The 144,179-nt window shown below is 41.7% G+C and overlaps 1 protein-coding gene across 4 annotated transcripts; it reads left to right on the forward strand.

Moving 5' to 3' along the window:
- The first annotated feature begins 4,300 nt into the window (after nucleotides 1-4,300).
- Nucleotides 4,301-72,889, forward strand: LOC117881307 (core histone macro-H2A.1). 4 transcript variants are annotated; one of them, XM_034778404.1, is made up of 9 exons: nucleotides 4,301-4,437; nucleotides 17,668-17,868; nucleotides 38,637-38,743; nucleotides 40,692-40,889; nucleotides 43,764-43,874; nucleotides 57,262-57,361; nucleotides 62,853-62,942; nucleotides 66,197-66,371; nucleotides 72,152-72,889. In XM_034778404.1, the coding sequence occupies exons 2-9, from the start codon at nucleotides 17,697-17,699 to the stop codon at nucleotides 72,315-72,317; spliced, it is 1,119 nt and encodes a 372-aa protein (XP_034634295.1). In that variant the 5' UTR covers nucleotides 4,301-4,437; nucleotides 17,668-17,696; the 3' UTR covers nucleotides 72,318-72,889. The 4 variants fall into 4 exon arrangements, with proteins under 4 accessions (XP_034634295.1, XP_034634297.1, XP_034634296.1 ...); XM_034778406.1 differs by lacking the exon at nucleotides 57,262-57,361 and adding an exon at nucleotides 58,935-59,025; XM_034778405.1 differs by having other exon boundaries at nucleotides 43,767-43,874.
- Nucleotides 72,890-144,179: the final 71,290 nt, after the last annotated feature.

A 144,179-nucleotide genomic window follows, 5' to 3' on the forward strand; every position in this document is an offset into this window, starting at 1 on the left:
TCTGGCAAATTAAACCCATTGTGCCCTTCATGTGTTGTTAAAAGAAATCCAAAATGAATGGTCACTTAAGTAGATTGGGTAGACCTTCAGAATATGATGATTTGTGTTTTGATGAGATAGTTAATGCTGACATTTAAATGAATATCAGTGGCCTTTGAGTTGCCATTGAAATAAATGGGGAAATTCATAACTCAGTGCTACTGTTTCAGGCTCTCTGCAAACTCAGGAAGACGTCACTGCATCGGTTACACTCAGGTTATGTTTTAAAGGTTTTCTTCACACCCATAACAGCTAGAGACTCCCTTTAAGAAAACTGAAAGATGAAAACCTACAGAACAACTGAGATGCCCATCTGCATCATCCTCCAAGCTTTGTAAAATGCTGTTGGATTGCTATCAACTCCCAACAGAAAGTCATTGTTCTGCTTTTTAAACATTGGCAATATTAGTACTGTATAACATCCTGCCAATAGCAATTTTTTAAACTAAAAGTTGTGGGTCACAACAGCAGGTTGGGATGGGCAGAGAGAGGTACTCGGAGCATGAATTCTGTTCTGTGTGAGGGAGGAGATGCTGCCTGGGTAGCATTATCAGTAACAAGGGGGATGAGATAGGTTCTGGGGTAGATAAGATGAGGGGATAGGAGGGAGGTGGTGGATGTGGATTACAGTTAGGGCAAAGTATGCTGTATTCTTGGCCATATCTGCAAAAGCACTACAGACAGTCTAGGGGTATAACTGTGTCCTTACGGAAGTTAGGAGACTGAATATCTTTGTGAATCTGGGCCAACGTGCTTGGCTATGCATGATCGTGATATTTTCTTTAGCAGGGAGTCTTTGTCAAGAAAGACCGAATGTATCATTAGTGTTTGATTTACAGTAGCAGTCAGAAAGTGCAGTCGTATCAGGGTCTCCTTTGGCTGTGTTGTACATATACGCTAGAGTAGTTAATCTGTGGAACTCATTGCCACAAGTTACCATTGGAGGCCAAGCACTTAGCAGGATTCAAAGAAGGACTGAATATTTATATGAGACCATCCAGAGTTATAATAGTAAAGTTTTTAAAACTCCAACAGTTTGGAAAGGATATAAACCCATACGCTTCAAGGCATAAACCAATCTTTAACTGTTGAGGGTTAGGAAGAAATTTTCTCTATGGGCAGCTATTAAGTGCCTTCTGCAGGGTTTCTTATACATTTGGTGCTGGCTAGTGTTGGATAAAGGACACTGGATTAGATGGACCATGAGTTGAAACCAGTATGAATGTTCTTGTGTGTCCTGGACCAAAGAGCTTTCTGTTGGCTGGCAGGTGGCATGTCTCTTATATGAGTCACTGAACTTTGCAGTTAGCAGTGTCTGCCTCACCTTAGTCCAGCCCCCACACCGCAGCACCATGGAGAGAAGGTGGGAGGGCTGCTCTCACAGAAGGCAGTAGGCATTTCGATGCAAAAGAGAGGAAATGCTCTGGTTAGATAGCGGCAGCAGCAGGAGGGTAAACTGTCTCAGCAGGCTGTCAAGTGTTGGGTATCTCATGTGACGGTCAAGAGGCTCCAACTCTCCTCACCTTAAAAATCGCCATTGAGGTGCCTGCTGAGCCAGCAGCCTCTTTGCTCCCTGATCCCCATAGGGCAGCAATCAGGGTGTGGGAGGGAGCACAGCCAGGAGGAGGCAGCAAGCATGGGCCCCCAGGTGCATTCACCTCACTGCACACAAATGCCCAGCAGCCCCAGTGCCTCCCCCAGGGATGCAGCCTATTGACTCCTGCAGCCATGAAGTTATTGCTCCATCAGGGTAGCATGCGGGCCTGGCAGTGCACGGAGGGGGCAGGTCCTTTTGGGAGGCCTGTGCAAGGAAGGGGAAAGTGGGTTCCTTGTATATGACCCCCTCCCACTGCATAAAGACCTGTCACAAGCTGGAAGGGGGGTAGGTAGCAGCAGCGGGGGCTGGGCAGGAGAGGGGCAGGTGGCATTGGGAGGGGTGCATGTCACAGGCACAGACAGGAGGGAGCTTTGCCTGAGCAGTAGGGCACAACTGCAGCCCTTGTAATCGCACACACACACACACCCGCCCCTCCCCGAGTGCAGCACTTCCTGGGCTTCAGGACATCAAGCAGAGAATGAGACAGACCCACAGCCCTACCTGCCTCTCTGTGCTGACCAGTTGATGATGCAGTAGGGAGCAGGCGGCACCCCAGGAAGCGGAGCAGCAGCAGGCACGCTCCTCTTGCATGGCGACAAGGTACACGCAGACGTGTTTGCATCTCTAATGCAGAATTCCTCTTGGGAGCTGTGTGAAGAGGCAGGGGGTGCGGGGCAGTGTGGGTGGCCATCGCCGCCTCGGGTGAGGGTGTGTGCATCCTGTGACTGTGTGGGAGAGAATTAGAGCCACTTTCTTCTAACACTGAACAAGGAACTTTATTCAAATACAGAAACGTTTCCCCTCAGCTTCACTGTAGCCTTCTGCTTCCAATCTCCCCAGCCTCTTTAGTAAGGAAGCCAGACATGATTTAAAGAAACCAAGCACACTGTGCTGCAGCACAAGGCGTGGGTAGTGGCAGGGAAGAGGGAAAGAGGTAGTCTTGTGGGGAGTGGTACCATGCTGTGTGCTCCACACCATATTAGTGGGGGAATTCCTCTGCTGTGCTGACTGCCTGGCTCGAAGTGGGAGAGGTAATGAGGTGTTGTCATGAGGACTAGATTGTGCACTACATACTTTTTCAGATGATGGAGGAGAAGAGGCAGGGGGTGCTGGGCAATGCATGCTGAGTCGATCACAGCAGGAGGAGAATCCCTGCAAAGGGAGGCACGAGGTGCTGAGTTAGGCCCTGCCCCAGGGGAAGGGGTATATAGGACCGATCTGTATTGTAGGGAGCAGCAAGTGCTGCTGTGCTCGCCCCCCTGCGTGAGAAGCAGCAGGAGTTGGCACTGGGGCTCTGTGTTTTGCCCGCAGTGCGGGTGGCAGGCAGGAAGAGAAGCAGCTAGAGAGGGTGTTGGGCTCTGCGGTGTGCTGCTGCACATTCTGTGGGTAGGGGAGCTGTGGGGGAGGGAGGGAGAGAAAAGAGGGGGGTTGGGGCCTCTAGGGTTTTGCACTGTGGGTAGGGGAGCTGCAGGGGGAGAGGGAACAGGGCTATTCCATGAATGTGATGGCTGTGCATAAGGTGTGGGGCAATGCAGGGGCAGGGGGCTCTGTGCACAGGGTGGGTGAAAAAGGAGGGTCCGGGGCACTGTGCACAGGGGGAATGGCAGGGGGGCTGGGTGTTCTGTGCACAGGGTGGGGAAGAGAATCAGGGGGCTGGGGGCTCTGTGCACAGGGTGGGGGGGGAGAATTGGAGCAGAGGGCTCTGTGCACTGGGGGGCAAAACAGGGGGGCTCTATGCACAGGGTGGAAGGGGAGAAGCGGGGGCTCTGTGCACAGGGTGGGGGGAGAAGCAGGAGGCTCTGTGCACAGGATGGGAAGGGAGAAGCAGGGGGTCTCTGGGAGAGGCGGGGGTCTCTGTGCACAGGGTGGGGGGGAGAAGCGTGAGGCTCTGTGCACAGGATGGGAGGGAAGAAGCGGGGGTCTCTGTGCACCGGGGGAAGGGGCGGGGGGCTCTCTGCACAGGGTAGGGGGAGAAGCAGGGGGCTCTGTGCACTGGGGGAGGGGCTCGGGGCTCTGTGCACTGGGGGAGAAGCAGTGGGGCTCTGTGCACAAGGTCGGGGGGAGCAGGCGGGGGGCTCTGTGCACGGGGGAAGGGGCAGGGGGCTCTGTGCACAGGATGAGGGGGGGAAGCAGGGAGGTTGTGTGCACTGAGGGTGGGGGCATGGGGCTCTGTGCACTGGGGGAACGGGGGCTCTGTGCACAGGGTGGGGGAGAAGCGGGGGGCTCTGTGCACTGGGAAGGGACGGGGGGCTCTGCACAGGGTGGGGAGGAAAGTGGGGGGCTCTGTGCACAGGATGGGAGAAGCAGGGGGTCTCTGGGGGAGGCAGGGGTCTCTGTGCACAGGGGGAAGGGGTCGGGGGAGAAGCAGGGGCTCTGTGCACTGGGGACTCTGTGCACAGGGTGAGGGGGAGAAGCAGGGGGGCTGTGTGCACTGAGGGNNNGGGGGGCTCTGTGCACAGGGTGGGGGGAGAAGTAGGGGGGCTCTGTGCACGGGCCCGGGAGCAGCAGGAGAAGCCGCGAAGGGGGAGGCCGCGGCCCGGCAGCGAACAGGGAGGGGCGGCGGCGGGCGGCTCCGCACACTGTGGGCACCGGGCAGGGGGCGGCGGCAGCCCCAGACCAGCCGGCCCGGCCTGGCCCAGGCGGGGAGGGGATGTGACGAGGCGCTCGCGGTGCATTGTGGGAAGCCACCCGGCCGCGCTGGGGTTGACTTGTTCCAGTTCACACGGCGTCGGGCTGAGCCCAGCGAGCGGGGCGGACACACGGACCGGAGACATATCGCTGCGGCGGCGGGGAGCTGCCCGGTAAGTGCCGGGCCGGTTCGCTGCCCGCGGGCGCGTTACCCGGGCGGGGGGCGGTTGCGCTGTAACGTTCCCGGCTCGCCCCGCACCTGGGCTGCGGGGATCTGCCCCGCGCTCTCGGGTCCCGCTCCTGGCGGCTCAGAGCGGGGGCGTCACTGAGCCCGTTGCCAGCTGGCGCTCAGGGGAAGAGCCAAGAGCCTCTTGGACCCCGTCCTGGGGGTCAGTGGAGGGGTTCCTGGCTACAGCCAACAGCCCCTTCTTCCTGGGCTGCCCTGCCTAAAACCAGGAAATCAACCCCGTTCTCCCCAGGGTGGTGGCCGTGGGATTGTATTTGTATTGGCTCCCAAGCAGGGGGATGGGAAAGGTTGGAAGGAGTCCAGATCACACCCGGAATTATAGTATGTTGCACAGTGATTTCAATGCATGTGTCGATGTTGAAACAAGCTCTTCCCCCAATTTCCTCCTTCTTCTCCTTCCCACCGGATCATGGGACAGGAGAAGATTAATGTGTAGCCGACTGCCAAAAAGAATGGCTGAAGAACAGTGGGAAGACATTTTTTGGTACATTTCACTTCAGCCCGAGGAGACAATGGCACAAAGTTGTTTATGATTGCACAATGGGAAGGACGTAGCCTAAAAAGAACAAGCTGACATTTTAAAAACCTAGAGGAACCTCGAAGTGGAAGAAGTAAATATTGTACAAGAAATGGATACTACACCATTTTTTTAGGACTGTCACTTCTTTTAAAGCCTGTGCAAATCTTCCCAGCAAACACCTCACGATCCATGCAGTGTGTGCCTGGGTGTGGGTGTTTCTCACATGGGCTGTACCCTAACTGCATGTTCTGTATTGCATGCGGCAGGTGAATACAGGTTTCTCAGTCTTGGGAATAAGGCATAAGACAATGTACATGGATTTAACTGGAAAACTGAAGGGTATGCATGCATGTGAAGAAGAAAATAGGAGGAACAAATGCACACAAATTCTGTGTATTTAATCTCACAGTTGTCTTTTTGTTTGCAATGCAGTCTTTAAAAGTAACTTTTAGAATGCCCCTGTTTATAGTTGTAGCAGACATTTGGGGCCAGATTTTGTTCAGTTAAACTGGTGTAAATCTGAAGTGACTCCATTTATATTGGGGTTTTTTTTGAGTTATGTTTGAATGGTAGCACCTTATGATTTCATATTTTGACCATTAGAATGAGTGCAGCAATTTTTCCTAAGATTATAGTATGGCTGTCATGTAGCAACAGGTGTGTAAGGAACTTTACAGCTGAGGCACCTCCCCCATTCCTAAAGGTTTGATAGAAATAAATGAGCCAAATAGCAAGTTAGTCGGTAATTAGAGACTCAACAACTGGGTTCTTATGCACAGAATGGAAATAAGAGATTTAGGCATAAACACAGCAATTACAATTTCTCTGACAAAGCCCATTTATGTTACTTTAAATGCTTGTTGGTTACTGGGAGAATTTATACTGAGTAGACATTAGACAGCAGCATTATGTAGTCAATTACAGAACAATTTCCCTAGACTGTTGGTGTTTTTATTTTGATTTTTTAAGCAGTTGAAGGAATTACCTTTAAATATTTTAGGGCCAAATTTTAATTCCAGGGCACTTTGTTGTTATGATATAACATGGCAAAAATGGTGTAAAAAAAGTGAAACCTTTTAGGCCATTTGAACTCCTAAGTGAAAACTTTATTTTAAATAAAATGTGCTTTTGTCCGTTGAGTTGAATGCAAACTATACACACCAAACCAAATTCTGCTCCAGCTTTACAGTGGTGTAACAGAGGAGAATTTGACCAACTGACATTAACACTGGAAGGTACTTTCAGGTGTTCCTGATTTTAGCTTAGTGTTAGCAAAATTATAACCGCTACAAACATCAATGTTTACAAATCAAACATTCAAACATTTATATAAAGTGAAAATAAAATTCTCTTGGTGCTGCAGGGCAAATTCCACTGAATAACAGCTCCTTAAAAAGACCTTTCGCTGCTGGACAGTTGGAATATTAACACTCCAGAACAGTAATTTGGATCGAAATTTCCCTCTCACACAATAAGGAAAAGGTGATGTATAGTTCACCCTACCATTTAAAGGCCCCAGTCAGTCCCCCTGCTCTGGGAGGAAAGGAGAATGCCTCAGAATTTTAAGAGCTCTGTTGAGAAGAGAGGCACTGGCCCAGTCAGAAATCTGGGCAGCATTATGCTTGAAAGCAGGCACAATGCTTTCCAGAGATCTAAGCTGGGGAATGGGAGCATAGCTGCTACTCCTCTTTACCCGACCATCCCTACTGGATGTTGCTGGGGTAGAATAGGAGGGAGGGATGGTACATGGTTCCATCTCCTTCTCCCTTCCCAGCCCACACTGGAGAGACTAATGCCAGCATTTGCCTTATATAGGTAGTTCTTAACAGTCAAAGGAGTTAAGAGTGAGGATCACATTGTGCCTGGCATCTACTCAGAGGCAGGTCCTTGTACCCTCTCCTCCATTTGTGCACAGGGCCAGGCAGTATTCGTGTCTATTTTTAAAACTTATTCTACCTCAGGATTTTGGCTGAGACACATCCACATCAACTGTTTATTGCATTTTTGCCTGCTTCCAACACAGTGGTTGTGGTGAAGGAGTTTCTGAAACATTCTTTACCTGAAACACATTGTCTTTCTGGACATATATCCCCAGTTCTTAAATGGTTCAATGATTTAAAGTCCTCTCTGTCTTAATTTTATGCCTGCTCATGTACATACAGCATTTCTCTTCCAAGAGGCTTCTTTTTTCCCCGGTGTCAGCATTTCCAAGAGTGGTCAACAGAGACAACAGTATATTTACATTAGTCTAATTATTTGCAGCAAGAAATGCCCAGCTAGGAATGATAGCATGCTGTTAATACCATTCACACAGCCTTATTTATTTATTAAAAAGGGAGCAGTTGCCTAAATATCTTGCAGCTTTGTAAAAAGCCCTTTTGTCAATATGCTAAAATTGTGTAACTATTTTTATTCTTGCACACAAACTTAGTGGAAATAAAATGACCATTAGCGTAAAAAAAAAAAAGTAAGTTACCTTTGTTAGAAATACTTAGACACTTTCATTTGTTATGGAACCTCAATAAAATGGACAGCCATGGAGCACTGTAGTTGAGGAGAATTTGTCTTGATAGAGTTCCTTTATAGATGAATCAATTTTTAACTGTATATTTTGGTGTAATGTTTTTAGATTAGAAATTAATGTAGTAGTAGTAGTAGTGTATGGGGTTTGTGCCCATTCTTATAACTGGATTCTTCCATACTGATTGCTGCCTCTTCACAGGCCAAAAATAAAAAAGTTACTGCCTCTCTAGAGCACTTAGTTTCATGTGAAATCCCATTGTTATATCAAACCATTGCTTGCTTACTTGCTGATATAACCCTATTTATTATTTGTATTACTGTAGCTCCTAGAAGTCTTAGTTCGGGACCAAGAATCCTATTGTACTAGGCTCACATATTCGAGACCATTTTATTCATGCTTTTAGACACTGTGTTTTATAAAGTATTCCTAACTAGCTTCTGATTAGCTGAAGCACAGAGCAAATCTGCTGTCAAAGATTCAGAATGCAGCTTTTCAAGAGTAGTACAGTGAGCAATATATGGTACATCAGATGGAATGACAGCGTTTACATTGTTACTCATTTGGGATGATGGAAAGAAAATGAATAGTATTGCAACAGAATTAATCTCCGCTGGAGCAAAAAACAAACATCTCTCTTTTGCCTTGCTGGTGAGAGAAGGAAGGTGGGAAAGGCAAATGCCCTGCTTCATCTTGATATGTATCCAGTTGCAGGAGAACATTATCCTGTGACAACATTCCCCTTGATATGCTTATATAAGAGCTAATGAAATCTGTCATCTTTGTTTGGTGAATGCAATTAACATGTGGATGTAAGCATCTAATCATACTAGTTACTGTCTCTGACCTGATTAGTATGAATGCTACTTGCTCGACTAAAATAGCCACTTAAGAGTCAGCACTTGGTGACTATCAGGACTGGCCTTATCATGAGGCGAACTGAGGCAGCTGCCTCAGGTGCCAGACTGTGGGGGGAGGAGGGGGTGCCACTAGGACCCAGAGTGTAGAAAATTGTGTCTGCTGCTGGTGCATATGTATTCTCTCTGCTCTAGATGCACAGAGATGGTGGAGTGCTGTGCTGGAGGAAGGAGGGCACAAGAGACATAACAGGCAGGCAGGAGAAAAGATGAGGATGTGAGTGGTGAGGAAATGCCTAATCTTCCAGTTAGTCAGAGTGAAGGTGACCTGGCAGCTACTGCAGCGTCCATATCTCCATCTCAAATGGAAGTAACCATGCACATTCCCGAAGAAAGGTGTAGATCAGAGAAGAGTGTGGTGGAGGCGCAAGAAACAACTGCTGCTGAGTTTAGTTCCTTAAGTCTAGATGATCCAGAACTGTGGACCCACTTGAGCAGTAGCCTGAGGGACTTCCTTGTACTGCATGGGCCACAGCAAGTGAAAAACTTCTATTTTCATTGTCTTTGGGGAACATGAAGTTTCCATCCAACACATTACTGGCGTGAAATCCCCAATGGTGACAAAGTGGAGAGGCCATGGCTTATGTACTCAAAAATCCAGAATGCTGCATACTGTTTTTGTTTCAAACTCTTCCAGTCTAATGTTCCAGCCACATTAGGTTCTACAGGAACAAAGGACTGGAAAAATCTGGCTAGAAATCTGGCATGCCATGAGAAGGCAGCAAATCACCAGAGAGCATTCCATAGATGAGACTAAGGTTAAAGGCCACCATAGATGATCAGCATCAAGATAAGATTGCATCACAGTCTCTTTACTGGCAAAATGTTCTGAAAAGGCTCATTGCCATGGTGAGAATGCTTGCTACCCAAAACCTAGCACTGCATGGCACTTCAGATCAGCTGCATGTGCCAAACCATGGAAACGTCCTTAAAATTGTGGAGCTGATGGCTGAGTTTGATGCTATACTTCTTTAACCAGGTGCTAGATTGTGCAATACAGTCAGCTCAAGAACGTTTCATGCAGCTCAAGGAACACAGCAGTATATTTAGGATGTTGTATGATATTCCAAAACTCCTCACTATCCCTGAAGAAGACCTACACCAGAAATGCAGAGCGCTAGAGACAGTTGACACATGATAACATGCACGATATTGATGCGAGTGATTTAGGTAATGAACGGAAAGCCCTTTCAAGATACATTTCAGCAGGATCAACTCCAAAGGCTGTTCTGGAATATATGTGCACAAATAAGTTGACCACCCTCTTTCTAAATGCTTTTGTTACTCTGTGCATACTTCTAACACTTCCTGTAACAGTTGCCAGTGGAGAACGTATCTTCTCCAAGCTGAAATTAATAAAAACACATCTGTGTTCCACAATGACACAGGAGAGGCTGGTCGGCCTTGGAACCATCTCAATAGAGCATGAGCTGGCCCAGACTGTGGACCTTCATCAGGAAGCAGTTCAAATCTTTGCAACCAAAAAGACATGGAAAGCACCACTTTGATTATTCAAACAGATAAAAATGCCAGTGTTTACTATGCAGACAAGAAAAGTTACATTTGCTGTTCAAGTGTTTGAAAGTTAAGTATTACTTAAAATTTTTGAACAAGGCATTTTAAGTTGTTAGTTCTCCTTTATTGGGGTAGGTAGCAGAGCAGTACCATGAGAGGAGTAGAACAGGAAGAAGGCAGAATTGAGACCTTTCAAAGTTTTGGACCAAGCGAAGGGGCATGCGGGCGTCATTTGAGCTCCCTGCCTCAGGTGCCAAAATGTTGTGTGCCGGCCCTGATGGCTATTAATAGCAAGTTATCAGCTTGACCCTCTTACCAGACATTAAGTTAGTATTGGCTAAACTAATGTCAAATGCAGGGTATGACAGCCACCTGTTATTATGTACCGTTTTACCAAGATGTGCAATGTATAATATGATTTGTATGAAGCTTAGGCTTTCAAACCAGGAAGACATCAGTGTGCATCTGGAGTGTGTATTAAAAGTGTGCCTTTGACTGCAATGTATACATTCTTCACATGCAGTGTTGAATTCAACCAAGAATATCCTAGACAATTTCAAGCAGAAATTAAAGAAGTAGAGCTGAATTCTCCTGACTTGCATAGGTACAACTGAGCATTGAGCCTATTGACCTCGGTGAACTTAAAGCTGATTCACACTGGTGTAGGTCAGAGAAGAGTAAAGGCCATCGCTTGTGTTGTTCTTTTCTTTCTTATTAGTTATCTTGATGGGGTGATGGAATCCTCCTTTAAGAGCTTGATCCACTGAAGTCAATGGGAGTCTCACTATTGCCTTTGATAGTTATTGGTGTAAACATTAAGCTTTAAGAAAATTCATGGCTGAACCACTGTCTGGTACGTTATTAGGGATCTAACTCATCTAGTCTGTTTTTATCCTTGATCCAGAAGTATCTGTAATGTAAATCTCATACTTTTGCTCTATGTCAGTGTGTCACAGTCAGAATAGAGAGTTGTATTCCCCACACATTTGGGGAAGTTTGGCAAATATTGCAATAGAAAGGCAGTGGAGAGAGAAGAGGAATGGGCCTATTACATGTATTCTCTGAATTGTTTTTCAAATCTTGTAACAACTGTTGCGTGCACTGTGAAGTTCCTTTTGGTTAGCTTTACCTTGTGTGACCACTGACTAGCAGTGACTCAGCAAACTGCTGTAGGTTTCATGAAAGTTGGCAGCATTTCAGAGTTTGTAGTTTTACAGTCAAACTGTTTGTGAGCACCATGTAAAGTAAAATAGAATTTTCTTCAGCATCAGACCTATGGTCATTCTCTTTACATCTGTATTTTCAATAAGTATGTTTATTTTGGCCATTGCAAGTTAAATCCGTCCTCTGTCCCCTGCCCTCCAGCCTCTTCCAATTATATACAAGTTATACAACCTGATTAGCACAAATCCATAGTTAGAATGGAAGGGATCTTTTAAAACCTGCTTATTTTTATTCCTTTTATGTTAAGCAGATGCCAGAATAAAGGAGGGTATTAGAGCTTTAACTAGGAATTCCCTAAAACTTTTTTGCATTTACAAATTGAGTCATTCCATGTATACATAGAACAAATAAACTCTTCTTCTCTGGCTTGCACTATATTTTTCTGATTAGGTAATCTGTGGTTGTCTGATCACCTCACTGTACGCTTATTTTTTGATTCTCAGTGTAGGTTCATGGTTACCATTAATGTTAGCAGGAGCTACTTGTGGTCATGCAGAAAGTAGTGTTAAAGCAAGCGTAACATGGTACTACCCATTGTATATATACCACTAGTAGCTAAGATCCCATGCTGTCACATGGATGTGGCAGTTAGGTCAAGTAATCCACCATCTGTGCATTCTCCCTCATACAGCCAATGAAACTGTTGTATGCAGACTAGCTGTAGAGTAATGGTGGTGGTTGGTTGAGTTATCTCTGATATCACAATGGTCTAGCACTCTTGGCATGGCTCAGATACTCGTCTTGCACAGGTTTACATCAAAGTTAAAATGGATCACATCTCCATCTCTCATGAGCTGAGTCATTTTCTTGGTGGTAGAAATAAAAGTGTAATGCCATGTGGTCCCATTGTACTGTACATTGCGGCACTCTACCACGACAGTCCGTGTAGGTCTTCAGTTTGTATTTTTAAAAATCAGATAGGCTGTATGTAACGCCAATTCAGTCAAAATGTCAGAAAAATTCTGTTTTGCTACACACTTTACTCTTATGAATTGGGCTCCAAGTGTTAGCCACTCAGGGCTAGATCAACCCCCATTGCCCCACTCCCAGTAAAATCCACAGGGGGCACTAAGGGAAGGAAAATTGAGACTCTTTCAGATTCCCCTCCAACCATTCCGAAGGAGAGACTGCCCCATGGAGTAAGTTGCCAGATTGCATAAATCCAGAGATCGGAGCCACCTGCAGAGAGGCTTTCTGGGAACTCTGGCATCTATTTCAGTGAAACCACATTGCCAGAGAATGGGAGCCAAGCTACCAGGGTTTCCATGGGCACAACTGTCCCAACATCTCCTACATGGGGGAGTTTCTCAGCTCAGACAGGACACAAAATATAGCCTGAAGTGGTGTTGGGTTTTCCTAAGAAACTCCAGGGGGCTGCTGGGAAGATGTGCTCCCCTGTCCAATACCTCATTGCTACTCACTGACCTATCCTGTTCCATGTGGTAGGGGTGAGACATGCACAGAAGTCCTACCCAAATTCTTCTGCCCATTCTCTGGGTGTCAGAGCTATAGGAACAAATATACAGACACAACCATTTGGATTGTATATTTTTCAAAAGTTTCTAGAGGTCAGAAAATAGTGTTTGAAATTAATTGTTTGGCCAAGTATAAAAATCTCCCATATACCAGCCTTTAGAGAGGTATAGCATACTTCAAACCATAAGTAGTGCCACTCTAAATTTCACTAATGACTAAAAGGTCCATTGCAGGTTGGAGTTTTTCAAATTGATGAACAGGAGGGAAACCTTAACCTGCTAAGCCAGACTGGGCACTAAAGAGAGAAAGCCCTTGGAGCCGCTCCTCGTAAACAGCTATGGAGTAGATTGGCAAAATAAACCTCAGCCCAATGGGTGAAGTAGACTCCATGGAACATTCATATACCCCCGCCAATTGGAGGGTGAGTGGAAAGGAGAATTTATTCAGCCCCAGCATTTTTACAGAACTGGGAAGTTCTGCTTCACAGGGGTCCTCTATATAGTTGTGGAGGAGCCTAGATTTGCCTCTAAATAATCACCATTTAGAAGCAAGGATAAGGCATCACAAGATGCATTTTTTCACTTATCATGACAGTTAATGTTCAGTTTTCATTTATGACCATGCTTCATTATTAAATGTTATGTTCTGTTGTAGAGTTGGAAAAATGAAGTCCTGGTAGTATGACACCTCACTACAGCCTCAGCTAAGAAATCCTTGCTGAGAGACTGTCAGATGTTTGCATATTTTAAATTGTGTGAATCAGCAACGTTTACCTGTATTTATAAAATAGCTGGTATTTTGTTTTCCACCAATAGCTTTGTTTGAAAACTATTTACTGAAGATTCCAGCATAGAATAGCACATGCATAAATGTTGCTTTAATTGAATTAGAAGTACTTCAGAACATGCCATATACTTCTGGGATTTCTTATTCATAGAATCATAGGACTGGAAAGGACCTTGAGAGGTCATCTAGTCCAGTCCCCTGCACTCATGGCAGGACTAAGTATTATCTAGACCATCCCTGACAAGTGTTTGTCTAACCTGCTCTTAAAAATCTCCAATGATGGAGATTCCACCACCTCCCTAGGCAATTTATTCCAGTGCTTAACCACTCTGACAGTTAGGAAGTTTTTGCTAATGTCCAGCCTAAACCTCCCTTGCTCCAATTTAAGCCCATTGCTTCTTGTCCTATCCTCAGAGGTTAAGAAGAACAATTTTTCTCCCTCTTCCTTGTAACAACCTTTTACATACTTGAAAACTTATGTCCCCTCTGTCTTCTCTTTTCCGGACAAAACAAACTCAATTTTTTCACTCTTCCCTCATAGGTCATGTTTTCTAGACTTTTAATAATTTTTGTTGCTCTTCTCTGGACTTTCTCCAATTTGTCCACATCCTTCCTGAAATGTGGCACCCAGAACTGGACACAATACTCCAGTTAAGGCCTAATCAGCGTGGCGTAGAGAGGAAGGAACTACTTCTTGTGTCTTGCTTACAACACTCCTGCTAATATATCCCAGAATGATGTTCGCTTTTTTGCAACAGCATTACACTGTTGACTCATATTTAGCTTGTGGTCCACTATGACCCCCAGATCCCTTTCCGCAGTACTCCTTCCTAGGCAGGTCATTTCACATTTTGTATGTGTGCAACTGATTGTTCCTTCCTAAGTGGAGTACTTTGCATTTGTCCTTATTGAATTTCATCCTATTTACTCCAGACCATTTCTCCAGTTTGTCCAGATCATTTTGAATTATAATCCTGTCCTTCAAAGCACTTGCAACCCCTCCCAGCTTGGTATCATCCGCAGACTTTATAAGTGTACTCTGTTTTCCATTATCCAAATCATTGATGAAGATACTGAACAGAACTGGACCCAGAACTGATCCCCCCGGGACCCCACTCATTATGCCCTTCCAGCATGATTGTGAACCACTGATAACTACTCTCTGGGAATGGTTTTCCAACCAGTTATGCACCCACCTTATAGTAGCTCCATCTAGGTTGCATTTCCCTAGTTTGTTTATGAGTATGTCTGTTATGTTTATTCCTTGCTTTCAATAAAGGCCATCTTTTTTACACACCATAATTAGCCAGCTGGCAATGGAGACCACCTACTTCCACACACAAAAGGGCCCCTATGGGGAAGAAAAATTATATTTCTCTACTTCTGCTTTTCAATTAGAAAATGAGAGAAACCAAAACCCACACCCACACAGCTTTTTTTTCAACTTCGTCCCCTGCGTTTCCAATGCTTTGGTTTAGTAAAAACATGGATAATATTTTGTTAAAAGTTTGATGGAGTTAGCATCTGTAGAATTGATGGAAACCCAAATTGAGACTATTGACTGTAAAAAATATTTGCTAATAGGGCTATAGTAGGTAGAAAAATGTTTTTACAATTCCAAGTTGGAGCCGACAAAGAAACCACACCATTTTGCTAAGCGCATGCAACAAGACAGCACTTAGTAGATGGTACTGTTTTAAATCCGATTTTGAAGTTGATGTTTTAAAAGGGGATATAAACTAATTTGGGCAGTTTCCCCAAAGCAACAAGGCCAGCTTTTGCTGTCTCATCCACTGAGGACCTGTTATGGCAACTGGCTCCGTTAGGTGGGAGCTAGCAGAAGTGGTTTGATATTTTTTCCCCTTCAAGGTTGTCTGACTTTGTTTTTGAACAGTCAGTTTCATAACACTAATATAACCTGTGTCCAAGTGAATAGTCTAGAGCTAGATTTTGTTTGCCTTCAGCAAGCAATAAAACACTCATTGATTTCACAGTCTTTCATGAATTGTTGAGTAATAGAGCCCTCTGTGAAAGGGGGAGGGAAAGGGAATGCTCATTAGGTGTTTAAAATAAGGTCTTAGTCATAAGAAGTAATCCTGATTTGAGACTGATGCAATCTGGAGCTCAGTGACTAGTTGAGATGTGAAAGTCTGCAAGGTATGTCAGCACACATCAGAAGTCATATAGCCAAAGTTAGAGAATTTAAAAATATGGTTGAGTGAACCTATTTTGCTTAATTTTGAACTCAGTCATTGTGTGTTCACAAGTTTGACACACATGTTGTTAGGTTTGTGTTCCACTGTAAAGAGATTGCACAGAAATAAATAATCCAGCAGATGAACAGAATGAAAAATGGAGCAGAGAATTGGCAGAGTGAAAAATAAACTCAAACTGTGAAAAAAGGAGAGAAAAAAATTGCACTGAAAAACCTGTCTAAAGGGTGCTCATTTGTGCCAGACTGGATTTGGGGCAGCAGATGGAAGGACTAGGGGCTCTATTGCTAATACACCATTGGTTTCCCTCTGTCTAATAAAATATTTTTTTAAAACTGAATCTCCTTTCTGAGAAAAAAAAATCTCATTACTATATGTATATAGTATATAGCGGGGGGGAGGGAGGAGAAGAGAATCATGAACCGGTTTTACAAACCACTAGCCCAGCCCCCAAAAAATAGTTTGGGAGCCTCGGAGCTCTCAGGCTCTATGAGGCTTTGCCTGTTTCTGTTTAAAAGTTTTATACTCTGGCAAATATCAAAAGGTAAAAAGGAATTTGGCAGAAGTATCAGCAGCAGGTTTCTGTACCGCAGTAAGCTAAAATACAGTTATCCGACATCTGTCATGTGTGTATAGACTAGTCATATTAGGGGAAGAAAGTAATCCGATTGAAGTTCATCAAATTCCTGGAGTTGATGTCTTAGTGGTCTGAGCATCAGTTTGGAGATAGCTAGATTCCTAGGAGTTCATGTCATCCGTCTGTCCTTCCAAAACAGCTAAGCTACAGGCGTTATGGTTCACTATGCATGGGTCTTCTGGGGAACTTAAAACTGAGTGCTGCTCTTCTGCAGGGACATAGAATCAGACAAGTGAAGGGCTGGAAGGGACTTTGAGATTATCTAGTCCAAGGTTTCTCAAATATCATTGCACTGCGATTCCCTTCTGACAACAAAAATTACAACGTGACCCCGGGAAGAGGGACTGACGCCTGAGCCTCACCGCCCCATACGGTGGGGTCAAAGCCCAAGCCCTGCCGTCCTGGGGAGGGGCCAAAGCTTGAGGGTTTCAGCCCTGGGCTGGGGAGTTGTAACCCGAGCCCTGCCGCCCAGGGCTGAAGCCAAAGCCTGACTCCTGCCACCCAAGGATGAAGCCCTTTGGGTGGTGAGGCTTGGACTTTGGCTTCAGACCCGGGCCCCAGCAAGTCTAACGCCAGCCCTGGCGACCCCATTAAGACGGGGTCGTGACCCACAGTTTGAGAACTGCTGATCTGTGCTGAGTAGGACCCTTTATACCTAGACATCTGTTGCTTGTATATCTGGTCTTTACAATAATTTAATCTGGATAGGCATTAGTGCAGGCAGTTACCCAGTTTTGTGCACACACAATCCTGGTAATTGCACCTGCACATTAGCAGCACAATTATATACTGTAGTTTGAAAATCTAGCCGATGGCTTTTTCCATCAGAGTAGAGGTTTGCTCAGTGTCTTTGATCAAAATTTTTCCTCCCTTCACTCTCAAGCCTTGTTTTACTATGACTGCCATGATCCACCTCAGAGATGGCAGCATTCAGTGATATTTATCTATGGTAAAATCCTTTAGGATCTTCAAGGATGAGAGGATGCTCTAGATGAATGTAAATATTGATAGGTCTGATTTCTCACCAGCCAATCTCTGGATCACACATTTTGTATTATAAACAAAGTTATGGCAAGTAAACGTCACCATTTTTAAGGAGTATCCACTACAGAACAACTTGTAAAACCTTATGTGGATATGTTGTAGGCACTTTTGATACAACTTTCAAATGCCAACTTCAAAGTAACAGTTCAGCATATGACATTTTAGCAGTCAAAAAATCTGTTGATTTTGTCACTGATGGAAAAAATGAGTTATTCTGGCATCCATGGAAAGAGTACAATAGTTATCTGAAAGCACAAGTGTTGTATTCCTTACTGGTAACCTTATCTTTTCCTTTGTTTACAGTGTACTGTTCTAGACCCAATATAGACAAAATGTCCAGCAGGGGTGGAAAGAAGAAGTCAACCAAGACTTCCCGCTCAGCGAAGGCTGGCGTCATATTCCCTGTAGGAAGAATGCTACGTTACATTAAGAAAGGTCACCCGAAGTACAGAATTGGTGTTGGTGCCCCTGTGTACATGGCTGCTGTACTCGAATACCTTACTGGTAAGTTTAATAGAACAATTCAAAATAGCAGCGTTGAGAATGAATAATGCATAAATAGAATTCCTACACTATACAAGCAATCAGGAAAAAAATGGCTTTCCTGATTTATGAATGGCTAAAATAAGATCTAGTTTGGTAGTACCTATTGGCCCGAACTACCAGGTCCAGACCTAGATCAAAGTTTCCTTATTTTGATGACATTCCAATCCAGCGTTTTGGTTTAGTCTCATAGACTCATAGACTTTAAGGTCAGAAGGGACCATTATGATCATCTGGTCTGACCCCCTGCATGCTGCAGGCCATAAAACCGTCCCTACCTCTTCCCTGGACTCTGCTGTTGAAGTCCCCAATCCTGTTTTTAGTGACTGTTATAAAATCCTCATCTTGCGTATAGCCTTTCTAAGGGATTCTCATGGACCTCAGTGAGTGTTAATTGAACCCTCAATGCTGTACTCCTGTTTGCTCCCACTCTTGCACCTAATCTTTTTGTTCATGTTGTATTTGTCTGTTAGAATGTAAGCTCTTTTGGGCAGAGAACTTGTCTTCTTCCATGTTTATCATAGAATATCAGGGTTGGAAGGACCTCAGGAGGTCATCCAGTCCAACCCCCTGCTCAAAGCAGGACCAATCTCCAGACAGATTTTTACCCCAGTTCCCTAAATGGCCCCCTCAAGGAGTGAACTCACAATCCTGGGTCTAGCAGGCCAGTGCTCAAACCACTGAGCTATCCCTCCCCCCGCATTGTACAAACATGAGATGTATCTTAACTTCCAAATTCAATCCTTTTTGGAGGTGAACTGCTCATTTTTGCTGATTATGAAGTTGAGACATGTGCTTTACTGTTAGACTTCATCAGCAAACTTGTGCTTGTGCACTCTGTCCAGCTGCACCAAATCTGCACAGCTTATTTTCATTTATAGTCTTTCTATTGCTCCCATCATTGGAGTACACAAGGACCTTAGAAGCAATTAAATTATCCTCACAATGCCTTGGTGGGGTAGGGAAGTGTTATTTTCCCCATTTTACAGATTAGGACTTTGAGTTGCACAGAGATTACATAACTTTTCTATGGTTTCATAGGATGAGGCAGAACTGGAAATAGACTCTGGATCTCCTAAATCCAAGTGCAGTTCCTTACCTACAAGACAATCCTCCCTGTCCTACAAGTCTTAGAAGTTTCACATTTGCTTCTAAAATCATTCTCCCTCTGGCATTAACTTGAAATGAATCTTAAATGTAATGGTTTCAGGTTTTTAGGGCTAATAAATTTGACGTTTTACACTGAATTTAAATAATCAGGAATAAACCACGTGCTCAGATTGGTTTATGGATCCTGTGCACATGGGTTAGAAGCTTCAACAAGAATCAAGATTCAGCAGAGCCAACTTGGTGCAAGAGCTCTGAATTACTAGCAGTAAGGGCAAATGAAAATCCTGCTTTGAGTCTCATCTCTCTCTGTCAACACTTCCACATAGTAATTGCTTTATTTGGTCCTCTGCGAGTGGTCAACAGCTGATGCTTTAGAGGAAGGTATGCCATCTCTATAATTCACTTGATCAATTGGGCAAGAGGCGGAGGAATTAATTTAACTGCCTTTTCATGAACCTTGCAGCATGCAGTAAAGCATGTGACTTAAGCCTGTTTTTTGTTTTTTTTGTATTTTGTTTTTTAAGTTAAATTGATGTCGCTCTCACCACCAAGACTACTCCTGCTTGTGGTGATCTCAGAGCAGCTACAGACACTGCCACAGCAGATGCTGGAGGTAGGAGACAGTGAGTGAAGTCTAAAAGCATTCTACTTCAGTGTGGTTTTTCTTTTTTTAAACCTCAAAAGGAACTTACAACACATCAAATTCAAAACGTTCACTCTACATTGTTCCTCCTTTAGTAGCAGACAACCGTTCTGAGGCATGTCTGTTGACCAAAATATCAATGGTAGACCTGACTTTTAGGCCTGCCTCTTGGAGAATTCAGTCTCTCTTTAGAACATAATTTTCAAAAAAGACGCTTAGCAGATTGATGGGTGATTTTGTCAGCCAGTGGTTCATTTCATTAAATAGCTAATAGTACAGGTTTGTTAGAGTTGTAATTGTTGCTGCACTTTTAAGGATAAATTTAATGTATATTTAAAAAACTGAATAGATATCACATGGGCAATGTGTGTTAATTCATATTCAAAAGACAACATATGCTGCCAGAATCCTTCAGTTACCTCCCATTGAATGTGTGTTTATAGAATAGTTTTATAGCATTTTTTTTCTTGATTTGCCACACTTGACGCAAACTTTGCTACTGGTTACATTCTGGTTGGAACAATAGGGCTATCAGGTGTCAAAACTAAATGGGTGTGTAACACTGTATGTAAAGTGTTCATACTATCAGCTTGCTTTTATATGCTAAAAATAAACCCACTAAAATGTTATCTGGGTTTATATTTTAAGCTTTTTATAATATTTTGGACTACCTTAAGTAGTTCTGTCAATTTTCTTTTCATTCCTACTAGAATTTTATATCTCTTATTGGAATCCTCCTTCAGAGAGTATAGATATAATTGTACTAGCCCCCCCCAGCTGTAAGTTCCTGACTCCTGTGAGCATTCTGGGTACTTTTTGCATCTCAGTCATTTCTTTGCAAGAATGGAGCATGATAGTACTAATGTGTCTTCTTTCTACCAGCCTTTTACGTGGTATTAGAACAATTTTCTGTGGCTTCTGTTTATTAGTACTTCCGTTTGCACAGCCCATAGTTGTTTGCCTGTTTTTTTACTGGTGAGTCATTTGGCATATTGCCTGCTAACCTCTGAGAATTGAAGACATATAAGGACTAGTTATTTAAGGAGTTATTGGTAGTCAGCCTGATTCACGTGCATAGAAACTATTTCAATTACCTTGTTTTTCTGCCAGCCACCACACCTTTCCTGCCTTTCTATATTTTCTTGCAGATTGATTGTCTTCTTTTTTTGCTGGATTTCTTCTTTAAAAGAGCTCTTAAACTCTGTGGATTCCCTTTGAAATGAAATCCCCCCACTCCCCCCATTGAGGCTTCACCTGAGCACCCCCAGCTGAAATGTCCCTTAAGAAGAAAGAGCTTTGAATGTTGTCCTTTTAAGCAGAGCAATACAGGTGTGCTTGAGGTAGTGCTAATGAGCGGCACATGTTACCATTTAAATGCTTGACTTAAAGGCTTTCTAGGGCAGGGATAGCTTAGGCAATGGAGAAGAGAATGGGAAAGGAAGAATGTTTCTTTAACATCTGTGCATTCTGGGAAACCTGATTGCAGGGGATAAAAGCCCAGCTCCCAAAGAGGTGATCCTAGGAGGAGAGGGAAATTGAAGTATGTTGAATTTAGGGTTTTCTTGTATGCTCATGTAAATTACCTTTACATTTAAAAAACCATATAAACATATAGGAGATAGACCAGTTTATTCCAAAGCAACTATATTCTCTACACTAAGGATTGTGCAGGGAGCGTTAGAATTCTTTTGCTGTAGTTTTGTATCTCTTCTTGCTCCATGAGGTAGTTTTTGTTACCTAATCGCTAACATTTCTTCTCCCCTTTGAATTGTAACAGTCCTGTTTCCGCCATTTCTATTTGTATCAGATATGGCTGTTCTTGTACTCTGTTGGATGTTCTGAGAACTTTACAAACTTTATGATTGGTATACCCCTTCTAGGTTAAAGGTAGTTAGTGTTGTCTGCTGAAAAGTAGAAGAGAAATATAAAACAAAAAAGTTCATTGCCACTAAAGAGCTTTTCAGTTAAATGGAATGTCTAGAAATGCCCCATTAGCTTTCAGCCAGTGGTATTGTATAAAGAGGACACGGCGACAGTCAAGAGAAAAGGCTAATGGAATTTTGAGATTAGGTTTTGTACATACAGATTACGGCTCTTATTTCAATCCTTTAGCACTCAGACTGGTTAAGAGCACAGTAGACATGGGCCCAAGCTGTGAAGTCTAATTTTGGAGTTAGATCTGAACTTGCCCAAAATTTGGATGCTCAGATCTGAGGTTTTGGTTTGGCCTACTGCAGAGAGGAGGCCTCAGCTACAAGGTTCAGTCTGTGCTTTGAATTTCCTAAAGTTCACAGCTATTTAGGTTTAGGGTTCTGATTCAGGTCCAACTCTAGTTATTCTTTATCCCTTTGGCACCTTGAAGGATTTAGTTTTACCATGTTTGTATTAGCACTTCACCCCCAGACATACTGTACTGACACACTGTATTTGCATCCTTTTTTTTCTGTCCCTATCTTGATGCTTCCCAACCTATATTTCGTTTTCTGCCTTTCATTACTTACACACACAAACTTTCTGAGCATTACCACACTGCCACTAACAAGAAAGAATATGGCCCCTGCTTTGAGCTGAAAAACATGTAACTTTGATATGCCATTTTTCAACTTGAGGGATAGAAAATGTACCATGAGTGTTCTAGCAGCTCCTTTGCAAAGGCTATCGGGTACATCTTCCATGCAGCCTTTATTTTTCTGCAGTAAAAAAGACAGGAAAAAGGAATGATCCCTTCACTACTCTAAAAGTTGATTCACAAAATACTTGTGCTTGTCAGCACATCCAACCTACATAGGTTTCTACGAACATCCTTAATGCACATCTTTATTGTGCATTTCTTTCAAGGAAATAATGCATAACATCTACAATGCACCAGAGGCTAAAGCATGAGTGGGAGAAGGAGGAGGTGCAGGCATATATTTATTTTGCCAAAGGTTCTGAGGCACATGGCTGTGAACACACCAGCCATACACTAAAGCTACGAGATGAAATGAGTACATCAGTTCTACATGGATACTTCAGCATCTCACATCATCATTTTGTCATTCATGTTTGTGACATCCCCTCCTGCGATCCAGGCTAGTTCACACAGTGCTGCCAACTATGCCGGGGAGCTAGGTCAGGACATCCAAAATGCTTGTTCATGCTCCAGAGCCAGTTATGTGGATTACAGACTGGTTCATGTGATGGTAATAATCTTAAAATCCTTGAGGAGTCTCCTCACCTTATCGTGGCACTGGGGGTGGCATGTTGCTGGCTTCTCTCCCTTATCCTCTTTAGCAGGAAACTACAATCCACCATGCCCCCAATTTCCTCTGTAAACTAGCACACTAGTTCTGGAATACCCATGCCTCCAGTTGTCTTGGCATAAGAGATTATGGCAGTCCAAGAAGTCACATATTGAATCTTGGGTCTCTCAGGCAGGAGCCCCATTGAAATGATGTGGTTCTTGAACTGGCCTAGCCTACACCCAACCACGTATTTTTCCTTCGGGCCCATAATTTGCAGGAGTTGTTACGTCTGTATATTATGAGTATTTTGACAGAAACAGAAAGACATTCCTTGACCCTCAAAAAGGAAAACAGAAATCTCCCGTGCATGCTTTAAAGGCAGCAAGAAACAGTCCTAGGTGATTTTTTTTTTGTTAACTGGCTCCTCTACACAGAAAACAAATTTCAGTTGCCAAAATGTCACACCATATGAAGAGAGGGAGAAGTGTATAAAACAGCAGGAGAACAGGAATACAGAAAAAAAATCAGACCTTTTGATTTATGTTTGTTCTGCACTTACCGAAGTCAGGTAGGAGAGAACTTGAAATGTCTGTTTTTTCCATTATTTTTTTTTCTTGACTAGATTTTATTATCTGTCCATGTATTTTGTTAAAATATAAAACAAGTACCTTCTGAATTCCAGAGCTAAAATTCCATCTCTGGGGTTCTGGTGACTTGAGCTTTGTTCTCATGGTTATGACATCAGTAGAATTTCTCAGTGGAGTTTCAGGTACTCCAAGTCAGTTGCCTGCTGTGTCTTCTTGATTCATTTTAGATGTGGAAAACTATTCCAGGCCATTGACTGGCTGAAAAATAAGTCATGTTCAAGTCCAATACATTTAACTGCTCGCCCCAAATGAACACTTTGTATGATGTCCAAATTCATTAGCTTGAACTGCTGTTCACCTCTTGTGTTCTGCTTGCTGCTCAAACACTACACAGGCTCATCAAATAGGAATACAACTTAAATATATTTTATTTTTCAAAGCAAATGCCCCAGTGAACGTTTTTCTGGGGGTGGGGAGAGAAAGTGGGTAGCCTAGCATTCCACAATAAATAAATAAAAAAATCAGCAGGTTAGAAGCAGACTGGAGTTCCAAGTTTTCTACAGGTTATTGTTAATTGTAGCACCCGAGGGGTAAATTATCCATTGACTGTTCTTTTGAAACAGTTAAAACATTTTCATCTCTAGCATGATACATTTTCTTCCATTCAAACAGGCAACTTTTAAGAAATGATCCCATTTTTGGCTCTGCTGTGATCTGATTGATTCTGGCATAAGCTATGCACGCCAAGGCTAGACTTAAGCATGATCAACTTAAGAGACTTCTAGGGTCCGCGTGCTTCCTTCAGAATGGGAAAAACTGAGAATTCAGGGGAAACAGTGTCGCTAATCATACACAAAGTGCTGTCTAATGCACAGTGCGAACAAACTGAAAAAGAAAAATGCGTTCCTCTAGCTTCTTTGAGTTCTTTTTTGTATTGCAACTAGAAAAGCACCATTAAAGGTTGATGTCCTTTTTTGATGTTTGCCCTAAAAAGGGCCATTTTGTTTGAGATGGTTGCTTTTTAGGCCACGAGGCCACTGATCGGCATTCAGACACCACGTTGGTGACACTGGTCATACTGAAGCACTTAACAGAGGATTGGATGAAGATTGCCATCTTCCTCCCTTAAGCTCTAGTAACCTTAGCTGTCCTTTGTAAACATTCACAGACAGATGTGTTTTTTTTTAAGTTGATGGTGTCTCTCTTACACTGAGTTGTACCAGTGCCAGCCATGGGCTCGCTAAAGAACTGTAGTGGCAAAGCTTCTTTGTAACATTCCACTTTCTGTGTTGGTTCTGTGCCATCCTCCATAGCAGAGGTGAGACTGTCACAGTTACTTTAGAAAGCTTTATACTTGTAAAATGTGCCTGTTTAACTTTAAAACTTTGTAATGTTATCAATTAAATGTTTAACAGTCTTCCCTTCCAGCCCTATAAATGCATGAATCAGAGTGCTTCCGACCTATATAAATGAAGCATTTCCTTTCTCCTATAAGCTTTGCTCACTTTGGCGCCGATCCTGTAAATACTTGTGCACATGCTTAACTTAACACACAGGAATAGTTAATTTCAGTTTCCCAGAACAGTGTGTAGTTTGGACTGTTAAGTAAAATAATGAAAACAAAATGGTTTCATGTACTAAACCGTCATAGTACACAATGGAAAATGCTAGTAAACAAAGCTATAGTTCAAAGTATTAACTTACCCATTACAAACCAGATTTTGATTTATCTTTTTGGAACAGTGTATGGGACAATACATATGGTTGGCTGCCTTCTGATTTCAATCATTGTGATTTATTTCCTCCCTTCATAAATATTAGCCTTGGTTAATATTTACCTCCTTGAGTCTATAAATCATGATATTGACAGCAGCAGAAGTTGATATTTATTTATTTTAGTGGTAGTATCACATTTATTACTTGCCTTCTCTTCCCTCCCCCCACCCCATAAAACTTCAACACAAAATGAAAACTGGTATATTTTGCTATACATTCTTTTTTTCTGTTCTAAAACCCTGCCTGATCTTGGAAAAAGGGTATCTCTTACTATTGAGAGAAATCAAAAACCATCGCTTCGTACAGTTTGTGGTGCCTCTTTTCACCCCCTCCCCATTTGGGACTGACATCCCAGGACCGAGGAGTGGGAAGAAGGAGGCCATCCATTGTTGTGAACTGTGTAAACGTTTCCTTTATTCTACACTTCCTGCCTTTGGAGGGCAGTGCCCAGGACTAAGCCACATGCAGGCTTTGACTTGTGACTGAGAGGACAAACTCTTTTTCTGAATCTCATTTAGTATACACATATGGGATTATGCAAAGGTGTGTACACACTTCAGCTGATGGCTAGACAGCTCCTCTTCACAAGTTAAATTTGCCATCAGAATGACAGTTTATGCAAATGCAACTTCTTTTAAGTCAGCCTGTCATTTTCCCAAATGAATTTGCTCTGAATGAGTCAATATTTAAACTCTGTCCGGGCAACATATTTTAATTTGTGATCTTGAACCCCACATTAGGCTGCCAGAGAGAAATGTAATCTGAACACAAGACTAGAACATCCGAGTTTTAATCTCTCTTATGGCACACATTGAATGAAGATGTTACAGTAACCCCAGCTTCCCCACCTTTTAAAATAGGGGGTAATACTCACAAAGGTCTTGTTAATGTTGATAAAGTATTTTGAAGAAGTCAAGTGAAATAAAAGTATTTCTGAATCAGTAAAGTCCAAAACCTGTTAAAGAAGCAAGCATATTTAATTCTTGTGTGTGGAAGAATTGCCTGTACTTTTGTGCAGATGAAGTTCTTCGCTGGCCCACATTGTGAAGGCTCCCAAACCTATTGCTGCATCTCCTCCACTTTCTTGAAGGTCTGTGATCATGAAAACTTTTTAATGGCAGATGGATTTGATCTGCAAAGTTGAAATCTGGTTGTGAATTTACCCAAAATTTGAGAGTGCCTTGTTCAATGGTTGGGGATCCAGATCATCATCATGATGAGAGGCCCTAACTTTGAGGTTCAGGTCAGAATGTTGGTTCAATTTCTGAATCCTCCATCAAAGTTTGAGATGTTCAAACTTGGACTTTTGGTCACATCATAGAGAAAAAGGACAGTTGCACAGTTTGTATCTGGATTTCTAGCCAAACTTTCTCAAAGTTTTCAGATCTAGGATTCTGGTCTTGAAAAAACTTCTTCTAATCATTTTCCTTCTCCAACAATGTTGTCCAAGACCTTTGAGCTACAGTGACCCTGGGCTTTACTCCCTCCACACTAAGAGCTGACTAGTCCCCTGAGTTTAGTCAGAAGACTCCAGTCTCTGGGCCTATCAGTCCAGCACTTGCTTACCATGAGCACCAACTTCATTTAGAAGAAAAGAAATTAAGGTGATGTACCACCAGAAGAACACCCAAAGTAGTAAAATGTGGAAGTTTGCAACTTAACTCAAATGAAGAGAGAGACCAATTGTGGCAGTGATGGCTTAAATATGCTACATCGTCACCACTGCACTGATTGTATGAGATGAGCAGGACAAAACAATACTGTATAACCATATTAACATTCACTTTCAGAATAACATACAAAGATGTACCGAGTGCAAAAATTTGTGCTTATTATGGCCTCCAAGAAGAGTATCTTTTGATACAGAAAAGATTTGGGGCATGGAAAGGATGATGGGATAAAATCACTTTTTTATTATTAAAAATCAAAATATTCTCAATCATTAGATCTAGTTTCTTTTTAATCTTAGAGGCAATGGCTAACTGAAGTGTAGCAGATACTATGGTGTGGAGAATGGTATGAAACTCAGAGCAAAGCAGTAAAAATATTATTAGACTTGGCTAGATAAATCTTGACTTTATAGCTGTAAGAACTCTGTTAGGTTAGTGAAGTCTTGAGGGTTGACTTATGATCTTACTATGCACCAATGCCTTGCTATGCCTAGCATGTTTTCACGTTATCACAGCACAGTTACGCACACCCTCTGTACACACACATATTCCATGCATCCTCTCTTTCTGCTCAAACACAGAATACGGAAACTCTCCCTTTGACATAAATTGAGCCAAAAACCAGACATTCAGTATGAGGTCACCTGCTTTTCTTTCATTACTAATGCCACTGGCATTCGCTGTTTCCCCAAACTTAGGGCTTCAATGGATGATTGGCATCTACGTGTGTGTGTGTGTGTGTGTGTCTAAATGCAGGTTTATTACATATGCCTGCAAAGGTCAAAGGCTAAACCAAGACCAAGTCTTAAGACATTAGTAGTCTTCTGTACTCTGAACCAGCTAGGCCAAAACATACTGCTGTACTCGATCAAGTAACGTCTGGCAGCAGTTAGGTTAATCATGTTTGAATACATTTTTTTAAACATATGTAAACTGTTGAGAGTAAGTGTAAACTACTAGGGAGAGGAAACACCACTGCAAAAAAAAATTTTTTTTTAGTTTGAGTTAAATAGGAATATGCCAAGTTGAGGGAAAGGAACTGTTCTGTAGGCAGGATCTGAACATTGCATATCAATTTGCATTTAAGCTTGAATTCGCTGTCAGAGTGCCCTAAAAGCTGAACTACTTGCACCTTTTTAAGTGATTAACCTGGAACTTTAAAAAGCCCGACAGTTGAATGATATTGATGCTTACAACGAATAATGGATAGCTTAAGAGTGTAGAAAGGAGAAAAGAGCTGAACAGAAGTTTGAGTCAGATCAGAACGGTTTAAGTGGAAGTGGCTTTTGTGGCCTCAGCTTGTATTTTATGTAAACATCAGTCTGTTACCTGCCTCACAAAACTTACAATAACTTGACAGAGTTACGTTTTTGCTCAACAGGGTCCAGTTTTGATATAGCCCAGATGCCAGTGCATGAAGGTTTTTTATCACGTTCCTAAGACTATGATTGCCTTGTTGAGGGTTGAGGTTAGTGGGTGAACACCAAGGCTTGCACAGAGTTAAAAAAAAAAAAAATCCCTTTAATAGATTTTTACTACATCAGATTTCTCTGACTTTGAGTCAAGGCTGAGAATTGTTGTGTAGGAATGTGGGGTGGGGGTGAGGGAGAGAGTTATTAAATGATTCTACTGCTGCTGTTAAGACTAGAGGTTCCATGGGGGATTGAATGGAATATGTAGGGGGAAAGAATTCAGGAAACTCTTAACAATCATACTTGATTGGGGTTGATTGGGGTAAAACCTTCTGGAACCATGTAAAACAATTCTGAACTCAGTAAAATGCTGATGGAAGGATTAATTTACAGAAATACAATAAACAGATTCCTTGTCATGTACTTGGCTTTGTAGCAAAGACATGTTTTCTCAATGGGATTACACCAACATTCACTTTTCTTTGATTTCTCAGTGTTGTTTTTAATTTTCCTTTGGTTAGAAGAGAAGCTTCAAACAATTTTCAAAAGGCTCTGACTTCTTTTCGTTGGAAGTCCTTTATTCAAAAATTGGCTTTGTCTCAACATGTCACCTGTTAGCTGTTACAAGCTGAATTTGCAAAACTATGATTTCATCTCCCTGAAGAGAAGGTGGACAAAAGGCTTCCATACAGCAGAAATCATTTTAAACCAAACAAAAGGAAAAATCGTTCATCCAAGGAACTTGGAGAGCAGGCCTGTCAGCCATATTCACATTCGGAAAGCAAGGCTAGAACCATGAAAGCCAGCCAAATGGAAAGGCTTTGTCATTTAGACCAGAAAAAACTTTAAAAGACTCACATTCAATAAGGAGAAATAGTATTTTTTGTTGAAGATGAAAATATAGAAACCACCCACTATCCAGAGGGAGGGGAATGGAATCAAATGGGTTTTCATCCAGGTCAAATGTTGCTACTGTGCATGTTTCATTTAGGACTTCAGTGACTTGTTTTATTTTAACCTCAGAAAGTTCAGTGCTTGTTCCTAAATTCTTTAGATCACGGCAGAACAGTGAAACACCATAGTGAAGAAAAGTGTATAAGCACACAACTGGTTTGTGGAACACACAAATTAAACTATTTCAAGAGAGAATTTTGTGAAATGCCCAAGAGGTGAGCAATGCTGAGTGTCAAAGACTCATCCCAATCCTCTAGGATGAAAATTCACTCGGAAAATCACCCTAGAATATGCTTTCTGTGAAGATTTCTAATACAACTTGATTGTGGTTCAGTAGGAAATGCTGCGAGAACAGCTTTTCCTGTGGTCTTATCTCTGACTTATGTGCAGAGGTGCCTTTTGTTTTCGCTTAAAACTTTTTTTTTTTTTTTTAACTGAACTTTTAAAAACCTCAATAGCCCAAAAAATTAGTTCAGGTTTTAGGAACAGGCTCAGACCAGTTTTTGTTAACCCAAATCAGTTTGCCCAGTTCTAAATTTATAAGGGAATTTTTTTCAGCGGATACAAATGATACAGATAGTCATGGACACAGCATCTTAGCTGGATTGTATTTACGAGAAATCTTTGTAACTTGCAAGACTCCACGTTCTTCCAATTATTTTAAAAATCTTAATGGACAAAATATAAATTAAACAAACCAACATGTTCACATTACAACTTATCTCCAAAGGCACTCCACTTTTTTGTTCATAACCAACCATTAAAAACAGAGTCACATGATATCCAAACTGGTGTCTTGCATTACACTTTTCTTCCCCAACAATACACCTATCTCAGACGTTCTTTTACTGGAACAATGTTGTTTTTAAATCTGCAACTACAATAACACATATTTTTTAAAAATGGAGGGGGGGACTGCTAGACCAGGTGTCTCAACCTTTTTCTTTGAGACTCTTTCCCCCCAACACGCTATAAAAATTCCACAGCCCACAATTTTTTGTGCATATCCAGTAGATTAAAAGCCAGGGCTGGCGTTGGGGGCTAGCAAGCAGGGCAGTTGCCCAGGGCCTCCTGCCACATGAGGCCCCGCGAAGCTAATTTGCTCAGGCTTCAGCTTCGGCCCCAGGTGGTGGGGCTCAGGCTTCAGTTTTCTGTCCTGGGCTCCAGAGAGACTAATGCTGGCCCCTCTCTGGTTTATTTTGGCAGATCCCCAAAACCTGCTCGCAGCCCCTCCCCAAGGGTCCCCAGACCCCTGGTTGAAAACCGCTGTTCTAGAGATCTATTTTTTAACCCTTATGTTGATTAGCTCTCGATTTTCAGAGGGACTCTGGATGAGAGAGCTCTCCTAAGCTTGCTTAAGGGTTGCAGAATCAGTCCCTTAAATGTTAAACACCTCCTGATACTTGTGTGTTCCTGACTGAAACCTTTTTTTCCAAAATAAATATTTTGATATGCGATTCTTTTAGAAGGTGTATCTCAGATCTACAGCATCCTATGGCCCTTTACATAAGGGTTGCTATAGTAACTATCCATCTGGAAACAAAATGCTGGAGTAAATAAATGACTAGAATAAAGGTGTTGCACATCTAGCGAAAGCCTCAATCCTGTTTATTTACCCTCGATTTTGAAAACTGCTCTAAAATTATGTTGTTCTTCCAGTTGGGTCAATCTCTGTTTCTATACCGTGCCTATTCAGAGATTGGGGCCCTCTTTGATTTCTCTCTGTTGATATGCTGCCTTTTAAGGGAGTCCCACCTCTCTGACGGTAATCGTGTACCCGCCATTAGCAGGTCTGGAATCTGTGCAGGATGAGCGCTACCTATTAATCAACACACAGTAAATGACTGCCGTGATTGCACTGAAATCTGGGGATGCCGAACATATTTGGCCCTTTGTCTCATTGAAATCTATGGGGAAAAGAAGGAACTTGTTGAAAATGTTAGACTCCTTTCTAGCCTTCCCCATAAATTCTGCCTATGGCACTGTTCAGAATGACTGTATTTTTTTTAAAAATGGATATATGCTAGTGGATAGCTTAGTAGGCTGAGCATCAGGTTGGAAAGACCTAGACTCTTTGAAATACAAGGTGTGAAACTGAGCCAGCAGGGTCGACTCAGCTTTTAAGTCTTGTGAGGTATATAAATTGAGTATCCTGCAGTTTGTGAGTGGATCTTTCAGAAAAGCCTTAAAAACTAAGGACATGTCTCTTTTGCATGGACACTAAGTGCTAGATGCTCAAAAAGAGGAGGCCCATCTCTACCTGTGCAATTGCATGCTTAGATTTCAACATGCATTTACCATGCGCCATGGACACATGCAGCACATCTTGAAGAACAACAGTTACAGAAGGTTAGTAACCATTTTTTGTATGTGCAAATGGCCAGGTAGGCATCTAAAAATGCTCATTTGTATGCACAAATACCCAATTTGTGTGTGTCATCATAGCTGTGCAGTATTTTTACATCTTTTATTTTAAAAGTGTGTTGCTAAACATCTAGTGGCACTTTCTGAAAGAGCAGGGCTTTGCCCCAGCATGTCTGTTGGGAAATGTCCTACTTTGGTTGTTAATCGCCTAGTCCCAAGGTAGCAGCAATTCAAGCAGGGCTGTATGTAGTCTGAAGTACAGTGGGTACACCTCAGGGAATTACTCAAGTCTGCGCCGGTGTAATTTCACGCATAAAACGTCTGACCCTGCATTGTCACATAATATTCCTTAGCAGACAAAGACTATGAAAAATGTTGGATCACACTGAGAGTCAAGGGAGCATTGACCGATTTTTGCCAGAAAATGCCATGACAAAGATCCCATATTGCAAATATACCCGCAAAAGAGAGAGTAAAAGATTTTCCTGGACAGGTATTGGAAGATGGAAGAAAAGTCTTTTGCAAAACATGCAATGTTGTTTTGGACCATCAGAGGAAATCGACAATTCAGACCAACTCATCCAATCACAGAAGCATTTAAATAGAAAAGCTGCATTGCATGGAGAATCACAAAAAATGCAGCGTACACTTTCAACATGTTTCAACACAACCACAATAGCACAACATGAGCGCTTAGATATTGTCCACGACTGTATCTTAACATGAGCTGCTGCAAACATACTGTTATCTAAAGCACACCATCCTTCCATATTCCAATTTCTAAACACGTGAGTGAAGAATGGTGGTGCAATTCCAGGATGTTACCAGCTTCAAGAGGCAAATCTTACAGATGTCTACAACACTGAGAGAAATAAACTTAAGGACAAAGTGAAGGATAACTACATGTCAGTTGTATTCAGTGAAATGACTGATGACGAGGGCTGCTATGTACTTAACATGTTGTTCACACCAATGGTGAAAGCCAGTACTGGGAAGGGGTCTTCCTATCTTGCTGACATGCACTTCTTGCAGAAAACAAATCACAGCACTGTCTCAAGCAGTCATTCAAAACTGTGCAAAGTTATGAAATTGTATGTGGTTGTGTTTGACACGGATATGCCGCATACATGAAGAAAGCTTCTTCATGTCCGGTCTGTTTCCCGGTAGCATCCATGTAACATGCTTTGCTCACATAATCAATCTGGTGGGGGACAGTTTTTTGTAAGCCATTTGAGGATGTCAGCTCACTGGTAAAAGCTTTCTCACAAATGTTCTATGTGGCAGGGGACAGGAAAATGAGGTACTTAAATTACCTCATGCAGAAAGTTCCCAGTATAACAATGGCACCAGACCCAGTAGCAACTAGATGGAACAGCTGGTTTACTACTATTCAGTACCAAGAAAAGCACTTTCAATATCAGCACAGTTTTGTTAAAGAAGAAATGGAGGTGTATGACAACTTGGCACCATATTCATTGCAGGAACTTGAGAGTGCTGTCAGATGAAACCCAATGTTTAATGCTGAAGATTGTGTTTTATCAATGAAATGTCAAGCCAATCGTTGACCTAATGGCTATATTTGAAAGCCAGAGACTGTGCACTCTCTTTGCTTTTCAGAAAATGGACGAACTGCTGTTTTTCCTTGAGAGAGACACTCAGTTTTTAGAAGAAACCATTCAAAAGTTTCTCAGGGCCAAAGATGTTAACAATAACAACTAATCGAAGTAGCTAATTGGTACTCCTGTTTTATTCGTCTGTTGACAATTCAGCTGAAAAGCTGAAGAAGTACATCCGTGATACTGAGAGTGGGCAACGCTCAATTAAGTTCCTAAAATGCATAAGGATTTTCAGCCCCAGAAGAGTTCCTGTAATATCTCATGTGAAGAAGGATTACACCTCAATTCCTGGCTTCAGTGACATTTCAGCAGAGGAGTTTGCTTTGTGTACCGGGAAGGTGGCACCCGACACGATCCAGAGAACTCTGAAGTCACAGAAAACTGTTATCACCATGTTTTGATCATCAACAGCCGACCGTCTTCCGAATTTGAAAACATTAGCTTTCAGATACATAAATGCTGTAACAAACACAGCTGATGCTGAGTGCAGCAACTCACTGTATAATCTTGTCCTCTCCTGTCGGAGACATTCTCTTTCGGAAGACAAACTGAAAGAGCTGGTGTTCCTTTCTTTCAATCTTGGAATTAAAAAGATTTTATGTTAACAAAAAAATCCACTGGGTTAGTCTTATTAATGCTTTTATTTTATTTTATTTTATTTTTACTTACTGTGCTAATATTTTGGTAAGCAGTATGAGAGAAGAACCCAATATAACTGCACAATAATTTTGTTACATTGCACAGTACTTGAGGTACCGCAAGGACTCAAAGCATTCTCTTGTTTAATTGGTTTTTTGTATTGCACTTGGACTTGGAAAAGATGTGAGCATTTAAAGTACTGCAGAAAAAGGGTCGTTTAGCTGAAAATTATTAAAAAAAAAAAAAAAAAAAAAAAACAACCTAATCTCAGTTTAACAAGTCCTTATTTAACAACTTCATTTAGTTTTAAAAATCACACCTTCTTGGTCAAATTTTTTTGTTCAAGGAATGATAAAGCACTACAGTAGATTCTATGATAGTGGAATAAATCTCTTTAATTACTCAAATTTTGTAACTGACAAAAGTGTACTATCCCCAGGTTACTATGTGAGATGGGCCCGACCTAAAAGTTCAGATGCAAACTGGATAGTTAACTCCCACCCCAGAGTTCAGAGATTTGTGTAATTTTCCTATGGAGAGATTTTCATTTCACTTAAAATCGTGGAAAACGTTGAAATCTTGCAACTTATAATTGGTGTAAAACTGATGTTAGAGGAGAATGACTCTGGCCAAATTATTAGGGTCCAGGAAAGATTTTGAACCTTCTTGACCCCTAAGGTTTGGAGGAGGTGTTGATCTGGAGGGTTGATTTGGATCTGGCTTCAGTTACTATCTTTACTAGATGGGTTCTGTTGCCTGTGCTGGTTACATTTATAATATTGATAATGCTCAGATTCAATGTGGGAGGGGAGGGCATCAGTGCTTGAGAAGGAACATGTCCTTGCAGCTTACTTTTGCTGTGCTGTGGGTCATTTCAGTGCACTTGTAGCTTGTTGGATTCTTGTTGGAGTGATGGCAGAGGAGCAGGGAGAAGCAAAAAAAAAAGATCCCCACTCCCCTCCCTTCCCAACCCCCCCTGCCCCCCCGCCCCTCTGCTCCAAAGCAAAGCTTTCTCCTTGCCTTCTGTGCCTGAAAAGGAAGTGAGTTACCTCAACTTCCCTAAAGGACCATTAGAAAACTGTAATTTCAAAATGAGTTTCCTGTCCAAGGAAGAGAGCTTAGCACTTACAAGAACAGTTCTCCACTGTAGGAGGCAGACATTTTAGTTTTATGAGGAACAAATAAAACATTCCTCCATGCTTTACAGGCATAACACTTTCTTAGGCTCTTTCGTTACAAAATGACCTGTCTACATAGTTATGCTGATCAGATGCAGAGAATAACATGGCACAAGTGTTAGCAGTGGCTGATGTCGTAAAGAGATTGGTGGGGGGGAGGAAGGGAGAGCAAACAAAAAGTAGCATACTGTGTTATAGCCAATTTCCCCCCCTTACCTTTCAGCCAGCACTAAACCCTCACACATAAGGATCACAATGCCTGGCTTGAGGTGTTTCAGTTCTTTATTCCAGTGGTGCAGTCCTACCAAAATCAGTGGGGATGCACTAGGTGTTACTTAGAGCAGAATCTGTCCCTAGGAATTTAACACATTTCCAATATCACAATAGATGTTTGAATTCTGTATTGATGCAGCTAAGCATTGTATGTCTGAACTTTGGCTCATGGTGAGTGAATGACGAGGATTATGCAGGCTTTAGTCTGCTCTATGGAGGTTTGGGAGGTGCCTTATCCTACTAGTTCTGATTTTTTTTTTTAAACTGATTTGTTGTTTGTATGAAATACATTAATTCATATTGAAAGACCAAGACCAAGGACATGAATGTTCTTTCTCTGTGCCACACTCAAGTCATCTACCCTTTAAGAACATAAGGATATTGAAAGCTTGCTGAAGTCCTTGATGAAACTGAACTGTAATACAGGCAGAAGCAGCTATGAGTTTTCCAATAGGTGTCATAACTGGCTTTTTATGGGAGTCGTGATTAAAAGTAGCTGGGGAGTCATATTAAAATCAGTATAATATAAAGTCATTGTCTGTGGCTATCTAGCATTGCTTTCTCAAGATTTACAGTGTTAGAGGAAAGTGATCTGATGTGAGCTTTGATATATTTTTTTTAAATCATCTTTTATTCATTTCCAGGATACTGTCTTTATTCCCTTCCACTTGTCCATTAAAGCAAGTTTATGCTTCAGCTTTCATTGTGTATTCAGTTCATTTGTTAGCAGGGTGGAATGATTTCAGTCACCTGTTTTAATTTTGTTTTGCATTTGTATGTTTTAGTAATTTTCCTAAAAAAGGTTGATTCTCATTATTTGGAGACCATAAAAACTTCTTGTTTGCAACTAAATATAGCCTTTATACCAAATTTGGTGCTTCTTTTTGCTAACCAGGAGGATATTTGTTTAAGCAAATGTATATCTTAACGTACCTTTATTCAGAATCTTAATTTTTACATTTCTTATTATGTTAGAAAATGGTGAATGATGCATTATTTATTTACCAGGTGATGACTAATTTTTTTACTTGTGATTTGTGTCCAGCTCTGTGGATGGAAATTCAAATTAAATTAAAATACACAAAAACAGCATTTTAATTTTTTTTATTAAATAAATCTCCCTTAAAATGCTGTATACATGAGAAAAAATTATCAAAGTTTATGAAAAAATGTTTTGTGTTTTTAAACTAACTGAATTATTAAACAAAGGAAGTATTATCTGTACTTCATGAATTGAACTAATTATTTCTGGTCGCCACGTTCTTCAAGATTTTAGAGCTAGTAGGTGTCATTCTCTTACACGTATTTTTTATTTATAGCTTGGAAGGGGAAAACAACCTTCCTGCTTTTTCAACTCCCAATTGATTTCTTAACTTTGAATGAACTAGTCATTGAATTTAAGCTAAGTGAATAAACTAAAATGAAGAAAATATTCTCTCTATACTGCAGAAGAGGCTACTGCTGTCAAAAACAGGTTTAGCACTTCAACAAACACTGGTTCCAGGTGCTTAGCTAGTAACTTCCACCAGTTCAGTGGTTTGACTTTATTTTACTTAAATAATTGATTTTTATCCATCTTGGTTGTTCAAGGAAAGAGTCAGATACAGGAGCCCTGATGCTCAGTATACTTTGATATAATTGTGTGTGGTAGACTGAAAAAAAGACATTTTCCTTTAATTTCTCTTCTTCAAATATTACCACTCACAGGTTTGCAAAATCAGTGATCCAAAAGCAGTAGACAAACAGTGTCTTTCGTCTCCCTCTGTACAGACAATCTAAAAGTGAGAGATAGCAATGGTATTTGAATGTGGAGCCAGATAAACGTGAGCATGTTGCTATAACTTCTGTATTTGTGCCCCATACTCTCTATTTTAATTACTTCTGGTTCCCTCACATTTTTTGCTTGAGGCTTTTTGAGCTGAAGATAGATAAGTTAGTGGATAAAGCACTGGCCTTTCATGTTGTAGACAGTTACACGGAAACAAGTTAATCCCCTCTAATTCCAATCAAGAAACCATCAGACATGCAGTAGCTAAGTAGAAGAGATTTCCAATCATGTCAAATTGTAAAGAGATAATCTACTAGGAGTGAACAAACTTGACGTGTCAATTACCTTTCCTCTTGGAGGAAAACCTTTCCTTGAAGAGCCAAAAATCATTAAGTCACTGCCCCAGCAAAGAGATTTTGCATTTTTGCCTGCCTGCCTGCCTATAACCTAACTTAAATGTCTGCCTGCCTGCCTAATGGCACTACAAATGAGAAACGCTGAATAAACATCTCATTCAAGTATGAAAAAAATGTAGGAGGAACAAAAGCCATCACCCAGGCTAGTGCTGAATGCAGCAAAAAGTTCTAGTTTTATGTGCACCCAGTACTTTGAAGTCTGGCAATAACAAAATCCTAGAAAATGTACAAAAAGTTAGTTGCGGGAACTCAACAAACAGTCAAGAATCAAGGTTTCTGATTTAGGAGGACATGAAACATAACTATAGTTTAGATAGTAGGACTTCAAACAGGCATTTAATCTTCACTGGCATAAATATAAAAAGAGACAGTGAGAACTGTTGCGCTCAATCTCTCATGAGACTGTATTTTAGCACAGTTTAAAACAAGTTGGGCCTGCTCTCTCTGACATTGGTGCAAATTAGGAAAAACTCCATTGCATTCAGTGGAGTTACACTAGTGTAAAATTAAGAAAAGATCTGAATCCAGCCCTTTGAGTTGCACTAATCTCAAATGTACTGCGTGCATTGCTACATCTTCACAGATCTGTAAGTGCAGTAATGAATTTTGTGAAACTTCCAGTGCTGTGCCTCCACTCCAAGATTAGAGTCCATCCTCTACCATTTATGTTGTGTTCCCTAACCAAGTGAGGCAAATAGTTCTCAAAAAGTACACCTCGATATAACGCTGTCCTCGGGAGCCAAAAAAATCTTACCGCGTTATAGGTGAAACCGCGTTATATTGAACTTGCTTTGATCCACCAGAGTTCGCAGCCCCATCCCCCTGGAGCACTGCTTTACCACGTTATATCCAAATTCATGTTATATCGGGTCGCGTTATATCGAGGTAGCGGTGTACTACATAGTGCTTTAATGCAGTGTTGTTGTAGCCATGTTTGTCCCAGGATATTAGAGAGAGAAGATGGGTCAGGTAATATCTTTTATTGGACCAACTTATTTGTTTGTCTGTTTGAGAATTGACATCTTATAGCCCTGTTCACCAAACACCCATTGAGTTTTAACTGTCATATTTTAATTAAGAAGGGTTTATTTCCTCCCAGCGGAAATTCTTGAATTGGCTGGAAATGCAGCGAGGGACAACAAGAAGGGTCGAGTCACTCCTAGACACATCCTGTTGGCTGTAGCAAATGATGAAGAATTAAATCAGGTAAGAAAAGTCTCCATCATGTGAGGGCCAGGATTTCCTTTAGGGTTTCTTACATTATCCTTCCGTATCACAGAATTGTAATTCAAGACCTCTACTTCTTGAGCAGGCCACTGGGAAGCAGTTCATTCTTTCACTATGTAACTATTTAAAGTACTCCGCTTAATTACGTTTCAGGGAATAAAACGTGCAATGCATAGGAGATACAACAGTTGCCTCCTCTGAGACACCAAGGTAAAGCCTCCTAGGAAACTGAGTCAGTCAATTCCTTTGAGTTAATATTCCTGTATGTATTCTGGTTATGTAGATCTTTCTTTTTTGTCCTAAAACTTTCTTAAACCATTGGGCCAGACTTCAGGAGTAAAAAGGCTGGATTTTTTGAGATTCTCCATTGCAATTTACAAGATAGTCAAATAAATTCAGACATAACTAGTATTTATTATTTATCATTTATTTGCATTGGAATACATCACCCAGAGGCACTAACCAGGATCACAGTCCATTGTGTTAAGTCCTGTACAAATGCATAATAAGAAAAATTCTCTCCTGCAGTCCAGTGTTCCACTAGCTGAAAAAACAATCTACTCCAGCCATTCTCCCTAGAAATCCCCAAATCATTCCTTTTGTGGGTCAGGGGCCCTACCTTATAGATCCTGAGCTGCAATCAAGGAGCACTCAGCGCAGATCAAGATGGGGAATGCAACAGGGGCTTTAAGTTACTTTTTGCACCCTCTCTAATTCAGGAGAAATCTTGATGCTGGTCTGGTCCAGGGCACTAATTGGAAGTAGAGTTAAGGTTGTCTTTGGAATATGCAACTGGATATATTTCCCATGTACTTTTAGTTAATAGCATGCATGGACTCTGAGCATATTTGAATATTTATCTACCTCAGTGGTTCTCAAACTGTGGGTCAGGACCCCAAAGTGGGTCATGACCCATTTTAATGGGGCCCCCAGGGCTGCCCGGGCGGGGGGCAAGTGGGGCAATTTGCCCCGGGCCCCACAGGGGCCCCCACGAAAATATAGTATTCTACAGTATTGCATCTTTTATTTATGTAAGGGGCCCCAGAATTGCTTTGCCCCAGGCCCCCTGAATCCTCTGGGCGGCCCTGGGGGCCCTTCGGGCCAGCATTAGTCTTGCTGGAACCTGGGACTGAAACCCAAGCTCCATCCCCACCCAGGGAGGCGGGACGTGGGCTGCAGCCCCCTCCACCCTCCCAGGTCATGTAGTAACTTTGTCAGAAGGGAGTCACGGTGCAATGAAGTTTGAGAACCCCGATCTACCTTTTCTTAACTGTTCTATTGCCATGTTTTTTAAGATTTAGATTCTTTATAACGGTAACATTTCTGGATATATATATATATATATATACGTTATATACATACACGTGTGTTATAAATGTATACATACACGCTACCCTTTCACTTGAAGTTTCTTGTCTGTTAATTTCTTTAGTTTTTAAAGATTCAGGGAAATGCAGAATTTAAGGCTCCATATGCACGCCTGCCTCTCCCCCCCCCCCCCCCCCCCCCCCGGCACTCCCTGCAATGTGAAGCTTAGGGTGCTCCCTTTCGAACACGCACTGCCCTGCAATGCTCCTGAGTCCACAGATATGACTACCCTATTTTCTCTCTAACCTATAGCTGAATAATTTAGTCTTTGTTGCACACATTTGACAGCATAGATGAAAAATTAATCGTGTGTGAGCACAAAAGACATCTGGGATGCATAGCAACATGCAAGAATCTGTGCATTTTCTGACTAAATTGTTCCGTTTAATTTCATGTTGTATGGAAAGGGTTTCTTTACTTCAGAGATATTTATTGAGATAAATAAAGACATAATTAGGAATAGACCACACAGAATACAGTGCATGGTAATAAACACTGCTTGCTCTTTAGCACTGTATAAATGCTAGAATTCATTATTTGCTACTTTATTTGCATTTAGCTATTGAAAGGTGTCACCATAGCCAGTGGTGGTGTATTACCAAATATTCACCCAGAGCTGCTTGCAAAGAAGCGGGGGTCTAAAGGAAAACTGGAAGCCATCATCACTCCACCCCCAGCTAAGAAGGCGAAGTCCCCGTCACAGAAGAAAACTGTATCAAAGAAAGCAGGAGGCAAGAAAGGATCAAGGAAGTCCAAGGTAGAGTAATCTCTATATATCAAACCCGAAACGTGCAATGCAGGAGCTGCTAAAAGCTGGAGAATCAGAGAGACTAGAGGTGTATTTATATATACAGTATATATATGTGTGTGTGTGTGTGTGTGTATATTTATATTTATACACACACACAGTATAGACCTATATAGTAAATATCCTTTAGGATATTTTCCAGTTCAGGGTGTGATCAGGGGTAGCAGTTTCAATAGTAACACAAACAAGGTCAGATAACAGCCCTCTCCCCAAGTTGTCTCAAATCATGAAAGTCAGTCAGACTGGCACATCTGCTGTGAATATAGGCCTGAGAAGGTGGAGATTGTAGCTGTGGCATGGCAGGATTGTGGCTAGCATGTTAATGAACTAAACAAATCAAAAAATCTCATATAGCAGCTATAGTGGCAGCTGTGCAGTGGTTGCACAGGTGTCTGTGCTCTGCCACTGGGTGAGAGGGGCAATTTAAATTTACTTGGATTTAGCATGGGGTATCAGTATTTGGCACTGAGAAAAAGAGTATTTGGATAATTCTATCAAAACTAAAATCCCATTAGAACAATATCATTTTTCCTTCAGTTGCAAATATAAAGAAAAAGTATAACATTTTAGTTTGCTGATTTCATTAGGTACCTTATCAATAACATTGCAAAGGCAAGCATTTTTTTTTAAAAGTAGATTTAATAAGGTTCTTCTCATGTAATACATTTGCTGAAATTCAGAGATGGGTTTTGTTATCTCTTTGAAGTGGAGATAGGATTCTACCAGAGCAGGTAGTTAGATCTCTTTCTGCATGGAGAAGTCGTGATATTTAGCTTGCCTAAATACAGATTCTTCAGCAGATGCAGTGCCATAAATTTGTTTTATTCCGCATTTTTAGGTTGCTGTAATGAGACTCTTCTAAATTTTGAGCTGGAGACCTCTTCTAAATTTTGAGCTGGAGACTTCTTTAATTCCTTCTTCAAAATTTGAAGAAGAAAAAAGAAAGTGTGTGGGCCGGGGGAGGACGGCATCCAGATCATGATAAATTTCTTGTAGTAAAATAGGGAAATTCATTTTTTAACTTTTTTACTAGAGTTTCTATTTATAGAGGTTAGGAATTTCTTTCTAATTCATATGCATACATGCAAGGTTTAGTGTGTGAAAAAAATTGTGGAAAATTACACATGAAAAATTCTGGGTTCACAAAAGTTCACAAGCATTTAATGTGCTACATTTGAAAATGTTGCCTTCTCTGTTCAACAAAGACAATATCTTTGCCTTGAACGCTCCATTCTGAGGTCCTAATTATTTTCCTGATTTTACAGTTACTTTTTGAACTCTTGAATTTTCTCTCTCCTTGTAGAACACCTAGTAGTTTGCATTTGGCGTGCAGAGCTTCTAATAACCATGCACTAATAATTTCCTTAAATCTGGAATTTTTTTTCTTACTTGATTACAAAAGCAGGAAGTCTGTTGTGGGGTTCTGTTTTTCTTCCACACAATAAACTTCATTGTCTGCTTACTATACTAATATTTGGCTAATAATAAACTCCAAGGGAATTGAAATAGGAGCCATGAAAATCTAATTTTCAAAACATTTGTGTAATGTTTGGTTATGGTTACACTTCCTAGAAACACAAATATACTCCTGCATCTTCACCACCTTATTTGTTTACTCGCACACTATGTTACCTATACTTTTTGGGGGAGTATAACACAACAGTAGCTTTGCTTTAATGTCCCAAGTAGAGGTTTGATTCACAGACGTATTGTTGAAGTTGTTGAGGCAATACATATTTATGCTAAATGACATTTATTTATTTATTTATTTATTTATTTTGAATTAAAATATTTCTACCTCTCAGTTTGGCAGCAGTTGAGCTAGTTGCTACAGCAGTTGTTTCACTGCCATGATTGACATCCCTTCAAAATGATACAGTTCTAATTTATATCCAACAATTTGATGCAGGACAAACCTGTGTTGTTCTAGTTAAATAATCCAGTTAAATGGATGGAATAAACCCTGTAATTTTACTGGGTAATGGAAGATGACTTGGGCCAGGTTTGAAAAACAGAATTTTTCAGCCGGTGCCTACACCACCTCTAGTCAGGCATACAGCATAATGGAATACCTTATTGATGTTATTTACAATAACAGCCAAATTTTCAAATAGGTACCTAAAAACACAGCTGTGAAATTTGTCAAGTATCAGGGGGTAGCCGTGTTAGTCTGTATCTACAAAAACAACAAGGAGTCTGGTGGCACCTTAAAGACTAACAGATTTATTTGGGCATAAGCTTTCGTGAGTAAAAACCTCACTTCTTCGGATGCATAGAGTGAAAGTTACAGATGCAGGCATTATATACTGACACATGGAGAGCAGGGAGTTACTTCACAAGTGGAGAACCAGTGTTGACAGTGCCAATTCAATCAGGGTGGATGTAGCTGTGAAATTTGCAAGTGACCACTTTCATGCACAGCTACAGGATTTCATCTGTGAAGAAGGCTCTTAGGAATGCCAAGAATGTCCACTTGCAAATGGGTACATTGCCCTTTTGCATTTTGAGAAAATTGTTAAAAATATTTTGGGAAATTTTAGAAGGCTGGTGAATTCTCTAATTTGTGTGATTTCATAGGCAAGAGGGGACCTCGGTGGACATGCAAACATTGAGGTCATTTCTCCTCTGGATGCATATGTATAGCTTCCTTTATTAACATTAATCAGTCACATATGTGACTAAAGGACAGACTCCAATACCATTGTTTGTATTAGTTGTTTATAGCCTAATAAATATGGATGCGTGTATTGCATGTCATATTATCAGTATTATTGAACCATATTTCTCAGCCTCTGGTTAACTAATTAACTATATTTTTGCAAGAAGAAGCAGGGAGAAGTCAGCAAATCAGCAAGTGCTGATAGTACAACAGAAGGAACTCCTGCAGATGGATTCACAGTCTTGTCCACCAAAAGTCTTTTCCTTGGCCAGAAGGTATGTCTGTGCATTTTATAAGCCAATACCTATCTTGAAGTTTTGCTTAAGAGAGACACCCAAAAAAGGCCTGTGCTTGTTTAGCATTCACCCAGTCTTGTAGTTCATCTGCACATGCAGTACAGAGCTGATTTGGATAAGCATTTTTTAACAAAGAAATCCCTTGAAGCCATTTTTGAAAACGTTTTTTTTTTAATAAATGGGTCTTCATGTGCGTAATTAACCAAACATTCTGATGCAGTGAAATTTTGCTTGCTATGAAACTTTCCACATTTTTATTAGACGGCATAATTATTACAGCTAAGCTTACCCCAATGATGACATTTTGCTAAGGACAAAATGGCTTTACAAAAGAGCAGCCTGCTTTATTACCAATATAAATGATTTACAGGCGTCTATCAAAACCTATTTAAAAATATTTATTTCTAATAGATTTTTTTTTTACAAAAACTAATACTCTACAATAACGAATGAGGCTTTTACAAAAAGCTATTTATCAACAATTGTATTTACCCTGTGAGCATACTTTGAGAGTTGGGCATGTTAGGGTTTTAATGCTAAAATAGCACTTTAAAGAGACATTGTTAATTCAAGAAATGAACCTCGTCTCTTTCCTTGAAACCAGTCTTTAACTTATGTGATATACTATTTTGAAGTAATACTGCATCTTTCTTTTATCATTCAGTGGCTAAATCATTGTATTGTAAATTTGTAAGCGACGAACCATTTTTGTCCCATCATGGAATGTCTCCTTTAACTCATTTTAATTTCATATCGAGACTGTTCTCCATTTATTGTTGCCCAGCTTATCTGCTAAGTTCATTATGCATGCAAGTAACTTTATTTTATTTTCTGCAAATGGTTTCTGTATTTTACATGCAGTTTACACTTGCGGTCAGATTGTCATTTGAAGGGGAGAGATTGGCTGCTTCCCCTGGAATCTTTTTGAAAATATTCAAATTTTAAGACATTTTGATTAGTTAAAATCCAAAGTTTATAAACTAAATATTCTGTCTACAGAGCAACCAAGTTAAGGCTTTTGGAATTGATTTGGAATTCTTTTGTTCAAAATAGGAATTAATGTCATGGTATCACAGACCTGACCCTAATGACAACATAGCCAGTAGAATTTTGCTATCCATTTCAATGAGAGAAAGCTCTTCAGGGCAGGAACCGGTTTTGTTTGCTGTTTGTACAGCAGCCATCACAATTGAATCTGGATCAAAGACTGGGTCTCTTAAGTGATAACAATAATACAAATAATTAATAATAAGCAACTCTGGGCCCCAGTGCTACTTTGATATGAATCACAAATATAATGGGTTTACCTTGCAGAGTTTACCTTCGTTTGTCCCTTTAACTGTGAGGGATTTCTAATCTTATGCTGGTGAAAGAATGCAACCTAGCAATGCAATAGAACTCTAGACAACTGGTTCCGTATTCACGTGGAACACAGCTCCCTGAGGGGTGTCCTGCCATTCGGTCTCCATGCAGCCATGCTCCTTTCTCCCTCTGAGCAGCTTTAACTCCTCGACAGGACTGCTCACTGCTACATCTTAGATTCCCTGGCTCAGTGCTACTTTCTGCCCATGCAAGTGAAAGGGAGCATCGGTTTCACTTTGTGTGCAAATCTAAGTGACATAAAAAAATCATGCCTGTGTATGGTAAGCACAAATCATGTATGAAGGAGCTGTTTCCCAGTGGCTGTAATTTGATGGGGCAAATCGTGGCTCACGTTGACATTAGTGGGAGGTTGCTTGTCTCATGTTTGTAACGGGGAAAAAATGCAAACATGATGCAAATTACACCTCCTATGAAGAAAAACCCAGGTAAAATGTGCACTTCTGCTGATGTAGAGAGAATACATGTTGATATACATCACCTAGCTGTTAAAGGCCATATTCTGCTTTTGCCCCATATTAGGAACTGTTATTAAAGGCAGTGAGTGCTCAGTGCAGAAATCAAGGTTATAAAATACCATATTGTTAATGAATCTAAGAATTCCCTAAATCCTACTCTCCATTTTTATTAGGTTAAAAAATAGAGGGCATTCTTACCTTACGAAAAGTGACAAATAATAAATCTGTTACCGTGGTAATGTTTTTTCTAGAAAAAACATTTTGGGGACTTATTTGATTTTTCATGGATTCCTTTTAAGCCTGAAAACATGGAAAGCTTAAAAGGCAAAGATCTCACTGCATTGTAGTGTATAAAGAAGTGATATCTTTGAATGCATGCATTTAACAAGAACACAGGATAAAATAGTTAGTTTGTTTTGTCGGCTCATTGTTTAGGAATATTTTCAGAATCATTCCCCAGAAATTATTTTTCAGCCGCTCAACATGCCTCAGTGTATTTTCCTAATGATCCAACATGGTGTATTTTTTTCTATATTGAGAAAAAACAAGGGCAGAACATTGGGCCTGATCTGTGATTGCTGAGTACCTCAGGTGAAGCCCTGAGCACCCTCAACACTCATAGATGCAGTGGGAGTGAACAGCCCTTTTCGCCTACTAGGTTATAGGCCCATTCTGCACAGGCTCGGTTGAATAAGAAAGGCTCATGGGTGTTACAGTATGTCTGTTGCTAAGACACTTACTGCGCTAAAGAGGGCAAGCAGGTTAACAGACTGGAAGCTAATTGTTATTGTTAATGATGTTTGTCTTGACCCATTGAAATTTCAAACAAATCCTTTCATTATTCTGAAAATTTTACAGATTACTTATAAATAGTGAGTGCATTATCTTGCAATCAATTAAATGCTTCTAAGTCATTTCTACATGCAACTGCTGTTTAAAAAGACAGTCTTGATTAAAACATTTATCTAAAGCATTAAGTCAGATACTGTGTTTCCGGAAAGAATCTAAAGTTGTATTGTTGTGGGGAGGGAGGAGTGTTTTTTTTTTTTTTTTTTAAATCAAAGTCTAATGATATTAAATTATCTAGGTCTTCTTGGCACAGCAGATATTTATTTTAAATGACTAATGCAGCCCAACAATGTGGTGAGCACTGTAATTCTTAGAAATTCCCACTGTACAGTATTTTCAGAGTGTGGGGGAGGGAGAAGGTGTCTTTTTTTTTTTTTTTTTTTTTTTTTTCTTTTTTTAAGGCAGTTAAAAGAGTCATGGAAAGTTACTGGGAAGGAGAGAGAGAACCTGGTTTTGCTTTCTTCAGCACTACCTTGCTCTTTCAGAATTGTGGAATTTTGTGCAAAAGGTAAATTATTCGTAGCGCTCAGAATGCAGTTACCCTCATACTTAGAGGAGACAATGGGATCAGGAGGCTAGTAAAGGGGACTGAGAGTTATGATTCCTGGGTTCTAATTCTGACTGTGCCATTGACATACTGTAAAGCATTTCATCTTTCGGTATGTTTCCCCATCTCTAAAATGGAGATATATACATACATTCCTCACAGGGATGATAGCAGGCTTAATGCACTAATGATGGAGACCATTCTTCCTTAAATATTGATTGATTTTAGTTTATTTCAAGCAACCTTCCATTGTTCTGGGTGTTCTGACAAAAATTTGCAATATAAACATTCAAAGCACCAAACAGATTACTGTTATGGCCTCTTAGATATTACTTTTATTCACTGTAATAAGAACAAGCACTACAAATAATAAATAAGAATAACGGGCCCAAAAGATAACTACTCTTCCCTAAAACCTATAATCAATAACCTTCAAATGACCCTTCTCCTCCCTGAATGCCTCTACAAGCATGTTCATGAGATCAGCAAATCCGGGATGTGGCAGACTTAAGGGGAAGCAAGGAAGTAATCCTGTACTTGCTACCATGTCATCCATGATGCCTTAATGGGAAAAATCCTTTTTCCTGGCTCCACATTTGGAGAACGGAAAGGGCTTACTAGCAAGAACCGGGCTCTGTCACTGCAATATCCCCCAAAGATTTAATTACTGAGAACATTGTAGCACACACAGCAGGCTTGGGTACAGTCCATTTCTAAAATGTATTGTTGATTTTGAACAAAATCTTTAAGCAGCCGTATTAAGCTTCATTTAAATTCAGAGGTTTTCAGAAATTGTGTTGCTGCCATTTTCCATAGGGGAAACCCCCCCTTCGTTTATTAAAACATGTAGAAACCTCTTTATTCATGTTATACAAACCTTAAAATAATAATCTAGTTGATTTTAAAATTACTGTCGCGTTCTACAAAAGATGCCTGTGTGGCAACCCAGAATTATTAAAATATTGTATCAATTAACTAGAGGTGCCCACACTTGTTTTTCTGGAATTGTTGACCAGTTGCTGGATTGGAAAACTTTAGTGGTAAGCATCTGGGTCTGGCTTTTCAAAGAGGCTTCAACTTGGTCTGAAATAGACATTCCAGTTTTGTGTGTGCAAATTAAATTGATAGGTAATTACTCAGTCCTTACTCAGGCAAAACAGCAAAGAATTCAAAGGAGTTTTGCCTGAAGTAAGGACTGCCAGAGTTGGTCAAATAATAATAATTAGCACTTCTGTGGCACTTAACATTTTCTAAATAAGCTTTAACTAATTCATCTAATTAAATGTTAACTAATTAGAGGCCTACCCAGTGTTGTACATGCAAGTGCAATTTGTGTCTCTTTTTAACAATGTGACCCTTTAGGGATCACTTCTCTTCTTTTGCCTGATATACAAACTTGTATAATATGATGCGTGCTCACATATTGGACAGTAAAATCGAGCCATTAGTCATCAGGATTTAATTCTCAATGAAAGCTTTTGATTTATATTGTAAATATATGACAGATACCTAACACTGCACAATAAGTGCCTAATTCAACAAAAAGTGTCTAATTGCTGCATAGTAAAAAGGCAGCACAAGACTGGATGATGGGTCTTTTGTAGGTGGATTTTTATAGTTAAATTGGGACGTACATTAATAACTAACATAAATGCATGAATATCAAGGGGACCCAAAACTGAAAAACCAAAATGGTCTGGAGTTAATAAAAGTGAGGGCAGAACCCACAGAAATCTAGGAACTAGGGAACAAAAAGAGTTAACTTGAAAATGAAACAAACAAATATGTTCAGGCCTCTATTACAATTTAAATCCCATATGGTCAGCTGTTTATTTCAGTGTACGCAAAGCTTTTTTCAGTATTGGTTTGATTTGATTTAAAAAGAAAAGAACAGCAGTTGCTTGTAGTCATACTCAAGACTCAAACTGGATTATGTGAAAAGTCAGTAACTAGATGTGTGAAATATTACTGGGTTCAAATTTTTCCACATTTCATTACAAAGTCAAAAATGGGCCCATATTTGCACAGATGTTCAAGTATGCTAATTTTTGGAACTAAAATGGGCCCATTTTTTGAGTGAAGATTGCTTACAGGTTAAAATCATGCAAACAATTATGCATTGGCAAGTTTTTTAAAAACAACATTTCTATGTCTGTGTGCATAATCACATGAAATGAAATGGTGACAATTTTTGTTGGAAAAGCCACAGCAAAAATTATAAATTTTGCACATCTCTAGGAATGACCTGTTGACTTTACTGGCATCTAGATCATACATTACACAAAACCAGTTGTGCAGTATATCGACACCTTTATATTCCCTCTCAGTAAATTAACTCACACACAGGAAGGAGATGTGCACTTAAAATTAAGTAACATGGATTAAAATGCAACAGACCAAATTCAGCAATCAGTGGAAGTAATCTCTGTGTCTCAATATACTTGATTACACTGAAATGTTATACTTCATAGGTCAGATCCAAAGTCCATTGAATTCAAAAGGAATCTTTCCATTGACTTCAGTGGCCTTTAGATCAGGATTTATATAAGTGAGTGAGAAATTTGTCTTTAGTTTTCTTTATCTATAAATATTTGATAGAAATTTAGCATTAGCTCAAATACATACTTGGGTGGCCTTCTGTACTGCATAGTCAGACACTGAAAAAGTCACTTTAGGTGCATGGATAGCACCATACTGATCACATGTATAGGCATAATTATAATGTATATATCTGCTTATTCTCACTGTTGTGCTCTACAAAAGGGATTAGAGAGATTACAAGTATAAACATTATTGAATCATCATATTTTTAAAACATTTGCGTTAATTTGGTGCTTATGATATCAAAGACTTCATAACACTGGCTACAACTAGGGCACAGGGTAGTTAAGCACAATTTTAAACTTCTCCACACAGTTTTGTCAAAGTGCTGTCTTCACTAGACTCTTGCTGTCCCAGTGGTGGGTATGTCATGAGCAGAGTCTGACATTCCATGTTCAATTGTCCCAGACTACAGAGTAGAGACTCCCAAACTTGCGCTCAGTAATGAACAAACTGCAGTAATAGTGTGTCACTGAGCACTTTTTTACAAATATGTTCTTACTGGTATGGTATTGTAACTTTAATTCTTCTTCGAGTAGTATACCTAAGGTGCTCGACTTCAGGTGCACATGTGCCTCTCGCGCCCTTGATTGGAGATTTTCCATTAGCAGTGTCCATTTGGCCTGTGCATGCACTCTATACTACCTTGTGCTGCACACCGAGGGTTTGTAGAGTTGTGCTGGCAAACCACCCGCAGTCCCTTCTCTACCGCCTCAGCCTGAGACAAACCTGTAGCATGTCTGCCTTTTATAAGCTTAGCATGTTCTACAGTTGTTGTTTTAGTTAGTTCAGTGTTTCTAGTTAGTGTTAGTATAGAATTAGTTAGATAGTAGTGAGGGGTTTGGGATTTTTCACCCTTTTTTCAGAGAGCCTATTTGGCCTGGCTGGGTATGCCTGGCTCACCAGGTTTCAAATGCTGCCTCTTGTCAGGAGGCTCTCCTGGTCAGCGACAGCCACTCGAAGTGTATCCATTTGCTTCGGAGAGTCCCATATCGCCCAACCTCTCAAATTTAGCATGGAAGAATCAGGAGACCAAATGGAGGATGGAACACTCCCTTCGACCTGCTTCCAAGTCAAGTCAAAAGACACTTCCCCCACCCCCCATACATCTGTGTCCGGACAGATCCAGCACCCCTTCGACCTCAGCCCAGTTTCCCCTAAGAGGGGGAAGACAGCAGAGGACTCAGGGAACGCTCCGAAGAAGAGGAGCTCTGTCTCCCACCAGAAGGAGTCAGCTGCCAAAAGGCCCTGATCTTCCAGTCACATTATGGTGTCAGAGACCTTGACCTCTCAGCTCAATACCCTGGTGGCAAAGGACTCTTCCTCTGGTTCTGGTGGAGCTGGGAGATCCCGGAGCGCTTCAGGGAGGCATCGCTCCAGCAGGCCCCCAGTACTGTTTGTGTAGGACAGGGAGGCCCAGGAAATACTCCTCTAGAATGGCATAGTCTACATCAGATTTACCATCAGTGCCTTCTTACTTGGCACCGTAAGGACCAGGAAAATCAAAGCACCAGACACCTTCAAGCCCAGCACCTACATGCTCCAGATCAATGGTACTGTCTACCCCAACTGTTGCATTGGTACCAACCCACTCGAAACTGCAGGAATTTTATTACTCCAGGTACTTGTCAATTTTAGATGAGCTGGAGTCCCCACTGCTTATGGGTGCCAAACAACTCTCGGTACTGAGATCCCGGTCTCCAGATTACCATTGTTCTTGGTATCAGAAGATTCTCTGACTTTTTTCTCCTGCCCCATCCCCCGCCCCCCGGAAAACATTGAGGAGAATGAAGGAGACATTCAGTCAGTCTCCTCGTTATCAGGGCAGGGGTCTCCTCTATCTCCATGCAGGAACCCGTACTTTGACAAGGATCCTCAAGCACAACAGAAACGGTGAGATCAGCCCTGAGTGTAATCCCCTCTTCTAGATGCCCCCCACCCCCAATAGCCTTACTGGGATCTTTGGGCGGCATATTGGCAATAATTTGCCAAACCTCCAGCTTCATTGCACTGAGAGGCTGGGGTCTCCTATACCATGCCCACAACACAAGGAGACCTTTGAAGAATAGGAGACTAGGGTGGATATGGAGGCCACCCCGCAACTCCTGTTTCATCCTTGTGTCTGGAAAAGTCAATCATGCCTCCACTACCATTGATGGCTGATGATTTTCGTCAGTTCCAGGACCTTTTGAAAAGGGTGTCTGACACCCTTCAGATACCTCTTGAGGTTAAAGACTCACAACACAGGCTCCTGGACATTCTGCAGTCAGCAACACCCAGCCAGGTTGCATTACCTGCTAATGAAGTGCTCCTCCATCCAATGATGACTATGTGGCAAACTCTTTTCACCATCCCGCCAACTTGCAAATAGGTGGATAAGAAATATTATGTCCCTCCCAGGGACTCAGAATTTTTGTTTTCCAATCCCTCACCTATTTCCCTGATAGTGGATGTTGTAAATTAGAGGGGCAAACTGCATTACTGTACATTACTTACAATAAGGATCAGAAGAGGTTAGATCTCTTTTGGCTGAAAGGCTTACTCATCCGTGACCCTCCAATTTCAGATCTCAAACTATCAGGTGATCATGGCCAAGTATGACTTCATGTATTACAAGAAGTTTGCTGCCTTTATTGAACATCTTACATATGAGCATAGAGAATGCTTTCAGGCCATCATCACAGAGGCTCAGTTATCAGCCAGAACCTCTCTCCAAGGGTCCTTAGATGCCGCAGACACTGCCGCCAGATCCCTCTCCACAGGGCTAAGGGTGTCATGGCTCCAGCTGTTGAAGTTCCTGAGAGAGGATCAGAATACTGTTGAGGACCTCCTGTTTGATGGTCAGAAGTGCTTCTTGGGGATTACAGATGAGTCCCGACACACACTGAAGGACCCCAGGGCCATGTTGAAGTCTTTGGATATATAAACCGCTAAGAACAAGAGGAGATTTTGCAGGTTTCTAACTGCTCAGAGATCACGTCTGGCCCAGTTGTCTGGATTTCACTGGGCCGTCAAATCCACTAGAAAGAAATAAAGATTGCAGAGGAAGAGAGCTCCTCACCCTCCTTCACTGAGTACCCAATCATCACAACAATTTTGACAGGTCGGTCAAGGGTTTGATTCCTCACCTCTAGCTGGCAAGCTGCAAACTTCACTGACCTTCCCACTTTTGGAGACTGCGTTTCCCATTTCTAACAGGCTTATCAGTGTATTACAACAGACAAGTGGGCCCTGAAGGTTTTAACATTGGGCTACACCTTCCACTTTATGTCCCTCCCTCCCTGCCACTCCCCTTCCCCCTCCCTCTTAAACGAACCCTCTAATGAGACTATACTGAGTCAAGAAGTGCATTCTCTCCTTCATTTAGGAGCGATAGCACCTGTCCCATCCCCTCACAGGGGGAAAAGGTTTTACTTGAAGTATTTTCTCATGCCCAAGGATGAAGGCTGGAGACCGATCTCAGATCTAAGATGACTGAACAAATTAGTGAAGTCTCAGAAGTTCAGGATGGTGACTCTGGCAGCTATAATTCCTTCTCTAGAGGCAGGAGATTCGTTTTCAGCCCTCAACATACAGGACACCTATTTCCATATACCCTGTTTCCCCGAAAATAAGACAGTGTCTTATATTAATTTTTGCTCCCAAAAATGCGCTAGGTCTTATTTTCAGGGGATGTCTTATTTTTCAGAAATGAAAAATGCCTTATCGGTGGATGCCTTATTATCGGGGAGGTCTTATTATCGGGGGGATGCCTTATATTACAACGAGAGGCAAAACTGTAAGTAGGCCTTATTTTCGGAGGATGTCTTATTTTCGGGGAAACAGGGTAGTGATTCACCCAGCTCACAAGAAATACAGACATTTTATCATAGGCCAGGAGCATTTTCAATACTAGGTAATTCCCTTTGCCCTCAGCTTGCCCCTTCGGCTACAAGGTGTTCTCAAAGGTTCTAGTGGTAGTAGCTGCTTTCCTTTAGTTGTTCTGTATCTCAACAGCTGGCTACTTAAGGGCCAATTTTACAAAGCAGTGCTGACCTCCACCCAGGCAGCTCTTACTCTCTTCCAGGACTTGGGTCTCCAGCTGAATGTAAAAAAAAAATCTCTTCGCTCTGGTACAGATAATGCAATTTTTAGGGGTATACTTTGATTCATTGGCACCCAGACCCTTCCTTTCCATGGGCAGATTCATAACCTTGGCAAATCTGGTCGTGACAATTCAAGGAAATTCCTGATCCACAGTAAGGAACTGTTTACAGTTGACAGCTTTCACCTTTGTAACAAGATTTTGCCTTTTGCTGCTTTCAGGGCTGGTTCAGAAGGATCTATTGCTCAACTAGAGACAGCTTGGACAAACAGGTCACGGTTCCCCTCCAGAAGAACAACTCCCTAGTCTGGTGGAAAAATCCGCTCCATGTCTGTACAGCCATTGCTTTCATCCACCCAGCTCCAGCAGTAACTGTGACAGACACATCACTTTAGGGTGGGGAGCACACCTCCAAACCCTCACAACTCAGGGCAGATGATCACCTAAGGAAACTGGTCTCCATATCAACCTGTTGGAACTCAAAGCAGTCAGGAACGCCTGTCTTCAGTTGCTGCCACTCATCAGGGGCAAATCAATCAGGATCGTGACAGGCAATGTGGCTTGCATGTTCTGTATCAACAAACAAGGAAGAGTAAGATCTCCTTCCATGTTCATTGAAGCTATAAAGTTATGGAACTGGTTCAGATCTCAGCCATTTACCTTCCTGAAACCCAGAATATCACAGTTGATATGCTCAGCAGGTGCTTCTCCCAGGACTATGAATGGGCATTGGACTAAAATCCTTCATGGGGTACTCCAAAGGTGGAGACTTCCAGAGGTGGACCTATTCGTCACATTCAAAAACAAGAATTATCCCGTTCTGCTCCAGAGGAGGCCTAGGTCACCATGCTTTGGAGACTGCTTTTCTCCTTCCCTGGATGAAGAGCCTGTTCTCCAACACCACTAATACAAAAAGTGATTAACAAGATTAGACAGGGCAAAGACAGGACTATCCTTATAATACTGACCTGGTTAAGACAGGCTTGGTATCTTTCCCTGCTTCACCCATGTGTCCAGTTGGCATTCAAGCTTCTTACCATCTCTCATCTGGTCTCCCAGGATGCAGGTTGCATGCTTCACACAAACCTAGGGGTCCTCCACCTCTGCACATGGCTTCTAGATGGTTCACAGAATTAGAATCCACCTGCTCGATAGGAGAACAACAGGTATGACTAAACATTAGAAGGGAGTCAACTTGAATTAGTTACCTTCAGAAATGGAAAAGATTCAACCACTAGTGTTACCATCACCGTCTTGTGCCTGAATTCTCTTCACTGTCAGTCATCTTGGGTTACCTGCTGGACTTGAAGAAATCAGTGTTATCAACTGGCTCTATTAGGGTTCATATTGCTGCGATATCGGCATTTCATCACCCACTAGAAGGGTTTTCCATATATGCTCACCGTATGTCCTCAAGATTTATTAAAGGTTTACGGAACCTGCAGCCTGCTCCTTGCTTCATTTATGAAGACAGCCTTTCTAGTAGCTGTCACATCACCTAGCAGGATTGGGGAGATTGGAGCTGGCTGGCAGACCCTCCATTTATGATATTTTTTAAGGACAAGGTCTCTTTATGGCTGCACCCAAAATTCTCACCTACAGTGTTGTCAGTTCACATCTTCACTGATCTCTATTCATATACCAGTATTTTTCCCAAACCACATAAAACTCAGCAGGAGACCTCCTTTCATATTTTAGATGTGAGACGGGCATTGGCCTTTTATCTAGATTGGGCCAAATAATTTCAGGAATCACCTACCCTGTTTGTCTCATCACAGAGAGACCCAACGGGTCTATGATATCTACACAGAGGCTGGATCTCTGTGTGTATTGTCACTTGCTGCGATGAAGCTGGTGCTCTACCTCCCCAATGGATAATAGCACACTCTATCAGTTCAGGTAACTTCTGCAGCTTTGGTCAACAACATTCCAGTGTCTGAAATATGCAGAGCTACTACATGGGCCTCAGTGCCTGCTTTTTCTAAACACTGTGTTTTGGTCCACATCATCAAATCTGATGTGGGGCTTGGTACTGCTGTACGTCTTCAATCTTCAACTCAATTCCTAAGCCCCCTCCTCTCTGTGGTGCTGCTGCTTGGGAGTCACCTGAGGTGGAGCAACCGTAGAGATGCTACTCGAAGAAAAAGAAGAAGAGGTTACCTTTTGCAGTAGCTGTGGTTCTTTGAGATGTGTCCGCCTCTGGGTGTTCCACTACTGACCCACCTTCCCTTCGGCTTTGTTGGACATTGAGATAGAGAAGGAACTGAGGGTGGTTCACCCACACAGCTCTGCGTACCTTTGGTGCATGGCACGTGGTTGTATCAAGTGCATATGGGGGCCGAATGGCCATTGCTAATGTAAAATCTCCAGTCAAGGCTCAAGAGGTACATTGTGCATCGGCAGTGGGGCACCCATGGGGACTCACATCTCGAAGAACCACAGTTGTGGCACAAGGTGTATGTTTCTTATTTGAGCATGACTTATGATTTAATGTACACTTAATACGCCTTGCTCAAAACATGTTGCTAGACGTTAAAACTATATTGCCTGAGATTCACTTGATAGTTTCATTTTTAAAGAACTTAAGACATAAATGTGAGGTTAATCTCCCGATGCCTGTGCTAATTGATTTCCATCACCCTGATACATACCAATGATAAATCCTCCTAATACTGATGGCTTTGGGGATGTCTAAAATACAGCCCTGTGCAGGTATAGTTCACAGGCTGCAAGCAGTTTCTTTTTAGAAAAATATTTAACTAAAAGAAAAAGTAGAGCCCCTAAAAATATTCCACTGGATTGCAGCACAAGCATGCACCATAAACACCGCAAATATACAGATAGAGTCTTACATTTACTCAGTGATGCTACTTCACCTGCCCTTCTACCAATTTAACGCAGTCCTGGACAAATAAACATTTAAGCTACTAAGGTGCAGATCATGATGTCTGCTTCTGGGACTGAAAAGGAAAGACTGGCAGTGTCATTGGAAATAAATGCCCGATTTCTCCAAAACATCTTCACACTTAATGGATTAAGCAAAGAAGGGGAGACCCATTAAAACCACCATGTACTCTGTTAAAAGTCCTGGCCTATCTAAAGAATTCCTGGCTCAACATGATGCATAAGAAGTCGTGAGAGTATCTTTGAGCCAGGAGTTCAAGGGGGAATGGTTTATCCTTTATCATGTCAGTGCAGGAATTTCAAACAATTCTGAACATAAAACATACACTGTATAAGCTCATTAACAAGAACATTGACTGTTTGAGTCTTGTGTTTGAAATTGATTCTTTGTTGGACCAATAACCCCTTTTATGACCTGCACTTTATTTTGCGTATTTATTTGCAGTGATGCTATCTCCATCTGTGTTGCAAAGCTTACTTTTCTGCAGCTTCTCTGATTTCCCAGCTGTCCTGTTATTTCCCACCTCATGCTTTTCTTTTCAGCTGAACCTTATTCACAGTGAAATCAGTAATTTAGCCGGCTTTGAGGTGGAGGCCATTATCAATCCTACCAATGCTGACATTGACCTTAAAGATGACCTAGGTAAATGGGGAATGGGTTGACACAACTAACGGTCACATGAAAATTATGGAACCCAGAATTTATTCTCCTGGACTTCATGCATTAAAACAAAACTTCAAATTCTTAAGTGCTCAAGAAAGTAGAACCCGGAAAATTCAGTTAAGAAGCATGATCTGCACCAAATTTAAATACTTGTATATTAATGATTAGTGATTGTCTTCAAGTTGATTGCAATTAAAATAAGAAGTCATCTAAATTCCTTTCCATAATGCTCATAATTGACTGTTAGCTACTTTGAGGGGGGGTTCTTATGTGGATTCATTAAGGATAAAAATATTCTTTGTCAGATTACTTTCAAAATAAGCAGTTTCTCCATTCTACCTGCAATCCCTTGTTTTCAAAGTAGACACAGAAATTCATAAAGAGGGATCATCAAATAATCCCCCAAATTGGCTTTCTGCCTTGATTTCATGTTTAATTCAATCAACTGGTTTGTATGTTTTCATTAGTCTTCAATCACCCCTCTCCATCACCTTCATATTCAGTTGAAAACCAATACTGATTTTATAGCAGCATAAAACTTGAAAATATAGTACAGTGTACGGTGTATTGCTTTTATGGCTTCCACTCGGTTTCAAATAAAATATTACCCTTCAGCAGAAGTCTGTCTACTAAAAAAAAAGTACTGATCTAGATGCACTTCATGTAATACTATTTTTAATACCTGTTTTATACCTGTTCTTTTTTATTACTTTTCAGATTTCCTTAATGGAACAGTAAATTTGATTCCATTTTCACTGCATTTTATACATGAATATATCTGTGTAAATTACCAAGACAAAGATACAAGGAAGCTGAGTCTAAGTCAGTGTTCATCTAATTATATAAAAGTGTGTGTGTATATATAATATTTATACTTCACTTGTTCAAAAAAACCACACAAATAAATGGACTACCAGAGGGAAAATGTTACATCACGCACGTATTTTTAAAAATGTAAAAAAAGCTTTAAAATCTAACTTAATTAGATGGATAAAATGTGGATTTTCAAAAAAAATTACTCAGCTCTATTTTTAAAAGGACAACTCTGCCTGAAAATATTTTCCCCCCACATGAAGGTTACTTTCTTTTTAGAAGCTGACAACATGATGAAAATTGCAAATTTAGAAGTGACAGCAATGGTGGCAAAAAATGGAGAAACTAATTATTTTGTTTGACTTGATGATCCAGAATTTCTTTTTAAACAGATACCATATTTTAGTGTCATGCTCTGTGGGGTGCTGGTATTAGAGGTTTCTGCAAAGTGAAATGGGGTTTTAGATGGTTTTAAAACTTTCAAAATGATCTCATGTGATTGCTCTGACTTGTCATCCAAACATTTATTTAACCATGTCATACTCAACATTCCTCCTCCTCTTCTCCACACACCCTTCTTTACACAGACTTGCACACACTACTACTCAGAATACTCTCTTGGCCCAAGGTTTGGAGATGTAAAGGTAGGAAAACATGGACGTTGGTACATGTGTAAATGTAGAGCCTGTCCTCGGTCTCTGTCCAACGTGGTTGATATACATTTGTTTACCTGTTGTAGTTGCAAGTTGTACAGGCTGACATTGCCACGATCGACAGTGATGCTGTCGTTCACCCGACAAACTCTGACTTCTACACCGGTGGTGAAGTAGGTAATGGAAAGTTCAGTGCTGCAGAGTTTGTATGTGTGTGCATGGTCAATCAGCAGCAACAAGCTTGTCCAAGCTATGCAGATCTGCATTCCTTTCTCGCTTCCAGCAGTCCTGACTGATCGTAAAAACAAGCGAGTAAATGCAAAGTCATTGGACAGCTCTGACTTGCATAGTCAGATCAGACTTTTAAAAGCAAAGTTATAGAACGCACAACCAAAACCAAAGTGCAAGAAACAGAGGTGCAGTGCTCATGTGTGCCCAATTAAAGGGTACTAGAGGATTGTTTGTTTTGGCTATGTAAATGCCTAGACTTGAATAAAGTTGGGCCAGACCCCTCAGATTTCTGACTTAGATCCAGTTTCCCCACTCCTCACCAAGTGTGAGGTGTTCACATCTGACATCCTGGGGGTAGCCTGTCTGGAATTTCTAAACTCAGACGCTCAGTCATCTGGTCACATTTTACATACAGCCCAATTGTGTTTGTGGCTCTCATAAGCTGTTTCTGTATTCTCATGTACACTTGCATAGACATGCTAGACCAAAGAGAGAATGCAGGGAGGCAGAATGACTCAAGGAGTTCCATTTAATTTTTTATTTTTAAGATTCATTAAGATGTGTAACTCATTATTTTTAATCACATAATTCCCTGAGAAGCACCTTGTATCTCAATGATTTTAAAGCATTTCTCAAATTTTAGAATAGAAATGTAGACAGAAGAGGGAGCAAAAAAGTATTAGGTCGTCCTGAAACTGCCTGGAAAACTTAAGGTAGAATGGAATTATCCAAACTGGAACTTGGAGTGAACATTAAGATTGCTGCTAAGAGTAGCAACCTACTCTTATAATAAGATGTGACAACAGGAATCACAGCCTCATTTTACCACTGAACTTAACTGCACAGGGCCCCTTAATGCCTGGGATGTTATTTCATTATTGGCTTCAAGGGAAGAGTGGCTCCTACAGGATCAGCACTTCCTACAACACCTTGGATTTTCCTGAAAGACCTCTCTTCCAAGCAACATCCAGACAAACCCAATTCTGCATAGCTTATTAGAGCAGCAGAGACAACACCCTGAACTGGTGCAGCTGTAGACTAGCTGGCTAAAGGAAATTACACAGAAGCCTCAAAAATAAAATACAAGAATATTCTGTATTTGAATAATATGCTTCTAAAGTCTATAAGGTTCAGCTAGCTAATGTACTCGTCTCTTACTTTTTGAAGAGATGCTTTTGAAACTAGTGGACAAAGAAACTTCTATGAAAAATGCACTGATCATGCTTTCATGTATGTTCTAATTACATCTGACTGCTGGAAGAAAGAATAAAAATGCACAAATGCTTAGCTTCCGATTATTAACTTTTACCATCCTTCTAACAATTAAATGTACTGTGGGTTTATCCTGAACATTTTACAAGCCTAAATTTCTGCTTAGGCTGTTTTTCAACACTGATACCCATGCCTGCTTGGAAAGCATGAGATAATGACCTTACTCTCATGGAAGTAACACATATTTATGCCTGTGAGTAAATAAGCCACTAATCTTGAAGCTGTGAAGCAAGACTTTCACCAAGAACCTTACTAATGTAGTGGTAAATATGCCCTTTTCTAGATACAGCTCATAATTGCACAAGAAGGTAGTGAAGTATAATGCAAAAATTAAAACTTCACTATCAGTTAAAAAGGCTGAATTTAATTTAGGAATAAATGCAGAAATTAGTGTTGATCTGTATGAAATACTTTTTCTTTTCACCACATCTGCAAGAAGATAAGTATTTGGATTGTTACATGAAAAGTGAAACCATAATTTAAAAAAAATTGATTTTATAGATTTTGTTTTCACAGTAAATGAATCTTCATCAGAAGGGGTGGAAGCTCCATTTCTTGACTCAATTAAAACTAATCTAGACAAAATGCCATTACGTATACAACAATGCTATAATGGCCGAGTGCTGTCACTCAGTGACAGCATATCCCTTTTCTCTCTGTAGATTCTCTGTGGTTGTGCTAGAGGGTACATGGTCCCTGCACAGTGTGTGCCCCAGTTCTGGTCAAATTCATTAGCAGCCCCAAATGGGGTATTTCTGGGTGGAGTGAAAGCTCATTTTCCTTCATCCCTTTACGCTTTAGAGTGGCTGCACAGTGGGCAGCACTAGCTAGGCCTGTTAAATAGCAAATGGCACCCCCTCCATCCTTCCAGCCCTATCAAGATATGTTTTTCAAAGGCATAATACTTCTAAGCACCTCTACTCAGGTGGTGCAACTCCCCCTTATCCCCCGTTGGCTCAGACTTAAGACTTCTCCTGATTCTCCAACTATAGCTATAAAAATGTGCCATTGGGAACATAGCTAATGGATGTGCAGGTAACTTCTGAGCTATCATGGAGGTAATCAGGAAAGTTGCACTCATTTGTGAAAACGACCCTAGACTAAAATATTTAGGTGTAAAATTGAGATGTTTACTGTGAAGAATTTAAACCCTGAACTGATTTGGGGTTCATACTAGGACAAAATGCCAAAGGTCTGATTTTGCAGTCCGTACTTGGACAAAATGCCCAGCGTCCGTCAGTGATGGCGCAAGAGCATAGGATGCATACTTTCTAAAATTATTAGCATCCAAATGCAGTAGAATAAACTGCATTTAACAAACGCAGAGTCGAAACGTCAGTAGACAACAGTTACTTAACAAACTTTTAATATTAATTTTGGAAGACCTCTAATGATGTCCAAGAAAAGCAGGGTGCTGCAGTGCTGTTAGCTCTTAGAATTGTAGCCCTGTTTAGCCAAATGAATCTCGTCGGAGGGTCTCTGCTTCACCAAGCATACAATATGTGCATTTCCATCAGAAAATGCAGTTTTCCCCTCCCAGTCAGTAACATGAATGGGCTTCACCAAATAAATGTGTAACTCTACTACAGTTTCCAATTCTGATTTATTTATGTTTTTAAATCCGTTTTCAAAGTAATATCACAAATCAGAAACTTGGATACCACTTCTTACTTTGCCTATCTTCTAATAAATGTGCACAATGCTAAATGGTTGGGGGTGCTTAAGTAGTTAGGGAAATGTTTTCTTGGGCTATTTTTATATGAATATATGAAACTAGAGCTGCAAAATAAGATCTAAACCATTTCGTGTTGGACTGCCTTTGTAGACTGCACCTTTTGTTGCCCTGAAACACTGCACAGCTCTCTTCCTCCCAGAGCGGCCGTGTCCAGCTCCTTAGCAGTAGTTAGCGAAGTTCATTGGAGGAGTATGTTCCTTAGAGATTCTCCTTATTTCTGAGGCTCTTCCTCTTGGTTAAAGGTGGCTCTACAAGCTGGGCAGTTGCCAAGTAAAGCAGCCCGCTGCACTCACGAGACTGTTTCATTCCTGGTGCCACCTGTTGGGGTCAGGGATCAAGATCAGGTGAGTTTCAAGTTCTTATTGTGGCAAATTGCTCTTTAAAACAAGTTATAAGAGAAAGGGGAACTGAGTCCTAGGGGAAGAATTATGAACCATCAGTCACCATTAAACTAGCCCATGAAACACAGCACGGTACCAGGAACTATGTGGTATGGAGGCAACTAGGAATGTCACCACACATGTTGACATTGAAATCAGAATATGAGTGTTAGAGAAGGGATACAAATGTGAGGTCCTGGTGGGATTTATTTTTAAATGACTAGTTAACTCCAAAGTCCCAAAAGGTTTAGATCTTACTTTGCAGTCCCCAAAAAAGATGTTTGGGCAGTAAAATCTAGGCTATATGACCACCTAAAACAATGAATCACGTGTCTGCTTTAGTAACTCAGGGACAGACGGATAAACTAAAACATGTCTTTGTTCAGGGAGCACTTTGGAGAAGAAAGGTGGCAAAGAATTTGTGGAGGCCATCATTGAACTTCGCAAAAAGAATGGGCCATTGGACGTAGCAGGAGGTGAGGCTTAAATCTCTGAAAATGGACGAATAGAACGTCTGCATGTGTTGTGATTTCTAGTTGACTTTCGTTTTGGTTTTATTGTATATTGTGTATAAATCAGTCACAAACAGACCTATTTGAACATAACACTTGCATGGGTTTCTCTCATATATTGGTGTGTGATTGATAGCGTATGCCTGTATACATGTGTATCTATATACTTAAAGATAATATTCTTGCTCTTTAAGGCCTCAATCCAGCAAAGCACTTAAGCATGTGATAAGCACATGCTTAACTTTAAACATATTTTCAATTCCATCCTTATTCATCAAAGCACATCCGATTGACCTTAACGAGACTTGAGCACATGCTTAAAGTTAAGCATCTGCTTAAGGGTGGTGTTGACTCGGGACCGAAGTCATCTGTATAAATGTGATTCTTTCAAACAGTTTATGAATTTTTCATGCCCAGTTATCAATATCTCAGTAATAGGAAAAAATCTCGCATATGGGCAATAAAGTTTGATGAATTGCAAAATGTAATATTAAGCCATCTGTAAAATTGTTGATATATGTTGTGAATAAAGAATTCTGATTCTGCCATCTGTGTTTACACTGTAAAAATAAATACAGTGCATGCAGTTTACTAAATGAATACTGACTACAACTAGGACAGAATTTATGACTGGGGGTGTGACAGGAAAAATTATCACTGTTTATGTCTGCTGTTTATCTTCACTTTTTTTCTTTCAAGTTGCTCAGTTTTTATCATGTCACACTCACTGCTCTGTCCTCATTTGTCCAAACTTGAAAATGGAGACATACATTTAAACATAATGCTCACTTTGTTACTAATGGTTCTTGTTTCATGAAAATTATAGAATGAACTGTTCCCATATTCTTGATTGACTACAGTACTCTAGAGTATTCCTTATTGCTATTTAAACCCAGCCACACTGGGCTCAGGATAGTATCTGAGACTGAAGGGAAAAGTGGCTCTCAGTCACAAATCCACTTCCCCAATCCTGGGACCAGCTGGGCAGCCTGGGCTCTGTGAGGCCAGCAAAAACTGCCGCCTTCAGTTTATCACCACTGGAGAATAGTGGGCTCCAGTCATGCCCCCAGCATCCCCTGGACATTTCCCCTATCTCTGGGGATTCCTGTTCCATAGTGGAGACTAAACCATGGTTATCTTCCTGGAGCGTAGCTGTAACCGTAGCAGAATTCTGCACACAGACCTTGTATGTTTTATAGAAAACTGTAAAATACTTCCTCTTTCAAAGCACTTTAATTTGAAATAAGTGACAATTGCTTTGAATAATTAACAGTTGTCGTCCAGAGTCCCCATAGTTCCATCAGAAGGCTCTCTCCATTTCAGAGACAGTAAAACTAGTGAGGCATGTCGGCACAGTATTTTCCTCTTGCAGTTTGAAGGTATTACAAGTGAAGAGAGGTACTGAACTGGTCACATCAGAGTCGCACGATACATAAAATTCCACTGACTAGAGATGTGTCAGCTGGCTTTATTAGATTTTTCTTGGATTTATGATATATTCTGAATCTGCCAACTTTTTAGAGCTAATTATGACAAAATTGCCTCGCACTGAGGTTATTCAATATGTTGAGCATCTGCAGGCCCCAAAGTGCACAAATGCTTGTGCTTCCATTGCCCCTTAGAATTTACCCCGCTGCAGTCCGAATTCCACATGCCAAGGTCTATTTTCTCTTTTTTTGCGGCACCTACAGGATAATATCCATATGTGATAACATGGCTCCAGGAATTATTGTATGGAGTTGTTTTTACAATATGGCCACCATATTGTAATAACAGAGTGCTCCATAAACATTCCAGCATGGAAGAGAGAATTTCTTGCCAAGAGGAGCATTTGCAGGTCTGATAGTTAGAAGCAAGCTCCCATTTCGTACCCACAATTTCGTGGGCACAGATAGCTTCAGCCACAGATGCAATTAGATATCTGTCTGACTGTGAACTGCTATTCAAGTTTGTATTGTGTGACTAACTTTGTACTTGAGCCTATGAATAGGCATTTTTTTAATGAACCAAAGTAAGTAACATTAAATTCTTGTATTTTCCATCACTGAACTGCGGGTGCAGAATAGAGACACAATCTGGCCCTGAGCTCCCTGGTATGCACGTAGTCTGCTCCCTTCTCTGCACCCAATCAGCTGTGCAGAGGAAGGTGAGAGGTGGTGAGGCTATGGCCCTGCCCTCTTGGGAGATTTATGCTCCCAAGTCACAGAAACCATCTCTGCACTCGCAGAGCCTGGAGACTGATTGTCACTAGTCCATTTGTGGGGTGTCCTTGTGTCCCTTGCACATCAGTGCCAGGGTTGAGGTGCCATGATATAATTAGCATATAAAATGCCCTCTTCCATTCCCTGGCACACACAAGGTCATGTCTTCTGATATATAAAAACAATAAATCAAATGCTGTAAATCCATAAATCCGTACTGGACAGTTGTCTCATTAAATAATGAAAGAGGTAAACTAGAAAACAGCATTGTATCAGTCATCAAGGGTGAGGTGATGCATGCGACCGAGAAATTTTAAAGTAACATCAATCCAAAACTCTCTCTTGAAATTAGACAAAATAGACTCACTCATACTAAATCAGAAACAGAGTGCCGCATTGGCAGGGGATAAAAGAAAACAGTTGTATAATTACTGTAGCTTTTCCTGTCGATTTATAGATGCATCATAATCTTTGCATTTGATGTCATTTGGGCTGCAGTCTAATCAAAAGCTGGCTCAACAAATTGTATATTAACACCAAACCTCTAAAGATCACAGAGGTAGTTAATCTGAGACTGGAACAACATCCTGGCACATACTGTAACTTGACAGTAACATTACAATAAAACTACAGCGGCCCTGTAACAGTTTTATACTCCAACAGACAACCCAACTTTGTAACATATTATCTGATAAAATAAGAAGAAAGTTGCAATAAAGTGCCCACTTCAAATTTATGTCTCCTCTAAATTGCCAGTGATAGATTTTGTTCTCTATTCATTGAGGTCTATTATAGTTGTAATTTACAAATTACTCCAACAAAACGTAGTAGCAAATGTAAAACAGTCTATGTAATCATGTTATCTCTTCAGGCTATTTGATTTGTATGATAAAGGATCCACTGGGATTATAGCAGTGACTGTCAGCTGTTTACAGTTTTAATCACACTTCCACATATGTACTTTTTTAATCCTGACAAGATGAAAGCAATTAAATTTCCCTTTCTGTTTCTTACTAGCTGTTGTCAGTGCAGGCCATGGACTGCCTGCTAAATTTGTGATTCACTGTAATAGCCCGGGTTGGGGTTCAGACAAATGTGAGGAGCTGCTGGAAAAGACAGTGAAGAACTGCTTGGCTCTGGCAGATGAAAAGAAGCTGAAGTCAATTGCATTTCCTTCAATTGGCAGTGGCAGGTAAGGTTGTCATGCAAACCTATTACCTAACTTGGTGTGGGTCAGATTTTCTAATGCAACCCTACGTCCTCCAGTCCTTACTTGGGCATAACTCCCATTGCGGCAATATTGATTTATTCTTGTTCACCCACTCAATTCAGATCTCTTTAATGAAATTGCCCCTTGCTTGTAGACTAGTTCAACCAGTAAATCCCAATTGAAATACTCTAGTGAATCATAGCTCAGACTTGAGCAGGTTTAACAATAATCCCTGCAGAATCATAAAGTACACAAATACGTTCAAGTGAATAAAATGCATTTTTATGAGTGCATTCAAATATTTTAAATTAACACATTTTAATAATCTAACAAAAACTTGAAAAATAAACATGAAGAAAAGGAATCTATCTTACCAAGATTTAGTGTGTAGTTAGCCCCACTGCGAATATGTCGTATGATAGCAACAAGACTTGGCTTAGTGTTAGTCTAAGTATCGGCGGTTAAACACTTAGGGTATGTCTACATGGCAATAAAACACCGGAGGCCAGCCCATGCCAGCGGATTCGTGCTCCTGGGCTCAGGATGTGAAGCTATTCAATTTCATCGTAGATTTTTGGGGTGGGCTGGAGCCCAGGCTCTGGGACTCTCCCCCTTAGCCCCCCACCCCCCAAAGGGGCTCTATTTCAGTGGGGAATTGATTCCTGTATATCCTTCATACAGTGTAAAGCACTGTTGGATCCTTTGGAATAATTTGCACTATAAAATGTAAATTTTCCCTATCATTTTTATTGAAACAGAAGGGATATACGTCATACCAGGTTTAAAAATACAAGTTAATAGCGCATACAGAAAGAATGTTGGCATATGTCACTTTAAGAGCATGTAACATTATGCAGCTTCAAGGAGACTTTTTGTGGAGAACAATGTTTATGCAAAGTGTACTGCTCGACATGGCAGTCCTTACAAAACAGAACATGGTATATTTTTTTCTCAACTGGATGACTTACAGAAGCTGTTGTTACAAGGAGCGTATTGCTGTTGAATAGAATGAAATCCCAAATAATCATTCCATTCACATTCAATTGTGAGCCTGTCTGACTGATGGACAAGATTTTGGGGTATATTCTCTTGGTATGGGCATGTAATTCTCACTGAAGCCAATGAGAATGTTTGGGATTGCAGCCTTCAGAACATGGAAGATATAAATACTTAGGTGTTTTCTTTAATTCAAGTGGGTAACAAGCGGAATGTAATTAATTTCTATGAAGGAGAATATATTCATTCTGTCTCTACTGTTGTTTTATAAAGTAAAAAGTTTTGGTTTTTTTTTAAATAAATAAAGCTTTTAAGGACAACAGACGCCAAAGGCCGCACATGCACACAGCTGTTCTGGTACGGACATCTGCCAAACAGACATCACCCAATAAACCCACGTAAACGGCTTCATTCTCTTTTATGGCTGAGGAATGGGATTATGTGAGGGCAGTTACAATAAATCATTTTGTACTTCAGGGGGGAAATAAAATCGCTTGCTTGTAGCAGTCAGATGCTCAGCTAGGGCCAACCTTCAGAGAGCACAAGTCAGGGGGTGCTGTGCAAAGGTGGCTTAAAGCTCACTGTAGCATGGCCCTGGGGAGAACCACGAGGGAGAGAAGTTCACTAGAGGTTCAGTGTGAATACAAAGTCACCCCCTCTGAATGGGGTTTTATTTCAGGGGCTCTGACTTTAATCTGTATTGACACCAGTTTGGCAAAAATCTCAAACTGCAGTTTTACAAGAATTAAGCTCAAAATAAAATAATGCAATGCTATACAAGTAATTCCTGTTTTCCCTGAAAGCCCTTAAGCTGGTCTCTGGTCAGCACCTCACTCCCCAGGTCTCTCTTTGCTCTTTCTAACATGTTGACCCTAAATAAACTCCCTCGCATCTAGTCAGTTTGCAGACGTGAATGCCTCCCTGGTTATTATTTATTTGTATTACCCTAGCACTTACAAGCTCCAGTCATGGATCGGGACCCATAGTGCTAGGCACCGTACAAACACCAAACAAAACAACAGTCCCTGTCCCCAAGAATTTAAGTCTAAGTAGAGTTTACAATCTAATCCTGGAGCTATCTTAATCCTGGGAATTAAGCCCCCAGAGCCCTGCCTGTATTCTCTCTTGGCATCTAATTGGGACACCATTGCGGTGGGGTGCAGCAGGATCCCTGGGGTGTGCCAAAATTGTACACCCTATCACACTCCTTTGCTCCTGGGACTAGACTGCGTAAGTCCCCCTACTGTACTCCTGTAGTAGAAACAGCCTGATTTATATCTAATTTATATCCAGCTGAAACATCCACAAGGGACCAGAGAGGGAGCTGGGGAATGGTGGAGTACAGAGGCCTACTGGCTGCATGCCCTGTTCTTTGCTAAGCCAGCAGCAGGTGAGGGTATAAGAGCTCCTATGACAGCTGTGCACCACCATTGGGTTGTTCCTACATAGGGATGCGCCTCACTAGGACAGCTAAACTAGCTTAGGAAACCTGTTCTGATAAGAGGGGAACAGCATGTGCAATTTCATGTCATCAGTTTTGAAATATCCCAGGCTTACTACAGGCAGCTTGGCCAATATCCCATTATATACAGTACAACCACACAGTGTCAGAATATATTTTATGATAAGGTGTTGTGTGTAATATGTGGTACATGGCACAAGCAATTACCTTTGTCTTCTGGCTTTCCTACTTCTTCCAGTATATAATAAGAGGAAGAATAAAACAGTGTTTATTGGCCAGATTCAGTGTAGGTATAATCCAATGCTAAATGATGTAATACCTGTTAATGCCACGGGTGAATATGGCCCTGTATCTTCAAAGTGCTGGACAAACACTAACTAATTCCCAACACTGTTGTGCAGTTTGTAAGTAAGGAGTAGTATTCCCTTGTATTACTAGTAGGTGAGTATCTCAGTAACGCCAATACTACAATTAGGCTTGGAAGGATTAGATTTTTATTGGTAAATATCAATAACCTTCAATTTCACCCTAGACACACAAACCGACAAAAATAATTTGCATTGATGGTAATTGAAATTTATAGATAAGTGGAATAAGAAAAATGCTGCTTGAGAACTTCTTAGAGTTTGATTTAAGGCTAGTTACTTGGTATATTTTGACAAAATATACAAAATCTAATTCTTCCAAGCCTAACTATAACATAAGCATTCTCTTTGCTTAAATGCAAGAGTGGCTTTAAAAAAAAAAAACATCTTTCCTTTGCAATGTCAAACTTTCTTGGTGGGAAAAAAACAACCTTGTTTCCTTAGGGCCTGATCCTATTCTCATTAAAGTCAGTGGCAAAATTTTTAATGGTGCAGGTTTTTGACCCTTTCCTAATATTTTCCAAAAGGCAAAAGTAATTTAAGAGCCTAAATCATTGAAAGTCAGTGGGCAATTTTGAAAATTTTAGCCATTGTCTTTTTCCATGTACCAAGTACTGTTGTTCCCTGTAATGCACGTCTTGTACAACAGAAAGCAGGCTCTGTGGCTACTAGTCACTGACGTTCCACAGACTTCTTATTTTTATTCCAGTGCCGCTTAGCAGCCCCAGCCAGTGTCCATGTTCCAAAGCTCTGATGTGCTAGGCACTATGCAGACACAGAGCAAGAGACAAAACCCTTGTCTAAATAGACCATGGTGGCCAAAGGCAAGGAAGAGAAGTGGGTACAGAGAGGTGAAGTGACTTGCCCAGTGGGCACCCAGCGGCTCAGTGGCAGAGCCACCCCTGACTCTCAGTTCAGTGGCCTGTTCACTAAATATGCTACCTCCCCACAATCCATCTACCCTCTCTTTAGCAACCACAGTAAATGAGGGCCTTATAACTACCTAAGTGCCTCAATCTTTAATCTGCCTGTCAGGAAACGAAGTAATGCAGCTGTAGATGCTTTTCCCAGAAGTGGCAATAACTTCATGGTGGCAGCTGTGGGGCTGACGGTTAGGAATGAGAGGAGGCCCAGATGTTTCTCTGAAACCAAACCGTCAGAATGAAGGAACCCTAACTTTTGTGCTCAAAGGCCCCTGCTCCCTCCAGCAATGTTGTGGGCCCACCCACACCTCTCCAGTAATCAGGATAGGACAGATACCCTCATAATCACCAAGGCCCATGGCCTGCCATAATCTGTACTGCCTCCCCCTTTTGTGGCCATGAATGGGGTTCCTTTGGCTTTACAGTCTCTCTGGTTCCAGCGGGGAAGGGCAAAAAGACACTGAGATAGGAGGTGGAGTTCTTTTTGCAAGCTCTCATTCCTCCAGCGCTGTACCCCAGCTCGATGGTATGCAAGGATGAGAGGTGGGTAGTTGGCTCATTGCAACAGATCAGTGTTTCTGCATAGTGCGTTGAGCTGTTGTGTAGGCAGCCTATGTGGCCTTCCAAGTCTGCAGAGCCCAGAAGGTCACAGAGACATTCTCCTGGGTTGGGCCAATTGTTTCCAGTGGAGCTTAAAATGTGAGTGGCTTTTTGTGTATATTTCCCAATACAAGATATGCAAAAGACTTGTCACATATTATCAGTTCAGCCAACATTCAGATCTGTTATCCGACTGCTGCAATGTAACTAGATGGTTGCATTTTTATTGTATTTTATTTTTTGAGACAGGAGATTTTACAAGATTTTTATAGAGCCAAATGGCTGTCATAAAATAGATTGGGTTGAACTGGAATCCAGATATATGGAAGAGGATGTGACCTGGAGTGGGGCAAAACATTTGTTTGAAATCTGTAGGAAAATTCTAGTGTAAAAGTATTGAACACCTGTGGCCGGTCAGTATAATTTTTTACAGTTTCCTGTGTCGTGTAAATCTTTAAAAATACTTCCTCCATTCCATTCAGCTCCTTTCTTTACTTCTTCATTTCTTCTGTCACCTGTCTCATCTGATTAATCCAGCTGCTGCATAGTTACTATGCACAACTGTTTACATTAGGAGACTGTGGACCAAATTCAACAAACTTGATGCAGAAGGTTCAAATTACCTTGGCTTCAGCCGGCCAAGCCCCTTTTGCCTATCAGAGAGTCACCCAAGTAGAGAAAAGTTTTGCTGCTGCTTTCCATGAGTTTTCTGAAAACTGGGCATTTTCAGCCCTGCTACTACTGTAAGTATAGAATTTAGGAGACGAGATAAGAGGTAATGTTTAATTTAGGTGAACAAGTCTCTCACATTTATGCCCTTCTCCCATTGTGTAACTTACGTGGCCTTATCTCTGAATTTCAGAGAGGCCTCATTAGGCCTCCTATTTGGCAAGCAAAAAGTATAGTAAGTATCCTTTATACCACTTAAACATCACTCTGTGAAATTCTCACAAGGGACTGGGAGTCACAACTACAGGGTTCTATTCCTGGGCCTGCAAATATCTTTATACACGAACAGCTTTGCTCAAGTCCTTTGGTGTCTGTGTGACTCAGTGTACCCATCTGTTAAATGGAGATAATAAATAACTTCACTGGGGTCTTGTGAGGCTTAATTCATTAACGTGTGTAGAGAGATTCAAGATCTTTGGATGAAAGTGCAAAGGATTATTGTTTTATGAGTATTTTCCTCCACAAACGTGTTTTTAATTACCGGTGCATTTGAGCTCTATGTCTCAATAGCTAAAAAACTGTTAAAACCTGAATTCCATTTGGAACTCACACACTGTTACTTTGGAGGTTTAATTACCACATTGCATACAAGAGATTTCCCAGATATTGTTTGCAAGCTGCATGGCTAGTCTATCGAAAGCTTTCTGTGCAAGTCCTTCTTTTCTTTTCTTTCTTTCTCTCCCCTAGAAATGGCTTCCCGAAGCAAACTGCTGCCCAGCTGATCCTGAAAGCCATCTCCAGCTACTTTGTGTCGACAATGTCCTCTTCAATCAAGACAGTGTACTTTGTGCTCTTTGACAGTGAGAGTATAGGGATTTATGTGCAGGAAATGGCCAAACTAGATGCTAACTAAGCCTAGAAAGCTACAATACCAGCCCTCCTACCTATTCTCCCCACCCCCCGTCCCCAGTCCTTAACTCATTGTGAGGCAGAGCACCCCTTATTTTAAATTTTGCTCATATAGGGGAATAAAGGTTTTTTTTGTTGTTGTTGGTTTTCTTTGGTTGGTTTTTTACTTTCTAAAATGTTTTTATGTTGGCACTGATGATAGTTGGCATTACTGCTGTTAATGCACTGTATTCCAGGCATCGTCTGATTTTTAGTGTAATCTAGGAGATTTTATAATTTTATTTTAATGAAGTATGGATTGATGCAGAAAGTTGTTAGCAGTCTGTAGTCTTTTACTTGTGGAAGAAACCGGCAGATCCTATTTTGTAACTGTGTTGTGGTGCTTTATCAATACATCGCGTGGCGTTCCTTTCATTTAAAAAAAAAAAGAACACATGCTACAAAACTAATTTGTTTGTTTATTGTCTTAATGATGAATCTGGGGGGAAAAACAAAACAAAAAAACTCTGTTGTCCTTAATTATATTTGCAATTTGGAATTTGTGTGAATTGATTTAGTAAAATGTTTGAACTGTTACGGTTGGTGTGTTTGAATTATTTTTTAATCCTTTGTTTGATACACCTCGACGGTTTGGGGGGATGGAATGGGTGATAAAATGCACTGGACTTCCATCCAGAATCCAAACCAGAATACTTCAAACCTGGTGCCCAGAGGTGCTGCATTCCTGCAGTTCCCATTGACTTAACTGCACCTTGGAAAATGAGGCCTTTGTCAACTGAAATAAGCGGTCTCATTTTCTGGTAGGTGCTTCAAAAGTCACCCATGCAGTACCTGACTTCATTGTTTTTTAGCTTAAAAGTCAATAGATGTTTAGTTATCAATAATATTTCATCCAAAGCATGCTGTTATAATTTTTTTGAAGCCCCCACACTGTTCCCCTGTGTTTTGAAGGTAGGTGGGTAATTTGTTAATCATTGGTACTGGATTATAAAAATCAATATATAGGATCCAGATTAGCTCCCAAGAGCTAATACTAGCCTGTTTTATGTTTTGTGTTTCCCAAATACAAATGAATCCTTGTATTATTAGTCCAGTTTGCATTTGGTTGCCATACTGTTCACACAGCCCAAATCGGATCCTGTAAATACAGTCTTACTTTACAGCAGTCACTTGTGTGTACTTTGGGGGTGGGGGGAAGTTTCAAAAGTTATAGGAAACCTACACTATATTTCATAGGACTGCTAGCCCTTGTTCAGAAGTTTTGCCTTTGAAACCTTGTGCTCATTCCGTCTATCTTCTAGACAGAAAATGCATGTTTACTCTTGTTCAGAGAATTATATTTGCTGATGAATCCGATTCCTTCAAATTCATTCTGGTCTGATCCAAAAGCCCATTGATAGAATGAGTGTTACTGACTTCAGCAAACTCAGAATCCAATCCTGTTCAGAATCTGATTTTGTGTAATTATCAGATACGTCTGATTTATGGTCACGTGACCTCTGTTGAGATTGTTTGTCACTGTGTGCTTGCAATTCTGATTATATAGAAGTGTTACAAGGTGCAGGAAGAATAGATAAGTTTTCAAATAAGAAATTATTAAGCAATAACAGCCTCAGTGGGGCTGTTTGTGATTTTTTTGAGGGAAGGGGTGGTGGAGGGAGGGAATAAAGTAGATGATAATTTGAGCCAGAGAGAGAGAGAGTTGAAAGTTTAGTTGTCTTTTATCTTTCCTTAAGAGTGTCATGCCACATATTCTTAAAGGAAAAAGATTGAACGTGGAAGTGAAAAAATCACTTAGAATGGTATAGGATTTAAATAAAATGTTTTACTTACTGCAGTCACATTAGAATCTAATCACTATGAATTCTAGAACTGCATTTTGCACAAACTCCACTAGATGTCACTAAAAGGATTGACAAATAAGTAAAAGCATAAAATACATTTGATTTAGATGTTTTGCTGCAGAGAAGTAAGCTGAATTTGTCAGTGCGGCTTGCATGGAATTTATGTACATTTGTGACTTCCCTTAACACAGATGAGATGTATATATCAAAACGTGTGTGCACCGTGCTATTTACAACATCCACAGTCTTTTCTTTGCAGTTTATAATATAGTGTAATGTTTAACACCAGAATTGTTGATTGATTTTAGAGCAAATGTCATTTCCAAAGAGTCACTGAAAAACACAAATGTTTTCATTCAGCACATCCAATTTCAATTACAATTCAGATAGTTTCAAAACTGCTTAAAATACCTCTCTCCCTGCCCCCCCTCCTCCCCGCCAAAGTGTTGAACCAATATATAGTGTTACTTCTACAGCATCAAGGCAAATACATGTTCTTCTGTTTGTAGAACAAACTGGAATACAAAATAAAAAGGCTAGTTTGTCTTTGGCTTAGAGTCTAATACACTTACATTGGGTACTCCACAAGCAATCCTGTCGATTTCAGTGCAACTGTTTGTGAAGTCAGGTAGTCATCATCATGAGAATGGGAATCATAATCTGGCCCATTGTGAATTACACAGGATGTTAGTGAATCACAGTGGAAAAAGTCCTAATAGGCAAATGGCCCATCTCCATGTGAACAGAAGGTTTCTCCCTTGAAAAACATTTTTCATTGTTTTGTCTGCTTTAAAAAAAGTCCCAGATAACATGTCTTCCACTACTTTCCTTGGCAGACAATTCCACAGGTGGATAGATTTCCCCTCACAGGAGGTTTCTTTAGCCTAAATTTTCCCTTTTTTTAAATTCCCTCCAACTAATCCTAATTATGGAACCTGATGTTGCACTCATTGAAGTCATTAGGAATTTAGACATTGATTTCAGAGGGGCAGTACTGAACTGTATGCTCCTTTGTATCAACCTAGATCTTTCCTCTTCCATGAATTTATTCTAAGTCATGTCAATAAAAATGATCAGCCCATTTGAAATAGGCACAACAAACTCTAAATAGTTGAAACTGATTTGGTAATTTTATTACTTAATATTTTAAAGGGACAGTTCTTAACCCAGCATGCATCCGAGTTGCTGCCTTCAAGCCTCCACGCAGTTGGTGTCCATTGCATTCCCACTCTGTGGATGCAAATGGATTAAAAACTGGCCAACTGATGGGTCTCAGTGTCATTGTAAATGGGAAATCATCATTGCATGGATGTGTTTCCAGTGGGATCCCACAGGGACGGGTACTCTATTTAATATTATCAGTGACCTGGAAGAAAACATAAAATCATTGCTGATAAAGTTTGCAGGTGACGCAAAAATTGAAGGAGTGGTAAATAACGAAGAGGACAGGTTACTGATTCAGAGCGATCTGGAACACTTGGTAAACTGGGCACAAGCAAGTAAGTATGCATTGTAATATGGCTAAGTATAAATGAATACATTTAGGAACAAAGAATGTAGGCCATACTTACAGGATGGGGGCTGTAGCCTGAGAAGCAGTGACCCAACAGATTCAGGCAGTCCTGGTGGATAATCAGCAGAAAACATGAGCTCCCAGTGCAATGCTGTGTCCAAAAGAGCTAACGTAATCCTGGGATGCATAAACAGTGGAATCTCAAGTAGGAGTAGAGCGGTTATCTTACCTCTATATTCGCTTGGTGCAATGGCTGTTGGAATACTATGTTCAGCTCTGGTGCCCACAATTCAAGAAGGATGTCGATAAATTGAAGAGGGTTCAAAGAAGAGCCATGATAATTATTAAAGGATTAGAAAACGTGCCTTATAGTGATAGACTGAAAGAGCTCAATCTATTTAGTTGAACAAAGAGAAGATTGAGTGACTGGATAACAATCTATAGCTATCTACATGGGGAACAAATATTTCACAATGGGCTCTACGATCTAGCAGAGACAGGTATAATACAATCCAATGGCTGGAAGTTGAAGCTAAACAAATTCAGACTGGAAATAAGGTGTAAATTTTTAATGGTGAGAGTAATTAACCATTGGAACAATTTACCAAAAGTTGTGGTGGATTCTCCCATCAGTGACTATATGTTTAAATCGAGATTGGATGTTTTTCTAAAGAACTGCTCGAAGAATGATTTGGGGGAAGTTCTATAGCCTGTGTTATACAGGAGCTCAGGCTAAATAATCACTGTGGCCCTGTGACGGGGCAGAGCGACCCCGCACTGGTACCACAGGGGTTAATCCTTCCTTCCTAGCAGAGGAAGCCAGGCCCATGAGGCTCTGCTGGGCATGCTCCAACTGGAGAACCAGTATAAAAGCCTGCAGAGCTGCTCACTGGGCTGACCGTTGGAGGGGAAGGAGACATGTCACGAGCTCCTGAGGAGGGACAGCCTGCGCTCCAGGATCCGGAGCCAGCCAAGCCGGGCCGTACCCTGATGCCCAGACAGAATACATCACAGGAGGGGAACAGACCAGAGGAACCCCCCGAAGCAGAGAACCTGGAGTTTATGGTAGGAAGTGACCCAGGGGAACTTCAGAGGAAAACGGCATTAGAGCCACACAGACGCTCGGCGTGTTTCGGGTGGATCCCCACCGAGCTGGTGGCAAGGGGAACTTGCCACTGCAAGGGGAACTTGCCACTACCAGGGACCTGGGTCGGGACACGGGGAAGAGGGTGGGTCCAGGTCCCCTTACCACCCACCCACCATGGAAATCATTCAGATTCTGGCCGCTAGGCCACGCTACCCTGCCTGCGAGAGAAGAGTTATATGGACTCTGGCCATTGGGCCGCACTGCTGCAATGCTGGGAGCGATTTATATGGACTCTGGCCGTTAGGGCACACTAGCCCGCCCAACGGGTGATTGCGTGGAGAGAAGCCATTCGGCCGCATTGGGGCTCCGACAGACGCAGTGGTGAGGTTCCGACACCCCATCCCACCCCTGCCACAAAGAGGCGGTGTTCCCCTTCTGGCCTTGAAATCTATGAATTTGTAGGTGAACATAGTCCTAGATACACCTGCTCCTTCCTTGACCTGGTGTTGCCTCAAGCCAGAAAACAACAAAGCTCCAAACTGTGCAGAACAGCTCTGTAAGGTTCCCAAATCCGACCTCCTCTATCACCAAGGAATTCGGAAGTTAAGGATCCAGCAGCATCATTAATTCAGCCATGCTACACAAGCTGCAATACGACATACATTTTCAGACCACAACAATCCTGTAGCAGGGGACACATTTACAGTAGAAAAACAGGAAAAGAAAGTGCTACTACTATGTATATTGTGGCCAGATTATTCTTGCTTCCAGAACCTTAACTTTTGCATTTCGTTTTTCAAATTTAAATGGGCAAGTTCCATTTGCCCCTTCTGCCACGTCCTCCTCCCCCCCCCCCCCAAAAAAAAACACACTAAGGCAGGACCAAGTATGGAGAGCGTCAGACCCAAAAGTGACTGTTTTCATAAGATTGTTTTTAATGTGCCTGTCACGTGAATGTTTCAAACCAGGTTAAAAGGAAACTGTTTTGCAACCTTAACTATGGCATTTACTATTAATTCTGTCTGAAACCCTTTTATGATGGGTCTGATTCTTCACTCTGTTTTTACTCTGGTGTAACTCCGTTAACTTTCTACATTGTGCAAGAGAGAACTAAGTTTACTGCTGTCCTTAGCATGCATCAAACTACGTGACTTTTGATATTCCCTGTGCATATTACAGCCTACTATCCTCCCAAAGGCTCACTCGTTCTACGCTGTAAGCCCATATGATTTGTTTATACGATCAAACGACTCTATTGCATTCATGGTCAGGTTGCCATGCTAGGTCACCGCAGCAATTAGCCGTTGACAGCAGTGTTATTTTACCTTCCAAGAGGAAGTAAGTGAAAATACAGTTTTTTCAAGAGGAAGAGTTCACAAGCATTGTGCAGATCTTCTGCCACTGGAATTTGTGTTTCCTGAAGTCCCATGTTATTCACCTGAGGGATGGAAGCAATGAATAATAAATAACATTTATATAACCCTTTTTTGCTAAAACAATTTAGGAATAGAAGATTCTTTGGAAACAGAACTGTGAATGTGTCTCATATATGACTGACAAGTATTCTCCTGCATTCTCTCTGCCTATGCAATGCAGCCCTCCATATCTCATGATTAATTTAGAATTCAGTAACACATCGCACTCTTCTTACTTATGATTACAGATAGGCTTGATACGTTTTGGGAAATTACAGAGATGTGGGCCAGCCCCCCAATGTTCACATCTGATTCTAGACTGAAATTTTCTCAATGTTGTGGCATGCTTTGTGCTAGAGATTTGAGCCCATATCTACTTCCTGCTCAGATGGGACATTGGGCATCCTATCCCGAGAGAGACCGGGGCATGGAAGAAGGTAAGGGGGCTGAGAACCGATCCAGATAAAACAGGTGATGCTAGAGTTGAAAAAGCAGATGGAAAATATGGTGGAGACTCTACCTGTTCTGACATAGCATGTTTGTTTGCCACCTAGAGATCTGGCTGGATTTCCAACTGCTTTCAGAAGACCTGCTATCAGCAGTGGACAGGATGGCTTTTAGTCACTTTGTTCTGGAAGTTGTTGCCTTCTCTTTTGGATGCAAACCTCACCACCATGATTCGTGCCTCTGTGCAGGTTAAACCATGGTAACAAGTTCCATTTGGGGGGCTACATCCTAAACCCACTTGGAAGCTGACACTAGTGCACTGTATAGTAGCCCACTTGTTGAAAACATTCACCCACGAAAGCTTATGCTCCAATACATCCCTTAGTCTTTAAGGTGCCACAGGACTCTTTGTTGCTTGTTAAAACATGTATCTCACCATTAGCCTACTACACTGATGCTTTGTGATCTGCACTGGCCACCTCTGGGTATCTTGGGGGGGAGTTTAAGGTGTAGTTTTAAAACCTAGGAAGCCCTAAATAACCTGCGGCCTTCCTGCCTGAAAGGTCACTTCTGTCCTTGTGCCGTACTGATCAGATTTGGTCCAAAAGGTAGAGCCCCTCTCGATGTGATAAAGAAACATCTGCTGGCACAGTGATCTGGGCAGAAACCCTCTCTTTCACCCCAGCCTTTCTGGTTTGACATAGCTGGGATTTGTTGACCGTGCTACCATGATGAACCCTTTTAATGGGCTTGCAAGGAGAGGGTTGATATCTGGGGAGAATGATGGGTTTTCTTTTAATTTTTTGCTTAGCTGATTATTTCCGGACTGTGTTAGATTTCTGTTGGTTGTTGTGTGTGTTTTTTAAAGAAACATGACAGACCCAAGAGCCTACCATTGGCATCTTTTTAACAGTGATATTATGAATTGAACCTCATGATACATCATAATGATGATATTTTCAAAGTACTGAGCTATTTCAACTGTTTCCCTCCTCTCTACTCGCTGTCACCAAGCATTGATCTCTATTAATCTCACAGACTAGAGTAATTAGGATTGTTGATTATACATGAGATAATTAATCGACAAATAATTGAGATAATTGACAAATTGAGGACATACTGCAGAGGCTCCTTAGTTATTTATTACATTGTGTTTATATGGTCCAGCATACCCATAACCAACATGCCAATTAAGTGCCAAGAGATAAGAAAACATCTCTCTGGGGAAGGTTTCACAGAATGCTTGAATATATTGTTTGAAATTTCATAATTATAATAAAATAACCCTCAAGTAGCTCACATTAGGGCTCAGTTACCATGCTATATTAAAACTATGAATAGATAGTCTCTCGCTCTGTCTATAAATACTTAGGTATTTAGGAGAAAGCATGTTTCAATCTACAGACAAACTAGATAGAAATCAATAGAATTACTCTGTATTCACAGAAGCGTGACTGAGATTGGAATCTGACCCATTGTTTTGGAGCAAAGCATGTTCAGATATGATTAGCTGGTCCTAAGCACCAAAAGAAGAACATAATTTCTGTTTGTAAACTTCCCATAACCACGGTATGTGTGTAGTGAGCCTGGGAATTATTTTAGGAACTCAGAAGAATTCCTCCTGAAGAATAACAGGTGAGACAAAATAAAGGAACCTGGGATTCACTGAAACGCTGTGGGGCTTCCTTTGTAAGCCAACTATCTAAAGATTTCAGAAAGAAGAGTTTCCATTTTCTTGCATTTGTTAATAATAGCTGATGTTGTGGAGCCCAAGATTCTAGAAGCAATAGGAGCGAGAGAGCTCTGCTAGCCTGAAATACGACGTTCAGGGGAGTTGTGGGTACTGAGTACTTCTGAGGATCAGGACCATAGTCTGCAGCAACTAGTCAGATACAATTTCTTTACAGACGGCAACAGCTAAAGTCGTAACAGCAAGTCAGAGGAAACAGCATAATTGATAGGCCTGAAGAGTGCAGGTAAGTAGAAGGATTGCATTTATATCCTGGTATGAAACCCAATGGGAACCAGACTAGTACACACTGACTAAAAGTCTTGAAAATTGCCACCAATTCCTTTTTTGTGTTCTGCTCTTCAGAGATTTAGTTCATTCCTCCTAGAATCCAACTTAATGCCTCCACAACTCATGTTTAACCATTATCACTAGCGACCGGCTCATCAATGCCTTTGCTCTCTACTGGATTTCACAAATAGGAATCAAGGGGAGATGATATTGCTGTTTTCTAAAACAAATAGTGACAACATTTCACACTGGAGCCTAAGAAATCCCAACTCTTCCACACTTTTGCACCAGCCTGGTTAAGAGAGGAAATTTGATATTTTTGTACCTTGAAATGACTAGCCTTCTTAGGCTTAGGAGAATAAATTAAAGTTGAGCCAAGGTATGTCTCAGCTGCAGTGGATGGGCAGATTGATTTGCTTTCCATCTGGGAGATTAAATTCCACTTCCAAAAAAAATGGCACCAGCATAATTAGCTGTCAGTCAAGTTGCAAAGAGACAGACTAGATGGGATAATTGAAAGCCCTGCAGCTTCTCATTACATTCTACAGTAGCACTATTTGCAAATTTCCACCTTGAGGTGCTTCTCAGAACATTGTCAGAAATTGTATGTATCCCTGCTGGCACATTCTTCTGAAGTGAAACACGAATGTTGCGCAAAGATTGGATTTATTTTAAGTAACTTTCACTTAACCTAACTTTGTTGTAATATATTTGTCAACAGTCATTGACAGCTTCACCAGGCTCTAATTACCAGCGATCCAAACAACTGGAAGGACAGGGTAGTTTTTCATCTATGGTTGTGTTCAGGAGGCAGTCTATAGGCATAAAAATCTTCTCTCTTTTTTTTTTAAAGCAGCCTAGAAGTACCACTCCTTAATAGATTCACTTCTTTAGCAAAATGTAATTCATAATGAACCTGTCAGCATGTATGTTTCATACAAAATAATCAGTCCTCACATTTTGTGTTTTATTTCATGAAGCTAGAGCACATTTTAGATACCCCTGGTAGTAAAGAAAAGTTCAGGTGAACAATACTATTCTGATGACCAAGAACCTGATGCAAATCCGACTGAAGTCTATGGGGTATCTCCATTGATTTAGTTGGAGTTGAATCAGGTCCTGATAGAATAAAACACATTGAAATCATCTTCCTCCTTAAACCATGGGGAATAAGGGCCAGGCATATTTTATATGGAAGATATTTCAAATACGTGATTATATCTGAATTGATGTGTGTATATATACTAACAAATAATGTAGATGAGCCCGAAGAGATTTTTAAGTATGTTTGCCCACTCATGGAAGCGCCAAAGTTCTCCAAACCAGAAAAGTTACTGTTTCTCACAGAAGCAGGGCTAGCATCACAGCTCCCATGCAGGAAACCTCCCCCTAAATTAGCTTGACACTCTCCGTTAATAAAGCCTAGCGGGATACATGAATAACTCTTTTAAAATTGAAGCTTCCATTATAAAGTACTAATTTATAACTTATATTCACCCTCAAGAGCACCAGAGTCCTGGATCCTCTTACAAGCATGGATTTTCCTCTCTTCCACTGGTGTACCCATGGAGTTTCCAGTGTATGCATGGATTTTCCTCTCTTCCGCTGGTGTACACACACACACTCACCCCCCCAAAATCTATGGGGATAATGGAGCAGAATCAGGTGTGTAACAGGTGGTTTATAAAATTATTAAAGTGGGACAATTACCATGGTGGGATGAAATGGTACAGAAGTAACATGATGAGGAACACAATGTGATGACAGAAAATGCAGAATAAGCTGTTAGAGGCCTGTTTGATTATTGATGACACTCAGGCTGTGTCCACGCTTCACACTATAAGCACCCAAAGCTACTTTTGAATCCAGCCAGAGTTTTGGGTAATCCATCACTTGAGGTTTGGGCCTAGTGTGTTCATGTATGTTGGGAAAGGGAAAATTGCCCTCTTTGTCCACATACAATGTCCCTTTATGATTTATTATACAGTCCTCATTTTTTGCCTCAATTACTTCAAACCTGGGTGGAAATGGCACATTCCTCGCCTTAATGCTAAATGCATGTAGTCAGTAAAAAAGAAAAAAAATGCTGAAAAATGTTTAAAGGGGACAGTGCTTAAGTTATTGCAGCCCATGGGAGCATTAACATATGTGCCAACAAGTTACTGTATGCGGCTTCAACATGCTTATTTATTCTGCTGTGCAATAAAACTTTGTCTTAAATAGAGCCAAAAACCATTTGCCATGGCAACCCCTCATCACATATGTGCTCCAGGACAACTTCTGAGCTCCTTCTTAAAGAGAAATATATGGGATCAAATTGCCTGTGACCTTTGTGGCATTTTAAGCACCCAAAAATATTACCACGGACTGAAATATTTCCCCTAGATTTTTGAGAATCATTTTAAATAGCAGGCCGAAGCTGTTTGCTGTTTTCTTGCTCATTTCCCCTTAAGTGGCTTTCTAAAGAATCGAGAAAAAGACAGAATGATTATACCTGGCAGGTCTCTGAGTTGTTGCCATTCTCTTTTGGAACATAGCAAGAATTGGCTGGTTGTCTTTAGTTTCAAGTGCACTGTTGTTGTTTCTTGTGTCATCAGTCCTCCTTTGTATTGGCACAAGGAAGTCGGTGTTTTCTTCCTCCCTCCCACCTGTGCTTAGCGTTTGTTCAGACCAGCCACTTGCCTTAAATTCGGAGTGTGCACGTGTCCACCATAAATCCACATAATGTATATCATAATAGTAATGTTAAACTTAACAAAATTACAAGTATCGAGTACTGTGCAGTGTTGATTCTGGATGCTCATTCCAGTGCTTGTTTGCCTTTTTACTTAATGAAACCTTAGCCATGACTTTGTTTCTCACAATGAGGAAGTGGAGGTGTTAACTTATACCTCAAGAATATATACAGTTGTTCTGAGATCAGAACAAGGTGAGAAGCAGATCTGTTGAAGGTCTCTGGGTAAAGATCAAACGGGAGGAAATTAGGGTGACATCATGGTAGATGTCTATTAGAGACCACCAAATCAGGAAGAGGAGGTACATGAGGCATTTCGAATGGATTTCAAAAGAACAGACTTTTACAAACTCCGAGAACTGGTAGGCAAGGTCTCCTGGGAAGAAAATCTAGGGGATAAAGTTGTTCAGAAGACCTGGCAAATTCTCAAGGACACAATATTACAGGCACAACTGCGAACTATCCCCATGTGAAAGAAAGATGAGAAGAATAGTAAGAGGCCAATATGGCTCCACCAGGAGCTCTTTAATGACCCGAAAATTGAAAAGGAATCTAAAAGTGGAAACAAGGATGAATTGTTAAGGAGTACAAAAGAATAGCACAAGCATGTAGGGAAAAATCAGAAAGGCTAAGGGAAAAAATGAATTGCATCTAGCAAGGGATATAAAAGGCTATAAGAAGAGGGTCTATAAATATATCAGGAGGAAGAGAAAGATGAAGGAAAGCATAGGCCCTCTACTTAGTGGGGAAGGAGCGCTAATAACAGATTTCATCAAGTAAGCTGAGGTGGTTAAGGCTTATTTTGCTTCAATCTTCACTAAAAAAGGTTAATGGTGAGCAGATACTCTACACAATTAATATTAACAATAAGGAGGAAGGAATACAAGCCAAAATAGGGAGAGAACAAAGTTAAATAATATTTAGATAAGTTAGATGTATTCAAAGCAGCGGGGCCTGATGAAAATCATCCTAAAGTACTTGAGGAACTAGCTGAAGCAATCTTGGAACCATTAGCAATTATATTTGAGAACATATGGAAGACAGGTGAGGTCCCAGAGGGCTAGAGAAGGGCAAACATTGCACCAATCTTTAAAAAGGGAACAAAGAGGACCTGGGGAATTGCAGACCAGTCAGCCTAACTTTGATACCTGGAAAGATACTGGAACAAATTATTGAACAATCCATTTGGAAGCACCTAAAGGAAAATATAAGGAATAGTCATCATGGATTTGTCAAGATCAAATTATGCCAAACCAGCCTAATTTCCTTCTTTGGCAGGATTACTGGCCTAGTGGGTAGGGGAGAAGCAGTAGTTGTGATATATCTTGACTTTTAGTAAGGCTTTTGACACCGAGCCCCCTTTGTTCTGGAGAACTCCCCATTGGAGCCACACTGCTAGGCAGCCAGTGGAGGCAAGAAGCCTTGGAGTCAGAACATTCTCATAAGCCAACTTGGGAAATGTGGTCCAGATGAAATTTCCATAAGGCGGGTGCACAACTGACTGAAAGACTGTACTCAAAGAGTAGTTCTCAACGGTTTGCTGTCCAAATGCCGGGGATGTATCTAATAGGGTCCTGCAAGGGTCAGTCCTGGGTCCAGTACTATTCAGTATTTTCATTAATGAATTGGATAATGGAGTGGAGAGTATGCTTTTAAAATTCATGGATGACACCGAGCTGGGAGGGGTTGCAAGCACTTTGGAGGACAGGATTTAGAATTCAAAACTATCTCGACAAATTAGAGAATTGGTCTGAAATCCACAAGATGAAATTCAGTAAAGACAAGTGCAAAGTGTCACCTGCAGGAAGGAAAATTCAAATGCACAACTTCAAAGTGGGCAATAACTGGCTCGGTGGTAGTACTGCTGAAAAGGATCTGGGAATTATAGTGGATGGTAGATTAAATAGGAATCAGTAATGTGATGCATTTGCAAAAAGGGCTAATATTCTGGCATGTATTAACAGAAGTGTGGTAAGTAAGACACAGGAGGTAATTGTCCCACTCAACACGGCATTGGTGATCCCTCAGCTAGAGTACTGTATTCAATTCTGCATGCCACACTTTAGGAAAGATGTGGATAAATTGGTGTTTCCAGAGGAGGGCAACAAAAATGATAAAAGACTAAGAAAACTTGACCTATGAGGAAAGGTTAAAAATACTGGGTGTGTTTAGTTGTGAGAAAAGAAGACTGAGGTGGGGGCTGATAATCTTCTGATAGGGTAAGGGGTGTTATAAAGAGGATGGTGGTCAATTGTTCTCCATGTCCACTGAAGGTAGGACAAGAAATAATGGGCTTATTCTGCAACAACGGAGATTTAGGTTTGATATTAGGGAAAAGTTTCTAATTATAAGGATAGTTAAGTACTGGAACAGGCTACCAAGGGAGGTTGTGGGATCCCCATCACTGGAGGGTTTTAAGAACTGGTTGGACAAACACCTGTCAGAGACGGTCTAAGTATATTTGGACCTGCCTCAGCTCAGGGTCTGGACTAGATGACCTCTCAAAGTCCCTGCCAGCCCTACATGTCTATGATTCTGTGATTCTATAATGCAATAGAGGAAAGTCACCATAGATCTCAGCAAAAAATTTGTTAAACAGACACAATACAAGTTTGACAAATACTTAGTGATAAAACTGCCTCGAACTGTGATTTTCCATAACGAGAGAATCCCTGCTGCTCTTGGGTCATGTTTGTTCCTAATTGGATGCCCATGTTTTTTCTTCATATTTTGTAACAACAAACAAGATGGTCCTTATTTTACCAACAAAGGCCCAATCCCGCAGTGCTTTCAGACAGAAAACTCCCGTTGACTTCAATAAACTAGGCTAGTATGAGGGCTACAGGAGGATAGCTGACCCTCATTTATAGGCCCGTATTTTTTTAACCCTATCTTTCCTGGTGTTTGTTCTAACAATGAATCTGTTACTGATGTTTGTAAACTCACTGGGATACCATGGGTCAGATCTTCAGCTGGTGTCAATCAGATTAGCTTCACTGGTGCTACATGGATTTACACCAGCTGAGAATCTGGCCCTATAAAATTTTCCTTTCTCCTCTTCACCCACTCACCCCATTTTAAAATTATTTTTAGATTTCTACACCGCATCCATCAACCCTTTGAGTGCATGTCCATAATTCTGGGCCTAATCTTCCCACCCTAGAGCCATATGCAGAGAACACCACTCTGCATCTGAATCCCCCCTAGCAGGAAGAAGGAAAGAGTCTGGTACCTCTGTCATACTATCTCCTTCTCCCAGGGTGCCCATCTGTGTGTGGGGAGAGGGGACTGAAACATGGTAGGAGTGATGCCAGGGGGTACTCACATATTGCCTTTAGCCATCAAGCAGTACAGCCCTAGAAAGCTAAAACAGACGGAGATTTCATTACCTTGGACACAGAGCCCCCTCTGTTCTGGAGAACTCCCCATTGAAGCCACGCTGCCAGGCAGCCAGCGGAGGCAAGAGGTCTTGGAGTCTGAACAGGAGAGCATGGGTCTGCATGGATCTCAGGGGACCCCACTCCTTTGATTAAATTATTTGAGAGGAAAACAGTGAGGGGAACGATGGAGTTTTGAATCCCCCATGGCTCCTGTCATGAATTTCTCCTCAGGAAAAATCAATCTGGCCTTTAGAAATGAAACATCTCAGCTTCTAACAGACTGTGCACGCACACACACATCTAACACATTCACCAGCCTTCCCACCTTCCACAAAAGCCGGAGAATATAAGCTTGATGTTGTGCTGTGCTGAATCAGTGGGGCTGGTGGGGGAAGGGAGTTCCAGAAGCAAGGGCCCTTCACTGAGAAAAAGTCCTGTCTTCAGTCACATTTAAGGATTGTTAGCAAGGGTGCCCCAGGTGACCTCCAATCTCGGGGCGATGCATAGAAGAAGAGGTGATCCCTGGGATAACTAGGAGTCAGACCAAAATATTTGTGTTTGAGAGAGAAAGAGAGAGAGAGTTAAGCAAGACAATAAAACAGCCTGTTCATAATATCCGGTATAAATAGTACTAAATACGCTGATTACTGGTTTGCTGGGGCACAAAACAGGTCTGTTCTTTAAGCCTATCAGAATGTAATTCAATAATAGTTCAGGGAGCAATTATGCTGTTATTACAGTGTCTCTGTAACTAAGACACTCAAAGATGCATCTTAGTAACTGACAGTGTTTGTGATTTCAGTGACATGGTTGCATATATACACAGGTACTAGGGTGACCAGATGTCCTGATTTTATAGGGACAGTCCTGATTTTGGGGTCTTTTTCTTATATAGGCTCCTATCATCCCCGCCCCCCCGTCCCGATTTTTCACATTTGCTGTCTGGTCACCCTAACAGGTATACCCCTGAAATTGCATAATCTACAGAAATCAGATGTTACATCTCTGTTCCTTGAAATGATTCCTTCGTGTAATTTGCAGCCTGATTCTGGACCATCAAGGTTATTGGGTATTTTACTTCAATGGCAGCAGGATCAGGCCCTTGTAGAGTAACCCTGTCAAACATGTAATATCCCTGCACCAAAAATGATTTTTGAGTAATTGTGTGTGGGTTAGAATTAATGCTGAAATGTCTGATCGTGAATATTTTTGCCCATGTCTTACTATAACTGGGCACAGAATCTTTCCTGCCTGGTGACTTTTGAAAATGTAGCCCTAACTGGTATCAGTGAATGGTACCTATTAGTGCATCCTAGCAGTCTATCCTATCATGAGGCATCACATGACTTCATGGCATTATTATTGCTTGAAAATGGCATGAAAGTCAAGTGAACTTCCCAGACTGAATTAGCATCTGACAATTTCTCACACCTAAGTGACTAATCCATAGGAAAGGACTGTTCTGTCCAGGGTGATCATTCATTTGTCTCACCGAAACCCTATGACTCCAGTTTAAGAGCTTTTTTATAGACTCGTATAAAGGAGAAAGTGAACGTTTTAACATGTTTGCACTCTACTAAAGCAATACACATAAAAAGAAGTACAACTGGGTTTCCTACCTACATATATAGCAAGTGCTAAGGCAGTAAAGAATACAGTTAAGCAAGAGATGGGCTTTGAATTGCCTTTTCTTCACTTAGGGAGTGTCCTGTGCTGAGTTCCAGCAGCCATTGTAGTAATAACGGGCCAGATCTTGTATGTCCCACTAACTTCAAAGGGAGTTCCACCCTGTACTAAATCTTTGCTCGAGCAAGGGAGGAGCGTCTAAATGACATAAATCTCAGACATGTACCGCGCATTGCAGCCGATAGAAGGCTTGTATCTGTAATGACAGAACAACTAAGCCCTATTTCCATGCCATCCGAAATGATGTTTATAAAACAATCCCAAAGCACAGGTAATGTGCAGAGATCATATTTCCCAGCATGTTGTAAGGTCCTTTAGTCCAGCTTTAAATAAACCACAGGGAGTCCAATAAAATCCAGGATAGACTGTATTCTGAAAAGAAAGACAAAAACCACCAGAAAAACATGGCTTTTGTTAAAAAAGAACCTTGTATTTCTCCAGCATTATCATAATTTACTGAAAGAAAGGAGGATAATATTGACAGGCTTTAGATTTATATAGGTGCCTCCACAAGATTAACTCCTGATATACTAACAAGCAAGGCCTAACACTGAAATTGTGACTCATATAAGTAATTCTCACGTGTGTAGTACATTTGGATTTAATTGGACTATGTGCATCAGCAAATATTGAAGCCATTGGGATGACCTGAATTGAGTAAGCAGCAAATACAGGGCCGGCTCCAGGCACCAGCGAAGGAAGCAGGTGCTTAGGGCGGCCAATGGAAAGGGGCAGCACGTCCGGGTCTTCAGCGGCAATTCGGCAGCGGGTCCCTCAGTCCCTCTCGGTGGGAAGGACCCGCCGCCGAAGAATGAAGCGGCGCAGTAGAGCTGCCACTGAAGTGCTGCCAATCTTTTTTTTTTTTTTTTTTTTTTCGCTTTGCCGCTTGGGGAGGCAAAAAAGCTGGAGTCGGCCCTGAACAAATATAATGGCTGGTGCTTTGCATTGTGTAGCATGATTGAGGGGAAATAATCAAATGACTACCTCCCTGAACATTATCTAAGTTTTGAAAGAGCTGGTTGGTGACTGAAAATAATAACGTATTTGAGGAAAAATTCCCAAATTCACTGGATGAATTATTCACACAAAATAATCTGACCAGTTGTAGTTACTAACGTTTGGAGGCTGTGTTGATGGTACTTTTTGCATAGGTGTCTCCAGGCCAAATTCTGTGGTAAGATGAGCAGGATCTAGGCCCTTGTGCAAGGGTACATCGCAGATGTTACTTTATGTTGTAACATGTTTGGATGGGTACATATGTTCTGTGTATGAATCCATATATCCCTACTATATTTTTTATTTATTATTATTACTTATTTTTACTAATAATTTTTTGTACAAGCCTAGAGGCCACAACCAAGATTTAAGTCCCCACAGTGCTAGGGGATTTATTTTGTTCAAACTCAAAATAAGAGTCAGTCCCTGATCCAAAGAGCTTACGTTGTACATAAATAATGGACAAAGGGTGGAAACAGACTTCCCCAATGTCAAACAGCAGGTGGGGATTACAACCCAAGTCTCCTGAATTTGTGCCCTATCCACTTGGGCACACTCCTTCCTCCTGGTCTGGATCATTTTATAAATGATATATGTATGTGTGGAAGTGGAAAAAGGGATAAAGGGAATTTGGACGCAGACATCTTAGTTTTCAACAGAATAGAGCAAGAGTCAAGCTAACTCTAACTCTAATAACGCGAGACTTTAAGGCAGGGCCTAGGCGAGTGGGAAGCGAGTGGGAAAACTGTAAGAGATGCTGTTTGATCTTGTGTTAGATAAGAATGGAACACAGACTGTAGCAGGAACTATTGAGAAAAGTAAGCTATCAGGAAGGAATATGTATAAACAAGATGCGGCTGTTGATCACTATTGTATGCAACAAAAGGTATAAATGCTTGCTTTAATTGTTTATCTGGCGGAGACCTGCCTAGGAAGGGGGAATCCCTGTCCGTGCGCACTCTCCCCCTTGCAATTGCTTGACAATAAACTGTCTCTGACATGTTGCAAACAACCTAAGAGTGAAGACTGCGTTTTCTTCCACATACGTCACACAGGAGTCTGTGACCATTTTCAACTACCCTGCAGATTAGGGGACATTCTCATCTGAGAAGTGAGAATTATGCACTTGACTGCTATCACCACCACCACCATCATGCGGGTCTGGGAGTACAGAAACTCAGAGCAGTCGCAGAAAAGACAAAGTGCTGGGTTAAGTGACATCTCTCTTTATGGAAAGAAAAATAACCTCTTTATTTTATTGTTTTAAAATGCAAATATGTACGTCACAAAGCCTCCTCCCAGATAGGGGCTACGTGGCAAGTCCGAGTCAGAAGAAGCATGTCCGAAAATTGCAGCAGCAGCAAGAAAGAGTGAAAAGGAAGAGGCATGTTTTTAACTAGAAGCCATCAGTTTCATTTAATGAAACTCTGTAAAAGCCTCTAGACTGGGAACATTCAAAACATTTTTTGTTTAAAGTGAAAGTTCAAAATGGGGGAGCCTTATTGAGGGCCAATGTTAGAGCAGGAGCTTGGGCTGAGGAACAGGTGAGATGTGATTAATTATCGTAAACATTTCCGTCCTTGACAGATGCTTACCGGCTTCAGTTTTGAACTGTCTGGATAAAGAAGAGCAATTAGGGTCCTATATCTAAGGGTACATCTACACTACAGGGGGGAGTCGATTTAAGATACGCAAATTCAGCTACGTGAATAGCGTAGCTGAATTCGACGTATCGCAGCCGACTTACCCCGCTGTGAGGACGGCGGCAAAATCGACTTCTGCGGCTTTCTGTCGGCGGCGCTTACTCCCACCTCCGCTGGTGGAGTAAGAGCACCAATTCGGGGATCGATTGTCGCATCCCAACGGGACGCGATAAATCGATCCCCGAGAGGTCGATTTCTACCCGCCGATTCAGGCAGGTAGTATAGACCTAGCCTAAGGAAATAATAGTAGCCACCCTTCCTCCAGCTCATTTATTTTTCTCCATACTGAGGTGTATATGAAACCAAAACATACATTTTGATATTGATTGAGTCTGTTATCAAGTTTAACAAAGACAGTTTAATCCCAGACAGTGCTATTGTTATAAATGCCACCGGGAGCCAGGACAGTTTTTGAACAATCAGATTGCAGAGAACTTGAACGGCACTTTAAGAATCAATGAAAGCAATAGGAAAAAGTCTTACAGCTGTTCTTTATGGGCCAAACCCTCAAGCTATGTAAATCAGCTTAGTTCAATAGACTTCAGTGGATCTGGCTCCTGGAGAGCAATTTATTCAAAGCCATCTGATGGGACTGTGCTGAAACCTGCCTATGCCTAGCCGGTAACTGGAGGTGACAATTGGAGTGATGGGTTATCAGGATAATGTAGTAAAATGAAGGGTTCAGGTGGAAGTTGAGGATGCAGCAGAGGCATTTTACAAATATTAGAGCCTTTATCAGCCTTCACAGCCCCTATCCCACTGCTGTCATAAGGTCGCTTGGGCACTTCCTTGTCATTGGTGTGATGGTGGCCTGCACCCAGAGATAATTTTTGGAGGGGGAAGTTGAGACGAGATCACTGATAGTGCACTGCAGGAGTGTATATGTTCAGCAACTGTCAAAACAACGACACACTCTACAAGCCAGATTTGGATGCGGAAGGGGACTAGCTGGAAACTGCCCTTGTCAGAAAGATGCAGGTGATACCCATTCCAGATTAACTAACCGGACACTTTTCTATAAGGACCTCTTAATAATTATTGACTTTGCAGATGTTCATTTCCCAACTCACCCCCAGAAGTTCTATTATAAATTGAACTACTAAAATTCAGGCCATGAGCTGTTACATCTCAAGGGGTCAACAGGGTGGTGTTTAGGGTTCCATCTTCCAATTCAGGCCCATCTCCACATGGAGGAGGGTTTTGTTTCAGTATGAGATAGAAGAACGGATGCATCTCGACTTCACCTCATGCTGCCTGAACACCTTAGACATGCCAGTATCTATAGCAATACTCTATGTGCCCTGGCATTGTTCAGCTAATATTATTCTATACATCCGTTCTTCTATCTCATACTGAAACAAAACCCTCCTCCTATTTTGTGGCCATGTGGAGATGGGCCTGAATTGGAAGATGGAACCCTAAACACCACCCTGATGCTGGCACCTGACTTCACAATTCTGGCTTTTCTGTGGAATGGGCCAAGTCAGAGCCTGACTTTCAAACACGCCCCGAACTCCTGGATGTGGATCTGACTGTGTGAGTAGAGATCCTTTCTAAATGGAATCCCTTCCATCAGAGCTAGTTGGTACGGATTGCTCTAGCTAAGATAATTCAGAGCTCTGGGAGCAAGGGAAGGTAGAGGACATGAAGGAATTGAAAATCAATGGGAGAAACAAGTGGATGGATGAAACACGGAGGGGAAGGGTAAAAGGGGATATGACAGGAGTGGGGGAAGGAGGAAGAGAGGTGAAATGTCAGGAGTAAAAACAGAGAGGAAAGAATAAAAAAGCAAATGAGATGAGAAAAAATAGAGGAGATAAATAGAGACTGAGAAAATCCAGCCATCCAGAAAAAAGCCCTTCGTGTCAGCTCACGGAGTCAGAGGAAATGTTCGCTGTGACTCTTGCAAAGTATGGCTTGGCTGGAGTTTCGGTGAAAACCTTCCTTTGTGTTGCCTCATTTTTCATTTGCTTGAAATGTGCAGGTATTAGTCAAAGCTCTCTGAAGAGTGGGGAAAGGCTCTGAATCCCCAGCCATAGCTTCAAATGCCAAGCTAGCTGCTTTAATTCAAAGCATCGTCTTTTCTGTAAAACGTTGTCCCAGGCTGTTACTTTATTTGACCAAAAAATCAAGATGACATTTAAACCAGTGAAAAATATAGGCTAGAGAAAACTTTTATTACATGTTTTGTTCACGGAGATGTTTATTTAGCTACACGACAATAATTCATGTCTTCATAGAGATTCAGGTTATACAGCCTGGCAGCGCATACGGAACATATGAAATGTTTTCATACCATGAAGTTTTCTTTTCTCTCTCTTCTTCCCCCACCCTCCCACCCCGTTGGGTTCTATGAGCATGATTTTAATTTTGTGTGTGCTAAAATAAGTCTTACTCCATTCAGAAAGGGGTCAGAATTCTAACATTCTGTCTAGGTACCTGCAAGAAATTGTGTATCCTCATTAGCCTGCTTCCCCAAAAAGTAAAAAAATGGTTGTCCTTTATTCTTCAGGCAATAGTTAGTGCCTGTCTGCAGGAGGACAGGATGGCAACAGTTCCTAGAGAAGAATTCGTGAAGCTTATGCTCACAAAATGTGGGAGCAGGAGGCAGTGGAACCATTGTGATTCCACTGGAAGTAGAATTGCATGCTGTGGGGGTCCCACTCTGAACACTGCAGAGATGTGCTCTCTGGACGCTCCTTCCAGGTCATGAGGAAGAAAGAGTTTCCAGGTAGGGTAGGAGGTATGGGCTGGGACCAGTGGGTTTGAACGACATGGATTCATGTATACAGCAGCAGACGGATGGTCCTGAGAGTATAGAGGCCCAGGTTCAATTTCTGGCTCCTCCACAGACTTCCTGTGTGACCTTAGCCTAGTCATTTGTACCCAGACCCACAAAGGTATGAATATCTTTGTGAATCTGGGCCTTAATCTCTCCGTGCCTCAGTTTCCATTGGTAACATGGGGACAATAGCACTTCCGTACCTCACAGGAGTGCTGTGAGGATAAATACATTAAAGCCTGTGAGATGCTCAGATATTACGGTAATGGGGGATAAGTGCCTGAAATAAATAGATCCACTGTCTGTCCCTTTCTCTGAGGGAACTACAGGCCACAGGGGCTATTGCAGCCCTGAGGTTGCAGTCCAAGCTGCTCCCCAGAGTAGTTACTCAGGTTATATGCTGAGCAGCGAATTTGTTGTGGAAGATGTTAAGTGGAGAACCCAGGAGACGACAGACCTGTCCATAGGACAGATGTCACATGAGCAGGGGCAATGCAATCTTATCACTCTGACAGAATTAACAGTATCAAAAGCAGCTGCCCAGTGTAAAGGGATCTTCATCCAGGCTCAGGACTAGTTCATTGGCCAACATAAGTAGCACAGTTTCTGTATTAAACCAGGCTGACAGATGTCAAGGGAATCTCTGGAAACCAGACATTGCCAAAGTTGCTTTATCACCAACCTTCTCGCCCATCTTTACCAAAAAGAAAGAAGTTTAAAACTGGTCAATGATGTGGCAAGATTGTCATGGTCAGGGATGGTTTTGTGTGCAAATGCCTCCTTAAGAACAGCTGTCAGCATGCCCTCCTGCAGGGGCACTAGCAATCGCTACCAGCAGCTGGCTCGGTACCTCACTGGCTTTCAGTTCACAGCTTCTTGAGAAAGGATTTGCAGGAGGTGAGGACAGAGGCCGTGGGGATCAGTCAGGACGGGCAATCCACATGTGAGCAAATTGCTTAACTTGTTCTGCTGTTATACCGCCTTTGTCCAACTCCCAGTGTGTTTTAGAAAATTGGTTTGATTTGTGATGGGCACTTTTGCACCAGTTTGAACTATGCAATATCAAAAATAAAATCCGGGGTAGCCAGGGAGCAGTCTGTGCAACAGATGATATTTGGCTCAGATGTTATCAGCTGAGAATATTGTGAAGCAGCAAAAAATAGAAGTTTGAAATGCTTGAAAATTGTGCTTCGTTACCTCACATCAGCCCCTTGTTAATTAGGCCTAATTTTAATCATCATCCACCTCGCCTTATTTAGCTGCAGGAGATATTATCTTCTCACACAAGACTGCTCATGTCAGGGAGAACTGCACGAGGTTTAATCAAGGAGCAGCATTCCTGGAGTGTTCGCCATTCTTAGTTTCAGCAACAACAGTGAGTATTAATTTTATCCAGCCCTGCTGGTGGCCTTGTGATCATCTTTACCACCACAGCAGGTTTCTAGCATTACAGCGTTCTCCATGCAGCCCAGAGGGAATCCCAACACCCTGGGTTTTCAAGCTGTGTGCTTTGGTAGAAATACTATTACTCAAACCCTAAAGAGAGGCCAGAAAAGATGGTAAGTCATCGTGAGGATAATACTTCAAATAGGTCGTCCAATGGGGATCCCTTATGTTATGACAGTGCATCAAACTGGAGTGGAAAGAAACTATAACCATCCTAAAATTCTAACTGGCAAAGTTTTCAAGCACCCCGTCTTATTTACTTTCCTTTGTGAAGATGACCTGTTAAAGAAAAAAGTCAATGCCCTGCTGAGAGAGAAACGAAAGAGAGGGGGAACCAAGGCAAAGTGTCTAGGATCCACCCTCTGATATGCCGTTCGTGCATGGTTAATGGATGCTGGGCATTAATATTTCTTACCCTTTTGTCTGTGTTCACTGTAATAGAAACCCCTGTCTAGACTGAGTGGCTACTGCAAGTAATCCCAGTAATATCCAGTAAAATCACTCTGAAATGTGATAGCCATAGTTATCAAGGAGCACCAGGATTAACTTGATTGATTGAACAATGGACTTCTGGTTTTTAACATGATCTATATGTGTCTCAGAATCAAAAAAATATAGATGGTTTGTAAACCCTTCCTTGCGGGGTAACTTATCATAGTCAATAAATGTACTGACACACCCTAAAAGGAGACAGCTTAGCAAAGTTGCCTAAGTGAAAGGATAAGTGGCAATAGCCATAAAGAAATACTTACATTTAATCAGCCACTGCTTCTGCAAGAACAACATCCAGCAACATACTTGTTGTTGGCTAGATAGCACAAAATACACAGTTGGTCAAGCTTCCTGTAACAGCTCTTGTTTTGAAACATCTCATTGATGAAGATATTTGCAGTAGGCCCCCATCAGGGCTGCCATATTCCTTCCACAAAGCAGTCTGATCAGAGACTCAACAAATTGCTGGCACACCTTATATTTAGCAAGAGTATACTAAGCAATACAGATATACACGGAATGCACTTGCCCAATTTTTAAATGCATTATTAAATCAGCTAGGCATAGGTGTATCCGAATCCGGAGCATCGCAATTACATGCCCCATTCCTGTTTATGTTGACTGGAAGTGTGCACCTGACACGTGCATTGAGATGACCGACATTCTCTGTTGGTCCATTTTTACCATCTGGAAAACAGGCATAATGTTTCCTTTCATGACAGAGGCCTGGTCTACACGGGGGGGAGGGGGGAATCGATCTAAGATACGCAACTTCAGCTACGAGAATAGTGTAGCTGAAGTCGACGTATCTTAGATCGACTTAGAATCACTTACTTTGCGTCCTCGCGGTGCGGGATCGACGGCTGCCTCTCTCCCGTCAACTTTGCTTCCGGCTCTCGCCGAGCTGGAGTTCAGCAGTCAACAGGAGAGCAATCGGGGATCGATTTATCACGTCTACACTACATGTGATAAATCGATCCCCAAGAGATAGATCGCTACCCGCTGATCCGACGGATAGCGTAGACGTACCCAGAGTGTTGTTAGGTTTGGTTAATTAACGTTACCAAAGAGTTTCAAGCTCTTCAGACAAAAAGAACAAGTGCAAAGTGTTACGACTTGATAGTGTAATTTTGTAGAGGACGAGTTTTCTCACTTTAGGGTTAAGATGAAAAAAATGTATCCTGTAAAAGGACTTTCTTCCCAGAGAAAAACATTTATGCCCAAACCCAGCTGCCCTTAACTTCAATGGAAACCATCCTGACACAAGAGCAGATTTTGGCTCTAAAGTTGGTGACAAGGGGATAAATTCTTGATTATCATGAAAATACCCTGGGTGAGATTCTTCCCTTAGACAGTGTCCGTTGCAGTCACACTACACTGGAATGTATCGTATCCCGAGACAGGGGGTTCTTTTCACCCAAGACATATGGCAAAATATGAGGAAAGTAATGCAGATGCATGGTGGACACCACATTGGGATTAAGTGGGACGTCACTTGACTTGGACAAAACATTGATTACGATGGATTCTTCCAATATTCACATTATTCATATGACACCGCATGGCACCATACAATATCCAATGTAACTTAGCATGAGCTAATGGTCCATTTATTTTAAAGCTTTGTCACATTTCGCAGCCAAGCAAACAAGTTCTATATTTGCGTTTAAATAATTCTGTCTTATTTTTTATGATGCACCTGTGAATTGTGTTCCCTTTTGCCCTTGCGATCCAAAGACTGAACAGATGGTGAAGGCTTTATTTAAAGTGTTGGGTCTATTAAAATAACCCTCAGTGTGTTGCCTATTGGGTTGCTCATTATGACAATGGATTCGTCCACTATGACAGGGAACACTTCGACAGGGTGTCTCGTTACCTTTGTCTTTTTAATACATACACCGCAGGGCCTACATTTTATGAGGGAGGCAGAACCAAAATGAAAAATCCCCAGGAAAATCCCTTTTACCTTTCTTGTGATAGAAACAGGAGTTAATTCTTCAGGGTGGGACTGTAGTCCCGAGCAAGACCTTTCAATTGCTGATAAAATTCATGAGCCCAATCACCTCTTATTTTAGAACTAAAGAAACTACCTTCTCAGAGGGACAGATTCTCGTCAGATATACATCAACCTAGCTCCATTGACATCAATAGATCTGCATCAATTTACACCAGCTGAGATGTGGCTCTTGGCATGGTTGTATATACTATAGCTTGGCAGAAGAATTCTCTTGCGTTGACCTGATATTGACCTTTCGCCCAGCCTTCCACAGCACAGGAAAACATTTCTTCTGTTACAGCCCTGCAGAACTCATCCAAAGCACAGATTTCCAGATTAACAGCAAACATGTTGAGCTCCTGTTAGGCTAAATTACATGAGACCTAGGCTCAGGATTTTATCTAACTTTTTTAACTGCTAGTGATGCTGAAATGGCACAAGAGTCTGGGGCGGGAAATGGTTGTAACTTAAATAGTTTGTGGCGTTTTGCAACTTTAGTGGGGGATTCTGTGTAAAGGGGAGTAACCCTATCATGTGTAAAATGCATATTTGCAGAGAATTATGGAACATAAGCTCTCAGCATCCTGAGAATACTTTTTTACAAGAAAATTCATAGGAGCTTCCTGGCAGACAAAGCATCTTTGAGTCCCTCAACTTCTGGATATATACTCTGTGGTCACAATGCAGGGCCTGTGGGAATGAATGGCAAAACTAGAGGGGTGCTGAAAGGGGTAGAAGAGGATAAAGGGATGTCGGCAGTCAAGCTGCGGAGAGGAGTTCATACTAGATTGGTGTTTCTAGGCACAATACAGCCCCTAGGAGTTTAGATCTGACTCTGGGAGTCCCGAAATTTGATACATGGATCTTTCTGACCTATATTGTGTCCGGACCATGCAATGGCCAATAGACATACGAAATCAACTCATACATTTCTGTTTTTCATTGCATTAACATTTATTTCATTGCCTTTAGGGCTGAAAGAATTGTAACCCCCAAGGATTCAATATCATTGCAAGTTTTTCTCACCCAAATTTCCAAGTTATCTAACTGCAAAGAAAGTTGCAAATATCCTGTTTCCTTTCAGTGCTAGGCTGATATATCAGAACTTGGAAGTGAGGTGTGTGATATTTCCATTACAATCCTTATGTCTTGTTGGGAGCTATACAGTGTCATTGAATATTGTACTCTGTAAGCAATCACTGCAAACAGGAAGTTAAATACTAAAAATACTGCATAAAACAGTTCCTGAATCACCAAATTTGAGACAAAGATAATGAAAAATAATGTATAACAAAAATCTAGCCTCAGAATTTTTTCCTGTGGATGTACTGATCAAAGTTAGATAACATTGTGGTGGGAAAACCATAGGGGAAAACACAAAAGATTATAAAATCCTATTATCTTGATGTGGTCCTAAGAGAAACAAATAGCAAAATGAAGTATATGAAGTGTGATTAGTGTATTTTGCCTTGTTCTCATGAGAACATGGGAGACAATCTTATGTATGGAGGTACTGTCTGAAGACACCCTGAAAGTTCACATGTTGTAGTTAAAGCATAATAGAATATCATGGATGTTTCACCTGGGCTCCACCTCGCTATTGTCAGGTGGATCCAATCCTGTTTCGAAATTGCTTGAAATACAAGGAAGTGTAGAATCAAGCAGACATTGTAAACTACCAAAAGTTAACCAGCTATTTTGGAACCACTACTATTGTTCTAGTTCAAAAGGCAGATTGAGTGTGGGATGGATACTTAGCTGTCTCACATAAGTGTCCATCTTCTGAGTGCACTGGTAGGTGGCTACTCAATACAGAGTTGTTAAATCCCAGTCCTGAGAACTTGAGTCTCCCCAGAGAATTCCACAGGCAAGAGTAATCCAGGACATACTCACCTCAGGGGTATAAACTATGACTAAAATACAGCAGGTCCAGCATAACACACCCTGGAAAGAAGTGATAGGGAAAAAATGGCAAAAACATTGGGGAAAATAAGATCATGTGAGTTGCCACTAAAGAAATACAAAAGAATTGACAAAAATCAAGGCAAAGTTAAAACAAAAGTCTGCAAAAAGTGACCAGCCTGGAAAGGGAATTTGATACGTATAATTCTGCTTTAATAGCCTAAGGTTAACCTGTGACGTCTGCTGTGTGCCCTTGCTAGGAGCCAGAACCTCCCCCCTTATGTCAAATTTGGGTCTGGATGCATGGGATGCAAGTGGGGTTATGTAACCACCTACTGCCTCTCTGGACTATGTGGACTATGTGATTCCCTGGCCAGAGTAGCTCAGCCAGTGTGTTTGTGTGAGGGTAGGGGGAGTTGTAATTTGCTGCTGGTCTGAGCCAGCAGGTATAGGGAGCGCTGGGCAGATGAAGAGACGCGCACCTCCTCCTCCAACAGCTGGCAGCCTTTCCAGTCTCTCCCGCCTTGACTCAGCTCTTGCAGCCTCTCCCTGTCTTAGCAGGCCCGTTATGCCCAGGTAGAGCCAGGTATCATGAAAAAGCCTGGGAGAGTGTCTGATAATGCACACAGTTATGCCTGATCGCTGTTTTGGGGGGTCTTCCTCTGAGAACCTTGCAAGTTTCAAGGAGAAATGTGACTGTCCTCATTCCTAGAAACTAGACATGTAGCCAAAGGCGGAGGGCACAGATGCTGGGTGGTTATGGCACCTTCAACAAAAGCAGTGCAAACGGACTTGTTTGTGACAGCTTTGAGCAATGTCCTTGCAGGAGGACTATAGATATCTTAACCTATTGTCCCAAACTACAAGGTAGTGCCTGGGAAACACGGAAGTTAAAGGTACATTAAAGTTTGCACACTAAGGCCAGCAATAATGTCAATGGTCCAGGACTTCACCCAAGAGTTTACTGTCATGCACAGGCAAGAAGATACCCTTACAGATGAGCTGCAGGCTCCATATGGGAGGAGAGCTACCCGGGGTTTGTGGGTATCAGGGCTGTTTGGATTTTGATGACAGGAAACTGGCAGACTGAGGGCCACCAAATAATGATGTGTGTTAATTTTATTAAGGCCTTTAAATGTGATTAAGTGGTTCAAGAAAGGTGAAGCCAGAGGCCTTTAAAACAAACCATGGTGCCAAGAGGGTTGTCGGTGCTGCCTACAAGCAGCCCCGACAATGAAAATTGTTGTTTACTGACACCTAAATAATGAAAAGAAATTGCATCAAATCTGACATACCATGTAATGTGTTAATGCGCTCTGAAATAACATTTTGGGGAGGGATTTTACCTCTCTAGCCTTGCCCAAAGATTCTACCCCTCTTGCCCGCAGCTTTGTGCGGTGAGGTGTGCACCAGTTGGCTTCCACCCCAGAAGCTGCTGCATTTCAACAATGCTTGATTGTGATCTCACCAATTGCGGTCTGAGATAAATTAAAACTAGCTTCCCTGGTTTCGCTGGGGTTGCACCAGTGTAAAACCATTTTAAGCAGGAACTGAATCAGGTAGTGCTGAAATGCAGCCACCTCTGGGGTGCCGTGAGGCAGCCAACAGGAGCGAAGTTCTCTACACAACAGCTGTGGAGGAGAGCAGTGGAATGGCCAAAGACATATTTTGTGAAACGGGGTAAGGTCCTTAGTCAATGGGATTTGGGATATGCAAGGAATGCAAGATCATGCCATTTATAAATGTAAAATAATATGAATATTTTATTAATAAAGATAGAGGACTGAATATCATGGGAAACACTCCAAGCCCTTAATTATGTCAGGGGAGGCATCACTTCAATGCAGCATGTGACTTGTACTCCTGGTTTACAGATTTATTTTCACTTTTCTTATGATTTGTCGAGCCAAACAGCCAGCCAGGGGGAAAAAATCACTCTAGTTCTCATTTCTCAAGCACTGTATCTGTTTTAAATCAAGGAGAAGGGAGACTTCTAATGAGGCTGATTCAAAATAATGTGTTTTACAAGCGATTCCCAGCAGATTTGCTGTAATATGTCACTCTTTATGCCTCATGAGAGACACATGAACAAACAAGAGTTTCGAGAGGAAAAGGGGACTGAGATGGGGGAAAATCTGCATTTCTGACCAACTAGTGTGTTGGAAGAGAGAGAAAACTGGAAGATCATCTAGAATTGTGCTTCTAAAACATCAGGGCCCAGAGGTCAGCTGCAAACTCTACTCTAGTAAATATGAACATTATAAGACTTAAGTGTCTTAAAACTTATTTCCAAGGAAGTGTCTCATTTTATTACAATGTGAATAAGAGGCTCTAAGGTAATATTGACTTTGGTTTACATTTCAGAAAAACAGAAGACTGTAATTTCATGGAGGCTATAGCAGGAATTCCTCTTTCCATCCAAGCGGAAGAAATCATGTTCAGGAACTTTCCCTGAGGGCTCCAGGGGAAAGCACATTAACATGGAAACTCCCACTCTACTTTATTTGTGGAGCTAGACTTTCAGGCGGATAAGGCTGGAATTGAGAGAAGCTATAACTGGACTAACTGGCCAAAGCCTGTGACATTAAGTGGTAGGCAAGGGGAAAGGATGCAACGCTGAAAGGATAATCCCAAAGATCCAGCACTCCAGCGGATGAAAATCAGAAGAGCCATATAATCAATGAGAGAGATTCCTACCTAGAAAGAAGATAATTGCAGAGACTTGAAGAGGTTGGTGCAGTAGTTTAGTCCAATTCAACCTGTCACGTCTTTCACAACTGAGTAGCCCAGCAATGTCTTTAAGATGCTAGAGGAGTCACTGAGGCCCTTAACAAAGGTGAAGGGCTGAGCGGGAGGCTTGTGAAGAACAGGAGTGGAGAGAGAGAAAGAGGAAAGACATCTGCAAAGAGCCCAGTGCATGGGGGAAATAGTGCAGGAGCCCATTCCCGATGCAGGAGCATCTGAAGCACAGATGTCTTTAGGCTGCACCCCATGGAATTTTGGCCAGATGAATGAGTCACTTCTACATGTAGCTGACAGGTGAGGCAGTGTGGTCCCTGAGGCAGCACCAGGACAGAGGTCTGAAGAAAGCAAACCAGCCTGGAATTATAAGAACAGCATCCTCACCCTCTGATTTCTTGATGAAGCCTGGCTCAGACATATCTCCTATCTCAGCTGTGACTGGTGAGTCTAGTCTTTCCTTGGCTGTTGAAACTGTCTTTGATTATGGCATGGTTGCTAATCTTTCAGAAGCATGTTTCCTTGCAAGTTGTAGTCTTTCTGTCTTGATAGGGGCCTCTGTTTATCCCCTTTCTCACCCCATTGTAGCAACCTGCCTTCTGGCAAGGACAATTGGCTGCAGTTCCCTCGTGCAACATAACTCCTTCTGTTGGCCAGAGGGGATCAGTGGAGATTGGTACGTGCTACTTCCAACTCTGTCTGTCTGGAAATGAGAGACTAAGCTTGGAACTCAAACCCAGATCCTAGCGTTTTGCTGCCATTAGTCCACAGGCTGGCCCTTTTGGTTTTCTTAAAGGCCGTCTGACTTCTTTGTGGCCTCATCAGTGATCCAGTCATAACACCACCATCAGCCACCAGCTGCTGTCTATTCCCACGGTATAACCTATCCACTTCAGGGTCTTTCCCTGAATGTAATACTTGGTGCATTTTTGTCTGGTCCTGTCTTTCATTTCTGCAGTGGAAATTCTATCTCTGCATGGAGAGTGCCCCAAATTCTGCAGAGGCACTTGTTCTTGAGTACACATTTCATTGCTGAAAGCCAATACTGCTTTAACAGATGCAATAAACTTGTGTACATCTAAAGTTCATCCTGCTGCCACAACTACTACAACTGGGTAAAGTCTCCTCCCGTTAGCACAATTCTTCTCTTACTTGCAAACACTTTAGAAGTAAAGGCCCTGATTGACGCCGCTATGTATATTTTTGTGTATATATATTTATATATAGTTACGTGTGTAAAGTAATCATCAGGCTTCCTCAAATCAATCCCACATTACTTGGGCTCCATGGTGGCAATTTCAAAAGCAATGTCATATGATGCCATTCGTGATGCTTCCACACCCCACGAAGCATGTCCCCAGGCTGTGTAGGCTCCCGTCCAGACTGTCAGTGGCAAACACCCGGCCTGCACTTGGAGCCACTCTGATAAAGTTTCATTCATCCTTAGACATGTTTAACTTCTTGTATAATGATTGTGTTGCCTGGTACATTTTAAATGGGATGTCACAATGGAACAGATTATACTGACAAGTTTCCTTGAAATAATTTTTAAAATACAGAATCTGTTATTCCTGCATCTCTGCAAAAACCTTGGCAACATGCCCTTCGTCTAAACAAAATCCATTCAGATTCTCCTTTAATGTCACTTACACCTCTGATTTAGACTAACTTGCAGTAATACTCTTCCTGCCTCAGCGAAGATAAGCACTATATTCCTAGGAGCTGTTCAATATAGAAGAATCATGGTCCTGTGCTATAAGATGGGATACTAAGGTGGACCAGTGCCCTGAGGTGGCACTGAGCATTCTCTCTCTCGGGTGCTTGGCTGGCTGGTTCTTGCTCACATGCTCAGAGTCTAACTGATCACCGTATGTGGGATCGGGAAGGAATTTGTCCCCAAGTCAGATTGGCAGCAACATTGGGGCAGAGGGATTCACCTTCCTTTGCAGCATGTGGGTGCAGATTATCTTGCTATATCTCATTTAATATTTCCCTGCCATTGCAGGAGCCTTGAGCACCGGTGCACCTCGGGCCCTCCTATTCTCTGCCAGTGGCACATAACAGTGTAGTCTCCTGTGGGTGGCATTTCCTTTGGTCTCATTTCCTTTGTTGGGTTTGGTGTGCAGGTGCTGGGTGGTGTTGGCCTCTGATATACTGCTTGCAGGTACTTTGGGATTTATGGTTACAGCCCCACAAAGGAATAGTTTATCTTGAAAATTGATACTATTTGCAAATGGCTCAAATGTAGCTTTCAGTTTAATGCTGTTTCCCTTTTTAGAATTGTTTCCTAGTGTCCTATTAGAGCACATGGGTCTAGCTTGTCCGTGTTACTGCAATGAGATAATTGCAGGGATAGTTAAGGAGTCTGAGCCAGATTCTTATTTACTTTACATGGTGTATAAAGGCCTTAAAGAGTACATAAAATTTAGTTCCACTTTAAGGCCCCTCTACAGTGCTACCGCAGTGTAACGTGGAGGACTGTACAGTGGACTCAGGTAATGCGTTGTCTGAACTAGAACCAGGTTGATGGAAGTAGGTCAACTTTGGCTCTAAGTTATCCAAGAAGGTGATGTTATTGTGTCCATGTGTAGCGGGATGGACACCCGCTCCTGCCTGGGAAGGGTTAAAGCCAGCCCTGCAGAGGGCTGGGGCTGGGGAAGGAAAGACCTGGGCTGATTGGGGGAAGAGGCTGCAGCTGGGCCACGCCCGAATCAGAGCCCAGCTGGCCCTATAAAGGCCAGGGCAGCCAGCAGCTCAGAAGTCTCTCTTCGCACTCAGAGAGAGACGGGCCTGGCTGCAGGGAGCTTGAGACAGGGTACCAGAGTGGAGCAGGGCTGGGGAAAGGCTGGGGAGCTCCAGCCTGGAAAGCCCCAGGCTGCGGCCTAGCATTGGGCCAAAGGTACTGGGGGTTGCAGAGGGCAGCCCAGAGGTAGGCCAAGGCAGCAGGTCCAAACCCAACCTTGCCTGAGATGAGTGGCTGATGCTGCAGTCTGCCCCAGGGAGTGGGGCTAGATGGTGACTGGCAGTAGCCTTACACTGAGGTGAGGTGGGGTTAGTGGGTGTGGGTTCCCCTGGGAGGGGAGACCCAGTGAGTTTGGGTACTGCCAGGGGGCAGCACTCAGAGTAAGGGGCACCGGGGTCCTGGGAGGGACACGGGGGGCTAGTAACGACAAGGCGGATCACCAGCCTGCAGAAGGTGCTCCGGGCTGGATTGAGCTAATTCCCATGGGTGACCAGCATGAGGTTCCGCAGGGGTGAGTCCAACCTCTTACACCATGTAATAGGGTGTCTGTCGGCAGGAGATGAATTTAGATGTGGATGCATGCAAAACTAAGGCAAAACAAGTCAACTTAGGTCAATATAACTTTGCGGCCTTAGTGTAAATGAAAATCAGATCCTTTAACTTGTGATTACTTGTGAATGTAAAATCTAGATAAAGGTAATTTCACTATTAATAAATGAGATTTAAGGCAGCATTTTTAAATATGCCTATGTAAGTGACGGAGGAGGAGGAAGTAGTGAGATTTAAGGGTATCAGCCCAGAACTAATTCCTATTGAAGTCTTTAGCACCAAGAGAATATTTTTACACTGTGATGAGCCTAAACACAAAGTCAGGATCTGAACTCCCCAAAATATGATGTGGTGAAGATGAGCTCTGGAATTCAAATCAGCATGTAGATCCAAATTTCCCAGCCAGCTTCTAATCTCTATAATGGCCAAAGCAAAACTCTAGACCTGAATACAGTGTGTGTGTGTGTGTGTGTGTGTGTGTGTGTGTGTGTGTGTGTGTGTGTGTGTAAGAGTTCAAACATTTGGATGTGGATCCACACTTTGCTCTTCAGGACCATCCCTCCTTTTTTAAGGTTTTTGGTTGTTTTGGGGTTTTTAGTTTAATACAGTGTCCAAAAGATACAGGAAGGGGAACTTGATTAAACTATGGCTTGGTTTCAAAAGCAACTGTGTGAGGAAAAAGAAAAGGAGCAAGAGACGAAACCTAAAGCAATTTCCTGCCAGAGTTTCTTCCTTGAATAGTGGTAGCTTCTTTCAGGCCATCTTCTAAAAACCGCTTCCCACACACACCAGCCAGTGCAGGCCTCCCAAGTAGAGGCACAAAGAACTTCCTCTCCTTATTGTGTTAAGGATTTGAGTCCACATGCCCACACTCACCTCTTTCAAGCCCAAGGTGAGAGATTTATTTCAATATTCTTATGAGTCAGGAGCCTGAGGGTATAACAAGCATTCTGAAAAGTAGATTTCTACCTTCTTATTGTACCTGAGAGCTGAATGACCAGAACATCAGGTTTGAAAGGAAAGGATCCATGCTTTCTGTTATCAGAAGTGTTTCAACTTTTGTGGCAATGATGTTGTTATTGTTAGCATGAAGTTTCGACATAATTTATGTTTGTATTATGCTAATACTGCTCACACATGGTAAGGAGGACAACACCCATCTGACCGAGTAAAGAAAGGAATAGGAAGTCCTCGGTATAGGAAGTCCAGAACAATGTTTTCTGTAGAAACAAAACTGCATGCTTACAGAAAAAGTTCAGATACAAAGAATGAGTAACAATTACCCAGATTTGGTCTAAGAAGAGATTCTCAAACTTTTTTCACAGTGTAGATCCCGTTTTGAGAGAGAGAGTGCCACACAGACCCCATGGAACTATCCATTTGCAATTGAATGGACCCTCTCTTCAGCCATTCACAATAGGATAACATCAATATGAAAGTTAGAGCACTTGCTTCCATGGAAAAGGAAAATGAGGGAAGTATTTAATGTATGTTTCACTGTAACAGCTAGAAAGGAAGGGGAGGAGAGCCAGTGCCATTTGGCCAACAAGCTTTCTACAGACCACCAGCAGCTCATGGACCACAGATTGGGAAAATGCTGGTTTAAAAAAAATGGGTGGAGGGAGAAGTCCCACTTACAGAAAATGGGCCTTCTGAAAAACCAGGGCAAAGTATAAGTACATGATTCTGCCTTTGTGCAGCACTGTTTTCCATTAAGTTTTCAGACTTGTGCAAGCAGACACTTAAAATGACAGAGCTGATCTCCATTGTTTTACAAAACCACTTCTCACACAAATTCCAGTTGACTGGTCATTCGAAGGAGGGAAGGAGATGGAATAGTGTTTCTTCTGCCCATTTTTCATTTCCCAACACAACACTATGTTGGGGATCCATCCTTCAATCTCCCCTCAGGGCCTGCACTGTCAGCACCACTTGTCAGGATTGTGCCTCTAAATATATACCTAGCTCTCTGCATCCACAGATCCATTTGGTCTCTATGGTTTCCATGCAACCCCAGCCAAACACCTACCCTGTTAAAGATTCACCAAAAACTGTATACCAGATTCTGCTGATTTTTATTTAAAGAAGAGCCATATAACCAGTAAAGAAACCATGATGATTTGTACCTGGTTTCCTCATCACTGGGTAAAGAGGTGGGGGGGAAAGTATTCTAATACCTTGATCCCCAAGACAACGAAGAGCAACATAAGGGTAAGAAAAAATAAATATGCTTAATGTGTGACAGGATATGCTCCATAATAATGCAATTGTGAAATGTACATGCAATTTATCAATAGCCATGTCTTGCACCTGACATCTTTATCAGTCAGATTTCTTTACAGACCTTCAATGTCTTGCAATTTGAAGAACTTGTACTAAAACACAGGTTCAGATCTTACTTCCTTTCATCCGCAACGCACTGCCTCTGCTCAGCCTGCATTTCTGACATCTTCGTCCACTTGCAGACAAGAGCCTCACTCAGCACAAGTTTTAGGCAATATTCAGATTGCTTTCAACACTAGGAGTGCTTAATTCTTCAGCCTGTTGGAAATACATTGGCATCAGTGTTCAATAATCCCCCCAAATCATCACATAGACCTTTTTAGTAAATCTTTCCACTTATTAGAGAGAGATTGAAACTGCCCAAATATGATTATTTTTCCAAGGAGTCCTTTAAAATCAGTTCACGGGCTCATGCGCCAACATACACGCTGAAAATACAATTAAAAAAATAAAATAAAATGTGACACATATTTGAGCCCAAATTAAAACTACCTACTGGCCAAATTCTCCCACCTTGCCCAAAGCAAATAAATGGTCTTTGCACAGAGGATGTACACAGAGGCTTGCTGATGGGGAAACCATACCGCAGCTTTTCAGCCCACCAACTATACAAGCAGATCCCTGCACACACACGCACACACACACAAGTGGGTTAGACCAGTAAATTTTCAGACCCACTGGCCACACCCCAGCCCTCATCCTGCACATATCTCACAATGACTCTACATGGAGACTCAAACCCTCTTGCATAACCTTTCTGTTCCCAGTCTACCCCCATGCACGCACAGCAGAACCACAACAGTTCCTCTGCCTTTGGGTTCATCAAAAGCTACTTGCAGGCTATCCTGAGAGGCAGGACTGACTCAGAGTGGCTTCAGTTCACTTTTGCACCCTACCTCCTCAGCTGCACTGTACATTCCTTGGTCTTAACCAAGCATCGGAGCCAGAAGATTATGCAAAGTTTTCTGGGAGGCATCAGCAACTCTGTAGGGGATTTACTGTAAAATCTCCATGAATTATAGTCTTGTGTAACTGAAAGCCACCAGTGTTTTAAAACCAGCTTTCCTTCAAAAGCATCCTAACAGCCACACTTATGCCAATACACATGTGAAACTACCACTATCTGCAAATAAGTGGGCCTAATTCACCTCTCGCTGACCCCACTTTTACATTGGTGTAACTCCATTGATTTAGACTGAGTACCTCCTGCATACGGCAGTGTAAGAGAGATGAGAATCAGGTCCACAACGTCTATTACATTGTGCTGCAAAGCAGGCTCCTTGAGAACTGCACTCGTTTGGTCAGTGAGTTTTAAATCTCTAAGCCTTTAAAGAAACAGCCTGCAAGTGTGTGATGAATTCATCGTTATTGCCAGAGTGTCTCTTCAGGATGATCCCCAGGAGGGGTCTTGAAGCTTCTGCTTGACAGGTGGATGGAGTATTCCAAGATCCAGAGAACAATCCTACCTTGACACATGAAACGGAAAATGAGTCAATGAAAAGAAATGACAGAAAGTGGATTTTTTTGTGTGTGTTAATTTATAACACCGCTAAGCGTTCGTGATTTCAATTCCTGCAAATCCTGTTACATTCTTTGACACTATATGAATTATAACCTCTGCACTATGTGCCTAGTCTAGCTGCTGCTGAAAGCAATAAGATCAGGCCTTATACTTATAGATGTTTCAAGAGCTAATAGCTGGCTTGTTTAATCCAAAAGGCGTTATAGTACATTTCTGAGCTAGACCAACTCCAAATCTTGTTCTACTCTCATATTTTTCATGCAGGGACTTAATTTACCATTCAATCAAGTAGCCTTTGTATATACATTCTTACTGCTGTATTAAAAGTAAGACATTTTGTTCTGATTTTTACTCAGGCAAATTCCTCCCTGGAGTAAAAACTGAGTCTCAGGCTGTGACCCCATGCCAGGGCAGGTCAAAGACAAATGAGGGAAACTTCTTTGCTCCAATCCAGAGCAAAATTTAGCTTGAGACTATTTTGCCATAGTTTGTCATACTACAAAAGATGATTTGTCTTGTACAACACACAGATTCCAGCCTGTCAGTACACCTCATGCAACCCCCACTGAACTCAAAGGGCTTGCATAAGGTGTTAATCAAAGCAGGATTTGGCCAGGAGAGTGTGTTTATACAGGGTGTAGAAATGTAGTGAGATATCTAGCTAACATACTGGCCCCTTGGTTTAGAATAACAGTCCTGCTGCAGAGCACTGTAACCTAGTCCCAGATTTTCCATCAATATCTTTTAACCGGAAGAGGTGCAGAATGCCAACAATTTCACTACAGGCTTCTCCCAAATGAAGACTGCTGTCTCAAAAAAGTGGGAATGTGAGCTAAGGGAAGTTAAAATATCAAAACCCAAACCGTTTTGAAAGGAATAAATACCAACCAATTTAAATACAATATCAGTACAGCCTTGATTATCCAAATCTCCGTTATCAAAATATCTCTAGTATCTGAAATGGGGTCATGTCCCCTGATATCTGTTAATTACATTGAAAATTCCCTTAGCCATCCAAAACCTACATCCTAAATTATTCAGCATCCACTGTTACATTCAGATAATCCAGGGTTGTTCTGGATTATTTTGTTATTTGTCAAGTACCAGAGACTGTAGGTGTACATGGGACTGTAGACTGGTCATTGGAAATATTGGATTTTGTTGTTGTTTTTTTCCTAGTAGTTTGATTTTTTTCCCCCTAACAAAACCTAGCCTACTGACTTTACAAAGGCTGAGGGTGCATCATGTACCACTCTCCATACATTACATTCATATATGCAGGCAGGGCACTGATAGCTCCAAGAATGCAATGGCATTCTGCCTCTGCAGTCACCACGAACCCAAAGCCCTGAGCTTGTCTGTAGATGTCATGGCCTGTTATGGAAGTACGTTCACCCAGAATGCCTAAAGCATGTGGCATACGTACTCGACTCTCACATAGACTCATAGACTCATAGAATTTAAGGTCAGAAGGGACCATTATGATCATCTGGTCTGACCCCCTGCATGCTGCAGGCCACAAAACCCTTCCCTGGACTCTGCTGTTGAAATCCCCAATCCTGTGTTTCAGTGACTTCAATCGGCAGAGACCCTCCTGCTAGTGATCCCTGCCCCATGCTGCGGAGGAAGGCGAAAAACCTCCAGAGGCTCAGCCAATCTACCCTGGAGGAAAATTCCTTCCCGACCCCAAATATGGCGATCAGTAAGACCCCGAGCATGTAGGCAAGTCTCTAGCCTGACCCCTGTTGGCCATTATACTATTTACGTACCATTGCTTGGTTTTCCTTGACTACTATGTTTTACCATTAAACCATTCCCTCCATAAACTTATCTAACTTAATCTTAAAACCATAGTGCCAATGGTTTTAGAAATCAGACTTCTGCCAAATGTCCCAACTTGAAATCGATCACCAGGAACTATCCATGTGCTTCATACTAATTCTAATCTCAATTACTCCAGTGTAAAGTCAGCGTGACTCCAGCGAAGTCAATGATAAACTGGTGTAAGTTAGAGGAGAATCAGGACCAGTGTCTCCTTTTTCTCCACTGTTCAGATATTCTTTCTGTACAGATGGATATCTTCAGCTATGGTGAGGACTCCATGCAGACATGTAGGAAAGATTTCACACAGCACTGCATGAGAAGAAACATATTTTTGTGTTCATTCGCCATCTTGAAGCCATGTCTCTTTGGTGCTAACTATATGCTTTCAAATAAGGTTCTGATCAACTTATGTTAGCACTGAGTAGGAAGTCAAAAGACCCCAATTGGGCCAAAGGTGATAATGAAGGCAAGATACCCAGATGGACCTTTTCAGATTTTCTTTCTCCTGCGCTTAGATGATTTACACCAGTGGGCCAATTTTTTTTTGTAGCATTACAGAATGTAGGATAGTCCCTGTGACGTAGATGCAATATCTTGGATAAATGTTATTGAATTAAGTTTAAGTATCTTAGGAGCTCATTATATCAAAAATTCAACTGTTTATATGTTATTCTATGTAGCTTGTCTAGGAGATACGACTAATGTAAACCTTGGAAAGTGTTATGAGCTTCAAAGGATTTTTTTTTTTTAAGAAATGGGCTAAGACAAGAATGAACTGTTAGTTGAGTAGGTTTCCTAGGAAATACTTGGGAGGAAGGGCAAGCAAATGCCCACCTCCAGATCTGATTTTTTGAAGCTTTGCCCTGGGGAGGAGCCTTTGTCTACAAATTACCTATTCCCAGTCTCAGAAGGCCCAAACAACATAAAGGAGGAAAGGATTCACAGGGGTCTTGTTCTGAGCAGAAGAAGTGATGAACTTGTAGCCACAGTAAAACTCCTGGGTGGGGTCCGAAGGAGCCCTTGTTGGCACTGGGGGTGATCGCTGGTAATCTTATTAGCATGTGTGTAAGTTCTTTTAGTGCCTTTAATAGATTTTTCTGTAATACTTTTCCCTTAAGAATAAATGTGCTTACCGAGAAAGAGCTGTGGGGTAACTTAACTGTGGCAATTATTCTGTTTACTGTCCCTGAGGAGAAAAGCAAAGCAGGCCTGCTGAGGCAGTCTGACTTTGCTGGGGAATTCACAGGAGGGAGAGATACATGTGTCTCCGCTCAGGAGACATGACAGCTGGGGAACTGGAAGCCTAGAAGTGGGTGCCCTGGCTGGGCCATAGAGGGAGACTACAAATGCACTTACCCTGAACTGTGACAGACCCAACACAGACACAACGTAAAGCCAACTTCACTTTCCTCTTCTGAAAGTATTTTTAAATGTTTCAAATACTTCACCCCAATCCCACCCTCCCCCGGGCATGACCTACTTTTGATAAGAGAGAACAGTGGTAAGAGAAAGTGGCCCCCACTGACCTATCTGACTCCAAGATACATTTTATTTAGCAATTTCCCTCCTCGTGACCACATCAGTAAGTAGTGATAACAGTTCTTTTCTCCAGGGCCACATCAAACTGCTTCAGGGCCTCTGTCACACCAGGTTGATTGTTTTTATGTCCTCTCCTTTCATGCCATAATGCAAGGGTTTCATGTCCAAAAAAATCCTCTGTCACATCCAGTTCACTCATAATTACTCTGACAAAAATCAGTCACTGAGGAAAATCCTTGATGTCAGGGGTTTCATCAAAGGCAAACTAATAAATACTGCAGCAGCCAGCTTGTCTTTGGAGTTCTTTTGGTGTTGCCAGAAATCTCACTTACTCCTTCAACCACAGCACAGTCAAAAGAATTACATTTGTTTCAGTTTCTTTTTCCTGTTGTGGGCTTTTCCCCCCTCCCCCGGAAATTAGGAGCACATACAAGCAAGATACCGTACCATCCTTATCACTGCACCATCTGTAAATGGTTTCATTCCTCTGACAATTTCACATGCAACCTTATAAAAAGACCCAGCAGCCTAACTCACTTACGTTGCTAACTTCAAAGATTTACATGACTGTGTTGGACCCGTCTGTGCTGCTGGGGCAGATATTAAGGGTCACGCTCACTTTCTGTGTCAAATTGCTGTTGGTTAATTGAAAGTTGCTTTCCGCTGTGCAGCTGAGTGTCCTTTCAAAACTAAGGACAAATACCAGCCCAAGGTGACTGGAAAGAACTGGAAGTGGAAGATGAGCCTCTGAAGAATTCTCTCTCCCTTGCGCACAAGACCATGAAAACTTTCAGCAACCCCATGGACATTCCAGTGAAACTTAATGCAGCTTTGTCTTGCCCTCAACTCTGTCTGCCTTTTACCTACTAAAGTGAGGATGAGGGTGCAAATATATGGCCAAAAGTGAAGGGGCCAGGCTACTGGGAACAGGCAGAGGTCTTGGACAAGCAGAAAAGGGCTGGCCCCTTTACAGAGAGGCTCCATATCCTTCCCTGCACATCTCAGGATATCAATATAGTTAGTAACTTCCTCTATCCCATCCCAGGGGCCTATAGAAACCTCTCTCCCTTGCAGTGATAGATGGACACTCCATGGATTTAAAGTAACAGTCTCTGAAGCTACTTCCCTTCTGCCCCTCCCCCCACGGCGTTGAGAATTTCTGAGACACGCTCAGCACTTTCAATTCCCATTAAAATTGGCGTTGGAGATGCTCAGCACCTCACCGGCTCAGGCTCCATATGGGTAGTTCCTCAGGAGTAGACGATTTACAGCTTAATCTTCATGACAAATGAAGAGTATAAGACAAAGAAGACCTTTCTACCTCCGTGACAAAGGAGCCTTTCTGAAACCTCCTATACTCATATTTTCTTTACAGCCAACTTGCGGTTATCAATCTTAACTTATTTATTAGAGATGGTCTGGAAATTATATTTTTTTCCTCTGTGAAAAAATTCAACAAAAACTAACATTTTTCATCTACATTTTTTCTATAAACTGTTTCAAGCATTTTCATGAAAAAAACTATTGAAAACTTCTGAGAAAACCCCCCCAATTATTTATGACAATCAAAACTTTTCCCCAAAACTTTCAGCTTTGTTGAAAAGCCATTTGTCACTGGAAAAAAAACGTTTTAATGAAAAAATGTTTGAGCAGCTCAATTATTTGTGAGTCCTCATGCACTGAGATTCAGATGGAACTTTAGATGGAATCAGTAAAATCGGTCTCAAAAGATAATTCTTTGGTCAATATTTATATATCTTCCGCATCCCTGCCTAGCACTTCTCAGGTATAAAAACGGAACATCAAGGGGAGGAAAAGGGACTTAAATATTCTGCTTTGGGCTCTGTGTTCAAACTCAAATTTTTCATTTCTTTCCATGACTGAGCTTATTTATTTTTTAAAAACCTCTCTCTGAAGTGAAGCCTGTGGATCTCACCCTTCTTCTCTCCAGGGATCAGTTATAAAAGAAACAACATCGAAATGAGGAATTTTGGTACAGTAATTCCTCACTTAACGTTGTAGTTATGTTCCTGAAAAAGGCGACTTTAAGCTAAACCAATTTCCCCATAAGAATTAATGTAAATGAGGGGGTTAGGTTCTAGGGAAATTTTTTTTAACCAGACACACACACACACATAGTATAAGTTTTAAACAAACAATTTAATACTGGTACACAGTGATGATGATTGTGAAGCTTGGTTGAGGTGGAGGAGTCAGAGGGTGGGATATTTCCCTTACTTCTAAATGATGAACTAGCAATTGGCTGAGCCCTCAATAGTTAACTCTTTCACTCTACAAGGCAGCAGGAATGGAGGGAGATATGCACATTTCCCCTTTAAGTACACTGCCTTGTTAATTAGATCAGCTTGCTGAGACCGCAGCTGCTGCAAGCTCCCTCCGTCCTGAGCCCTGGTGTGTGTCCCCCCTGCTCTATGGAAGATGGGGTAAGCGGGGTGCAGGAGCAGGGGAGAGGGGGACACCCTGACATTAGTCCTCCTCTTCCTTCCCTCCCCCCCGCACAGCAAGCAGGAGTCTCGGGGAGCAGCTCCAAGTCAGAGGGCAGGAGCAGCACATGGCAGTGGTGGGAAGGACAGCTACAATTGCTAGCTTGGTGGGCAGCTGCTGCACAGGGAACTTAGGGGAGCAGAGAACTGATAGGGGGGCTGTCGGTCCACCCTGATTCCAAGACCTCACCAGCTAGCTGCAATGGGCTGCTCTTCCTGCAAGCAGTAGACAAAGCAGGTGGCTGCCAAACAATGTTAGAAGGAAGCATTACACAACTTTAAACGAACATATTCCCTAATTGATCAACAAGGAAACAACCTTAACCGGGAGGACTTTAAGTGAGGAGTTACTGTACTTCATCCATGCTCTGGTTCATTCTTTTGTCTTGCTGTTATCATAAGGCTTTGCTTTTGCATCTCCTACACATCACAGCCTTCCAGGCATGTATCAATATATAAATATTGATTATAATGAGGAGCATGTGATCATGCACTGGGCATTCACACGAACATGCCCGGCATTCTCACTCATTCTGCTTGGGGACATGTTCAGACCTAGCAGCTCACTTGCTCAGAATCTGCAGAGCTATTTTAGGCTACGTCTTGACTGCAAACTTAAACAGGTGATTTCAGGCTTGCCATGGAGAACATGTTTCAGCAGCTTGGAGCGGCTTCTTTTTCCTTGTTTCAATCTCTTATGAACAGTTGGCTGAATTGTTTCTTAGTACATAATTAATTTAGCATCCAGCTCTTATGCACCTGGAATAAAGCCCTACAGTGTGGTCATGGACAGACCCCGGCTGTCTAAGGTGGTGGTGGTGTTGTCTAAGGCTAGGTCTACACTACGGGGGGGGCGGGGGCAACCTAAGATACGTAACTTCAGCTACGTGAATAGCGTAGCTGAAGTTGCCTATTTTAGGTCGACTTACCTGACTGTGAGGACGGCTGCGAGTCGACCGCTGCCGCTCTGCCATCAACTCCACTTCCGCCTCTTGCCGCGGTGGATTTCCGGAGTCAACAGCAGAGCAATCAGGGATTGATTTTATCGTGCCTTCACTAGATGCGATAAGTCAATCCCCGATAGATCGATTGCTACCCGCCGATCCGGTGGATAGTGAAGACGTGCCCTAATATGCACTATTGCAATATTAGAGTGGGATTCAGGAAGGGTGTTTAGGCACTGAACTCCCATTGATTTCAGTGGGAGTTTGACACCTAAATACCTTTGTGAAAGCTACCCTAAGTGTCTAGAGAATTTACTGTTAAGTATAGATTCTTGCAGAGCCAAATCATGAGGTCCTGACTCCATTTCTGAGTCCTCGCTAAAGCAAAACTGCTATAAAAATCAGTGGGAGTAAGGACAGCATATGGCAAACATAGGTGCTGCCCCACAGATATTTCTCTTCAATTATTTAGTTCCAAAAAGTGCTGTAAGTGTTTTGCTTTCTCTGGTAAATTGTATGAAGGAACTAATGGTGTGAAGCTAGTGACCATCCTGTCTTTCCAAGATTGCTAAATAGTAGAGGGGTCATAAGCTAGAAGTATGAGGGGTTCTGGGACCCAAGTATGGAAAAGGTTGAGAGCTCCTGATCTAAAGGATATATCCAATGTTTATTGTGATAATGCTCTGTGTTAATTTTCTCATACTCTTCCTTGTTGCTGAAAAGAAAAGAAAAAATAGGTCCTTTAATGCGTTATATTTTGTTCAGCAAAGATACTTCTTGGATAAAGAAACCCTGCATTTGAACCCAGGGCTCCAGAGATGATGCTTAAGCCACTGAACCACCTACAGTCGCTCCCTTGAGCAAGTCTCACTTATCACGTCTCACTGTGAGCTTGTCCATTAATCCAGTTATGAAGCCATATGAAGTATTTCGTATGATCACCAAATTCTCTGATCTCAACCAGGCCAGAAAACAAATGTGTTTAATAAGGATTAACCCCCTATTGGCACAGGGGAGCAATAAATAGTATATCACCACCATTTCTATTGCTATAGTTAGCATTGTGTCAGCATTTCTGTTATAAACCAGGTTGTTGGGTTGTTTTGGGGGCGGGGGAGAGGGAGATTATAACCCCACCATAAAAATTTGCTCCAGGCTAAAACTTGGCGCACAAAAAAATCCAACTCAGCCTGTGATTAATCTTTTTTTACCCTTTTGGAAAAAAATCTTTTCCGTCTATTTTAAGTTACAAAACAGCAAAATATATGAGACTGTTCCCAAATTCTTGAGATCAGCATCCAGTCCCTTGAGAACCTAGAAATACCATGTCTAGGACTACACTTATGGTTGAGTTTTCATCAGGATATAAGAAGCTTAGTGATTTAAAATGCCTCTTGGCATTTATAGAACTCCAAAATGACACTGTTTTTCTAAGTGCAAATTTGCAGTGCATTACGCTGTCGTAGAGACCACTGCTTTGGGGATGTCGTTGCAGTATTTCAGCACCCTTTTTTTTTTTTTAAAGTCAGAAACATTAATGTCATTAAATTGCCAGGACCATATTTCTAAAGAACCTTTAAAGCTGTGCACACAATCTTGCTGTGTTTCAAACTCCAGGTAAATAATCGTGAAGGAGATTTTGAAAGGCAGAAAAGGAGTTAGGCGTCTAACTCCTATAGTTTTTCAATGGGCATTGGATACCTAATCTTTCCCTTACCCTCACCCCAAATCATTAAATCTTGTAATTGTCATGCAGAAAAAGCTCCTGTGGATTTAAGTGGAAGTTTTCCCTTCACAAGGACTATCATTCTGTAATGTTTATATTTTGGTAGTGCCCAAAGGCCCTGGATCTAGGCCCTGTTGTGATAGGTATTGTGCAAACCAAAGCAGACAGTTTCTACCTCAAAGACCTTACTTATGGTCTAAGAAGATGAGCCACCTAGGAGAATTAGGGAGGTGATAAAAATACACAGTCTTACTACATTTAGGGAGAGACTTTTAAAAGCACAATCGAAGTTAGGTGCTCAACTGCCTTTGACTTTCAATTGAATTTATATGCCTAGCTGCCCTTTTTGACAATCTCCCCACAGACATTTGATATACATTTGCCATTTATATATTCTTTCTATTGTATTGATTTGGTTTTGTTAGTATTTAAATAACTATTGACGTTGCTCACCTGTCTAGCCATTTAGCAGGGGCTTATCTGGCGTCAGTTCATACCCAGAGTAAGCAACTCATTTTCACCCTAATCGGCATCCAAGGGCAAAGACAACAGCAGAGATCATGCTGCTTAATATACATTGCCCTCCATCTTTGTGAAAAACTTCACTCGACATCAATGAGTGCTGTACAATGGAGCAAGGGGTAAATTAGTGTAGGAGTAATAAGTTGGCAGTTGGTTTATCCTGTGCCCAGTCCTGAGTCCCCAAGCAAATCAAGAAAAAAATGACTTTACTTTCAGAAACCAGGTGTATGGTCAATGGGATCTGTGCTGCAAGATCACAACAGATACTGATGGAACTGGGCTGGGGGAGTAGTAGCTAGAGGCTCTCCATCTGCAATGATCTGGGGCCATGTGGATATGCAGTGATAGTTTGATGCAGCTCCAGTCTGTGGATACAACCCCTCAATTCCTGTCTCCCCCTTGGGCAGCAGGACCATACTGGTTTCACTGCCAGCAGGATATCTGCAGGTAGAGAGGATTTGCCCTTAGGTATAACAGTGCCTTACTAAAACAGTTCCCAATTCTTTACATTGCCAGCAGTAGCGGAACATGAATTAATTTGTTCCCTCAAAATAAGGTTTCTTTTGCAAAACAGAAATGTTATTTTATCATCTCTTTCATAGGGGACCATGCAAGTCCAGTTTTCTTAAAGAGCTGAACTTCATCCTTCTTGTCCTAGGATGGTTTTATTTTAGTTACCAAATATTTGAGGTTAAAGTGAATAGTTCATCTTTAATGGGATTATCTCTTTCAATGTTTGCTTTCATTACAGTTTGAATAGCTCTGAGCATGAGAATCTAACCTCACCAAAAGCATATTTTTGTAATTTGATACAAACTAAATTTAACCTTTGACCTTCAGCTATAAAGAAGTTACTTTTTCCCCTCTGAAAAACAGAATGTCAGATTAAAGATCTGCCAGTTTCAATTTCCAGGTTGCTAACCTTGCTATTGATTGAGTTCTGAAACCTGGATACCTGTGTATTTAGCATCTGTATTAATATTAATAATAGTATATGTAGACCTAATTTTTGGCCAGTCAAAGTGGTCTGGTACCTGTTAGCTTTAATAACTAGATGGAGGAACTCCATAGACTTTTTAAACACAGAATAATTTAATTGAGCTGCCTCTTCATCAATATTGTCTGACTCAGTGGACCTGTTTGGAGCAGAAACATAAAAATAAAAAAAAATGTCTTCAGCTACATTGCCAGTTCATCTTGATTCTTGTGTTACAAGAACTGTTTGTATCCTAATGTTTTAAAATATTAGGCAGGAGCTTAGATATTTTGTGCTCAATTTTTCATGGGTTATCTTGTTTAAAGGTGTCATGGAAAGGAGAGAAATGTGTTGTCTTTTTTTATTTTTTTTAAAGACCAGATTATTTTCCTCAAAAACAACAACAGCCAAAAAAACCAGTTTTTTTCTGCTCTTGAAAAATATCAAGGATTCCTGAGCTTGTTTTTGCTGGAAGATTCCTTAGAGGACTGAAGAACTAGACCCTTTCAGCCCAGTTGTAGGAATGAGAGCACTGAAGCTTTCATACGGAAAGCTTTTCTACCAAATATTTGTGAGGAAGCTGAGTGAGGGGGCAAAAAAACAATAAAGTGTGAGCAAAATCTCACTAGCTCTCCAGTCCTTCAAAGGATCTACCAGCAGAAGCAAAGAAGTAAATACCCAGGGGCAGCTTCTCAGCTGATGTAAATTGTAATAGCTCCAATGGGCAGTTATGGCAGTTTACCCCCATGGTGGCTCTGACCCCTGATATTTCCACTGTAAAGAAACAAGCATGGGGGGGAGGCATCTTTTTTTGTGTTAGTGAAGAAAATAAAATCTTTCAGGCCTTCTTTATGCCTCAGAATGCAAAAATGAGCATGGACACATTTTTTTCCTTTGCAGGGAAATGAAGAATTTAGCATAAGCCTTAACAAACTCATTCCACCAATAGCATTTGCACCACTTTATTTTTACCCAGCTCACAAAAAAAGTCACATTTAATTAACTTTGTATACACACACACTCACACACACACACGCACACACTCATGTTTAATATACCAGATTGGTTCTTGTGCAATATTTTCAATTAAATCCTTTGATGTACATACTGTACAGTGTATTTATAGTCAGACAAATAAGAAAAGGAAAGAAGCCTGCCCTTTTATTTCAGCTCAGCAGTCTTCAGAGAAGGATACTGCAACTAAAATTCAAATTGTAATACATACTGCGTTAATAAATGGTCAGCTTAGAAGCATTTCCTGTTTATACATTGTGTTAATAAGCATCCATCACCCATGTCATATATACTGAATACCAAATTCAAATGTCAAACAAAATGTAAGAGGTCACACATTTTCCTTTGCTAACTAAAAGTATAATTCATAAATATTATTGCTACCAAACTCTCCATCTACAGCACTTGTTTAGAAATATGCACATGTAATATAAATTGTGATTGAGTTAAATGGGTATATTATTTCCTGTTTTAAGGGTGAACAGCAGCATGAATTATGTTTTACTCAATAGGCATTTAAATAAAAACATATAGACTAACAAACTGCCATCATACAGTTCAGCTGCACATTCGAACATGAGAATAGATTTTATGTTCCACCACTTTAAGCTGTTTCTGTTTCTGTTATTTCTACTGATGCACAGAAAAGAATTTCCTTAAATTAAAATACCTTTTAAAATCTCATAAGAATAAAGTCTAGTAAGTAATGTTAGATTTTTAAACTCAGAGCAAGTCAGACAAATAAACCAACTGAACTAAGTTTTCCATCTACTCTCTTTTGATTGGATTAGCTTTTGAAATATACTAATTTAAGAAATGAAACTACTGGTAAAAGAAACAATGAACTCTATTAATGTTGTCCTTGAAATAACTACATTTCAGGTTTTGCGAGTCAAACACTTGAAGAATCAAAACAATAAAGATGGAAAATGCTAAAATGTAGAAATGTTTAAAAGGACAGAGAATCTATTATCAGTGTAGCTTGGTCAATACATTTGCAGAACTATCTGGCTACACTTCTGTCAGTTGTACTGAAATGACAATATATATTGTATTTTCAATTCGTTTAACCATTTAGGGCCTGATTCAAAACCCACTGAAGTAAATGGAAAGGCTCCCATGGATTTCAATGGATTTTGAATCATGCCCTTAAAGAAAAAAGCTGCAATCAGTCTAATTATCAGTTAAATGTAAATGAGTCAATAGATAACAGATTGACAATCAGTTTACAAGTTATAGAGTAGTAACCAATGACAAGAAAATGTTCTGCTACCAAATCAAGTTTAAGCTTTTTCCTACAGGCAAATAGAGTCAAAACGTAGAATGTAGTTAAAAGTTTACCATTGCCTCCACTGCTATAAAAAGGTTGCAGAGTCACTTAGCCTCACTGAGTACAATCAACAATAGCCAGAATGAGGGTTACTTTCAGCTAAAGAAATCTCTCACATTGTATGCAAAGAGCTTTATTCCCACAGAGTGAGTTGCATTTAGCCCAAAGTAAGCATGCTCGGTTATTAGTTGTCTTGAACAGCAGCATACAGAACTCGGTTGCAAACATTGTCAAATCAAAGACTTTCCAGGCAAATAAGAATGCCACACATTCCCAACTTATCTACTTTTTTAAAAGCTTTGGTAGAAATGAGATTTTACCAAGTTGCTGGAGTCTGGTGTTCTTTTAAAAGCTTGTAAAATGGGAGTCTGAATATTTTCTTTTATTAGTAAGGACGTGGTGCATAGCAAACGCATAGAAGATTACTCCAAAGGAAGGAGTGCTAAATCCTTTAAGATAGCCTAAGATGAAAATAAGTTCCATACTCTACATATCATAGAAAAACACTGATGTGTAGAAGAATTACGCATTAATATAACTCAGACTATTTTACAATAGTCTAATCTCTTTGATGTGACTGTATTTATGGAGTGAAGGAGACTCCGAGTCAGCTTCAGCAATGCGATAAGAGGAAAATATTGTTCTGCCTTGAGGTTCTAGGGAGCCAAAAAGGGGTTCTAGTCATTAAAATTCACACAGCAATGAATAACTAATAGCACTAATTACCAACTGATGATCTTTGTGCAACCATGCCACTGAATTTCAATAGTTACAGAGGTGGTAATTTATTATTATTGAATTGTGTTGTGTGATTTTATGATTGGATTGTGTTATTGTGGGATTTCTCTGGTATACACAGAGCTGTCGGAAAGGTACAAAGAATGGATTTGTGAATATTTTTATAAATACCAGAGCCAAGTCTGGTTTGTTGTGAGCTGTGGAGTCCTATTATTCGTCAGGATTTGCATGGCTCCTGGGTATTCCTGACAACGTTCTCAGATCCTGAAAGCTGCATACATTTTATCGTTCATTTATCTGAAAGTTAATCAAGGGCCTGATTTTGCATTTCCTCTCGTTACTCTCTAGGCATCCCATTGAAGCCCAGGACTGTAAATGTGACTTCTACATTTAAGACAGTCCCTGAGGAAGCCATGGCCAAAGACGTCCTAGGCCAGGGGTCAGCAACGTTTGGCACGCAGCTCGCCAGGGTAAGCACCCTAGCGGGCTGGGCCAGTTTATTTACCTGCTGACACGGCAGGTTCGGCCGATCACAGCCCCCACTGGCCACGGTTCGCCATCCCGGGCCAATGGGGGCGGCGGGAATCGGCGCAGGCGAGGGATGTGCTGGCCGCGGCTTCCCACCGCCCCCATTGGCCGGGGGCCATGAACCGTGGCCAGTGGGGGCCGCGATCTGCCGAACCTGCCACATCAGCAGGTAAATAAACTGGCCTGGCCCACTAGGGTGCTGACCCTGGCGAACCGTGTGCCAAACGTTGCTGACCCCTGTCCTAGGCAATACACCAGGAATCAGTGTGGAGGGGACACTGGGGCTCCACAGTTGGTCTGGAGGAAGAGGGCTTTTGCATAGGGGATCCATGGAGTTTGTGGGCAGGCCCTGCAGCTCATTCCATGGGGACCACATCCTGCCCCCTTGACTGAATGACATGTAGGAAACTCCATATGGAAAATCTCCCCCAGGATTTACCAAGGGATGTTGGGAGTAGGGGAGAGGAGGGGTGATCCAGCCCCAGGTCAGGAATCTCTGAAGCCCACATTCTGAATGTTCAAAGGAAACCTTTTAAGAGTAAAGACATTGTCCTTATATAAGTGAAGATCAAACCTTCCTTAATCTTCTGTTTCAATAGCCAAATGACTTAATAAACATCTGCATAGTCTCCACGTAAGCTTTTTTAAAATCTAACTGACAAAGTTAGTAGCATTGGTATCTTTGAACGCTGAAAAACAGAGACTGGAATAAGTAAGAACATTTTTTTTTTAATCTCCAAGGGTTCAAATCTTTGCTTACTTTATTTACACAAGCAGTTCCCCTCCCTGGGAGACATGTACATTCCCCAGAAGACAAACAAAGCAAACAAAATCATGCAAGGGCATATTCTTCTAACCTATAGTTCTCTGTACACCTTCTAGCTAATACTAAATCCTGCTGATGGTGGTTCTACACTCTCTCCAAAATCTGGTCCTTTTCTCCATGCTTATAATGAAAGCCCTAGTCAACTTCTATCTTGACTATTTCAACCACCTCCCTCTCTGCTAAAGCACCTTGGAAATCTGCAGCACTAGAGAATGGATTTTCACAATGAACCACAGTTGCTACCTGTAGGGAGGTGATGTGGGTCCCCAACACCTCAGAGAGAGACAAGCCCTTCCGGACACCAGAGTGGGCAGAGCCAGAGAGCTCTGAGTCTGCCCCCCAGAGGGTCAGGCGTGGCACAGGAAGTATAAAGGCCCAACCCCAGAGCTCACTGAGAGAGCAGATGCCAGTGAGACCAGATGCCTCTGGCCTACCTCCCAGTTGGGAAGCCCCTGCGGCGGACCCAAGGGCTGGCCGGGCCTGCCCCAGGCCAGCTACCCGGAGGAGTTGCTGAGCCTGTCCTGCACCGGCAATCCCTGAGGACACCACCTTGACCCAGGTACCTCAAGAGGGGGAGTCAGGAAGTAGCCCGGGGGCAGCCGACATGTGGGTGGCAGCCTCCCCCTCTCCCAGGCCTTCAGACACAGGGCCTGGGCTCATTGTGTATATACTGTTATTGCTCATCCCCTGCCTGAGGGCCTGAGCACCTGACTCACCATTGCCCCACCCTGACGCCTAACTGTGTTGTTTCTACTCTCACAAAGGCCGCAGAGGAAGACTCCTGCAGCTGGACTAATTCCCCGCTACTTCCCGAACTTAGTGAGGTGGTGTGGGTTCCCGCCGCCCCAGGGAGAGGTGAGCCCTGGCTAACCTCTCTACACTACCATAGATACATACAGCACGGTGATACTTTTATGCTGGTCATTGTTCCCCTAAGAACTGTTTTAATTAAATAGGAATCTCAGCAATATTTAATGGGTGGTGAGAGAACATGGTGCTGTTTCAATTCATATTGACCCTTGTTTAAAGGGGCTCCTTTTAAATCCCACAACAAAGGAGGTGAACGTTCAAGACTTCGAGGTTTCCATTTTCTTTGCATTCCCACTTGTGAACTCTTACACCTAAAAGGAGCTGAAACTGCATCAAGCCACTAGGAGAGGAAGATGCGTTTTTAAAGGGTACCAGATAAGGGTCTTGAGGATTGTCAGTACATATGGCTCCAGTTGGAGAAAGTGGATTGGTAAGTTAGCCACCATGTAAGGCAAGGTTAAGCATGTGCTCAAGTATCAAATCAGGGTGTAAGTGAATGTATCAGACAAAAATGATGCATGAAAAGGGTCGTCCTCTTTATGCCTCTTTGCTCCCTGTGTCTGTTTTCACTACAAACACTTTATTTTTCATCCTGCAGGGCCTAAATGATACAAAAACATAAATAAATGAAGTGGCTTTCAACATCATGTCCAAACAATTGTCTAAAATAAATAGCCTTGAAAGGGGCTTTTAAGAAGCACCAGTGTGCTGTGGTGTCAGGGACATCACAAAAATGACAATCTATTATGGTAGGAAGCAGACTGACATTGATGTGTTAGTTTAAACATACCAAATAACTGATCATGTCCAATAAATTAAGGCAAGTTGTTTAAGAACTGGCACTATCCTTCTCATTTTAATGTGAAGGGAAAAAAAAATATCCAGTAGGATAATGTATTCTCTTCTAGTAAGAGATCACTTAAAGATTGTTCTCAGCTGTTATATAGGTGCACATGGAGGGCAGGGCATGAAACCTTAGTTGTAATTTACATGGATTTCACCATCTAGGTTCCCAAGACTCTCCAAAGGGATTAGAAGAGGAGGCAAGGATACATGGCCATACATACAGGCCCTCTGTCCCACCTTGCACTACCCAGCAGATCTGGTGGGAATTTGCTTTGCCCTCTGCAGGGGCGGCTCTAAGTTTTTCGCTGCCCCAAGCACGGCAGTCAGGCAGTCTTCGGCAGCCTGGTTACACGGATTCGGCGGCGTTTCTGTGGGTGATCTGCCGGTCCTGCGCCTTTGGCATACCCGCTGCCGAATTGCCGCTGAAGCCGCGGGACCGGCGGACCTCCCGCAGGCATGCCGCCGAAGGCTGTCTGACTGCCACCCTCACTGCGACCAACAGGCCGCCCCCCACGGCTTGCCGCCCCAGACACATGTTTGCTGCGCTGGTGCCTGGAGCCGCCCCTGGCCCTGTGAAGGGATGTGGCAGTGAGTGTGCTCACCCCAGGGAACTCTCCTGAAGGCGGAATCTCTCCTGGAAATTTGCTGAGGTGATAGGACTCTGTACTGCCCCAATACATGGCACAAGTGAATCCTTACAAAATACTATAAGCCCACACTCAACCTTTGATATGCACACAAGCCCTGCCTATAAAATAAATGCCAGTTCCCCAAGCAGAAGGGAGGTAGAAAATGGCCCATACAGTGTGTTTTGCAGCAGTTGCTACAGAATCTAGGAAATGAAACAAGGGTGGGACCATCCCCATGTTGTAGTTGATTGCATGGGAAACTTGATCAATCAAACTCTTTGAACCTTGGTTCTTTCTGGATTACAACTCTATGGACTGCCATTGACACACACAAAGGCTGAATTAGAGCTGTGTTCTGGAGAGAGGGATTAAAATCAAAAACTGGTCCTCTGCAAAGATGAGGTCTCAGTAATGCCGCAGCTCCCTTGTGAGTGATGACTTCTGAAAGGAGAATGAGGAAAGAAGCACGGTGGGAAACAGAAAAGCAGAATTTAAAATAAAAACTAGACTCTGTTTTCCTGTTTAGAGCTGCAAAGCTTTGAATATTCTCATCAGCATCACAGGTACATCTTCAAGTCACTGAGCATATGTACAAAAGGGACCTGAAGCAGCATTGAACTGCAGAGCAGCCAAATTAACACCATTGTCAGGTCACCAAAAGAGAGAAATTTTACCCGTTCATGGTCAATTAAACTAACTTTAATTTCCCAGCACCACTGTGTATAATGCTTAACCCTTACAACCACTTGTTTTGTTCTACTGACATTTAATCACTTATTTAGCTCTGTCGCCCTGGGAACGCAGGCCAAACCTGGAAAGTATCGCAGTCTGGATTTACAGAGAATAGTTGCAGGGGGAGAGCAGTCAGTTAAGTTTCTGTTTAGCGCACAGTACTTTCACCTATCCAGTTAACTTACAGAGACACCGTCAACTTAAAAATCACCCTTCTGTCTGCAAATGCATTCCCTGCTATTGTTATAACCGTTCAGATCACTGGAAATGACAGTGCGGAGAACCATAGCACCCTGCAGGGCAGTCCTCTTCCTTCCCTCCCCGCCGACTGGAGCAGAAACCTCGTGGCAGGCGGCGGTGCAGCGGGAGGGGCCGAGTGGCAGCGCCCCTGCTGTAGCCCTGGCTGCCCCCTTCTCTCTCTCTCTCCCGCCTGCTCCCTCCCCCTCCCCACCCCCAGCCGGTCCCCCTACACCCGCGCTTCGGCCGTGCCGCAGGGTTTTTTTTGTTTTTTTTGGTTTTTTGCTTGGGGCGGCCAAAAAGCTAGAGCCGGCCCTGATAGTTAGCCAGCTAGTAAATTTGTGTGGGTCCTCCGAACAGCAATGGGGACAACTTGTTTTAGTAGGAAAATATGGCAGTAAAATGACAAGAACTAGCAGTGGGTTCCAGGGATAGATGTGGCCACAGAAACTTGACAGATACAGAACGTTTGCTTACCGTATACAATAAGACCTAAAAGGAGCAAGTATTGCTCTATATTTCACAATTCTGAGGCCAGAAAGAAGGAGTGATGCTATCGACCAAGAAAAATAATAATAGAAAGACTGCATTTGTGGGCTATTTTTCATTATTTTTGACTGTTCTGACTTGGCAATGCTGGAGGCTAGCAAAAAAAAGTTATGAATGCTTCTAGCATATACTTAACAAGTATATTGGTAAGCTTTATAAGTCAGGATGTCTTAGTTGTCTTGCCTTGCTTACACATGTGTTGCATGTACAGAACTACATACTATCACCCACAGGAAAAAGTATTGGCTGTTTGTTTTCTTACTTGGGGTTATATTTCAGCAAACTAGCTAGTTCAGTGCTATTTATATTCAGCAGAGTCAGATTTTGCAGGCCTGAAAAGCCAACCACTATGGGCGTCTCTAATTTGAGGGTCCTAAAAATGTAAATTAGAATCTCAACTTTCAGTGTAAATTTAAAAGAGTAAGTTTCTCCCCCTTTTTCTGGTGATGACTGCCTGGCAAATGTAACTGACTCAGAGTGATCACTGTCACAGAAATCCTGCCACAGCTGTTTCCTTAAGTTCAGAAGTTATTCTCTGTCTCTGGCCTTTGGAGTTCAGAAAAAAGCATTTCTCATAGCCATCTAGATTTTTGGGATGACTCCCGATCAGTTCACAGCTGAAGGGGTCAAACTCCCTACCCTACCCAGCTATTGAAGACAGCCTGCTCCTCTCCTGAGCTGCAGAGAGAATTTTGGTCACAAGGAGGAAGACAGCTCAGAATCACGAAAGGCAGCATGATCTAGGGAACTGATCAATGGACTGACACTAAGAAACTAAACACAGCACTGATGCTGATTTTGTCTGTAACCTTTGTCAAGTCACATGGGCCATGAGACAATAGGTCGGAGCACGAACATTCAGGCTATAACAAACCTTAATGTGGTTTGCTCATCCAGTCAGAAATTTGCTCTGGGCCTGTTCCTGGAATTATTGTTTGAAGACAGAAAGCCATATAACTAGGGCCAGACCAATATTTTTCTATCAAAACTGTTTTTGATGGAAAATTGGTATGTATTTTTGTTTGGGTTTTTTATTTTGTAAAAGTGTCTTTTTTCTGTGGGGAAATTTTGATTTTTTTTTTTTCATTCCAAACTGCCAGAAAACTGAACTATTTCAAATGGAAATAGAAAATTTTCAGGCTTCAGGTTTCTGCCAAAAATCCATTTTTTCTGTGGAAAATGTAGATGAAAATGAGTTTTTTAATATCAACATTTTCTGTTGGGGGAAAATAAATCCATGATGAGAACTCTGCATATAATGCTATTTCTAAAGCACTTGCTGCAGCTCTTCATTTATTCCTCTGGTCTCTAAACATGATCTTTACTATATTCTCTTCTGATAAGGAAACAAAAGCGTGTGTTCAAAAATTGGAGCAGGGAGAGAAACTATTTTGTGTAGCTTGTCTTTCAAAGCTATAAAGAGAAAAATGTCAGCTCACACATCAAGGAGTGCTCTGTACATGAAAAATGTTTCATGGCGGCAAAAAATTATACATGCTAATAATATAGTCGTACTGCATGGTAAACTGACACAGATGGAAATATAGGATTTATGGTCCATGGCCTAATTCTCTTAACAGTATCCCAATGAACCAAGAGAACTATATAATATGGTATCTGTAATAGCAATCTACCTAATCTTTTCTGGAACTCATAGGATTTTGGCTCATGTCTTAATGTATTAGAACATTGCCAATCCTGCAATAAAAATCTTCTGAGTCATATTATTTACATATCCTACAATTCACAGAACAAATGAACCATCCACCAAGAGCAAACACCAATGCAGATGATTTGTAAAAGAGAACAATAATAAAGACAATTGTCCTATCTTCTTACAGCCTTTGAGACAAAAAACAGATATAATGTAGAACATCTGTACAACACAATGAAAGTCCTGGAAATTGGTTCCAACTCAGAAAAGCTAACTCATGGTCATTACATAATGCTGTGCCCATGATCCCAGATTATAAGTAACATGTAACAACCAACAGCTATAGGAATCAAAAGAGAGAATATTCTTGCCTATGTGTTTTTAAGATGACAGAAATGCACTAATGAAATTCAGTGCTGAAGCTCAGATGTGGATGGGAACTCTTACTAGAGGCTAGAGCTGAGCGAATCATTGATTTTTTTTTTTTCAAATTGTTGGCTGAACTGAAAAATCCAAAAGAGAATTTAGTTTCAAGCTGAAACTGATTTTTTCTCACCAAAATGAAAAACCAAACCCATTTCATTCAGATCAAACCAATGTCCACTCGAAACAATATTTTTGAAATGGTTAGTATCAAAAATTCAAAACCAAACATTTTGACAGTCCTGAAAAAAATTCAATTCACAAAAAGTATTCACTGAATTCAACTCAAATTCTCAAATAGTTTCAGTGCCCCCAAAAATGCATTTTTCAGCATTTTCATTGAAAAACAATTCATCTAGCTCTAATAATGACCTTGCAAATTCAGCCCGTTCCCCTATAATTGCTAAAGGGTATATAGTCATACATTTTTAAGACCAGGAGGGACCATCGAGGCTGGCCTCCTACATAATACATGCCATAGTAATTCCTTCAGCAAAACCTGTAGCACGTGGTTGAACCAGAGCATGTCTCTGAGAAAGATATCAAGTCTTAATTTAAAGACTGCAAGAGATAGAGAATCTACCACATCCCTGGGTAAATAGTTCCAGTGGTTAATAACTTTTACAATGTAAAAAATGTATATCTTATTTCCAGTTTGAATTTCTCTAGTTTCAATTTTCAGCCACTCGGTCTTGTTATGTCTCCGTCTGGCAGCTTTCAGATATGGTTGGAGGTAAGCAATTAATGCAACTTTTCACTAATTTTTTGTGATTTTGTTCCTCCTTTTTAACCAGTGCTCGATTTGATATTGAAAATTAGCCCACTTCAAGACAGTTATATTGTCCAAAGCCCAACTACTCAGCTGGGAGACCCAAACAATACAATATAACAGGAGCTGTGTGTAAAGGCACTTGGAAAATGCAAGTGGAAGGGAGAGCAGGGAAGAATGTAAAGTTCTACAAGGGACATAAACCAGAAACTAATTCCTGGAAACTGCTTGGAGTGGAAATTGTTGCATTGTTAAAACTTAATGTTTGAAATCTTAGTCTCAATTTGAGTAGTAATTGCTGTTAATGCACATAATGGAGTAAACCTAGTGCAGGTGAGATACAAATAAGGTTACTTGAATCAATTTCTGCTCTCAGCTACCCCAGTAATGGAGTTACTCTGGATTTACACTAGTGTAAACAATATCATCATTTGCCCTCCTAACTCCTGATTTATCTGGATAGCACCTAGCACACTTTGGGAGCTACATAAATATTAATGTTACTATCCTGTTATTCTTTGGATGGCCTTTATGTAACATTACTGGTTGTACTGAAGAATTTGGGATTAACTCTGAAGACATATGTTGCTGATTGGATTAGACTTCAAAGAGGGTTGCCTAACACAGAATTTTAAAAGAGGCTTTAAAAAATGGGCTGTATTGATATATAGGTTCTCTTCCTTTGAACATAAACAAACAGCAGACTTTAATATTACTTAAATACGTCAAACAAATGCAAAGGGTTCCTTGCAGTGCTCCTGCTCTGTATTCAGGAAACCACATGGGGAGGTTTTCAAAAGACAGGGGACCTTTTAATGATCTTATGAACAGCCCTGTTTTTCAACTCCTTTCCCAATTTTCCACTGTAAAGACAGCCACCCCTGTTACACAATCAGAAGGTAGTTAACGAAAGAGGGCAAGCCATGTAGAAGAAATTGTAATGTACTGTCCTCCAAAGGGCACAGTACAAATATTAAAAAGCAGGATCAAACTTACCCAGGAATCAACCACATTAACCTCTTACTAAGCCAAACCAATGCAGATACTCAACGATTACAGAGCATCTTCCTTAAACACCATCTTCTATTAAACGTTGTTACTTCTACGCCGGGTCAAGGCCAAGTACCAAACAGCTGTGTTTACTATTGCAGCTCTTACATTGAGTAGACCTTATTCATGAGATTAGATTATTCAGAACTGGGCCCCAAAGGAATGTGGGATACCAAAGCATGGGCATTCCCATTCGCTGGCCATGGTAACAAGAACATTGGTCAGCTAGCCAGGTACACCTTAATTAATGCATTCATCTGCTGTGGCAGGTATTTTGGCAGTACTGCCAGCTCTCATAAGGGGAGAAGGAGAGGCACTTTGTTCTTTGAGTGCCCTCTTGCAGCCAGAGGGAAGCGCTCAGCTGTTGGCAAACAGACATTAGCTGCATCTCCTCCCCTCTGAACAGACTTTGCATGCTATTGTGCTGTGTTGCCCCCAGTGTGATTGAACACTCGGTTTCACATACCAGTGCAGAAGTGCTGTAGATAAGAGTTTAACCATTACTGTGAGTTTTTCTGCATAGTATTGGGGAAGTTTTCTTTTCTTGTGGTAGATGAATGTGAAAGAAGGGAAGCAGATCAATGAAGAAATGAGCAAAGTTCGTCCATTGTTACTGGTATTTAATGTGAAATTTTGTTTTCCTTACCATAGGTATTTAATCCTCACCTCCACTAGCATTATACAATTGCTATTCACATTTATAGACTCAGTTATGCCTGCAAGAGAGAGTCCTACATTGCTGTTTCCAGAGCTCCTCAGTGCATGCTGTTACATTGCTTTACAGGGGCAGCATGCTCCAACCTGCTAACCAGTGCTGCATTGCAGGCTGGGATAGGGCTCCCAGGGGATTAGAGAATAAGTCACTGTCTTCCCTTAAACACAGGAACTGAAACTGTGCCTGGGACGTATGCATGCCACACAATGGGGAGTGTTCCCTTTGCTCTTCCTTCCCCTTCTCACATTGCGCACCTAAGAGCCAGAGACAATCAGGCTGTTAGAGTTCAGAGTGGGGAAGGAACCCTAGGGTACAGATGTGGGGACCCGCATGAAAGCCCCCTAAGCTTATTTCTACCAGTTTAGGTTAAAACCTGGTACGCTGCCACCACCAAGTGATTTAACAAGAAACAGGGAAAGGGCCACTTGGAGTTCCTCTTCCCCCAAAATATCCCCCCAAGTCCTTACACCCCTTTCCTGGGGAGGCTTGAGAATAATATCCTAACCAATTGATTACAAAGTGATCAAAGACCCAAACCCCTGGGTCTTTGGACAATGGAAAAATCAATCCGGTTCTTAAAAGAAGGATTTTTATTAAAAAGAAAAGGTAAAAATCATCTCTGTAAAATCAGGATGGAAAATAACTTTACGGGGTAATCAGATTCAAAGAGCCCAGAGGAACTCCCTCTAGCCTTAGCTTCAAAGTTACAGCAAAACAGGGATACCTCCCTCTAGCAAAGGGAACATTCGCAAGTTGAGAAAAACAAAGATGAATTAATATGCTTTGCCTGGCTATTACTTACAAGTTTGAAATATGAGAGACTTGTTCAGAAAGATTTGGAGAGCATGGATTGATGTCCAGTCCTCCTTAGTCCCAAGAGCAAACACGCACCAAAAAAAAAGAGCACAAACAAAAGCCTCTCCTCCCCCTCCCCCCCCGCAAGATTTGAAAGTATCTTGTCCCCTTATTGGTCCTTTGGGTCAGGTGTCAGCCAGGTTACCTGAGCTTCTTAACCCTTTACAGGTAAAAGGATTTTGATGTCTCTGGCCAGGAGGGATTTTATAGTATTGTACACAGAAGGGCTGTTACCCTTTCCTTTATAGTTATGACACAGGCCCTATATGAATTACATTTGGGTCAGAAATCCATGCTCTGTACCAGTTGAAATAGAAGAATATTATGCAATTTACAAAGAATCTGAAACTTAGTTGGAAGAAATTTTCTTCCCTTCCACGTATAGAAATACCTCTGCTTGGTAATCTATTACTTTCAGTTCATGGGTAATGGAAAATGAATGGGGATATGGTGAATACATGTCTGACCACTTTGAAAAGTGAAGCTCTGAAGTCATGGGGCAGGTTCAACATAGTGAAGAAGATTCAGATTGTGAGTTGGTTAATTTCAGTTCAGCCCATGCTGGTCAGTAGTATCTCCCACAAAACCACCACATATGCTCCAGCAGAAAGTAATTAAACACATATAGAAACTTCACATGCAAATGTCAAATGTTAGGTTCCCGGCATACACGCAGCAAAGTTAGGTAAAAATACAAAATACTGTTGCTGGAAGGCTGCTCTGTAACACTTCTTAGAATTCAGAATGATAACATACAACAACTCAAATACAGAAAGAGACAAAGCAGGCTGCTCCCTAAAAGAGTGAGGCAAAGCTAAACCCACCTTTCTCTGTCTACACTGCCTTCCTGCAGGGTAACTAACTGCACCCTTCTCCACAGAGCCCATTACCCTGCAAGCAAAGTCTAGCAAACCCCTGAGCATCTAAAGTGATAGCATACAATTTTAAGTTTTCCGTATACCACCCCAAGGAACTGTGCATTAAATCTGATATGCTGTCACATCCTTCCCTTCTGCTGCTTTCCATTAACTCAGCACTCCACCATTACAGGGAAGGGGAACATGCTGCTCAAGTTCATCATCATAAAATTATACATAGAGCATTTATCATCTGCATTTTCCAAATGAATATTTGCAAATTGTTACTGAGCTGATGTAGCTGCTGGCCAGACTTCACCCTCCTGCAATAATATTCTACTATGATGCTCCATATCCATGCTGAACAGATGTGTGGACTCTCCTGTTAACAAATATCCTCTCAGCCAATAGGTGTCAAATGCTCTCACTCTTACTTGGCTGACATCATTCCCCTTCCATGCCCACACAGCACTTAGTTTTATCAACTTTAATATGTGGTCCAGTCATTAGAGCAGGAACTAGAAGTCAAATCTCTTGGGTTCAGTGTCTGGATGAGCCAATATCTTTCTGTCGCTATCCATCTATTTTTAATGTACCCTTCACCGGGGGAAATGCAGAGCATAGACAGCCTTTTTATTTGGCTGTCCTAGCTTCTGTTCCAAAGTCAGTGTTTCCTTCATTTATGAGTGCAATCCCTAAATGTGTCTGTGCCATGATATGGGCACCACTTCCCCCATCACCCCAGCCTCAGGCAAGTTAATTAATCTCTCTGTGCCTCTGTTTACCCATCAGTAAAATGGACATAGCAATAATCACTTCACAGGGCTGTGTGAAGCTTATTTAGTGATTTGTGAAGGGCACAGGACCCTCAAATGAAAAGCACTATAGAAGTTCAGCATACTGTTAGCCTATAGGTCCTGGCCTACTATATATAGACTTTTTACTGGGGAGGGTAAGTACAGAGGGTAAAATGACAGTGTCTGTTTGTTTCCTGAAAAGTCTGGGATTTTCAAGCAATTTGGAGTCAGTTTTGTTGAACAAAAATGTTATAGCAAAAATGCCAAAAACATTATGAGCTAAGATTGTGCCCTTTGTAGCTCAGCTTTGCATTGGGGACAGTTTGAGGCTCATAGCACCATGGTGCATGCTGGGGTGGGCCTGTGATTCCAGAGCTAATCTTTTAACTTTAGGATACCTTAGTTTCCCTGTTTATAAAATGCCAAGTAATAACACCCATGTCTGAAAAGTCCACTGAGAGCCTCTAGTAAAAAGGCACCATAGAGCGACTAAATTATTATTTATACACTTCCCTTTCAGGCTTGTGCATTTACCTTATCCCTGCAGCGCACAGATTTAAACATAGCTACACTGCAAGTCAGTTTGCTTTCCTTTTTGTATACAATTATGGCCACGTTGGAATACGGGTCATCTCTAGATAAGTGTGATTCTGTAGCACATATGGATTCACACTGATGGAGAGGCATAACAGAATGAGTATGGAGGACCAGATTCTCTCCTCTGGGCAGCTTTAAAATCCAATCAGGGTTTCCTAAGATCCCTGCCAGTGGAAACTGCCAAGGAGTAATGCTGCATCGGTGAACTTCCCGGCTGGCCTGCCCCACCTAATTTTATTACTGGAAAAAAGTTACAATTTGAAGCCAGGGTCAATTTTTATAAATCTGTAAATTGACCAAAAAACCCACTGTGATGAATTTGCTCCAAACTACCCAGAACGTCTCTCATTTCCCTTCTAAGTGAATCTTGCAATTTTCAGGCCAAAATTAATTTTCCAAAATAAAGTTATAGGGGAGGCTGCATGAGACCCTGCCTATGGGCAGGTTGCTGCCTCTCCAAAACTGAGCACTTCTTTCAGCACTTGTGCATTTGTGTGGTATTTGCAGGAGAGATCCGAGCTTGCTGCTGGCTTTCTTTTCTTTCTTCTCTCTTAGTTACAGTATGTTTGAACAAAAAGAGAGATCAAGGGGAGAGCTGGGTAAAGAGTTATGACATCTGTTAGGGTGCCAGGTGTCTCCCATTTTTTTACAGTTGTGTGAGCAGGAACATTACTTCAGTGCACGATCAGTTGAAAAAAACGTCCAGCTTCTATCCCGCAGAATCCTGCTGTAAGACCAGGGAAGCGCCAAAAAATCAATTTTCCACAGCTTCTTCTAAAGCCAGGATTTATTTTATAAATGCACTCCATTTTATCGGCTGTTTTAGCTCAAATATCCACTCGTATCCAGATTGGTGGTGACTACTTCTTAACCTCCCCCTTTCTGAATCATAAAAAGCAGGAGTCGTTAATTGGCTATGGTAGCTAGGCACAAGATGCTGGTCAAAATCTGGTTCAAGATGTTCGTTGTGACCAATAAAAGCAAGGAAACATCAACCTTTCCCCTTCCTTTGGTATACAGACCTTATAACACATTATGGTCAAAACAGCATATGTACACATTGGCCCCAACTCAAGTCAGACGGCTGTAATTGTGAATTTCAGGAGGATTTTCAGCCCAAACTTTCAAAATCCTGGCTTTTATGGTTCATGGCACAATTACAATATTACTTACACACAGGTAGTTGTTGTTTTTACTGTGGGCTACAATTTTGAATTGTGGGACTGAGTTTGGAAAGCCACCTCCGTGATTTAGATTCACCGTTCCCGTTTGCTTTCATGAATTGGATGGCAGATTTGGAAAGTCTCAACCTAGATGCCTAAAGTACGTGAAGCCATCTTAAGGATTATAGTGGCCAGATTTTCAGAGGTGCTGAGCATGGAGGGAAATGCAAAGGAGCATTGTGAGCAGATGGCTTTCTCACCCTGTTCCAAAACACAGTCCACACACACTGTGTAGAGCAGTGGTTTCCAATAGGGATAGGGATGCTTGCTCCAGTAGCCACTTTTTCTCCCACTGTAGGACCCCACTGGGGGTCCACAGACTATGTCTAAGATTTTCAAAGGGGGCTGCACCTCCATTCAAAATGCTTTAGAGGTCTGCAAATGAAAATAGGTTGAAAACCACTGGCATAGAGTCATAACTTGCCTCTTCCTAGAGTCTGGCTTTATTTGCATACATTAATAACAATCTAACACTAATCACAGCTCATCTCTTCTCCCTAAAGTTGGCTGCTGATGGGCTTCCTCCCTGAGAACCATTCAGTCAAGACTATTTCTGTCCAGAAATCCACTCTCATCTCCTTTACCTCCAGGATGGAATTGTTGGGCCACCTGCAACAGTGCATAACAAGGGTTCACTTCACAACTCCCAAGAGACCCGGTGCCTGTACAGGGTGGGTTTTCAGAAACAATGTCACAGCAATATATGCATGAAACATTCCCATTAGCACAGAGGGTAATTACATTCCCTTTCTGTGTTGAAAAGAAACTAGGTCCGTAAATGTTCTAAACCGGGCAAAATCTTTTCCTAGCATTAGAAAGGATGGAAAGGAAAGACAGAGCTGTCAATCTGAAGTCTCCTCCACTCTTGTACTTTGGGTCAGTATTTTCAAAAGTATTTTTGAAGATGCAGGTAGGCGCCTAAAAGAATTTCCAGAAGTGCCCAGGCATCTAACTCCCATCGATTTTCAGTGGATTAGATAGTTAGTATTAAAGTTGATAGTAACTGTCGTTTTGGGGGAAAAGAGAAGTTAGTTGTGATGAGTTGGAGCTGTCATTGTCGTTGTTAAAATCCAATCCTGTTTCCAAGAAGGCAAAACAAGACAAACACACCCACAAGGGGAGAGAAAACATCAGCAGCAAAGATAGAAAATGCAGCTTCTATCTCTGGTGTTGATTCTCATTTGCAACCTCACTGCTGGAAAAACACAGGCCCACCACACAATCTTACCAGCCACTCTGAGACCTGGCGAACTTGTACCAGCTGTTTAGGGCATTGGTTTTTTTAGTTGCCTCTGGTCAGAAGTTTACAGAAGTGTAAAAAATGCAGTCTTGGCCAGCTAAGCCAGACTCTTATTAGACAGAGCGCAAAAGAAGAGGGATAGGAAAGGGTAGAAATAAGATGGGGAAGGAAAAGGAAACCTCATTGGGGGAGGAAGAAAGGGAAGGGGAAGGAGAGGGAGAATCAAAATTTCACATCCCAAGTGGTGTTTGGGATGTAGCCAGACCTGGGAGAGGTGGCAATTTCATCTGAGTCCCTCTCTCTGCCCCCCTGGTCAAGGCTTCTCTCAGGCGCAGGCTGATGAAGGCCTAGAGTCCCAGGAGATAGTTGGGGTGGCATCCATGATAGGGATGCTTGCTCCAGTAGCCACTTTTTCTCCCACTGTAGGACCCCAAATGGGAAGAGCCCGTCCCCTCATTATTTTGTCCACCAATTAGGCCTAATTCCCGACACACCAATTTTAGTCCATTGACTGCCAGTCCCACACTTCTTTTGTTTACTACGCATGACCTAAATGCAGTTCTTATGTTATACCAGTAGGCTTTTTTATTTGAGGTGATTCAGTCTTTTTGTCCCCTTTTTGCACCCTTTCCCATCAACAGTTGTTCTTCTAGGAGGTTATTGCAACACTTCATGAACTTCAATCACGTCTTACAGTTGAGCTCACAATTAGGGTAAATTTTGTAGGCCCACTTGTCACAACAGGCCCCTCTGATTGTTGGAACTGCAGAAGGGGAATTACTGCCACTTAAGGCAGCAGTGATTTATGTGGCAATGTGCAAATTGTATCTTAACTTATGCTGCCCTGAAAGAGGAAAAATACTGAGTGGAGCAGCTGATCTCCCGGTTCCTCTCTTCTTCCCCTAGCCAGCTGCTTTTGAGTTCCAGCAGAGCCTCAAAATTCATGCAAGGGACTTGCACAAGCTGGCCTGGCGGGATTGCGAGGCGCAGGCAGCATAGCTGATACCCATGCAGCCCATTCTCCCCCATCCCATGGGCTCCCTTCCATGGTGTGCAGCAGAAAGAAGCATCAAAGTCTCATTGGGTCGTCCATGAAGACAGAGTTTTCCTGGCCTTTGATCCGGCTGTTTTGTGTATAGCCTATGTCAACCTGAAAGGGGAAAATCCAAGGTGAGCCTAGGCACAAAGTTCAGCTACAGAGCCACAACATACCCAGGGCTTAAAGTGGTCTGAAAAAATGGGAGCGCTATCGTAATCTGGGAACAGCTTTGATAAGAGAATGCTGGAAGGGCCCCCTCAGCAACTTGATTCTTAAATGTGTTTATTTGCTGGTCTGCAACTCCTTGTGGCCCCCCTCTCCTCCTCCCTACACACACACTTTAAGCACAGAACATACGTCCCCAGAGTTCAGAGGTTGTGGTTCAGGGCATTAGAGCAACAGGTGCCAGCTTCAAAATAGAGATCGCATTCAGATTGAAACTTCCCTGAAGTATGGAGGTGTTCTATGAAGCCAGCGTTCTTCTTCACCAAAAATAATAGTGCCATATAATCGCATACGGGGGGCCACACTGTAGAGGTGAAATGGTACGTTATAGTCACATGGAAGCAGTCTTGAGAGCTGTACTTCGATCCTCACTGATATCCACTGGACTCTCCCCTTTCTAATGGGCGTGTTGCTGCGAGGCAAGGATCCCTGAGAGGAACCCACAAAGGGAGTGCTGTATTTGTTCACACATTAGTTATTTGTGTCAGTCAAATTCTCCAGTCTTTAAGGTGTGAAGGTGAAATGTTAAACCTGTGCAAAGGTCAGCTTTACCAGGGGCTACTCCAGAAAGGAATTATAGCAGAATGATGAATTGCCTAGAAGTGTCTGTGTGTTCAAACAAACTAGAAACTATTAACCTACACACGGAACAATGCAATAGAAGAATTCACCTTTTGAGCCTGTTTTCCACTAGAGCAGGTTAGTTGCAGAACAGATCTGTTCCTCTATATTTTAATCCTAGATTCCCTGCCTAGGTTCAAAATATCCTGCAATCAGTTCCATGTGGGTGGATTCTTGCACTTAGTCAATGGCATTCTGGGGTCTATCCATGTGGATCTAATTGCAGGATCAGTGCCATAAAGCGGTTGCATGTTTATATTTCTGTTGTTTAACAGACAGGCTGTGTAGGGAATGGGAAGATTGTACTTTGCTCCTTTTTAACTATATCTTGATGAAAGATTGTTTAATAATCAAATGCACCTAAAAACAGCAAGTTACAAGACATAATTGTAACAGACAGAAGCCATACATACTAAAAAAGCAAAGAACTATAAGTCTATGTAAGAAATTGAAATTGAAATATTTATAAACCTACATTCTCCAAAAGGCCTAAAACCAACTCTCTCTCTGAACCATCAGGATGTCTGATGTTCCCCACCCATAGAAATGTAGTTTCTTTAATTAGACTGCTTTTTCAACCAAGGAACTGAGCCTGTGCAAAATCTAATTTTGTTGAGATGGCTCAGAGTCTGGAATTATACGTGCTCAGATGACACACTTGAATAGTCCATGTGATCTACAGTCCTGACCTGCAGAAAGATGGAGCTTTTAATTTAATGATTTTACAGCCCCAGGTCCCCCACACTTATCTGGATATGAACAGACCTTCACTCATCTCTTAGCAAGTTAGCAACCTAAAGCAGACCAGGCTGGCTCTTAGGGCGCGGGAGGTGGGGGTGCGGGGTAAAGCTCCTTAAAAGAATTATTCTCTCTATTTGCTTTCCTTAGTAATCCACTAGTGTCAAACATCTGGGACTCATCATATGTGTTCTGATGACCATCATGAGTCTCAGATTCAAACTAACCTAGCTAATCTCTACGGGCCCAGTAGTTACTATACAATGTCAGATTAACTAAATAGATGGCAGTCTGTGATGCTGTGTATGCAGTTTTCGTTCAACCCATTTGGATATACTAGTACCACAGGGTAAGTAACATCAGTCTTTACATCTTCTATAGGATTTTGGTATGTGACTATCTAAGAAAGTTATCTTATAGCACAGCAGTAGCTAGATCCGTTTGATCTAAAATATCAGTGCATGGTAACACACCCAGTAGAAGCCATGACATACATACAATTTCCAAAATAAAAACTCAGGCAATTTCTTGGAAATTTAGTAATATTTAAAAATTTTAACTAAATTACACAGAAGAAAGTAAACTGTTTTCTTCGTGTATTATACATGAAACTAATTTCAGTTGAGATTGGATCTGGACACAGGAAAAAGAGATAGTCTTTGGGTCGCAAAAATTCTCGTTTGAAGGGACACGAAGGCTCATGCAAACTTGGAACCCACGCCTACAAGATTTCAGTGGAAGTTGCGGGGTTCGGCTCCTCGTTTAACTGGAACCTGGAGCAGCAAAGATCTGAAAGGAAGAATCTATCACATTTAAAGTTCTGCACACCTGACATCCCTGAAAAGTGAAATTATTTACTGTGCTGATATTCTTCCTGGATGTCATTTCTGGGGGAATTTTCATGCATGCACATACAAATCTTGTTAGTTACTGTATTTCACAGAATTAGTTCCTAGGTCAGATTCTAAAGATTTAGAGTGCAACTTTATATTTCTCTACTAGTAACACACTACGGGCCAGATCTGCAAAGTCTTATACACCATAACTCTATTTTGATTTTAATGGGACTGACTCACATGAGTCAAGTTATTCAGTTATTTTTGCGAGATCAGGCCATACGACACACTGTCTAACCAGAGCCAAACACTGGCATTGCTTGCTAGATGAAAGCACAGCTAGGAAGGTAATTCAGCTGACCGCAAACACCAATGACTATGTTTGAGTCGGTCATTACTAATATGTTTAGGTTTTAGAAGGAAAAAAACAAACAACATTTTCTGGTCAAACAGAAATGAAGTAAGCTGTCACTGAGACTTTCTAAAGGAGAATTGTATATAATTTATTCTTCTGTACACACAAATGGCTTGCTAGGATCTTATAACTCAACTCATTTCTCTCGTGACCCATGGCAACCTTCGGATCAAAAGGATTACTCATGACTCGTAACTTACCTTGGCTAAATGTAAACACAGGGCTTTAGGTTAAGTAATCTAGGTCTTAATCAATAAAACATTTAAAGTGACAGGAAAAGGAGGAGATACAGCCAAGGGGAGTTCTGAAGTCATGCTATATAATATTAATGCCTGGTGCCAGAATTCTTGGATGATCCCATTTCTGGCATTAAAAGGTGCAACAAAGATAGCCAACATCAAGGGGTTAGTGTGTATTTTATGCCTACAAATACAGTCACATACAATTGAATAGTTTCCTGCCCTGTAATGGATCTATGTCTGTTTCTCTCCAGGAAGTCCAAGCAATTACTCCTCCATGGAGTACCATAATTAGGCAAGCATAACCTCACATTTAATGAGCTTGTTTAGGTCTTGTGTTTTGTGGGCCAGATTTTCAGATGTGGCCACCTAAATCAGATATCTAAATCTCAAATTTAGACGGTCAGCAGGGCCGGTGATTCCATTTAGGTGACCTAGGCGGTCACCGAGGGCACCAGGATTTGGGGGGGCGGCATTTTGCCACCCTCAGCGGCAATTTGGCAGCGGGGGGTCCTTCCGTGCTCCGGGTCTTGGGCGGCAATTCTGCGGCGGGTCCTTCACTCGTTCCGGGACCCGCTGCCGAAGTGCCCTGAAGACCGGGAGCGCAGAAGGACCCCCCCTGCCGCAGAATTGCCGCCAAAGACCCGGAGCATGGAAGGACCCCTGCCTAGGGTGCCAAAAACCCTGGCGCCGCTCCTGATGGTCAGAGTGGAAAAAGGTTCGCAAAACCCCCATTTCACATGTGCAGTGGCCTATTCAAATATCCAATACTTGCTGTCGTGCCCACATTTTAAAATCAGATCTTACATGCAAATCAGTCAGCCATATGGGCTAGCGTTTGGGAAAATACAAACAATTAAAATTTAGCTCATTAAAAAGATAGTTGGAAATATCCTGAATACGCATGAGGATGTCAGAGACTGCAACATGATTTCCCCTAACTCTGTGGGCCCTACCGTGTCATTAACGGTTAAGTGCATAGGATTTGTTTGCATTTTGCTCATCTGTACAGCAGTTAGAATGTCTTGCTCATAATATCGATCAAAATGGTGTGCGTTACACTGAGTACTGGTCCGAGCACAGGCCTGGGACCCAAGGTTCCAAATCCTGAATGTGACACTTACAGCCTCTGGAGTTTTGGGCAAGTCTCCAACCTATTACTTCTGTTTCCCCATTTGTAAAATGGGGATAGTGATACTGCGACGCATGACCAGCGAGGATTAAGCATCCTGCAGGATAAATGACTCAAATTCAACCCTTAAAGACATATGGGTAGATAATGTTTGTGGTTTTGTGTGTTTACATATATATTGGTAGAGGTCAACAATGTAATCAAACAGTCCCTGTCTATGCTGTATTCTGTTAATTCAGAGATCAAAAGGACATCTTAACATTTAAATGAACTGTAAACATAGGATATCGCTGTATTTGTCTCTCTTTGAAATGTATAGCAAATCATCTGCGAATGGTGGAAAAACAGGCAATTGCCTTATGTTAATCTGTGTGGATAATTACCAGTGATGTTTAGGAAATGGGTCCATTTCAAAGTCCCCATGAGTGCCTATTGTTTGCGTAAGGACTCCGAGCTATCACAAGAGGGCCTGAAAATGTATAAAACAGTGTTTCCCAAACTTGGGATGCCGCTTGTGTAGGGAAAGCCCCTGGTGGGCTGGGCCGGTTTGTTTACCTGCCGCGTCCGCAGGTCCAGCCAATCGCAGCTCCCACTGGCCGCAGTTCGCTGCTCCAGGCCAATGGGAGCTGCTGGAAGTGGCACGGGCCGCGAGACATACTGGCCGCCGCTTCCAGCAGCTCCCATTGGCCTGGAGCAGTGAACCACGGCCAGGGAAGCCGCAATCGGCCGGACCCGCGGACGCGGCAGGTAAACAAACTGGCCCGCCAGGGGCTTTCCCTACACAAGCAGCGTCCCAAGTTTGGAAAACACAGATATAAAAGACCACTGGGTCCTGATCCTGTCGTCTCAGATCTGCTTGAGGCTTCATGCAGGGGAAGCCTTAGCCAT

Source organism: Trachemys scripta, chromosome 8 (genome assembly GCF_013100865.1).
Source record: "Trachemys scripta elegans isolate TJP31775 chromosome 8, CAS_Tse_1.0, whole genome shotgun sequence".
NCBI classification, from domain to species: domain Eukaryota; kingdom Metazoa; phylum Chordata; order Testudines; family Emydidae; genus Trachemys; species Trachemys scripta.

What these genes read in the sequence shown, in the direction of transcription:
- LOC117881307 (XM_034778404.1), top strand. Translation starts at nt 17,697, where the DNA reads ATGTCCAGCAGGGGTGGAAAGAAGAAGTCAACCAAGACTTCCCGCTCA. An exon ending in TGTACTCGAATACCTTACTG is followed by an intron (nt 17,869 to 38,636) that starts GTAAGTTTAATA and finishes ATTTCCTCCCAG; the next exon opens with CGGAAATTCTTGAATTGGCT. An exon ending in GCCATTGGACGTAGCAGGAG is followed by an intron (nt 62,943 to 66,196) that starts GTGAGGCTTAAA and finishes GTTTCTTACTAG; the next exon opens with CTGTTGTCAGTGCAGGCCAT.